The 144,179-nt window shown below is 43.9% G+C and overlaps 1 protein-coding gene across 5 annotated transcripts; it reads left to right on the top strand.

Moving 5' to 3' along the window:
- The first annotated feature begins 23,446 nt into the window (after positions 1-23,446).
- Positions 23,447-115,770, top strand: POU6F1 (POU class 6 homeobox 1). Of its 5 annotated transcripts, XM_075591621.1 has the most exons (13): positions 23,448-23,793; positions 27,979-28,052; positions 34,438-34,513; positions 74,161-74,255; positions 79,561-79,741; positions 82,555-82,664; positions 84,926-85,151; positions 87,102-87,355; positions 88,381-88,512; positions 95,737-95,952; positions 96,882-97,029; positions 104,804-104,972; positions 106,018-115,769. In XM_075591621.1, exons 4-13 carry the CDS (start codon positions 74,202-74,204, stop codon positions 106,361-106,363), a joined length of 1,836 nt encoding a protein of 611 aa, XP_075447736.1. In that variant the 5' UTR covers positions 23,448-23,793; positions 27,979-28,052; positions 34,438-34,513; positions 74,161-74,201; the 3' UTR covers positions 106,364-115,769. The 5 variants fall into 5 exon arrangements, with proteins under 5 accessions (XP_075447737.1, XP_075447736.1, XP_075447735.1 ...); XM_075591620.1 differs by lacking the exon at positions 27,979-28,052; XM_075591622.1 differs by lacking the exons at positions 27,979-28,052; positions 34,438-34,513 and having other exon boundaries at positions 23,447-23,793; positions 87,105-87,355; positions 106,018-115,770.
- Positions 115,771-144,179: the final 28,409 nt, after the last annotated feature.

Below are 144,179 nucleotides of genomic sequence, written 5' to 3'. Positions count from 1 at the left end.
GGCACAGCGGATTCTGCAAATTCAAACTCATTTATTGAGCCAACACAACGTTTCGACCGTGGAGGTCTTTTTCAAGTGACAATGGCATATACAAATCTGGTCTAACAACAGTCTTTGCAGTTACGCCTTACCCTCTTGCCAGTTTTGAATTCCTGCTGCTGACCTCGGACCGTGACCCCGACCTCGCTGCCTTTCCGCCTGCCCTGACCTCTGCTTGCCTCCTCGACTTTGAACCTTTGCCACCAGCCCTGACCTCTGCCTGTCCCCTGAACTTTGCAGCTCTGCCGCCAGCCCTGACCTCTGCCTTTCCCCTGAACTTTGCAGCTCTGCCGCCAGCCCTGACCCCTGCTTTCATACTGACTACGGATACTCTTTCAGGACTCTGTCCCTGGGTTGTGGTCAGTTTATTTGCATCCCTACCTCAGTCCTGTGGGTCCGCCTCCTGATTTGAGACGAGCACCGTCACAATGTGTGAGTGGTGAGCAGTTCAAAGTATGATGTGACAGTAATACAACCCAGCAGCTGGTTTAGGTCACACGGCTAGAGTGGCTGTCTAGAAAGCAGTGGTTGTGAGATCTAGTCCTGTTGTGTCAGACACCATTCCAGCCACTAGGTGCCTTAGGTTTATCAACTCAATATAGTTGGTATGGAAATCCTTTTAGGAAGCGTGGAATGGAACACTTTTAAATATACTTAGCATAGCTATTAGCATAACTCCCACAGTACCTCAGGCATGCTCCTTTTTCATCACAAGCATGTCTCCCTAATTTATTTATTTTATTTATAAAATGTTTTATCAGGAAGTAATAAATTGAGAGTTACCTCTCGTTTTCAAGTATTTCAAGGGCATAGAGTTATGATGACAAATACATGGTTACAAATACATAGTTATATTAAGTGAACAGTGTATACATTATATACAAGATATTGCATGCACAGTTAAATATAATATATGTAACAGTTACAAACCAAATTAAAATGTGAGACAGCCTTAGTTTTGAAAGAGCTTAGACTGGTGATGGCTGTGTAGATTGTTCCAGATGTGAGGTGCACGGTAAGAGAAGGAGCGGCCGGATACTTTGTTGAACCATGAACAGTCTTTTGGAGTCAGATCTCAGGTGATAAGAACTGCATGTGGTAGGGGTGAGGAACTTGTTCAGATAGGCGGGTAGCTTGCCCAGAAAGTATTTGGAGGCAAGACAGGAAAGATGAACCTTGCGCCTAGACAAGTTGCGCCCCCCCCCCCCCCCTCGCGTCTAATGATGCATCAAATGATGATGCGGGGTCATGTGATGTCACGTCACGTGACCCGCGGCATCATTTGACGTCACGTGACCCGCGGCGTCATTTGACGTCATGTCTCCATGGCAACGGGCGTCACTTGACGCCGCGTTGTCATAGAGACGCGTGAGCCTGGTAATTAAGTTTACAGAGGCCTCGCACTCTCAGCTCTGGGCCTTTGTAAATGCAGCGCCCCCCCCCCCCAAGAAAAGTCTTGGGCCCCCCAGTTTGCGCACCGCTGGCTTAGCGCAAAATAGGCCCTTAGGGTCTCACTTTGTGAGGCAAAAAATACCGGTAATTCATTTATATCACACACACACAAGACTATAGGCTATACACAGAGAGATGACCATAAATCATCCATAAATGGGTAATGCTGTGCTGGCCGAGCTTCAGTTACGAATTAAACGCGCGTTGGGTGTGTTTGATGATGTCAAAATTGTACCACACAGGTAGACTCTGTTGTGATATTTAGTCACGACACAGCTGTTCCAGCAACATCAGCAGAAGGTCTCCTATGAATTACACGTTTGATAAATACCATGATTCGTTTCACTTATTCAGCAGTGGTGGTGTCTGTGTTAAACCGATGGCTGGTCACTCAGGGGGATTACTCTGCTAATATCACACATATTGTGAGGTGATTTTTCATTAATACTGATCCATATTCTATCTGCATTGCAAAGGTTTGGCACCATTTGTATAGAGACACTGCATTTTTTGAGGCTGCATCTCATATATTATTTACTACTAAAATATTAAAGGACTGCAAATGATGCTGAAAATACAGTATGAATTTATTTTCTCGAAAAAAAGCTACATATTCAGCATTCCGTATAGGGATTTGATTATTTATAATTATCACTATTCAACTCCCACAGATTGTCAGGATAGCTTGTTGTGCATGGGTTCCTTCTTATATGGAGGTTATTACCCCCACCCTCTTCTCCTCCCCCCTCAATCATTTTTATGTAGTTGCTTGATTTGAGAAACCATTTTACTATTGTACTTCTAAGGTTTTATTTTGATATTATGATTAAAAGTTATGTCTGTAACAGTAATGAACAGCGGTGTGTTCCTATTCGTCAGAAGCTGCTTATTACTGAGTGCATGTCTCAGATACATTCAGAGCTATGGGTGAGATGCATCTGACCAAGGAGCAGTGAATGAATAGAGATTGGAGTTTGGAGATTGGGTTAACCCCTCCAGCTACCAACCCGGTAGGCCTAAACACCCATCCTTGGAGCTAATACCCCCTTCACCCACCCCCACAACCCACAATAAACACAAATACACACAACAGCCCTACTACCCACTTCCTAGGCCCCCAATAAACCATTACAATATCTAATAAACACCAATACACAACCCACCCACACCCTGTGCCCCCCACATAAAACCAATATTTATTTTTTAACAGACACGATTAATACCCCAGGCCGGCGGTGGTCCCAGGGTGGTCCTGACGGATGTTTGCAGGCCCCACGGGTGTCTGGGGGCCTTCAGGTGGTTCCCACTAGGCGCTGTGGGCCTCCAGGTGGTCTCCACAGGCCCCAATGGTATTCACGGGTGGTCTCCGCGGGTGTCTCAGGGTCCCTGGGTTATCCCCACGGGTGTCTCGGGGCCCTTGTGAGGTTTCCCATGGGGGTCTGGGGGCCCTTGGGTGGTTCCCATGGGGTCTGGGGCTTTCGGGTGGTTCCCATGGGGGTCTGGAGGCCCTTGGGTGGTCGCCGCGGGTCCCATAGGGGTCCCCGTTTCCTCCCCGCAGGTGTCCTCAGAAGGTCCCGTGGGTGTCCGGGGGTCTTCGGATGGTCACCGTGGACAACCTGGGGTCCTTGGGTGGTCCCTGTGGGTCCCCGCTGGCCTGCGGTACCATTCCTGTATTTAAAAAAACATGGCCTACATTTCAATAAATACACCCCCCCACTACCACCACCACCACCACCACCACCACCACCACCACCACCACCACCACCACCACCACCACCACCAAACACATACAGTACAGTAATGGGCAAAATAACTATTATCCAGATATGGATAATAGATTATTTGCCCATTATTAAACACATTAGCCATGCAGCATAAATAAAGTAAATAAAAACCGTTCTCCTTACCCCTGCCAATATGAAGGGTGACCTTGTCAGCATACTGCAGGTACATGTCCTTCGTTGCCAGAAAAAAAACATAGCAAAATACATTCTAATGGCCCCTAACCCCTTAATCACCTTAGCGGTTAATAACCGCTATTGTAATTAAGGGGTTAACCCACCCTGCCCTGTTACCCAACCGGGAGGCCTAACCACCCACCCCAGACCCACTATACCCATCCTGTACCCATTGAGTGGCATAGTGGTACATCATACCCATATAATAATATGGGCATGATAAGCCACTATAGCACTCAATGGGCACCCTAATCAAAATACATGAATGCCCAAAATACACAATAATAAAACATACAAAAACACCTAAAAATCCTCAATACTAAATAAAACACTAGCCAACAAATGCAATTAATAAAAGCACTACAACACAATAAATTAATTGAACCATTAACCAACAAAGCAATTAATTAATAAAACAACTCAGCAACACAACAATGAATGATTTAATTAATAAAAAAAACTAGGCAACACAATCATTAAAAGCAGGACCCAACACAAGACATCATTAATTAATAACGAAAATCAATCGCACAAAAAATTAAAACTAAGGCAGCAAAATGACAAACAATTACATCCACAGAATAAACACAAACAGAAAAAATCACACACCACACACAACAGAGAAGCCAATGCTACATCCAATATGACAAAAATACACAGTAAAATACTTATATATTCTCTTGAAAAAGGGTCATTTAGTTTAACCCTTTGGCCAAAGCATTGTAAGCCTGTGAGCCACGACAAGGCAGACCCAGTTCACAGGTCCTAACACTACTAGATAAAATACTAATATACCTCTATGAGGATTAAAATTCTCATTTACCTCGATTAGGAGGGAGAAAGACCAACATTGGATCTATATCCAGTAGAATGTGAAAGACCTGCTGACTTGGGAAGTGGGGAGGGGTGAGCTTAAAACCCTGGGAAGGAAGAGCCACTAACCTCCAACAGCTGAGACAGCTGAAAATAAGTTAACAAACAACACGCAACAATAGAGGTATTTTAGTATTGGATGTAGCATTGGGCTTCTCTGCTGCTTGTTGTATACATTTGCCACGCTCTATAGCTTTCCTTTTTGACACATATACAATTGTATTTTGTGGGGGCTCAGGGGTTCCCAAAAAGAGCTTGCTAGGGTTCTGTGTGTTGTTTGTTAACTGTTTTCCAGGACAAGATTGAAGAATATGACCTTGGGAGAGCTAGGGGCATATATATTCACCAGAGTGACCCCTACCGTGGCCAGAGATCCCACCAGGGGTCCAGTTAAAATGATATATTGTTATTTTATTAATATGGCCACACCTGTTTTCTTGACCCTGGCAGAGGATAAATACACGTGGGAATATTGCTTGTGAAAATAAGAGGGATGCGACCTTATGCTAAAGTGAGTCTCCTGAAGGAATACTATGTCTGCTGCCTCACTTTTGTAGTTAGAAAAGGCTGTTCTGCTTTTACTGGGACTATGGAATCTTTTCACATTATGGGAAATTATTTTGAAAGAAGACATGGACATGCAAGTGGAAGACTTACTGGTACTATGGGGGCTATGCACTAAGCTCCGTAAAGTGGCTTTAAGAGCGGAAAGTGCTTTGCGAACATGATATTTCGCTCAGCGCGATTCACAGAGCAGCGCTAACAGGCACTTTCCGTTCTAAAACTGCCTTTTTCCCTGAAATTTTTCTAATCCCAACAAATCCATACGATCAGCTAAATAAGCAGATTTCTGCCCTTCTGCGTTATTCTCTAAGCTACGCTAAGAGACCGTTCTTTAAAAACCCGCCAAACAAAACACGCCAGCCCAAGGCAGGCGGAAAAGAATCAGGACTTAGAAAAATTTCTTTGTTTACATTTTTGCAGGCACACCATCCATACAACAGGCCGGCAGGTGTCCCCAGCTGACCCCACGGAAGTCCCTGAGGGAGGCCGGGGGTCCCGCGAGTGTCCCCGGCTGACCCCGCGGGGGTCCCCTCGGGAGTGCAGTTGTACAACCCTGAGGAAGGTTCCGTTTGCAGGAACCGAAACGTTGTTTTTTGAGTGTTCAAATACATCACTTTGAAGTATATCCCGTGTGTGCTATCTCGCCTTACTGGACTATCATCTGGTAATATCATTCTTATTATTCTGTATGGGACTAGCATCAGGAGTTCTTTCTGTATATGTGTGTGTGCCAGCTGCTGTGACCAGTTACATATATATATATATACTTATACTATATATTTTTTAAAGCATTGTATATGTATGTTTCACTGTGTTCCCTGTCCCTAGCGGCAATCTCATTGGTCCCTTGGCCCGCCCGCCCCCGCACACCTCTCATTGGCCTCACACACTCACACCACCCCCTTGGCCCGCCCCCCACACCTCTCATTGGCCTGAGGCGGAGTGACGGGCCAAAGGTCCAAAAAAAACACACACACACACACCTATCTCTCTGTCCTCTCCCCCCCATCACACTCACCTCCCCCCCTCCCCGGTGCTCCACTCACCTCCCCGCCTCCCCTCCGCTCCACTCACCTCTGCTCCACTCACCTCCCACTCCACTCCCTCCCGCTCCACTCACCTCCCTCCCGCTCCACTCACCTCCCTCCCGCTGCACTCCCTCTCCACTCACCTCCCTCCACCTCCCTCCCGCTCCACTCACCTCCCTCCACCTCCCTCCCGCTCCACTCACCTCCCTCCCGCTCCACTCCCTCCCGCTCCACTCACCTCCCGCTCCACTCACCTCCCTCCCACTCCACTCACCTCCCTCCAGCTCCACTCACCTCCCGCTCCACTCACCTCCCTCCCGCTCCGCTCACCTCCCTCCCAGGCGCGGGGACAGGCAGTGGGCAGGGCAGCCTGCCGTTGCCACGCGGCACCTAAGATGGCGGCGGACGGAAGGACCCCCTTCCTCCCTCGCGGACTAAGTAACATGGCGGCGGCCGGAAGGAGAGGTCCCGCTCCACTCACCTCACTCCCGCTCCACTCCCTCCCGCTCCACTCACCTCCCGCTCCACTCACCTCCCACTCCACTCACCTCCCACTCCACTCACCTCCCGCTCCACTCACCTCCCGCTCCACTCCCTCCCGCTCCACTCACCTCCCTCCCCGGCACGGGGACAGGCAGTGGGCAGGGCAGTGGAAAAAAAGGTGATAGTGCGCAGCTAATAACTAGTGAACAACAAATATCAAGTGAACAGTGCACCGTGATTAAACAAACAATATTGTGGACCTTAGATGTGGGTCTTGCACTAATCGTGGGTCTGCAGCCTTTCTTGGGGGTGGCTCGACACCCCAGACACTAGACAAAAAACAAAAGAACAAGGCGCACAACGCACATAGTGTATTAAAGTATAAAATGTGACTTTATGGTTAAAAAATAAATAGTTCTGCGTACATCAAGTAGGGAATAAACAAGCAGTTGGTATATAGGTTTACCACACCAGGAGATGACACTGTGCGACACCCTCAGATGGATCCCAGCATGCACCGGGTCAGCAGCCGCCTCATCAGTCCCTTCCAGCGTCCTCTGTTAGGGGATGGTAGGTAGACGAGTCCCTTGCAGAGAGAGCCCCACAGCATACAGCTCACAGGCAAGTAAAGACGCCGTAGGATTCAGCATCCATGGAACACTGCAGCATTTGCCGCTACTCCTCGTTGGGCGCTCAGATGGTGGCGGACGGAAGGAAGGTTATGGTGGGTAAAAAACCCTACTGTGGAGGGTTTTAGTCACTTTTTTTTACCCACCATAACCTTAATAGTGGTGGTGATTACCTACTCTTATCTCATTTGAGCAAATGTCAGCAAGCCAACCTCACACTGATGATACCCATCAAGGTTGAAACATGTCTGTGAGTGGGTTAACTGACTTTGCATCTCCCAAGTCCTTGCTTAAAAGCTGTGTTTAAAGCAGCATGCATTGGCTAAGGGTTGCTCATGTAATGTGAGCATGAGATAAAAAGTGGCACTGTGTGCTCATTTGCATGTCATTTCCCAGAATCCCTTGCTGCAGTGGAAGTGCTGTTTGCTGGGTGATAATGGTGAAAGACAGGGTTGCAGACCTGTCTAAGACATGCAAATGAATATACGGGAATATTTACAGTTGCTTTATGCTTTACTGTGGAGGGTTTTAGTCACTTTTTTTACCCACCATAACCTTAATTGTGGTGGTGATTACCTACTCTTATCTCATTTGAGCAAATGTCAGCAAGCCAACCTCACACTGATGATACCCATCAAGGTTGAAACATGTCTGTGAGTGGGTTAACTGACTTTGCATCTCCCAAGTCCTTGCTTAAAAGCTGTGTTTAAAGCAGCATGCGTTGGCTAAGGGTTGCTCATGTAATGTGAGCATAAGATAAAAAGTGGCACTGTGTGCTCATTTGCATGTCATTTCCCAGAATCCCTTGCTGCAGTGGAAGTGCTGTTTGCTGGGTGATAATGGTGAAAGACAGGGTTGCAGACCTGTCTAAGACATGCAAATGAATATACAGGAATATTTACAGTTGCTTTATGCTTTACTGTGGAGGGTTTTAGTCACTTTTTTTACCCACCATAACCTTAATAGTGGTGGTATATATATATATACATATATACATATGTATATATATATATATATATATATATATATATATATACATATACATATACATATACATATACATATACATATATACATATATACATATATACATATATACATATATAACACCAATATACAAATAAATGGTTAAGGATTACATAAGCATGTATAAATAAAAACATGAAATCAGAATCTCAACATCAGCACATTGTAATAAAATTAAGCCAGCAGCAAATTTCATCTTCACATTAAAACACCATCACTTTTAAAAATAAATGATAGCTCCTCTCCCAACACACCAGCACCTAGACAAATATATATCAAATCTCAAACAATTGCATTTGAGTGTGTACATGATGCAATTAATCTGTGCATCATGTAACACTATGCAAAATCCATTTAAAAATAAAATACACTATGAACAATGTCCCTGTAACAGGGGAGTTATCCCTGTTCAGGAAATGTGCCTCTAATACAGCAGTGTGGTGGTTAACTGCTGGTAGTCAATTATCCAACACCACCTGCCTGATTAGCTTCTTAGAAAAGCCTGTCTTTTTAGACAAGAAGAGAGATTGTTCCTGAGTCTCACAAGTTGTGAGACTGACCATGGGGGCAGATGTCTTGAGCCTGCCAGAAGAAACAGCAGAGCTGCTTGCAAGACACAGGGGAACGCACCTCTAAACCTGAATGCTGACAAAACCTGAGGAAAAAGGCAGCAACCCAGGAACAGAGAAGACTTTCCCTCCAACTACAAGAAACAGATACGACTTTTCTTTATCAGACTTTTGGTATATCTGCTCATATCAAGATATATGTTTGGGGCTGGGAGACATGCTTATCTAAAGGGAGTTTTGGACTGCATAGATTTCACTAGAAATACTCCCAAGTGAATAGAAGCTTTGTTTGACCCCTTGTTTGGATGATTTTCTGATGTTAAGGAAACAGGCGCAATAAAAGCCTTATTTAATTTCACCTTAACAAGTCTCCCTTGCATACCTCTGCGCACGTCCTCCTACATATGGTGTCAGAATCGGGATTGAGGTGGTCCTTGAAGTTAAAAGGGGCCCGGAGATTGCCTGTGAAATTTTTTTTTGTGCTTTTTGCCTACAAACAGCCTGAGCAACATAAACAAAGGATCTCATGCAGCAGAGACCAGAGTTAAAGGGACACACCCAGGCAGGAAATCTACACTGCACTGAAAGCCACAAAACCACAGATGGACTCTTTTCCCCGATTCCAAGAGTAGAGAGAGACTGTGCTGAAGCAAGTAAACCTTATTTGCCTATCACAAATAAAGTGTAATATGGTCATTGAAATAGGGTTTTTTTCCTTCCAGCTGTAGTCAGGGTTAAAGAAGTAAGTTAGCCCTTAAAAGGGATAGGCGTTTGTTGTTTTCAAATGTTTCGCTGAAGCAGTGAATACAGATGGTGACATACGAGCGGTACTGATTCTGCAAGTAAAGGCTGCCACACCGCATCGGACTACCAGTTGTGAATGGAGTATATGCAGAAAAGTGTGAAAATTGATGCAAGACTGTGCTTGTCAGGAATCCGCTCCGCGGGTTACTGGTTACCTTACCTTGCAGACCGGTGCAGTTCTGGAACAGCTCTCCTGATGTTTGCTGCAGCCTGCATTCACTCACCAAAGCTATACACACTCCCTCTGGTATCTACTGCAGCTGTGCAGCCTATTATGCAACCTAGACTTGCATTCATTCATTGGAGCAATATCTTCACACCCCCGCTGGGGATTGGCCTGCTGGCCTTTAAGTATTGCCTTCCCATAATGCTCCTTGCCGAGCATAGTCCTTACCGGATGTCACCAACTGTTCTGCCACAAGCTCTTGCTTGTTCTCTTGTGCTGAAGCGGAGGTTTCCCTTGCGTCCTTCAGCTTCCTGTTCTCCTGTGCTGAAGCAGAGGTTTCGTCCCTGCGTCCGTCAGCTTCCTGTTCTCCTGTGCTGAAGCAGAGGTTTCGTCCCTGCGTCCTTCAGCCTCCTGGATTCCTGCACTGAAGCGGAGGTTTCGCCCCTGCGTCCTTCAGTCTCCTGGATTCCTACACTGAAGCGGAGGTCTCCCTGTGTATCTACAGCTTCCTGGTTCCTGGGGCCTACTCTTTCCCTAATCTAGAGAGGCCGTGTCCTGGTTCCTGCGCTGCTACAGAGGATTCCCTAACCCGCTCAGGACTCTTGCGCTGTAGCGCTGGTTTAACAGTGCACCTACGCGGTGTGTAAATCTGGTCTGTCTTCCACCTCCTGAGACCAGTACCATGGGCCATGGTCGCCGCACGCGCAGAGAACCCCCCCGCGCTCATAAGCCGAAGCGGGGTTCTCCTGACTCCCTGTTGCCGAACTCTTGCTTGGACAATGTTTATTCTGACGTCTCCTATCCTGACCCTGGCTTGTACAACGACGATGCTGTCTTCTCCAATCCAGACCCTGCTACGTACGACTATGAACTGCGCAATCCGGATCAGCCTGCGAGGTTTAAGGTCGGTGCTTTTACAACCCTACCTCAGCCACGCGGTCCGACCCGAGTTTGTGGCGAGCACAACCGTGACAGTGCTGAAGTAGGGGAATTTTCAGTAAACAAGTGCTGAGGGTAAAATTGCCCTACTGGGGAAAAAGGAATTGCTGAGCTGTGTAAAAGGTATCCCAAAGTGTGAAGAGTGAATGCCATAATACCCAAAGTTGAGACTGAACATTACTGAACTCAAGCAGAAAACCACATTATTGGGCTGAAGCGGAGGGTATTGTACCTAGCAAGTAAATGGTGTAAAGCAAACAGAAGTTTTTACCTAGCAACTGCACATCCAGTATACCTAATGAGAGATTAAACCTAGCAAGTAAATGGTGTAAAGCAAATAGAAGTTTTTACCTAGCAACTGCACATCCAGTATTGAGAGAGAATGCGTGCACAGTACTGCTGATAGTGTAAAACTTACCCAAGAAAAAGAAAAGTCTACAGAGATGCCTGTGAGAGCTACGACCTCTACAAGCAAAATATGCCCACCTGTAGGACTACCACAATTGGGGGTTCTAGCAAATACAGTGGTAACAGCTGCAATAGCGCCTCCTGAGGTCAGGAAGAAAATTACACCTGATAGCCCCAAAATGGAGGACAAGATGCAGCGTTCCTGTAATGAACCCTACCCCACGGAAGAGTGGCCCTTCCAGTCCAATAAAGAGGAAGACATCTCTTACGGGGAACCCGAACCGAGTCACACCCACAAAGCACCCCAAGAATGGTGGGGGTGCCTGAACTCGGCACGAACCGAAAAGACCGCTCTCTATGATGACGAATATGGTCGACAGGAGAAAGAGCGGGAGCAGCAGATCACCAAATATTTCTGTCAGCTAAAGCAACTGCAAGAAAATCCTGGCATATACAATGAAGCCGCTTAAGTATCAAATAAAGAAGGAGACCCCAGTATTCCTGATCGGACGGAGTCATCCAAAACAAAAAGGTGGAAAAAGAAAAGCGGTTCTTCACTTACCGTGGAAGGAACAGACACGTCCGCAGATCCTGTGGAGAAAAAGGGGGACCAAGTTACCCTGCAGCCTAGAGAAAATGGAGAATTCGTCCCGCAAATAATCGAATATCCCGAGGGCCCAAGGCAGAAGTCGTGTACCCCAAAGAAGTGTCTGTCCGGTGCCAACAGTGAGAAACTCTCAACCAACCATCCCAGGGAAGCGGAGCCGGAACCAGTGAGTGACGATCCCTTGGCCAGCCCTGAAGACGCTCTGAAAATTGCCAGGCGTGACTGTGATCTTCTCCGGGAACAATAGAAACTTTTGACTACATCTATCTAACAGTTCTTATGGTTATGCAGTGTGCCTGGGATATCTTCACCCTGGGGCTCGGAAGTTGCAAGGTGCAGTCCAACTTGTGTGAGGAACGCTTCCTTGGCTTTGCTAATTACTATCGGAAATTCATCCGTAACTTCTCCACTATTGCTCTACCTATCACTGCCCTGACCAAGAAAGGTGCTGATCCAACTGTTTGGTCCCCTGAAGCCATCGAAGTCTTCGAGTTCCTGAAAAAAGCCTTCGTGTCTGCCCCCATCCTTCGGCATCCGGATACTTCTCTTCCTTTTACTTTAGAATTAGATGCCTCTGATGTGGGAGCCGGCGCAGTGCTTTCTCAGAGATCTTCCCCACAGGAAAAACTCTATCCTTGTAGATTCTTTTCCAGGAAGTTCTCTTCGGCCGAGAGAAATTATGATGTCGGGAACCGTGAGCTTCTAGCCATCAAATTGGCCCTCCAAGAATGGAGACATCTCCTTGAGGGTACCAAGGAGCCAGTAGCCATCCTCACCGATCACAAAAACTTATTGTACATTGAGGGAGCTCGTCGTTTGGGATCCCGTCAAGCTCATTGGGCTTTGTTCTTCTCTCTGTTCAATTAGACAATTTCTTATATTCCTGGCACCAAGAATATCAAGGCCGACGCTCTGTCTCGCCAGATCTCTACGGAGAACGAATCTAACGAATCCTCTGAGACGATTCTTCCCACTAAGTGTATTATTTCCACCAATAACTTTGATATCTTGGATGAAATCAATAAAGCCCATGCTCATATTCCTAGGAGATTTAAGGTGCCAGAAGGACGGTTGTACGTTGCCCCGCGCTTTCGCCATAAAATACTTCTGTGGGGACATTCTTCTAGAGCTGCTTGTCATCCAAGCTTCAAGAGGAGTGTAGATCTTATCAAACGGACCTTTTGGTGGCCTAAAATGAACAAGGACATTTTCGATTTCACCAGAGCTTGTCCGGTCTGTGCCCAGAGCAAATCCGCCCGACACAAACCTTCTGGTCTCCTCATGCCTCTTTCTATTCCGGAACAACCTTGGAAACATATCTCCATGGACTTTATTGTAGAACTTCCCAATTCTAATGGGATGAATACAATCCTTGTGGTAGTAGACAGGTTTTCCAAGCATACACACTTTATATCCCTCAAGGGTCTTCCAAATTCAGCTACCTTGGCCGACGTTTTCTCTAAGGAAATTTTCAGATTACACGGTGTACCTATTTCGATTGTTTCAGACAGAGGTACTCAATTCATTTCTAAGTTTTGGCGAGCTTTTTCTCAGAGACTTGGTATTTCCCTTCTATTTTCCTTGGGTTATCACCCACAAACCAACGATCAGACGTAGAGAATGAATCAGACTCTGGAACAGTATCTCAGATGCTTCATGTCTGAATCTCAAGACAATTGGGTGGATCTATTACCCTGGGCTGAGTTTGTTATTAACTCATTAAAAAACGATTCCACAGGATTGACTGGCCCTACCTAAAACAGACGCTCGGAGCATTTGGCTTTGGTGAAAAGGTGAGTGGGGCGATAATGTCGCTCTATTCTAGCCCCACTGCCAGGGTCCTCCATCAGGGTTTCCCTTCAAATCTATTCCAAATTAAAAGCGGCACACGACAGGGGTGCCCATTATCTCCCCTGTTATTCGCCCTATGTATGGAGCCCCTGGCAGTGCAGATCCGTAACAACCCGGATATATCAGGGATTACTGTGCATTCACAATCCCATAAGGTTGTCCTGTATGCGGACAATATACTACTGTTGATCTCAAGACCTCTAACCTCCCTACCGAACGTATTTGACCTGTTGGATAAATTTAATAGAATATCAGGATTCAAAATAAACCAAACCAAATCCGAGGCCATGAATATTAGCCTCCCAAAAGAAACCGAAAAACTACTGAGTCTGAACTTTAATTTTAATTGGCAACCAAAACATATTAAATATCTAGGAGTTCACATCACCAAAGATTACAGAGGCATCTATGAAGCTAATTACCCCAAGCTAATTAAGACACTGAAAGAGGACTTGAAAAAATGGATGCCCCACAAGATCTCCTGGATAGGTAGGATACATAGTATAAAGATTAATCTCCTCCCCCGTATCCTATACTTTTTCCAGACTCTGCCTGTGCCACTTAGACTGAAGGACATACTCTCACTTCAGTCTGATATCTCCGAGTTTATATGGGGAGGGAAAAAACCGAGAGTAAATAAGACAATTATGAAAAAAAACACACAGATAGGGGGCCTAGCGGTACCTTGCCTGGTATCTTATTATAAAGCGGCGCAATTGTGTCAACTCACGCAATGGCAGACCAACCCAGCATTGAAAAGATGGGTGGATCTAGAAAAGAGGGCTTGTGACCCATTGGAGATAGACAATTTGCTGTGGCTACCCAAAACAGCTGTTAAATGGGCTGAACGGCCGCTCTCATCGGTGGCCAACTCGCTGTCAGTTTGGGAGACTGCTAAATTTAAACATGCCTTGACCTCGAGACACTCCTTGATGTCCCCATTATGGGGCAACCCTCACTTTGCACCAGGACTAGCAGTAAGCGCCGCAGGGCACTGGAAAAAATATGGATATCATAGGCTAAGAGATCTGGAGGGTATACCGAACAAGGTTAAATCATTCGAACAAATCCGATCCGAGAAAAATATCCCACACTCCGAATTCTTCTGATACCTCCAGATCAGAGCGTTCTTCACCAAAAATTCTCCCTACCCGCCCCTAACCACATTTGAAAAGTTCTGTCTGACGGAAACAGACACACGGGGACTTACATCGCAGATTTATGGAGAAGTGGTCGGTTCTGGGAGCTCACAGCAACAACAAAAACTGGCGTACAGAGTTAGATGGGAAACAGACTTAGGGGAGTAATTGGAAGAGGACGATTGGACGGCCATTTTAGAGGCCACAGCCAAGAGCTCCATATGCACTACTTTGAAGGAGAATGCATATAAAGTATTGATGAGGTGGTACCTCACCCCACTAAAATTATCAAAGTTTGTCACTGGATACTCCCCGCTGTGCCCTAAACAGTGTGGAGAATCGGCGGACCTGTTACACATGCTGTGATCTTGCCCTCTGATCTCACACCTATGGGAAGAAATTAGACATTGGATCCAGAGGATTTTTGACCTCACAATTCCCCCTGAACCGTGGCTGTTCCTATTGAATAGACCATGGACGGGCCTTTCAAAAACAGGTAATAAACTAGTTGCACATTTTGCAACAGCAACGAGGTGCAAGATCGCAGCTATGTGGAAACAACCAGAGATCCCAAATATCCCCAAGATTCGGAATCGATTATGGTACATATGCCAGATGGAAAAACTGACGAGTTTGGTCAATGACACTGGCAACAAATATCTAAAAGTCTGGACGCCTTGGCTGGCACAGACAGATATCCCGGGGGTAGAGGTAGCCACAATTTGGCAATGATAGTCCCAAGTGCATTCTCGTTCGAAGAGAGCGAATTGGACTACGAGACCTAGCTGAAGGTACATATTATGAGCATTTAGTGTGGTCCGAGTGGATAGAAAACACAGTGAACACAGCGGCTTAGCCACTCACGTGAAGGAGGTAGAAGAGAGTGCCCGCACCCCCCCTCCCTCCCTCCCACCCCCTGAATTTTATTTTCTTGTTCCCCCAAGTTTAAACTGCCTAAACATACCGGCTGGTATTAAGGAAGATATATTCCTCTAGGATTACTATATGTGCCAGTGGGAGAGACTAAAAGTATTGTATATGACTGTAATACATTGAATGTCCATGTTATATGTATCACGATGCTATTTGTACTGAAAATTTCAATAAACTTGAAGTTCCCAAAAAAAAAAAAAAACAGTCCACGCAAGAGTCGCCTTTTTTCATTAACTATGGATTCCATCCCAGCAGTCTTCCCCTCTCCTCCCTCCCCTCTGGTGTTCCCGCAGCAGATTCTCACATTTCCAGTCTTCAAAACTCTTGGAAAAAGATCCTAAAAGCTTTGCAAGGTTCCGTTCAAAGACAAAAGATGCAAGCAAATCGTCGACGTCAAGTGGGCCCAGTTTTCAAACCCAGAGACAGAGTTTGGCTATCTTCTAAGAATATCAAGCTCAGTGATTATTTGTGTGTTTCTTGTTTCTCTCTCTCTCCCAAGCACCAGGTAGTTTATGTTTATTCTGTGATTGTTTGTTTGGTGAGCGACGTGCTTTTGTGTTTTCTAGTGGCTACCCTTGAGGAGTGTTGACACCCTCTTTATCCACACAACAGCTCCTAGGGAATCTCATTTCCTTTCCCCATTTTCCCCTCACATTTGTATTTGCATATTCTTCTGTTTGCTTTTGTATTCACTGAAGACATGTCAGGTTTCCTTACTACCAAACAAGATTTTGGGGCTTGGATTAATGAAGCGGCTTGTCTGTTCTCTAAAACCACACTTGACTTACCTTAAGTCACTGCTGAATCGGAGGATATTAAAAAATACTTTGTAGATCTCGAACATCCCCTCAGTATACAAGCTAAAATTTGGTGGGAGGTAACCAGCCTTGACAATTATGCTTTGGCAGGACTGGTTCCTAGAGGCCTTAGGGTATATCTCCCTCCTTCCCATCTAATTGAAGATACCCAATTTATTAAGGATTGGGAAAGTACTCTCTTGATATGCTCAGGTGATCTTATCAATTTATTAATTACATATGAAAAGAAAAGACTTGATAAGATTAATACAGAGGTTAATACTCTGCTCGCTAGTATGGACACATGGCGAGAACATATTGACTTTATTGATTTGAGAAACGTTTGAAGGGACAAATAGATAAGCTGACCGCGGATATCAAAGCTAGGAAACAACGTAAATTCTCTAGAGATACCAGAGATTTTGAAACAAATAAAAATCTTCAGCTATAAACTTAAACGTGAGAAGTTAAGAAAAGACGCAAAAGGCGCAGATTCAACAACAGATTGTGAGGCTTCGGCTAGTGATGCTGAATCAGATTCACAACAGGGCAGAGAACAAACCCATCAAAGGTTTATTTCCCTTCCATCCACATCCCATGCACATGTAGGCCAAACTTTTTTAGGCCTTACTGGCCCAGATTACATCTCCCCAGGACAAGAAAGACCAGGAGGGGGGCAGGCTCTAAATCTAAGAGACAGGGCAGTATGGGGGTATAAAGATCAGGGGACGAGGAGACCCCACAGACGCGGCCGTTACCACCGACGCAGGTAATTAACCTTTCTAGCAAGCCTCTTAATATAGAACAACTCAGCGTCCTTTCCAGAGGGCTTACATTTTGCCCAACAAATAAGGCTGATACTTTTGAGAACATCAAAGACCTTAACCTCTTTGCACGTAAATTGTCCCTTCATGTCTTCTTCAAATGAAGGCAAAGACTACAGAGTATCAATACTCCGACTGAAAACTTTGACTCAAGAGATTTTGCTCTCCTTGAAGTCTTACATGAATTAGAACAAGACAACATAAGAAGTCCTGGTGAGGGTCCGTTTACACAATTACGGAATAAATCACGTTTCACACCATCATTACAGACATGTACCAATGTTGACGTTTTCACTCAGCTAGTGACCCAAGATCTCATTCATATGACACAAAATCCAAAAACCTATAATTGGAGCTTCAAAGAATACCAAGCTCTTAAAGATCTTGAAAGTGACGACACCATTACCATAAAGCCATCGGACAAAGGTGGCAATGTGGTTGTTCTGGATACAGTATCATATGCTAATGAATGCCTTCATTTACTGTCTGACAAACATTGTTATCATATTTTATCCCAGGATCCGACTGACATCTTCCTGACAGAATTATCCCTGATTCTCCAGAACGGCGTTGACAAGAGGGTGATCACGAAAATTGAATCTGAGTTTATCTTTATTAAACATCCTCCCCTGGCCACTTTCTACCATCTTCCCAAGGTCCACAAGGGGACCAGACCTCCACCTGGTAGACCAATAGTGTCTGGCGTTGGAAATCTTACATCCAACGCCAGCATCTATTTAGATACATTCTTACGCCCCTTTGTGGACGCTCTCCCCTCCTATCTGAAAGATACAAATGCGGCACTTTTGAGATTAGATGGTATTACTGTGGAAGGCAATACCCTATTGGTGGGTATTGATGTGGAAAGCTTGTATACAAGCATACCTCATACCTTTGGTTTACAAGCAGTCAAACATTTCCTCCGGGCCAGGGATAATCATTCACATGCACATAATGAGTTCGTATTACAACTGCTTAATTTTGTTTTCACCAAAAATTTCTTTTTATTTAACAATGTTATACCATCAAGTCCAGGGAACAGCCATGGGCACCACGTGTGCTCCCACCTACGCTAATCTCTATCTAGGCTGGTGGGAGGAAACCGTGGTGTTCATGCAGGACTATTCCATGTACACAGACTATATAGATCTCTGGTCCCGGTACATTGATGACGTGCTCCTTCTTTGGAACGGCACGGAGAAACTTTTGGTAGAGTTCATTAATAAACTCAATACAAATGTACATAATCTGAAATTAACATTTGAGGTTCAAAAAGAGTGTATCAATTTTCTTGACATCACAATCACCAAACAGATGAGTGGTAAATTGGAAACCACAATCTATCGCAAACCTACTGCTACAAACAGTCTTCTCAAAGCAGACAGCCATCACCCAAAACAATTGATACATAATATTCCTACAGGCCAATTCCTCCGCCTAAAGCATAACTGTTCCAACATAACAGAATTTAAGATCCAGGCTAAAGACCTCACCAATAGATTCCTGGAAATATGGTACACCAAATCAATTCTTAGAAAAGCATACCATAGGTCACTTAACACTCCAAGACCTAGTTTGCTCATCGAACATCCAAGACTTGACGATGAAAAGGTACAAACCATACGCTTTATTGGCACCTTTTGTAGTCAGTGGCAATCCATTCGCCAGATTCTAACCAAACATTGGCACATCTTACTTCAAGATGATGACCTATCCAAAATACTACAAAAGACACCAAACATGGTTAGCCGTAGAGCACGTAACCTTCGCGATCGTCTGGTTAAAAGCCACTTTCAGACAAAACCTAAGCGTACATGGCTGGGTAATAAACCCTGTGGCACTTATACATGCGGACGTTGTAAGGCTTGTCCTTCGATCAAAGTTAGTAAAACATTCACTGACTCCGCATCACTTAACATCTACACCACCAAAGACTTCATAAACTGTCTTACTACAGGGGTGGTGTATTTGATTCAATGCTCCTGCGGCAAACAATATATTGGAGAAACAGACAGAGCCTTTAAAGTACGCATTTTGGAACATCTAGGTTCTGTCCGGAACAAACTTGATACACCAGTGGCGAGGCATATAAACAACATACACCAGGGAGATGCTTCTAATTTACGTTTTATGGGCATAGCTCATATACCCTGGGGCCCATGCAAGGGCAACTGGGACATCAAATTACGACAATGTGAATGTAGGTGGATTTATTTGCTAAACACACTTTCACCGCACGGTCTGAATGAAGGATTCATTTTTTCTCCTTTCTTTGATTTTGGGTAGAGGGATCCAGGTATATAGGACCTACTATTTAATTCCAGCTTAGTAGGTTCCGTTTTGACTTTATAGGCGGATCCGTCAGGGTAGTCCACTCCTACACCTCCCCATTTCATTTATTCATTATGCATCTCCCTGCTTATGCCATTTCTTGCCTTTATGTACTGTTTACCTATGGGTGCTTTATGGTGTATTTAATCATTCATCTAATGATCCACCAATATAGGTATGCCAGCTCATCCACCAGTATATGTATGCCAGCTTATCTTATACTTTTTCTCTCCCTTTCCCTCTTCCCTTCCCCCCCCCATTTGTCCTCCCCCCCTTTTGTCCCCCCCCCCCCTCTCCTGATTTCTTTGTTTATTCGTTTGTAAAGTTTATTAAGGGTTAATGTGTTTCCCTTCTTTGCAATTGCCAGTTACGGTTACAATAGGCAATTTGTCCGCCCCTCCCCTATTTGGGAGGGTATATTAGGTCACGCTGCACATCACGATCCACTCCTCCCCCTTGAGAAAGCACGCTGTGACGCGCGAAACGTACGTCGGGGTACGCATGATGTCATCACGTTGACGCTCACGTGGTTTGTGTTTGGAGGCGAGATCAGTTCGGGATACTTCCCAGGGCTGCAGCTGTTCACGTATATGCGAAGGACACACCATATCAGGTTGTATACTCACCTTATGGACGATTTACCTAGTGTCTCTTGGGAGTTATAAGACATACTCCATTGCTGCGTAGTTGACATTATTTATGCCTTTACAGCCTCACACAGAGTTTGTGAGAGACTGTTTTTGTGAGTACAGCCTACTTTTTTCTGTCTGTGAGACCTAGGCATTAGGTATAATATTACACTGCCTATTCCTCTCACCTCCATTCATTTGGGGATTTTTAACCATGCATTTTCATGCATTTTTATGGTGTTTCATTGGGTTTTTATTTCATATTGTTTATTAAAACTTTATTATTTTTGTTTGAGTGTGACCTTTGGCGGCAAACCCCATTGAGGGATTATGCTTTTTTGGCTTCCACTGTAATGACACTTTTACCTATAGTGTTATCTATCGTGAGTGCTACTATTGGGAGCTTTATGTAATCCTCGTGATTATTTGTGTGTTTCTAGTAAATAAAGGCACACACAGGTATAACCAACATATATTTACAGACATATAACCAGAACAACACAGTAGTATACAAGGCCCCACAAGGCCGTACCCACACAGTGCCCCACTGTATATGACCAACGCCTTGTCCACACGCCGGTGGGATTCCTCCAAAGTTATGAGGGTGCCCTGGGCACTTAAACACCTGGTGTTCACCAAGACAGGCCCACCCCAAAGAGTGTGTGGAGTAGCGCTACCCCTGTGTATGGCCGTTGGTGCACCTTGGGTACCTTCCTGTTCTTAGGCCAGACCAGGCCAAACTGTAGAGTAGATCCGTTGGACCGCAGAGTGAGCCCACAACGCGGTCTATCCGATCCTTCCACGAAGGCGTTCGCCTCTGAGGGAGCTCCTGCTAGAGTGTGTCCCTTTGAATGTTTATGGTTGCCTGTGGTCAGGTTCCAGACCGCAGGCCGCAGATCATGTCCGTGGCTCTGTCCACTGGTGCAGCAACACTAAAGAGCACACTAAAATGGGTGTCCTTAGCTGAAGGGCCTTCCCTATGAATACTCTGTCACTACTGTGAGTCGGGGACAGGCTGGGGCCTACAGGGGAAATCTGGCCTAGTCCCAGGGCTACTGGCATCTGGGACACTACTTATTTTCTCGGTGTCCTGCTCCCGACTGGCGTGCTCTCCTAAGCACGCCAAATGTATCCGTCTGTCTTCTCTATGCTTCCAGGAGCCTTATTGGATCTCTTGCAGCACATGTCTAGCAGCCCTTGAGGCTTCTGGGAGTCGTAGTTCCGTGTGGAGCCTTTGTAATGGCCGCTGCAACTCCACTTGTATTGCGCATGCACACGGCTAACACTGCGCACGCACGAGGATGCAATATGATGCCCCCCCACTTGCCTGGTATGCCGTGGAGCACTTCCACACAACCATCCGGGTCCCCACGGAGCTTCGGCAGCACCCGGACACCTCGGCAGCCGTCCCCCTCCCGGCCAGGAGGTAAGAGGGGACCCGGCTACACTTACATACTGTAGGCTGACACACTCACCCAGAGACTCGACATTTCAGACAGCAGCCGTTTGTCAAGACAGTTTTTCACTTGATGTATTTCTGATTTATATTTTTGGTACTATATTTTAAATATCATTTTGGTATTTTTGCTAATCTGGTGTCCTCATTCTTACATAAGCATTGTAATGATTTAATTTTTCCCTATATTCATTTACTTTACATGTGTAACGATGTTTCCCCCACCCCGTGGGAGATCTGGCCATTACTAGTAGTGTGGTGCATGATACCGGTTGGTAACAGGAGGCTGAGCTGTCCGCCAATGGTAGTGGGGACACAGGATCAGGTTTCTGGGGTGCATTACCCACATGGTTCTCTAGCAGTGCAGTGCCTCCATCTGCCACAGGCTGCAAGATGAATGAAGGCGTTCTCCCACGGTAGAATTATTCCCTCTCCTCCCAGAAAGATCACACACCAGGCAGGAGTTATATGCAAACAGGAATGGTCTTTATTGAATACAACACAGCAGGGGTCTGCCCAATCACAGCTTCTCAGGATCAGCTATCCACTGGATGGTGGTCCCTGGACAATCACTACAGGTCAGGGCCCCTGAAGCTGTCCTAGCTCTTCCCGACTTCCCTATCAGGAGTCAAGGTATAGGTCTACACTCGCTCTCCCCCAGGGGGAAGAGGAACAGGGAAGGCCCCAATCTCAGGCTCCCTGTGTGCAACTTGCCTGTCTCAGTGGGGAGAGGCACTACTGCCCTTAAGTACAGGCAGGACGAGGGCACCAGGTCTGTCCCCTGACTGGACATAATCATGCCTGTGGTCACCTCCTTCCACTGTCACTCAAATGCAACACCATTGAGTGGGGAAAACCCATCTTAACTGCTGGCCTGTTCTTACTGCCAGTACAAGGGCAGGTTAGTAGCCACAGGTGGCATGGCTACACATGTAACACTGCTACATTGAAAAAAATTAATTAAAAAAAAAACAATGTGCTTCATGATTCAGAACACAAACAATTAACCAAATGTATTAAGTAAAATAATTTCCATTCAAATCAATAGAATTTTCTTTCATTTGGTGCAGTAGTTATGCACTATTTTGCCACACTTGTAGCTGGGAGACTTTGATAAATGACCGTCTGTGTATAAAGGTACTTTGCCCCCCATTCCCTATTTTTTTTTTTTTTACCAATATGTGGCATCTTCTGTGTGGGAATGTCTATAAAAGGGGTTAGAAGACGCAATATTACTATGATATTATGAAGTGTTTTTCCTGTCCATCATTTTAATATTATTTTCTTAGCATCAAAACACTGCCAGTGCTGACACGGTGCAGACCTCCTTTACCATAGCTCTGCTTCACAAACTTCACTTGAGATGCCTTTTCTAAAACTAGCGCAGTTTAATAAAAAATGCAATTTACACACAAAAATGTCAAATCTGACCTGTAGTTACACAGATGACTCACTTATTCCTTGCCTCGCTTGCCCTTAGTAACAAACAAACAAACACATCCTCCACTTTAAAAAATAAATAAAAATATATGCCTCTTATAAAGATATATAAGATGCAACTCCAAACACTACATTTGGGCTAAAATCTGCACAACTGCAGCACATTTCTGTCTTTTTTAGATTTAGATATGATCTCTCAGAATGTGTGGCTGTTCTGTTGATCCATGTCCATCGTTACTTTGCCACAGGAGACTGCAACACATCACATTACAGCAGTGCACAGCTAAAATCAAAGTGTATACGTTGGTGTTGCACATTTGTCCCCTACTATTTGCAAGAGTATGGCTCTTTAAGAGAGCAAGTGCTCCCTCTAGCTACCCTACTCCACATATTCAGCCCTCAGCATGCAGCACCCGTCTTGCATATATTATGTTCATGACGCAGCAGCAAAAAAAAAAAAAAAAATGTTCATGTAAAAAACTGCATTCAACTTTATAAGAGGATACGGCGGATATCCCCCCCACACCCCACACACCCCACACCCCGTTCGTTTACTTAGATTTTGGTATTATCTCTTCAAATTCGTACCCACACCTCCCGCAGACAACGTCCAAGAGGGGCAGGAAAAAATATGATTACATATTAATAAGCTTCGTGGAGCCCTTTTTTTTATTCATGCAAATGCCCCTTTGTGTTGAGCCCTACAAGTGAGCTGTGAGGTGAATTTATAATGATCTCCAACCGGGGAAAGGGGGAATGAAGGCGCCTGCCGTCACAATCCTCACACACAAAGAGAAGACCTATTACAAAAAGAAAGGGCTGCTTGTGATAAAGAAGCAGCGTTGCTGGTAAGTAGCATTTCATTGTAGGGAGGGGAGGGGGGGGTGTTGTAAATGGGGGGTGAAAAAAAAAAGGGGGAGGATTTTTTTTTTGGTTTTGTTAATATGCAATGGTCATAATTAGCATAATTTATATATTTATGATAAAGAGGGGGGAAATAGGGCATGCCGCCGCTCTCCCCCTCTCTGCAGCAATAGGGGCGCCAGCCAGCCGCAGGTCGGGGGATGGGGGGGGGGGTTATTAAGAGGTATCGAGTCGTGATATTTGCAAGACGGGAGGGGGGGGGGGTGCAGTAGAAAAATAAACCGGCGCCCACGACGCGGAAGGATTTACATTTTTTTTTATCCTGCCGGTCTACTTTCTCGTATTCATTTGCATTGGGGCACATGGGGAAAGCAGAGTCAGACTTGTCTGCCTGATTCTCCCCAGCTCGTGCCTGGTTCTATTTTGAGCGCGCGGGCTCCAGGGTCAACAACATTTTAGAGCGGCGCGAGACTCATCACCTCTCGCGGAGAGCGCGCAGCCAGGAAACGCCTGTCACACACACACACACACACTGAGAGCGCGCGGGGTGACAGGCACCCGGGGCGGGGAATTGGGAAGAGAGGGGGCGGGAGGATGGATGTCGTTTTGGAAACTGGTTAGCTATAAATTATGCGGTTCTGAGCGGGAGGGGTCAGATACCCAAAACAGAAAGCAGTCCTTGTGTTTTAGCCCCCGCGGGTTCTGTGTGTTTATGTGGTGTCCCCCGAAGGTGTGGGGCTGACATATCATTATCTTGCTTCTTATTATGGGGCTGACATATCATTATCTTGCCTCTCAGTGCTGACAGGGAATGCGAGCACAACTTGGCATATTTGACATATTCTGTACTCCATGTAATTGAAGGAAATATATGGTTTATGCACTAAAAATAAATTTTAGTTGTCTAATTCTGTCTTAAAGCAGCAAAACATGTGAAATCTTATGAGGGTTTAAAAAAAATAAAGCAGTTCTGTAGTATTAGATAAGTGACTGTGTTTTTTTGTTTGTTTTTTTCCCCCCAACCCTTTATGCCATTTTTAATGAGTTTTAATAGACTTGTCAGCCTTTCCTGTTTGGGATAATTTGTTGCAAATATTCCCAGCAGTTTGAGCTGTAAACTGTAACAATATATAGTGTTGCCTTAGTAATATGAGAATACATTGTAGCCGTTGAGTTACACTGACTGAAGCCGCCATTATGTTCGGCTCACAATCATAATTTTGCTAGATTTGTAACAGGAGCACCAAACTATTGCCAGTTTAGGTAAAAATGTAGAATTATATATATTCACATACAACAACAACAACAAAATAAAGTTTGGAAAGTAGTATTGCTGCTTTAAGCCAATTAAACTCTTTTGAAGTCTAGGATGTTTTTGCCTATTCATGGTGAAGGTTTTCCTGATAATCAGATTATTTTTCTTCCTAAAACAAGATTATTGATTTTAATGCAGGTAATGGCAGATGTATCCCTGGGGTCTGGATGTATTAAGGTTCTTCAGCTCCACATGAATATTACAAATAGGGGTGTATACCTATGTAGCCCTGGGTAGTTTGGGGGCTATAGTTCTTTCTCCTCCTGGCAGTAATACTTAGTAAGGGTAAGTTTGCCAGGAGTAATCGTGGGTTCTCCCCACTCACTGCAGATCAGTGAGGCAGAGAAAGCAGTGCAGTCAGGCCTGTGTCCAATAAGGGACAGGGACGGGCTCTTGTTGGATCTGTCATAATGATCTGCATTTCCTGTATTTAGTCAGTTGTTCCTACCCTGAGAGGAGCTCAGTCACCAAACCCAGTTGTGCAGGGCTCTGCCAATCTGTGGGCCCTCCCTTAGGGGAGAGGCGGGTAGACTGTTCCCACTACTCTGATAGGGGGTAGTGGAAGAGCTAGGCCTGCTTCCAGGGCCTTGACTGGGAGTGTAAGGCCAGGTCCCTCCTGCAGGAGAACTCCTGTGTTCCTGTACTGCTGTGTATGCTGCTCCAGTGTATGCTGTTGGTGCAATGAAGTGTTCCTGATTATAAAGAAGCGGTTGTGAGACTGGAATCTCTCATCCCTGAGTGGGACGTTCTATTCCAGGGATTCCACCCCATATCCTGGGGCCTGCAATAGATGGAGGCGCTGTCACCGTGTTGAAGTACTGGGTATGTCCCCAGAAGCCTGTCCTGACCTTCCCCATAACACCATCAAGCGGGAGACTCAGGAGTACTGTAAGCCAGCAGGTGCACCACACTATAGCCATGTGTAACCAGAGTAGTATTTCCCTAGAGGGGCCAAAATGGCGATTGGGGGGGGGGGGGGAAACCCGTTACACCTACAGTACCTCCTCTCTAAGCTGTTAAGTGCTCAGTTGTCCTGCAATGGATGCTGGCCCTTCCTATCTCCACTAAGACCCATTGGCTGGGTGCCCGCTTGTGTGAGGATTATCACCCTAACAGACAGTGTCAGATTTCCCATTAGGCCCAAGCCTAAAGCGGCAAAATTTTAGGGTGGCAAAAATTCCCGCCCCCATATAATTTTGCTGCGCTGTCAGGCCTATCGAACCTAATGGGAAGCTACTTTCCTGTGTCAATCACCTCCTTTCTGCCGACCTCCTGCTCCTTTGGAATCCCAGCGTCAAATGACGCCGATGCCCCCCATCATGATGTTGCATTTCCATGGCAACGCCCAGCGTCACGTTGGTTTTTGACGTGATTACAAAGGAGCAGGATAGTGGCACCAAGCAAGTGCCTGAGGGCGGCACATTTGGAATTTCGCCATTTCTAACAGAGCAGCTCTGGGGTGATACTCTGCGGCCCTTACTGAGGAGCCTATAGAGTACCTTACCATCTCCTCGTGTGTGTGTAGGATACACCTCAGGGCCATATAGAGGGGCCCTATTCTTTATGAGTGACTCTTTCCCTGAATGAAAAATAATACAGTGATCCTACTACTAACACACATAGTTGCAGATTAACAGGACTCGCACTATATACAGAAAGATCCCCCATTTCTGTCTCCTCCTGGGATCTGATCGTAGAATTATGTATGTATGTATATGTACACACACACACACACCACCCCCAGTAGTGGCATCACTAGTCACCATGACAACTAGGGGAGAGGTATGACATTCTTAGTATCATTACTTAATGACATCACTTGGCACATTCTAGAAGGTGGGTGTGGTTCGGTTCTGCCTAGTCACCCTACCTACCCCATATGATGGATAGAGACGATACACTGTAGCTATAGCTGCAGTTAACGCTCTAGGGCCCTTAAGTAAAGTAGTATTTCACAGGGAGAATACACCTAGAATCACCAAATGCCATAGTTTACCTTATGAAAAATGCAGCAGGCTCTCAGAAATCCCCAAAAAGCAGACAACTGGATTTATTATACCATCAAAAAAATTTTTTAACTGCCATTAGAGCCAGGACCAAAGTGTATCACAGATTAAAATGTTAGAGTAGCTCACTACTTAATTTCCCATACACTAGAGATCCCTTTTGCTTTATAATATAATCCCAGAACTGAGTCATGCATCTCTCAGTAAGATTATTCATGATGGGAATGAGAGATTTGCTGTAAGAGTGAGATTTGACATAGTTGCTTTAACACACTGACAAAACATACTTATGGGTACACTGCTGGTGACAGATAGTGGTACTTGCAATAACCTATTTTTAACTGGCAGCAGAATAAATAAGGTGTTCAGCCTAACCATTACAGCGATCCAAACCCTAATATGCTAACCTTGCCCTAACCGTAATATGCCAGCCTAACCCTTACTCAAGCCAGCACTCTAAACCAGTCGTTCTAATGTAAAAGAACATAATTGCCAGCTAAATAAAAAAAAAGAGGTAGGATGTTGAAGAGCCAGCTTCTGAGTAAAGAGACATTTCTGGTTAATATATGCCTGGATAATCTCATTTAAATGTATTATTTCTCTATTGACAGAATACTTTTTTCTGATTTTGTGGAAATGTTAACTGTTTTTTTTTTTTTTTTAATTAAAATCTGATATTTTTGTTTTAAAAAGCATTTGAAACGTAGGGCTATGTTTTCTTTCTTATTTCCCCCCACCCCCCAAAGAGCTATTTTATCATACTATTTAGGTGCATTTGCAATTCGTTTTTTTTTTTGTTTTTTAATTTCTTTTTAAAATTCATAATTTGTTTTTCTTTTATTATCAAGCTCATAAACGAAAAGAGATCCCTCTATTATCCACTCAACCTTCACTGTAAATTGAAGATTCAAAACAAATACTGGTAAGAGATGGAGTCCCTGTTAGGTAGTGAACAGACAATATATATAATAACCAGGCCAGATTGAACAAGATTAGGATATAGTAAACTGAATGAGTTTATTTCTTATAAGCAGAACAGACAATATATCAAGCAAATAACATTACAGAAATATTTACACTTTCTGGGGTTGGATAATGAGATATTCAGTCCAATAGCAGCTCATTAGTTGTTACAGTCACGACAAGCACAGGAATAAGGGGTGCAAGCAATTATATAGATGCAGGACCCCATTCCTAACATGGCAGTTCATTTATTGGTGAACAATTACCTTGTCCCAATCACAGGTTGATAGGTAACGCGAGAAGCAGGGTTAACCCAGCCCCTCATTAATACACTCCTCCCCTGTTCCTACTTGGCCAGCCCATTTATAAAAAAAAATATGACATGAGGCCTGGGTGCCATCCTGTCTAGCAACAATGCTTATTGGGCAGGGGCCTTTCATGTAGGGTGTTACATTTAACAGGTCACAATGGTTAGTATCCATCTGTGAGAGCTGGCTGCATATGCAATGAGGCGAGTCACCTCCATTGATGTCCAGGTCTTTTCTCACCTCTAGCTAACTTCTCCACAGGGGACCGAGGAGTAAAGTACCTCACAAAGCATTTCAAGTAGCCTCCTTTGATTGTACAATTACATATCAAAGCTGCCATTTGGCAAGCTTCCAACCCTATATCCAAAGTTATAGTAAAAACAGCGATAACTCATAACTATATTTCATATGTCATAAATCAGATTAGCGATAAGTATGCGACCTGTGTTCTTTGCATAGGAAAACATATCCAAATTTCACCTTCGTTGCATGTATATAGCAAAAGTTATAATTTTTTACACTTTATCCATTGTCAGGGATACAATACAATTCTCCCCCTACCTCCATGTTAATACATAACATAGCAATTAATTCTGCTGAAGCGGGGAAATGCAGATCCACATATACACAATATTAACCCTTTCCCTCCTGACATGATTTATACACATATAGGAACATAGCACAGACTGCTAGGGAAATAAATTTAAAACCTGGGGCAATTATGCTGAAGCAGGGGGATGCAGATCAACATATACACAGATCCCATTAACCCCTCATATCCCGATCATGACAGGTAGTCCACATCTCCACTATTTTGAAATAATATTTAATGGTATCAGATAGAAAACATAATCTTTAAACCTAAATTGGTGCTTTAGCATAGCAGCTCACTCATAAGAACCATAGGGTTATACCCTTACTGCAACTAAATAGTGCATCTATCTATCAGACTAGGGATAGTAACACCCCACAATACACTCAAACCTAAGTATGTGAGGATAAGCCTGTGGTTATAATCCAGATAGTGTCAAAGAATACTGCGTTTCAATAATAATCTACAAGTGATAAAACAATATTCTGGGAATCAAAATTCTGCAGAAAATCCTCATAGAATTTATAGAGGCAGTGATAGTGTGTTCACTGTGTTATTGTTCTGCAACTAATTTATCCCCAGATGCCATAAAAAGTGCAACAAATTAAATAAGAGTGGCAAACGCAACATTCGTAACAAACGTGAAGCTGGTAATGATCACCCTCCTTAAAGCTGCAGTTCAGTCAATATCCTGCATGTGTGTTTTTTTTAATAAATCAGTTCTGTAGTAAGAAAAAATACTTTTAGCATTTTCTGTTTTTAAAAAAACAACTTTGAAAGACCAATTTTCTTGTATTCTATTTTAACAGCCATTTGCTAAGGCACTGCCCCTTCATGTCCTGTCACAAGCCCTGGCACACCCCTTTGTCAGCCCTGCCCTCCCTCTAGCACATGTCAGTGCAGGAGTGCTCATGAATATTCATGAGCTTCCACTGACTGACAGAAGCAAATAAAAACATATGCCAGCTCTAATTATGTCACCAAATTTCACCTATCAATACATGGAGAACGAATTGACCTGCAGCTATACAGTTCTTTAGGTAATTAGAGATTGCACACATGAAACTATTGAAGTAAAAAAAAAAAAAAAAAAAAAAAAGACTGAACTGCAGCTTTAAATACGAGTGACAGTGCTCGTGATTGAAGAGAAGTATTGTATTTGTTCTAGTCTCTCTGCTAGTGGCTGCCTCTGTGGGCCCACAACTTTATTAGCTTGCTAGACTCTATAATCAGATACTGAAATTGTTCCCGGAGTTGTTATTGTTTGACAACAACTTGCATTGAAATCGCGCCACTAAATAGATCAGGGGAGCGCAATTTCCCTTCGCCCCCCTACTAGCTGTTCCCCTCTCTCAGCGCACCCCCCCCCCCCTCTTACCTCGGCTCTGGAGTCCGAGTCATGACGGCACATGGCGACGTATCTCCGGAGCCAAGGTAAGTGCAGTTTACAGAGGCCTTCACGCTTCCCAGGCACTTAATTTAAGTGCCTTCAGGAAGCGCGCGGGGCCTCTGTTAACCCCGCGCCCCCCGCAGACAATCTCGCGCCCCCATTTGCGCACTGCTGAGATTATTACATTATTATTACAATTAAGTATTCTTTGACACTATCTGGATTATAACCACATATTTATCCTCATAGACTACACAACCTTAGGTTTGAGTCCATTGTGGGGTGTTACTATCCTTAGTCTGACAGATGCCCTATTTAGTTGCAGTAAGGGTATTAACCCTATGGTGCTTATGAGTGAGCTGCTATGCTAAAGCGCGAATTTAGGTTTTAAAGATTTGTTTTCTATCTGATACTATTAAATATTATTTCAAATTAGTGGAGATGTGGACTACCTAACAGGGACTCCATCTCTTATGCGTATTTGTTGTTACGAATCTTCAATTTACCGTGAAGGTTGAGTGCATAACGGAGGGATCTCTTTTAGTTTATATCTCATACTGTATATTATCCCTAATTTCACCCCTGTAGTATACTACACTGTTATGCTGAGCAGGGGCCACTCTTTCTTTTCTATTAATATCAAGCTTCCCTGTGCTATTCCCGCACTGAATTTACAGAAATATTATGCTGCTCTGACTCAATTAAAAGGTTCATTAAAAAAAGACCCATTTATAATGTACTTTCTGACAGTTGGGAGGAGGGTGCACTACGAGACTGCGGTAGTTTTCACCTCGTTTCCATGGAACAGGTCATCTGGAGCTTCGTGTAAAAAAAAAATTAAAAAAAGTGGCAATGATAGACATTTACTTCTTGAGAAAACATAATTCTGTGATGCATATCTTTGTTAATTTAGTTATTAAAATAAATGATCTAAAATATACAATGATTTGTACATTGCAAAGATTTATGGGTTATAAACGAATAAATAAACCTTACCACATTGGACTAGTATTTATTTATAAAATGTTTTACCAGGAAGTAATGCATTGAGAATTACCTCTCGTTTTCAAGTATGTCCTGGGCACAGAGTTATGATAACAAATACATGGTTACAAATACATAGTTACAATAAGTGAACAGGGTTATGCATTATATTCAAGACATTGCATGCACAGTTAAAGATAATATATATTATAGGCGTATGTAACAGTTACAGACCAGATTAAAATGTGAGACAACTTTAGTTTTGAAAGAACTTGGCTGCGTGTAGTGCCGGCGACGTTGACGTGACTGGTGCGGGCTGAGAGAGTCTCCGGTAGATTGTTCTAGTTTTGGGGTGCACAGTAAGAGAAGGATGAGTGGCCAGATACTTTGATGAGCCTTGGGACCATGAACAGTCTTTTGGAGTCTGATCTCGGATGATAAGTGCTGCATGTGGTAGGGGTGAGGAGCTTGTTCAGATAGATGGGTAGCTTGCCCAGAAAGTATTTGAGGGTGAGACAGGAGAGGTGAACTTTGCACCTAGACTCAAGTGATGACCAATCTAGTTCTTTGAGATTTTGCAGTGATTTGTGTTGTAGTAGGAGGACAAAACGGCATATTGAATTGCAGAGGGTATCAAGTTTGCTAAGGTGGGTTTGAGGTGCCGCGCCATATACTATGTCCCCATAGTCTATAATTGTCATTAGCATCTGCTGTGCAATGCGCTTACTGACCAGCAGCCTTAGGGAGGATTTGTTCCTGTAAAGCAGGGGTGCGCAAACTTTCTATGCTGCGCCCCCTCTGCCTGCTAGCCCCTGTGCTCGCCCCTGTGCTGCCCCCCCCACCTTACCTAATATCCAGCGTCAAATGACCCGCGGGTCATGTTACGTCAAGTGACCCCCACCGCGTCATTTGATGCTGCATTGCCATGGCGAAGCGTCCTGAAGATAAGGTAGGAGACGTCCGTGCCTCCCTAGAATAATCTTGCAGTATAAAGTACACCTAGTTTGGCATAGGTTTTGGATGTCAGGGTATAAATGTGCAATCCAAATGTTAGTCAAACCACATGCCCAAATATTTAAAACTAGTAACAGGGGCTAGGATGGTATTAGAGTTGGTTCTGATCTGGAGCATGTTCATTGGAAGCTTTAAAAATGTAGCCTTGGACCCAAATACCATTGTTACAGTCTTGTTAGTGTTTAAAAACAGTTTGTTTTGGGAAATCCAATTTTCAAGGTTTAAAAAGTCAGATTGAAGTATGTGTTCAAAGTCAGAAAGGCTAGGGCTGTGTGCATTTCAAACATAAAGAATTTATTGTGCCATAGAACACACAATGTTTCGGCCTGCTGACCTTTCTCAAGTGAAGTGGCATGAGAAAGGCCAGCAGCCGAAATGTTGTGTGTTCTAGGGCACTGTAAGAGATGTGTGCAGAGGTGCATTTAAAGCTGCAGTTCAGTCAATATCCTGCATGTTTGTTTTTTTTAATAAATCAGTTCTGTAGTAAGAAAAAATACTTTTAGCATTTTCTGTTTTTAAAAAAACAACTTTGAAAGACCAATTTTCTTGTATTCTATTTTAACAGCCATTTGCTAAGGCACTGCCCCTTCTTGTCCTATCACAAGCTCTGGCACACCCCTTTGTCAGCCCTGCCCTCCCTCTAGCACTTGTCAATGCAGCAGTGCTCATGAATATTCATGAGCTTCCACTGCCAGTCAAGCAGATTATAAACAAATGCCAGCTTTTAATATGTCACCAAATTTCGACCTATCAATACATGGAAAACGAATTGACCTGCAGCTATACTGTTCTTTAGGTAATTAGAGATTGCACACATAAAACTATTGAAGTAAAAAAATAAATGTAAAAAAAAAAAAAAAAAAGACTGAACTGCAGCTTTAATGGAGACCGATTAGGGGGAAATTATATCTTGGCTTTATTGCGCCTGTTCCTTTATAACAAGGGAAAAACATACAAAAACAAACAAAATAAAGGCCTAAGCGTTGAAATGGCAGCCATGATCAGCATCTTCTATCTCTGCTTCATCAGGCTGCGTCCACGTGCGCGGCTTTCAATTTGACTTTCGAGCACAGAGGAGAGTCAAATGACCCTTCTCTGACCAATGACAACCCAACAGTGAATACATTGTATATAATACATATGCAGGAATCGAACCCATGACCCTTCATATGCTAATAGCAATTCTCTAGCTGCTACATCACAGGGTTGGTATGATGAATATGACTCTATAAGCACACTTTACATCTACTCTCCGTGTCCAGGTATAGAAGTCTTGTCCCCTTGTCTTGCTGTCAGCATACAGTCCTTTTGTATCATCAAGACATCATATTTTCCTCAGGTCAGCCCAGTTGTGGCCTGAGGAAATCTCTGCAGTCCTCTTTCTCCTTATGTCAGCCCTAATGTGAGGTTAGGAATCTCTCTCCTGTTTCTCACATCATGCTTTTTCTAAGAGTCCTAATCAGCCAGGTGGAGTCTGGCTGTGCAATTAACCAGCATAGGACATACTTGAAAACGAGAAATAACTCTCAATGTGTTATTTCCTGGTAAAACATTTTATAAATAAATAAATACAAATTTAGAGACCGTTTCTCTCAAACAGTGATAAGTCCCTGTTACAGGCACAATACATTTTTTGAAATCCGTGTGTGCTTGTCCATCAATTACATTGGAAAAAATTCTTGACATTTCCCATTCTCCTTCACTCGCTTTTGGATTTGACCATGGCTTTTACCACACAATTTTCTTGCCCCTGTGCTAATACTCCAGACACCAAAGCAAATAAATAAGCTCTGTGGACAAAGCATTGTTAGAGCATGATAAAAAAAAAAAAAAGTACAATATCTGCCATTAAACATTTATACCACCCTGCATTTCATTTTTGTAAACAAATATTTAAAAAAAAAAAAAGAAGACCCTTTGAATTTCCTTTTGTCCATCCTTCCGATTGTAAATACAAGTGCAGCTATTTTTACTCTGCAATCCTTCTGTAAAAACCTGCACGCAGACCAGACATGACTTTATGGGTTTCTTTGTGTCATTTTCTTATTATTCTTAGACAACCTAGTCTGCACAACCATGGAAGTCTTCTACAGCATTAGCAATTCTCTCAACCTAATGAGCTTTCACATACAGTAAGTAGCTGGCTGTAAAGAAAAACCTTGTACCCTTGTACTGTACAAATTTGTAAAAATTGTTCCCTTGTACTGTCCACCTTTCATTCTTGTTACATAGCTTGATGTAAAGTAATTCACTCATTTCATAACTAATTATTGATCTAAAAACTTTTTCACCTGGGTCTTGTTTTTCATTTACATTTTGAAAGCTAACAACAAATATAAAACAACCATGGTAGACAATGATACAGTACTGAAACATATTTTGTATTTGTTCCAAAGTTTTTTATTTATTATTTATTTAGTGATACTACATCCTAAACCTATTCAGAGTAGTTAACATACTTTGGTAAAACAGTAAGAGCAGATGCAGAAAGCTGCAACACCTCTTTAAAAGTCGCAGTTGAACTATTTTGGAGCTAGTTAAATTGGTAGGGTGAAGAAGTTCTATCAAGGCTACCATGGTAGAGTGTCAATTATCAACTGATTTACCCATAATCGATTTAATTAACATTTAAATTTGCCGGCCATGATAGAAACAGCAAGAATAACTCCCCCAAAAGGGATGAAAATAAAAATAAATAATTTGGAAACTAATAAAGAGAATGGTTGCTTCAAATGTGTTGTATCAGAAGGACACGAACTACATGCAGTGCCAAAACACCAATTCCTACATTAGGTAACATTTGTAACACGTACGTCACACTTTGAATTGGTCACATCCTAGTCCAGTGGTTTTTAATGTGTTCTGTCAAAACACAAATTATTATTTTTTCATATTTTATCATAATTTCAATGAACATATATCTATTTATACATATGTATCACCCCAACGAGAAATCTCGAGGAAGGACACAGCACACAGTTGTAGATGAAATAAAAGGTACTGTATGTACACTATTATAGTCCAAAATTGAAACTGTATCAGTCCAATAAGAGACCTTCATCAGGGTTGTGTATGTATATATATATATATATATATAGTGCAGAATAAATGAGTTCTTCAGTATTAGGTGATACCTTTTTTATTGGACTAACAATTTATGTCATAGGACAAGCTTTCGAGAGTTCTCCTCTCTTCTTCAATACTGATTATTGCTTGACCTGAAGAAGAGAGGAGAACTCTCGAAAGCTTGGCCTATGACATAAATTGTTAGTCCAATAAAAAAGGTATCACCTAATACTGAAGAACTCATTTATTCTGCACTATCGCAACTGGACTAACACGGCTATTTTCTGCTTTATATATATATATATATATATATATATATATATATATATATATATATATATATATATATATATATATATATATATATAAAATCAAAAAATAAATAGATGATACCGTTCTGTGGCTAACGAAATGCTTTTATTTGTGCGAGCTTTCGAGATACACTGATCTCTTCTTCCGGCGGAAGAAGAGATCAGTGTATCTCGAAAGCTCGCACAAATAAAAGCATTTCGTTAGCCACAGAACGGTATCATCTATTTATTTTTTGATTATTGAAGCTCGGCTAACACGGTACTGATACCTCTACATGAATATATATATATATATATATATATATATATATATATATATATATATATATATTGTGTGTGTGTGTATGTGTGTGTATATATATATATATATATATATATATATATATATAACCCTGATGAAGGTCTCTTATTGGACTTATACGGTTTCAATTTTAGACTATAAAAGTGTACATACAGTACCTTTTATTTCACCTACAACTGTGTGCTGTGTCCTTCCTCGAGATTTCTCGTTGGGGTGATGTATAGTATACTATATTATAGATATGCAAAAGTGTATTTGAAAAAAAGCAGCCACATATAAATCTCCTTGGTGGGACACCTGGTTTCCTGTTATTTTTGTTGAACAAGCACCTATTTCTTTGGAGCCTTTGAAGTGCCTGCTGTTATCTTTATATATATATGTGTATATATGTGTATATGTGTATATATATATATATATATATATATATATATATATATATATATATATATATATATATATACACTGTACAAACACGCGTTTGTATGGATTTATATACAGTACATATTTATTTATAGAATTTGGAATTGGTAACATTCTACGTACATGTGATACGTTGCCAGGTGTTCTGCACAATACATTTGTAAGGGATTCTACGGAAGCACAGTGCATTCTTAAAGAGTTCTGTAGTTCTTACAAGAATAAAATCTATTGTCCTAGTCAGAAGTGAGTACTGTATGTGTAGTGTAAAAAGAAAAATATTTTGCCAGCCACAATATGTAGAATACATGCAACATTATTTCCCCCCTTAATATCAACCAAAGGTGTTTTGAAATTAACAAAAAATACACCTGCATATATTTCTACACTGACACATTGTGTTTGTTTGCATTATCTAGGACCGATAAAAGATGTCACTTGTGTATAAATGTTGTGTACAATAATTCACGTGTACAATTGTTTCGCTGCCAATTTTACTAACTTTTGTGCCTCTCTTTTTCTTGTTTATTCTCCTCCTTTTTAACGTATGCTAAAACAGCTCTATTTTCCACTTCATCTTCCTTTTCTTCTCTGTCATTTACCAGGCAGAAAACTGAACTTATCCATAGTAGTACTTTATGTGAGTAAGTGCAGTTTTTGAACCCTAAATATACTGGTGACCTGAGTCCCATGTAAACTGTTCTAGAGGAGGTCAATAAACAAGTTGCCATACTGTACATCAACTGGATTGTTGTTAGACTGGGCCACTTTTCAGCCTGGTTCAGAAGTTATCTGTAGTAAAAATATGTAGTAAAAGTTTAGCACTAATCAACAGAGCCGTAAAGACACCCTATACATCATGACAAACAACTACTTTATTTAGGCTAATAGACTTTTAATACCATTCAAACAGTGAAATTGAGCAGACTATAAATACATATATATTTAATATGCGAAAAACAGCATATCCCTGTAGGATGTAGATAAACGCCTTGGAGACCGGATGAGCAACACACAGCCCTGTGTTATGTAAAGAGACCAATTAGAGTGAAAGTCTTTCAGGCAGGCATTTCCTAATATCATGCAGTAAAGTCTTATGATACCTCCAAGGTTTCAGTTAGGAAGCATCTCAAAAGAGTTTGCAAGCATCATTTCATCTCACTTCGTCTCTCAGCTGCAATTAGCAGGACTTATATACTTTTGGCCAGATGGCAGTGTTCAGCTCCCTCTGAAAGAACAGACGAATTGCTGAATAAAAGAGCAAAGTTGACAAATTAATATCCAATTTTCTGCTTAATGTAGTCTGTACCAAGTGACCCTCAATCTTTAAGGACAGGGGCAATGTAAGGAGGTAAGCGTATAATATGGGTTGTATCCTTGAGCAGGTATTTTTGCATTCTGCAGGATACACTGCGTATTGGAGTCACGTTAGACGTAGCGATTATTAGTGATAATCAGGGCTCATCAAATGCACTGGCCCGGGGTGAGTGCATTTTGCCCGCTGGCGAGTCTTACCTGTGGTGGCGGAAGCGGCGTCTCTCGGCATTCTCCTGCTTCCCTGTAACTTGCGACTGTCTCCTCTGTAGCTCCTGTGAAAATGGCTTTCGGCGCCACTTTGCCATGACAACGGGACACTACCTGACGTCACACGGCGTCAGGTTGCTATGACAACTGGACACCACGTGACGTATTGACGTCACGTAGCGTCCCATTGTTATGGCAATGTGGCGTCATTTGACGCCGCACAGCCATTTTCACAGGAGTTACAGGGGAGACGGTCGCAAGTTGCAGGAGATGCCGCACCCCGCCGCTGCAAAGACTCCGTGAGGGGAGTGATAGAGTTTTTTTGCGGGGCGAGTGAATTTTTGTTTTGGGCGAGTGGGTTTTATTACAATTTGTTGAGCCCTGCTGGTAATCATTGACAAACTGTGTCGCTTGACACCATTTACAACAACATGCACTAACCCATTTACAGTTTATTGGTAAATTAAAACAGATTTTCTACTACGTTTTAGGATGGGATATATTCAGGTGGTTAATGAATAAGAAAGTTGTATATTTGGGGAGTGTGTCTGTAGACGGACGTTCACAGAGGTACACAATTGGAGGCTTTTATAAGGTGAAATTATAATAAGGCTTTATTGTGCCTTTTCCTTTTTATCAGGAAATCATCCAAACACAGGGGGAAGAACAAAGCTTCTATTCACTTGGGAGTATTTCTAGTGAAATCCTATGCAATTAATTCACATCTCCGTTAGTTAAGCATTTCTCCCAGCCCCAAACATATAGCATGAAATAAGCAGATATAAGCAGTCTCTTAATTATGAAAGTCTTATCTGTTTCTTGCTGTAGAGTAAGCTTTTCTGCTCTCCTGGAACCGCACCCATGCGTGCACAGAAAATATCAGCATCCAGGTTTAGAAGTCTTATTTGGTGTCTTGCAATCAGCTATGCTGGGCAGAGCTCAAGACCGGTCAGCTCCAGAGATGTGTGTTCTCTTGGTCAGTCTCTCCTGGGAGTCTCAAGAACACTCCTCTGTATCTCCAAAGGTCAGCTCTCAGTCAGAGCTAAGGAGTCACTTCCTGTCTCAACAGACAGGCTTTTGTAAGCAATCAGGCAGATGGTGTTTATTAATTGACTACCAGCAGTTAACCATCACACTGCCAGATTAAAGGCACATTACTTGAACAGGGATTACTCCCCTGTTACATACCTCCCCTGTTTGTGGGAAGCTCGGGCTTGCCACGGCCAAAGCCCATCCTTCCACTCTCATTCTAGATATCTCAGTGACTTGAATGAGAGTGGATGGAGGAAGAGAACCCTCAGTCTTGTTGGGATTGGAGCCCTTTCTCCAGTTTATTCGTGTCTCCTCCTGAAGGTGTTTGAGATCAGCACCCCTCAGTCGCTCGAGGAGGACTTTCTCCAAGTATAGTCTTTTTTTCTACGTGCGCGGTCATGAGATTTCCCTCGCGTCGGGTGCTCATTTATTGTAGGCATACTGTATGGCAGCAGTTGCAGAGCGTTTAAAAACCGCCCTTTTCCCACTCAATGGGGTTGCTAGTTCAGCCCCTTTTAGATTAAGTTGCAATTCCACACCCACTTCCAGAGTATGTCCCATCTTTTCAGCTTCATCAGCTAAGGATTCTTCTGGTTTTAATTCAGCACGTGTACCTTCTTTTGTTGCCTGCTGGGTGGCTGAAGGTTTTGCTAGTGCTTGTTTAGGTGGTTCAAATTTTGCAACCTTGTCTTTCAGATAAGCGGTATTCCCAGCTCTCACTGTACCCTTGTCTTCATGGGTTTTTGAGGCTGTGGGATACTGACGCTTAGTCAGGGTCAATACTTGTCCTTGTAGGACTGTAATCTTATCCGCGAGAGATCCCTGTTTTTTGAGTGCGTCTTGCAAGTCTCTTCTCAGGGAATTTATCTGCATGCTTTGCTTTCTCTGAGCCTGCCTCCACATTTTTATTGCATTGTGGAGCACTATGAACTTTTTTGCTTGGGCCACAGTTCCTTGTTTCAGTTTCTGGACCTTCTTGTGCTCCCTTTTGTGCCGCGTCACCTGAGTTGTAAGCTTGGCTTTTAGCTATGCTTTGGTGATGCTCAGGGTAGCCTTCAGTTTCTCATGCTGCTTTGTGGGGACATACTGGGTCATCAGACGTTCCTGCAGCACTTGAATTCCTTTAGCAGCCTGCAGCTTTTCTTCCTGCAGCGTTTGCTGCTTCTCCTCAACATACTGGAGGTGTGTACGCAGACCTTGCAGTTGGTTCTGCAGTCGGTGCTCTGCTTCAAACTTTTCCTTGACTTCTTCTGTCAACTGAAAATTTTCTTCTTTCAGTTTTAAGTTCTCTTTTTAATCTTGAATTTTCTCTTTTTTCAGTCTCTGTATTCTTCAGGGCTTCTTTGCAATCCTCCTTCCATTTACGCACATCTGCTTTGAGAATGACACTCTCCTGGCGTGAGACTTCCTTCTCTAGGTTGAGGGTCTAAAGCTCCTTCTGAGAGACTTTGAGATCTGTATCAAGATTACCAATAGTTTCTTTAGCAATGTCCAGCTCCTCGGTGAGACTGTAGTTCCTTTCTGGAAACTTCCAGGTCTGTGCGGCAGCTGTTGGTCTCATGATGTGAGGCATCAAGCTCTATACGAAGAGTGTGAACCTCTTGCTGGAAGACTGTCATCTGCTTCAGTGCCTCCTCATACTTCCGCTTTAGCGTAGCCACCATTTTATCCGATTGGCTCTGCTTTTCATCCATGGCGGAAATAGTAGCCTTTGCAGTATCTAGCTCAGTCTTGAGATCCTCCAATTCGGTCTTGGCCGCAGAGTAAATTGCGAGCACAGTCTTCTGTAAAAAGTGGTGCAAAATCAGCACCACTCGTGGGTCACCATCTGTATTCACTGCTTCAGCGAAACTTTTGAAAACAACAAACCCCTATTTCAATGACCATATTACACTTTGTGATAGGCAAAATAAGGTTTAGCTACTTCAGCAGTCTCTTCTGGGTTTTTGTAAGTTTCAGTGCAGTGTGTATCCCTTTAACTCTGATCTCTGCTGCATGAGGTTTTTTTTTTTTTTTTTTTACGTTTCTCAGATTGTTTGTAGGCAAAAAGCATAAAAAAAAATTTCACATAAAAATCTCCGGTCCTTTTTAACTACAAGGACACTTCTTGTCCCACCTCGGACACCATATGTAGACGGACGTTCACAGAGGTACACAATTGGAGGCTTTTATAAGGTGAAATTATAATAAGGCTTTATTTTGCCTTTTCATTTTTATCAGGAAATCATCCAAACACAGGGGGAGGAACAAAGCTTCTATTCACTTGGGAGTATTTCTAGTGAAATCATATGCAATTAATTCACATCTCCGTTAGTTAAGCATTTATCCCAGCCCCAAACATATAGCATGAAATAAGCAGATATAAGCAGTCTCTTAATTATGAAAGTCTTATCTGTTTCTTGCTGTAGAGTAAGCTTCTCTGCTCTCCTGGAACCGCACCCGTGCGTGCACAGAAAATATCAGCATCCAGGTTTAGAAGTCTTATTTGGTGTCTTGCAATCAGCTATGCTGGGCAGAGCTCAAGACCGGTCAGCTCCAGAGATGTGTGTTCTCTTGGTCAGTCTCTCCTGGGAGTCTCAAGAACACTCCTCTGTATCTCCAAAGGTCAGCTCTCAGTCAGAGCTAAGGAGTCACTTCCTGTCTCAACAGACAGGCTTTTGTAAGCAATCAGGCAGGTGGTGTTTATTAATTGACTACCAGCAATTAACCACCACACTGCCAGATTAAAGGCACATTACTTGAACAGGGATTACTCTCCTGTTACAGTGTCATAATCAACTTTACTGCAATGGTCCAGTATGATTTCTGGCATTAATAGTAGAAAAATGTTAATAGTTTAGTGCAAGGGGGCGCAAGATTATGTAGGGGGGGCGCGGGCTGCTTGCAGGAAACCTGGGGGTGGGCAGAGCTGTGCACGGGTGGCCAGAAGCTCCGTGCTGCTGCTTCTATGTGTCTGTGTCTTGCAGAGGGGGCGGGGCTTCTCTCTGCACACAGACAGCCCCTCCTTCTCTTCCTGTCTGCTTCCCGCACCAGTTTTCAGCAGCATGGGGGGTTGGGGGATCAGAGCATGTCGCCCCCCCCAGGAGAAAGTGTGTGTGTGTGTATTTGAGTGTGTGTGTGGGGGGGGATTGAGTTTGTGTATGTGTGGGGGATTGAGTTTGTGTGTGTGGGGGGGATTGTGTGTGTGGGGGGGGGGATTGTGTGTGTGTGTGGGGGGGGATTGTCTGTGTGTGGGGGGATTGTGTGTGTGTGGGGGGGGGATTGTGTGTGTGGGGGGGGATTGTGTGTGTGGGGGAGGATTGAGTTTTTGTGTGGGGGGGATTGTGTGTGTGGGGGGGATTGTGTGTGTGTGTGGGGGGATTGAGTTTGTGTGTGTGGGGGGGGGATTGAGTTTGTGTGTGTGTGTGTGGGGGATTGTGTGTGGGGGGGGGATTGTGTGTGTGTGGGGGGGATTGAGTGTGTGTGTGGGGGAATTGAGTGTGTGTGGGGGGGATTGTGTGTGTGTGGGGGGTGGGATTGTGTGTGGGGGGGATTGAGTGTGTGTGGGGGGTGGATTGTGTGTGTGTGGGGGGGATTGAGTTCGTGTGTGTGTGTGGGGGGGGATTGTGTGTGTGGGGGGGGATTGTGTGTGTGGGGGGGGATTGAGTGTGTGTGGGGGGGATTGAGTGTGTGTGGGGGGGGATTGTGTGTGTGGGGGGGGATTGAGTGTGTGTGTGGGGGGATTGAGTGTGTGTGTGGGGGCGGGTTGTGTGGGGATTGAGTTTGTGTGTGTGTGGGCGGGGGGTTGAGTTTGTGTGTGTGGGGGGGGATTGTGTGTGTGTGTGGGGATTGAGTTTGTGTGTGTGTGGGGGGGATTGTGTGTGTGTGGGAGGGGGATTGAGTGTGTGTGTGTGGGGGGGTGGGGGGATTGTGTGTGTGGTAATTTGAGTGTGTGGGGATTGAGTTTGTGTGTGGGGGGGGGATTGAGTGTGTGTGGGATTGAGTGTGTGTGGGGATTGAGTGTGTGTGTGTGGGGGGGGGGATTGAGTGTGTGTGTGTTTGGGGGATTGAGTGTGTGTGTGTGTGTGTGTGTGTGTGTGGGGATTGAGTGTGTGTGTGTGGGGATTGAGTGTGTGTGTGTGTGAGGATTGTGTGTGTGTGTGTGTGGGGGTGGGGATTGAGTGTGAGTGTGTGGGGATTGAGTGTGTGTGTGTGTGGGGGGGGATTGAGTGTGTTTGGAGGGGGGTATGAGTGTATGTGGTGAGTGTGTGTGGTGATTGATTGAGTGTATGTGGTGTGTGTGTGTGATGATTGAGTGTATGTGGTGTGTGTGTGTGTGTGTTGATTGAGTGTATGTGGTGATTGATTGAGAGAGTGTGTGTTGTAATGCAGTGGTGCGCAAACTGGGGGGGCAACGAGGCGCAAGATTATTTAGGGGGGCGCAGGCGGCGTGCGACGAAAACTGGGTGCGCGGGCCGGCAGACGCTGTGCGCGAGGGGCGGCCAAGAAGATGTGCACGGGCGGGCAGCCGAAGATGTGTGCGGGTGGCTGAACAGGATAGTGCAGGTGGCGGCAACGTGATGGTGTGTGAGCGCACGCGCAGGGGCTTCGGAGGTACGGTGAGGAGCACGGTGAAGTCAAACGCCCCTCCTTCGGTGTCTGCCCTGCAATAGCGCTGTGTTCCTGCTCTCCTCCGCTGACAACCTGCTTCGCTGCGATCTTCTGCAAGTGAAAGGGTAGGCTGCCACTATAACAATCATACTATGAATGTACAGAAATAATGTAAAAAAACTGTGAAAACACAACATTGAAAACGGGAAAAAATAAATAATACTGTAGGTAGGAGTTTGGATGACAATGGGGATAGCAAGACAAAAAGCAGGGAGGGGAAGGAAGAAAAAAGAGGGGGGGGGAGAGGGAAGTGAGGTAGCAAAGAGGTGGATGAATGCCCCCCCAAAGGATTGCCTTTGTGCATGTACGCTCTCCCAAGCTTGGCGCTTGGGGAGACAAACAAAATTGACTTTGATGTGCGCTCAGCAGCAGTCAATACACACACACAGCCACACACAGACACACAAAAAGACACACACACAAATAGCCCCGATCCATGCTTGCAAAATTATGCAGGATATCCTGTGCTCATGCTTGGAGTTGGTGATGTCACCGCTCTCAGCGGCAGCGTGGACGCAGCCTAATTTTGCAAGCGCGAGCTGTTGAAATATGTAAGTATTTAAACATATTTGGATTTATATTGTATACCGTTTAATAAAGGTTTTTTGTTTTTTTCATGTGATTTTGATTACATCAGGCAGGGGGGGCCCGAGAAATTTTATGGATGAAAAGGGGGGCTCGGCATAAAAAGTTTGCTCACCCCTGGTTTAGTGAACAGCACACATGTGACTTGTGTATGTGATAAGGGTTAATACATCTAGCTATCTACCTGACTCGCTTATCTCTCTGCAGGATCCCTAAAAGTATCAATATCTCCCCCTAAAATTGACACATAATACACCTCAATTTGATGCCACCATCAAGAATAGTTTAAGGGCTTACCTTAAGGTCCTAAAATATGTAATTTAACATACATCCCAATGTAGCAAAATATGTCCTAAAATACTGTTAATCTCTTCAAAAAGCGTTAGATTAATTTATAGCCCAAAGACAGTACTTATTCAAATTTAGGTTTAATTTACAAAAATAGTACAGTGCTTGGTTACAGAAAAGGAATGCTACAACAAACATACAATATAGAAATGGAGACAGTTTCATGAAGTAAACAGGGACATAAAACACAAAAATGAAATACGTTCCCACATAACAATATCAGTTCCCTCTAATAGATGATAGAGATTGGAATGAGAATTCACGTATTTAAGTAATAATCCCTGAAGAATAGGGCATTACTGGCCAATAATGCCCTGGCTGGAAGAGTTGAATGCCCTGTTCTGAGGGGATTATTACTATTATAGGCTAAATGTAGACTTTCTTTTCATAAATAATAGACACTTTTGTATAGTTATATATATTTTTTTATTAAAATAAAATGGTAAATACATGAATCCACCTCTATATACTCTTACACTGCAGCTATCTATATCCACACACTGCCGCCCCCTCTGTGTACACACACAACACACACACACACAACACAGCACCTCTACACACACACACAGCAGATCTACACACACACACACAAACTGCTGCCACACACACACACACACACAGCACACACAACACATCACCTCTACACACAAGCACACCACACACACAACACAGCACCTCTACACACACACACAGACACACACACACACACACACAACACATCAGCTCTACACACACAACACAGCAGCTCTACACACACACACACAACACAGCAGCTCCACACACACACACACACAACACAGCAGCTCCACACACACACAACAGCTCTACACACACACACACACACACACACACACACACATACACACACACACACACACACACACACACACACACACACACACACACACACACACACACAGCAGCTCTATACACACACAACACAGCAGCTCCACACACACACAAGAGCTCTACACACACACACACACACACACACACACACACACACACACACACACACACACACAGCAGCTCTATACACACACACAGCAGCTCTACACACACACACACACACACAGCAGCTCTACACACACACACTCACAACACAGCAGCTCTACACACACACACTCACAACACAGCAGCTCCACACACACACAAGAGCTCTACACACACACACACACACACACACACACACACACACCAGCTCTACACACACAAACTCTGCTGCTACACACACATTCTACACCCATAAACACGTCCAACTCGGCCTTCTTACGCGCAGTGGCTGCGTGGCAGCAGTGGCTGCAGCAGCTTCCTTCTGCGCCTCCTCTTCTAGGCACTCTCTCTAGTTTTATGGCTGCCTCTGAGTGTATGCGGCCCTTGCGTGTGCAGCCTCTGTGGTAGCTTGTGCCGTGGTAGCGTTTGCGCTAGACACATTAGATTGCGCTGATTTTGCTGACCTTGTGGAATGCACAAGAGGTCCTTTCTCCTACTTTCGGCTTCCTTGATAACGGTCTGCACGTGACGGTCGCGTGCCAAATCAATATTATTCTGTAAGTCTCACTCTTGCAGACTTTCACCCGTATTGGTCCTTTTCAAGTAGGTACTGTACTGTATGTCTCTGACAGGACTCGGTAGCTTGTATGGTCTGACCTTTAATTGAGTTATGGCCTGTACGAGCGGCTTTTCATAATTGCCAGTGTTTGCAATGTTAATCATTTCAAGTCCAATTTGTTCCCAGGCCTTCTCTAACTTGTTATGGTATGCTTCAATGTCGGCCTCATACTTTTTGCGGGCCTTGTATAAGTGTGGCTGTCCGCTTAGACCTTGTGCGTCTCCTGTGTCTGTTGCGGTTTTGTAGCGGTCTCAGTCGTTGCTGTCATGCGTGATGTCTGGTGAGGGTCTGCGTTTTGCCATGCTACAGGTGTCTATAGGCCTTGGCCAGTGTGTGTGGCATGCAGTCTGTTACCTGTGTCAGCGATGTACGACTCAGATGGTGCCAGTTGGTGTCCTGCAGCGGTCAGCGTAGCGGTAGCTGTACATACAGGTTTCCGTGGCTTTCACCCGTGTCCTGGCAGATGTCCGGAGCATGGCCCTTGGTAGCCCTAGCCGTGGGGACATAGCGTAGGGTTAGGTCTGGTTTGCTGTACCTTGCTTTGTAGCTGTGCAGAGCTGCAGGGCTTGCAGACTCTGTGAAGCTGTGACAGCTGCTGTGTAGAAGGCAGGAACTTTGCTAGTCTGTGTAGCTGCAGCTGCAGCCTGTGTAGATGCAGGGGCTCTGCTGTCTGAAGCTTTCGGCAGCTGTGTCTCCTGTAGGGCCTTAGGCCGCGCTTATAGTGACGGTGACGCAACATCGCCCTAAAAACAAATGCATTTCCGCCGCCGCCGTGTGCGCTTATAGTGCGCGCGGCGGAGACAATGCGACGGAGCAACGTCGGCGTCACGATAAAAATGGTAGCCGGCAAAATTTGATTTTTCAAGGGCTGTCGCCTCATGTGACAGCCCTAGAACCAATCAAATGTCAGGAAACCGGCGCCGCCGCCGCCCAGCGAAATATAACTTTCGCCTGTGGCGACGGCTGACGTCACCCGTCTTGTCGCCATCGACGACACTATAAGCGCGGCCTTAGGCTGAGTCCCCGCTGGCGCTGACCGCGGTTACCTGTTTAACTCTTAATCCTCCCGTCTGTGCTCACGTGGCGCGCCCGCGCTCATCCGCAGGAACGCACACTCTCCCAAGCTTGGTGCTTGGGGAGACAAGGGAAAGAGTCTTCCGAGCACAGAGCAGGGTCACATGACCCTGCCCTGACCAATGGGGATAGAGAGGCAGTATAGTCTGAGCAGAGAGAGGTGGAAGCGGGGGCTGAGCAGAGAGGTGGAAGCGGGGGGGCTGAGCAGAGAGAGGTGTAAGCGGGGGGGCTGAGCAGAGAGAGGTGTAAGCGGGGGGGCTGAGCAGAGAGAAGTGTAAGCGGGGGGGCTGAGCAGAGAGAGGTGGAAGCGGGGGGGCTGAGCAGAGAGAGGTGGAAGCGGGGGGCTGAGCAGAGAGAAGTGTAAGCGGGGGGCTGAGCAGAAAGAGTTGGAAGCGGGGGGGCTGAGTAGAGAGAGGTGGAAGCGGGGGGGCTGAGCAGAGAGAGGTGGAAGCGGGGGGGGGGCTGAGCAGAGAGAGGTGGAAGCGGGGGGGGGCTGAGCAGAGAGAGGTGGAAGCGGGGGCTGAGCAGAGAGAGGTGGAAGCGGGGGGCTGAGCAGAGAGAGGTGGAAGCAGGGGGCTGAGCAGAGAGAGGTGGAAGCGGGGGGCTGAGCAGAGAGAGGTGGAAGCGGGGGGCTGAGCAGAGAGGTGGAAGCGGGGGGCTGAGCAGAGAGAGGTGGAAGCGGGGGGTTGAGCAGAGAGAGGTGGAAGCGGGGGCTGTGCAGAGAGAGGTGGAAGCGGGGGGCTGAGCAGAGAGAGGTGGAAGCGGGGGGGTTGAGCAGAGAGAGGTGGAAGCGGGGGAGCTGAGCAGGGAGAGGTGGAAGCTGGGGGGGCTGAGCAGAGAGAGGTGGAAGCTGGGGGGGCTGAGCAGAGAGAGGTGGAAGCGGGGGCTGAGCAGAGAGAGGTGGAAGCGGGGGGCTGAGCTGAGAGGTGGAAGCGAGGGGGCTGAGCAGAGAGAGGTGGAAGCGGGGGGGCTGAGCAGAGAGAGGTGGAAGCGGGGGTTCTGAGCAGAGAGAGGTGGAAGCGGGGGGGCTGAGCAGAGAGAGGTGGAAGCGGAGGGCTGAGCTGAGAGGTGTAAGTGGGGGGCTGAGCAGAGAGGTGTAAGCGGGGGGGCTGAGCAGAGAGAGGTGGAAGTGGGGGGGGCTGAGCAGAGAGAGGTGGAAGCGGGGGGGCTGAGTAGAGAGAGGTGGAAGCGGGGGCCTGAGCAGAGAGAGGTGGAAGCGGGGGGCTGAGCAGAGAGAGGTGGAAGCGGGGGGGCTGAGTAGAGAGAGGTGGAAGCGGTGGGGCTGAGCAGAGAGAGGTGGAAGCGGGGGGGGCTGAGCAGAGAGAGATGGAAGCAGGGGGGCTGAGCAGAGGGAGGTGGAAGCAGGGGGAGCTGAGCGGAGAGGTGGAAGCAGGGGGGCTGAGCAGAGGGAGGTGGAAGCGGGGGGCTGAGCGGAGAGAGGTGGAAGCGGGGGGTTGAGTAGAGAGAGGTGGAAGCTGGGGGGGCTGAGCAGAGAGAGGTGGAAGCCGGGGGCTGAGCAGAGAGGTGGAAGCGGGGGGCTGAGCAGAGAGAGGTGGAAGCGGGGGGCTGAGCAGAGAGAGTTGGAAGCGGGGCTGTGCAGAGAGAGGTGGAAGCGGGGGAGCTGAGCAGAGAGAGGTGGAAGCTGGGGGGGCTGAGCAGAGAGGTGGAAGCTGGGGGGGCTGAGCAGAGAGAGGTGGAAGCGGGGGCTGAGCTGAGAGAGGTGGAAGCGGGGGGCTGAGCAGAGAGAGGTGGAAGCGGGGGGGCTGAGCAGAGAGAGGTGGAAGCGGGGGCGCTGAGCAGAGAGAGGTGGAAGCGGGGGGCTGAGCTGAGAGAGGTGTAAGTGGGGGGCTGAGCAGAGAGGTGTAAGCGGGGGGGCTGAGCAGAGAGAGGTGGAAGCGGGGGGGGGGCTGAGCTGAGAGAGGTGGAAGCGGGGGGCTGAGCAGAGAGAAGTGTAAGCGGGGGGGCTGAGCAGAGAGAGGTGGAAGCGGGGGGGCTGAGTAGAGAGAGGTGGAAGCGGTGGTGCTGAGCAGAGAGAGGTGGAAGATGGGGGGGGCTGAGCGGAGAGAGGTGGAAGCAGGGGGGCTGAGCAGAGGGAGGTGGAAGCAGGGGGAGCTGAGCGGAGAGGTGGAAGCAGGGGGCTGAGCAGAGGGAGGTGGAAGCGGGGGGCTGAGCGGAGAGAGGTGGAAGCGGGGGGTTGAGTAGAGAGAGGTGGAAGCTGGGGGGCTGAGCAGATAGAGGTGGAAGCGGGCGGCTGAGCGGAGAGAGGTGGAAGCGGGGGGTTGAGTAGAGAGAGGTGGAAGCTGGGGAGGCTGAGCAGAGAGAGGTGGAAGCGGGGGGGGCTGAGCAGAGAGAGGTGGAAGCGGGGGGGGGCTGAGCAGAGAGGTGGAAGCGGGGGCTGAGCAGAGAGAGGTGGAAGCGGGGGGCTGAGCAGAGAGAGGTGGAAGCGGGGGGCTGAGCAGAGAGAGGTGGAAGCGGGGGGCTGAGCAGAGAGAGGTGGAAGCGGGGGGCTGAGCAGAGAGAGGTGGAAGCGGGGGGCTGAGCAGAGAGAGGTGGGAGCGGGGGGCTGAGCAGAGAGAGGTGGAAGTGGGGGGCTGAGCAGAGAGAGGTGGAAGCTGGAGGGCTGAGCAGAGAGGTGGAAGCGGGGGGGCTGAGTAGAGAGAGGTGGAAGCGGGGGGGCTGAGCAGAGAGAGGTGGAAGCAGGGGGGGCGGAGCGGAGAGAGGTGTAAGCAGGGGGGCTGAGCAGAGGGAGGTGGAAGCGGGGGCTGTGCAGAGAGAGGTGGAAGTGGGGGTTGAGTAGAGAGAGGTGGAAGCTGGGGGGGCTGAGCAGAGAGAGGTGGAAGCGGGGGGGGGGGGCTGAGCAGAGAGAGGTGGAAGCGGGGGGGGGGGGCTGAGCAGAGAGAGGTGGAAGCGGGGGCTGAGCAGAGAGAGGTGGAAGCAGGGGGGGCGGAGCGGAGAGAGGTGGAAGCAGGGGGGCTGAGCAGAGGGAGGTGGAAGCGGGGGATGTGTAGAGAGAGGTGGAAGTGGGGGGTTGAGTAGAGAGAGGTGGAAGCTGGGGGGGCTGAGCAGAGAGAGGTGGAAGCGGGGAGCTGAGCAGAGAGAGGTGGAAGCGGGGGGCTGAGCAGAGAAAGGTGGAAGCGGGGGGCTGAGCAGAGAGAAGTGGAAGCGGGGGGGCTGAGCGGAGAGAGGTGGAAGCGGGGGGGCTGAGCGGAGAGAGGTGGAAGCAGGGGGCTGAGCAGAGAGAGGTGGAATCGGGGGTTGAGCAGAGAGAGGTGGAAGCGGGGGCTGAGCAGAGAGAGGTGGAAGCAGGGGGGGGCTGAGCAGAGGGAGGTGGAAGCAGGGGGCTGAGCAGAGAGAGGTGGAAGCAGGGGGCTGAGCAGAGAGAGGTGGAAGCGGGGGCTGAGCAGAGAGAGGTGGAAGCGGGGGGCTGAGCAGAGAGAGGTGGAAGCGGGGGGCTGAGCAGAGAGGTGGAAGCGGGGGGGCTGAGTAGAGAGAGGTGGAAGCGGGGGGGCTGAGCAGAGAGAGGTGGAAGCATGGGGCTGAGCAGAGAGGTGGAAGCGGGGGGGCTGAGTAGAGAGAGGTGGAAGCGGGGGGGGCTGAGCAGAGAGAGGTGGAAGCGGGGGGCTGAGCAGAGAGGTGGAAGCGGGGGGGCTGAGCAGAGAGAGGTGGAAGCGGGGAGGGCTGAGTAGAGAGAGGTGGAAGCGGGGGGGGCTGAGCGGAGAGAGGTGGAAGCGGGGGGCTGAGCAGAGAGAGGTGGAAGCGGGGGGCTGAGCAGAGAGGTGGAAGCGAGGGGGCTGAGTAGAGAGGTGGAAGCGGGGGGCTGAGCAGAGAGAGGTGGAAGTGGGGGCTGAGCAGAGAGAGGTGGAAACGGGGGGGGCTGAGCAGAGAGGTGGAAGCGGGGGGCTGAGCAGAGAGGTGGAAGCGGGGGGGCTGAGCAGAGAGGTGGAAGCGGGGGGCTGAGCAGAGAGGTGGAAGCGGGGGAGGCTGAGCGGAGAGAGGTGGAAGCGGGGGGCTGAGCAGAGAGAGGTGGAAGCGGGGGGGGCTGAGCGGAGAGAGGTGGAAGCGGGGGGGCTGAGCAGAGAGAGGTGGAAGCGGGGGGCTGAGCAGAGAGGTGGAAGCGAGGGGGCTGAGTAGAGAGAGGTGGAAGCGGGGGGCTGAGCAGAGAGAGGTGGAAACGGGGGGGCTGAGCAGAGAGGTGGAAGCGGGGGGCTGAGCAGAGAGGTGGAAGCGGGGGAGGCTGAGCGGAGAGAGGTGGAAGCGGGGGGCTGAGCAGAGAGAGGTGGAAGCGGGGGGGGCTGAGCGGAGAGAGGTGGAAGCGGGGGGGCTGAGCAGAGAGAGGTGGAAGCGGGGGGCTGAGCAGAGAGAGATGGAAGCGGGGGCTGAGCAGAGAGGTGGAAGCGGGGGGTTGAGTAGAGAGATGGAAGCGGGGGGCTGAGCAGAGAGAGGTGGAAGCAGGGGGGCTGAGCAGAGAGAGGTGGAACGGGGGGGCTGAGCAGAGAGAGGTGGAAGCGGGGGGTTGAGCAGAGAGAGGTGGATGCGGGGGCTTAGCAGAGAGAGGTGGAAGCGGGGGGTTGAGCAGAGAGAGGTGGAAGCGGGGGGGCTGAGTAGAGAGAGGTGGAAGCGGGGGGGCTGAGTAGAGAGAGGTGGAAGCGGGGGGGCTGAGCAGAGAGAGGTGGAAGCAGGGGGTTGAGCAGAGAGAGGTGGAAGCAGGGGGGCTGAGCAGAGAGAGGTGGAAGCGGGGGGCTGAGCAGAGAGAGGTGGAAGCAGGGGGCTGAGTAGAGGGAGGTGGAAGCGGGGGGCTGAGCAGAGAGAGGTGGAAGCGGGGGGGGGCTGAGCAGGGAGAGGTGGAAGCGGGGGGGGCTGAGCAGGGAGAGGTGGAAGCGGGGGGGGGGGCTGAGCAGGGAGAGGTGGAAGAGGGGGGGGGGGGGGCTGAGCAGGGAGAGGTGGAAGCACAGGCTCCGGTGTTACAAAGTGTTTTATTGGCGAGACTCTGCTCTGGGTCACTAGGCATTGTAAGACACACACACTCCAGCCAATGACACGCCTCCTCCCTTCATAGCCACGCCCCCCGCTCCTGCTCTAAAATTATTGCAGGACAGCAGAACGCTCATGCTTTAAGTGTTGGTGATGTCACGACTCTCAAGCATGAGCGCGGTCAGCGCCAGCGGGGACTCAGCCTTAATTCACTGTTCTGACTCCTGCACACTAGTGGTAGACGGCTAGTGGTAGAGACAGGCAGTTTAACTAACTCCCTTTAGATGCACACCGAGTCCTTCTTTCTTTCTGTTCTTTTATTGTAAAACAAACAATAACAACAAATGAGGGGACCAGTGGGTAAGTGACATATGTGGGGGAATTAAGATAATTCTACCAGGAGATGAGGTACAGGCTGCTCCTAATAGCTGCTGGCTCCAAAAGGAAGCACACTTTCCTGTGCAGACAGGAATAAGCAGAGGACTGGTTAACTCTCAAAATATAGCAAGGGGGTAAAGCCAAACCAAGAGAGTTTTACGCAGAGGTGGGTTGCCAAGGCAACAGGCAGGGAGCAATGGGGGGAAAGCAGCATTTGTATCAACAATGTTGCAACATAAGCTAAGCTTATATCACCTGCGCGACCAAGCGCCTCCAAGCGCATAGCTTCGCACACTCCTGCAGCCCCAACAATCTGTGAATTTGGCTGCTGCAGATTGGGGAGGCGATCTGGAGGCATGGCGGAGGCGTCACGAAGCTGGTTCGCCCTCATTGGCTGAACCTCTCACGTGACGTGGCCGTCACGCGACCGCGCTTCAAAAGACATTTTTTTGTCTCTTCAAATCGCTATCACGCCGTCGTGCACGCGCGCACACGGAGCAGGCTCATGGGCATTAGGCTACTTGGGGTTCCTTCCTCAGCGCTATAGGAGGTTTATCCACACAGACTTCATATCTGATTGGGAGATACCAGATCAACCTTTCAGGCAGCTCAAGGGCTACCTTACCAACTCTGTATCACAGGTTATATTGTATCACTGTATATTGTTTGCACGAGCGCTATTCACACTTATTTTTTCACTACTTGAGGTTGGCGCGCAAGGGCCATCGTGCGCTATACAATCTCAGCCTTGACTGGGGAGTGCTGACAGCCCGAGTGCAGAGAAATACACAATCCTGTTCCAGGACAGTGGCAATGGCTTATTATCCAGATCTTCTTCCTCCTTCAAAATGTAACTGCGATTTGAGGGGAGGGGGGGGTTATTAATTAAAGTCTCCCAGCTGCAAAACTGAAAGCAAAACCTGTGCACAAATACTGGACCAGAGTTACCAAATAAAATAAAAATCCCATTGATTTCAGTGTTTTCCTCGATAAATCTGATCTTGTTTTATTGCTCAACGTTTGTGTTCCAATGACAATGTCATTGATGTGTGACTCTTGGCTTTGCCCAGCAAGAACATAAATGTAAAAAAAAATGGAAGTCTCTAGGATCGGTGAGATCTCCACCTAAAATATCTTAATTTTCATAATAAAATAATGTCATGATTGCAGCAAGGCCTCTGTTTACTGATCACTATCCTGCAGATATTCAACCCATGATAGAGTTAATGCGAGTCGTTTACCAAATTAATGTACTTTAGATTTGATGTTGTTAGCTAACCAGAAAACAATGTGGAAATGGTTTCACAGTTTATTAATGGCTCAGCGCTGCAAAATTTGGTACCACAAAAAAAAAAGATTTAATATCCCAACAAGGAAGCTTTGGTGAATGACTTTCTATAGAATTGGGGGAAGGAAGGTTCCAATTCATACCATATTTTTTTAACATTTTTGTGCAAAATTATTTACCTGTCTTAAAACGTTATTTTGGCTCTGCAAGACTCTTTTATCTGTTCTCTGTTACCCTCTGTTATCCCTTGGCATGGATAGATTGCCTGAGCCTTAAATCGCATTTTATATCTACCATTTAAGAATTGAATGTAATTTGGGTTCATAATTGGTCACAGAACGTGATACCTTGTATAAACGCCCATCTGCAACTCCCAACAGCCAGGCAATACAACAGTGCTTCTAAACACATGATGAGCTGTTAATGATGTATTCAGCCCTGTTCCTGTACTTTAGGTTCTGCCTAAAAGCGCAAGAAGCAGTCAATGAAAGATTTTAGTTCCTCCGCATTCTGTGTCTTGTGATTTCCCAGGAGCCAAGGCTGGGACCTGAAGCAAAGGGTTACAAAGTAGATTAGGTTGAAAAAAGACATATCCTTCAAGTTCAACCTTTGTTAAATTGTAATTGGGCGAGTTACTAATCTTACTCTATATTTATAGTTGCCATCCAGCCTGGTTATCTAGTGACCTACTGTACAGTTCATTGCCCTGACCAACTTGCAGCCTTCTTCCCAGCAAAACCATGAGATTAACGCTCCCTAATGTCTTTCTTTGGAATTCTGCTTTCCCATATACCTATCTTATATCGTGTGACAATTCAGACTCTTACTGTTCTCCCTGCAGGCTAGGGTGTTGATGGTGGAGGCTAGAGAAGTCTGGGGTCCCTTTTTTAAATACTCTTGTCATTGCTAAAAGCTCGATGCAGGTTGTTTAAAAGGGACCAGTAGGTGGTTTGAAAGACAAAATTGCATTTTTAAAACCATGCCACCAGCTGCCTGCCAACATCTGTTATGGGGTAATAGCTCCCCTCCTCCTTCCCTGTCACATCATAATTAGTATTATTTTCAGGAAGAACAGTAAGCTTCTGATTTCAGGAGCTCTGTGATATTCTCTGACACATATTCTCTGACACTTCAGATGTGTTGTAGCCCAGTGAGTTCCACTTTATTTGGCCAGATATAATTTAGCACTTAGGGCCAGATCTACAGAGTATCTGTTAACTCTGGGCTCACAGTGTCAGGCGGAAAGCAAACCTTTCATTGACAAACCTTTTCCCATTCAGAGGCCCCTGAAAAATTTATCTTGTCATTAACTTACCCAGAAAAAATGAAAGATTTGTTTAGGGACTTTCATTAGATTTGTTAACTTCTTAACAAGTAATTGTTTTCTGGACAGCTACTTGGGGAAAAACAGTGTAATGATCACATTAATATCTTTGGAGTAAAAATACTGCTCAAATCCCAGAAAAATGGGGCCTTGGATAATTCGGTTTTCCCTTTGCCTCACACCAGGGGTGCGCAAACTGGGGGTGCAAAATTTTCATGGGGGGAGCAGCGGTTACAGAGGCCCCGCCCTCTTCCCCAAGGCATTTAAATTACTGTATTGGCCCGAATATAGTGCTATGTTTTTTTCCCCCCTAAAAATGTCCTTCCGAAACCTGTACTTGTATCATATGCGCAGCCTAACACCTTTTTATTTTTCATGTAGAACACCTTCAAAAAACTTTAGGGTCGGATTATGTGCGGGGCCAATACGGTAAATGCCGGGGGAGGCGAGGCCTCTATAATTTATCTTACGTGCTCTCAGCCGGCTCTTCGGCGACACGTTGCCATGACAACGCTGCGTCAAATGGCAACGCGACGTCACATGTTGACGTGACGTTATATGACGACGCCGAAGCCAAAGAGCAGGTAAGGAGAGGGGACGTGAGCAGGGGGGGAGAGCAGACAGGGGGGCGCGAACAGAAATGTTTGCGCACCCCTGCCTCACGCCATATTTAGGTATGTATTGTGCTTGTAAACTTGTAATCCTCATGACTATTTTTATCCTTTTGTATATGTGATTCACACCGGCCTAATCCCTAGAACAACAACTCTAAGGCTTGTGATATAGTACGCGCTGGTGCGCGTGCACTGCGTTGGCGTTTAGTGTCTATGGGGCAAGCGGTGATGCCCGTGGCTAAGAGGCGTGGCTATGACATCACAGCGTTAGGCCGGACTGTGATTGGCTCAGAGCGTCACGTGGCACGGCAACAGCGCGAAAATACAAATTTCGTGTATTTCCTCAGATCTGCCGCGCCAACTCTCACGCCCGTGCGCGCACGTCTCAACTATTGCAACGTTGGGCTCACACAGGCAATTATCATTAGCACGCACGCGCGTGCACTGTATTACAGGCCTAAGCCTTTTTTCAATGAGGCGCGAACTACAGACCAATCTCAGGTCTATGAGAGATTCTGGGATGAAACGTCCAGAACCGGTGATACATAAAAGCAGTCGGAGTCACTGATTGAGCCACCTGTGCTGAAGCAGGGATATCCTTTAAACCTGACCTGTTTGTGGCCCTTGTGGACTGGAGTAGGCCACCCCTGACACTAGAGTATGCAGCTCTGTAGCTTTAAACAGTTTGTACCTCTTACTTTGAGTAAGTGCAAAGTTAAGATTTTCCGATTTCCTCCATTTCAATTACAGCTTTTTTTCCCCCCTGTGAAACAAATAGGTAATATGATACCCTTTATTCCCATGATTTGCCACTTTTAAAAATAATAATTGAATTTGGTAAAGCACACAAGAAAGTTAAACCTCGCTCAGCCTAAATGGGGAAGGGGAGTTGCGCCTCTGGGCTAAGTATGGTAGATACTACAACAAGAGAAGGCAAACCCAGTTGTGGGCACTCAATCGCCCTAAGTGATGAATTGATGATCGTACGTAAAAAAAAACTTTTAATAGATACATTTAAAGTAATGGAGTAAATATTCGACGATAGACGAAGTGTACCCAAATGATGCACTGAGTAGTTGCTAGGGTATATATTTACATAAATGTATAGGACCTACGTCTTTTTTCAACCTCATCTACTAAGTTACATAGTTACATAGTTACAATGTATAGGGAATAAGTCAACCTACAAAAGCTAAGCCCAAAAAACATATAATCAAGGTAAAAGTAACTCCTTCTTGGGTTGGCTGTTAAAGGGTTAAACCTGCTGTCACGTACGGCACACATGTGAGCACGTGACATGCATATGGGACAAGGGTTAATACACAGCTCGCTATCTTGCCTACTTTTCACCTTCACAAAGGTCCCTCAAATTAACAATATCGCCCCTCAATCGGTCCCAATATGCCACTTGTCTCAAACAGCAAACAAGTGGGCACGTGGCTAAGATATGCAACCAGGGTTAATACACACGACAACTCAAGCCAACTCACCTTTCGGCTCACAAGGTACTGTACTTTCTAAGAGTTAATATTAGCCCCTTACTCAGAAGCAATCAGCTCTATCCACTGCCACTACCCACGAAATATGTAATTAATATATATCTGCCAGGGTCTCAGGTCCCTGTTTATTATATAAAAAAAAACTATGCACTTAATACACAAAAATCTGTTGTAGCAAAATGTGTCAAAAAATGTCAGTTAACCTCTACAGTGTGGGCAAAAGTTTATTCAAAGCTGCAAAGCATTACTTATTAAAGAATTGTTTAATATATTTATTTATTTATGAAAATGTTTTACCAGGAAGTAATACATTGAGAGTTACCTCTTGTTTTCAAGTATGTCATGGTATATAAAGTATGTCAAGTATATACACATACAGTGCTTAGATTACAGAAAAAAGGATTACAAGAACATACATTTATACAACAGACGACATACATATGCCACACTCAATAGCACTCCATTTTGACACTTCAATACATACATATATTTTGTGGGGGCTCGGGGGTTCCCAAAATGAGGTTGCTGGGGTTTTGTGTTCTGTTAAGAAAATACAGTTACAATAAATGCAGAACAGTTTCTTAAAATAACAGTATAAAGCATCAAGCAGAAATCCCAATACCGTACTGTACGTTACCATTTCATAGGTTTTCCCCACAGGTCACTGGCGTAGAAATATGAAAATTCATGGGTTGGATCCAAAACACACCTCTGTTGAATTCTGATTTCATAACTCATGGGCAAGCCCTATATACCATTTTTTCCCCATTGATACAACATAAGCCCACCCCTGTCGTAAATCAGCTGCTAGGTTGACGGTTTTACGACTTTAGAAGAAAGAAAAAAAACTCCTAAAAAGACGTTTAAATTCATACCTCAATATATAAACACACATAACTTCCTTTCCCTAATACTTAGACACACACTAGTCATATCAACAGATTCACGCGATTATGCTTGATGTAAACAATACATTTTGACCCTCTTGCGCCTAAATTTGAGTGACAAATGGATATCTGTCCACCTCTTACCTATGTAGTGTGCGGTCTTATTGCATGCGTCTCCTTGCAACGATTACAGATATCTGGACGTTATACTTTAAGATTGAAGTTATCAGCGGATATCCTCAGTTTTAATAAATTAATTATTTTGTGGCACCCTTTCATAGCCACGCTCCTTGAACATTGCAGAACCCTCCAGAGAATGCTTTTGAAAGTACCTCTAGAAGTGTCCCATTAACTTGGATGTCAGAAGGGCTATAAATTAATCAAACAAATTCTTCAAAGTACAGGTCTCCTTTAGGACAGAGATACAAAGTAGAGCTCTACTCACAAGTTCATAATGCAGATCTCCATTTATTGTGACAGCCAAAAACAGTGAAAATACTATGTTTCAGGTCCCATATGGACCTTTCATCATTCATGTTTAGTTCTATGCAGCAGTTATTTATCTATGAACTAAAGTACTAATATACCCTGCAGCTCGGTATTTATATATTGCCAGCCATTAGGTATATAATATTGATCCTTTTATTTAGATCAGGGTCATTATTTATAGTAGGATTGGATAATTGTCTATCACTAGGGCAAGGGTACTGATCCCTTCATATAGATTGCTCCACCTATTCATTGATCTACAGTGCTTATCCTATTATCAATATGCCATGCAGCTTTATAGGTATGTATCAATACATTGCCAGCTACAGAAGGTACTGATCCCCATGTATGGTTTACTGGTTTCTAGACCTATATATGGGTCTACACAAGTTAATCAGGATAGTTCCATTAGCCTATCCTGGAAGGCATCTTGCAGCAGTATAGGAGGTTCAATTATTTAATAGTCAACCCAACATGGAGTTATTTGATTATATGTTTTTTGGACTTGGCTTTTGTATTTGTACTTACTCCCTACATTGTCTATATTTATGTTAATATATATACCCTATTACCTATTCAGTGCATCAATTGGGTACAGTTCGTCTGTCGTGGGCTATTTACTCCATTATTTTAAATGTACCTATTAAACTTTTTTTACTCACTATCATCAATTTATCACTTAGGGCGATTGAGTGCCCACAACCTGTTTGCTTTCTCTTGTTATAATATCTTGTATTTATTGAAGCAAATCCAAATATAAAACAATGAAACAATTAGGATGTCATCAGTTTCTTCCACATACACTTTAAGGTGTCAACCAACACACATCAGTTTGCCCCTCGTAAGTGTTGAAGAGGCCTTTAGACGCTGGAGAATAATAACTGGAAGTTTCACTACTGGGAGGTAGCATGTCAGCTTGACCATAATTGGCCTCCCATTGGCAGATGGCAGGCTGCTATTTCACAGCAGTATTGCAAAAGACAAAACATACATCTCTTGTTACTATATACTGGAAAATTCTAGCATACTTTAAATCAGTTCCCTAGGTAACACCTCCCATGCCTTGTTAAAATATAGAATACTTGAAATGTGTGCATGCAATAATTAGGATTTGAATGTCACCTAAGCTGGTGATTCCAGATTGCAATGAAATAAAGTCTGTACAAGGGTAGCAGCAATGGAAATGGTAGCAGCTTCTTGTTGCCAGACTGAAAAAGCTGATGTAATAAGTAGAAATTGTAAATCATGGCTCAGGACTATGAACTTTAAATATCACATATTTAGGCCATCTACAGATCCTGTGGAAAGAACCTATGTTGTCTCAGTAAAAAAAATTCAATGTACTGCTCTTCAGAGCAGTATTCAATGGCTCGTAATCCAAAAAGTCTGACATGGGCTTCACCAACAATTTAGTCCTGCTCTTGGCGCGAAACACCTGAAACAACTACCTAATACACTAAGATGTATATATGTAGGAAAGATACGCAAATAAACATTTAACCTGCATGCTGGAATGCTGGGTGTGACGAAAGGGGAAACAGTGCTATAAAACGTGCATGGTGATGTGACCGCTTCCCTATTCAAGATGCCAGGACTAAATTGAACTGCAATACACACCTGGCATCTTGGGCAGAAAAGGGAGCATAGATCCAGATTCCCGAAGCACAGACGCAGGTTAGCGCATTCAACACTGTGTTAACTCCCATTGACTTGAATGGAAATGAACACTGGATCAGATGCACTAACCTGCACCGGCACTTGATGAATCTGGGCCCTAGTTGTTTCTTTAAACTCCTTAGTAGTCACAGTGGTTGTGAAGACATGTATAATGCATGTATAATGCATGGCTTTGTGACTGCCATGGCTACTAAGATTAGGGTGACCAGATTTACAAAAGTAAAAACCGGGACACATTAAAAAAAATTTTTATAAAACAAATTATATCACCAACTGCGCCCCTTCTCCTTTATGTCTCTCTACCCCGCTCTGCCTCCCCTTCTCTCTCACACACACACCTTTCTCTCTCCTTCCCCCCATATCCCTCTATTCTCGTTCTCCCCACCCCTACATTCTCATTCCACCCTTCCCTGTCTCTCTCTCTCTCCCCCCATTCTCTCTCTCTCTCTCTCTCTCCCCCTCCCCCCCATTCTCTCCCCCCCCCCCATTCTCTCTCTCCCTCCCCTCATTCTCTCTCTCTCCCCCTCTCTCCCCCCGCATTCTCATGCTCTCTCTCCCAATTCTCTCTCCCCCATTCTCTCCCCCTCCCTCTCCCTCTCCCCTCCCCCTCTCATTCTCTGTCTCTCCTCCATTTTCTCTGTCTCTCTCTCCCCCATTCTTTGTCTCTCTCTCTCCCCCATTCTTTGTCTATCTCTCCCCTCCCCCATTCTCTGTGTCTCTCCTCCATTTTCTGTTTCTCCCCCCCCCCCATTCTTTTACTGTCTCTCTCTCCCCTCAATTCTCTGTCTCTCTCCCCCATTCTCTGTCTCAATCCTCCCATTCTCTGTGTCTTCCCCCATTCTCTGTCTCCCCCCCATTCTCTCTCTCCCCCCACATTCTCTCGCTCTCTCTCTCCCCACATTCTCTCGCTCTCTCCTCCCATTCTCTCTGCTCCCATTCTCTCTCCCCCCATTCTCTCCCTCCCTCTCCTCTCCCCCATTCTCTGTCTCTCCTCCATTTTCTGTCTCTCACCCCCCCATTCTCTGTCTCTCTCTCCCCCTCCCCATTCTGTGTCTCTCTCTATCCCCCATTCTTTGTCTGTCTCTCTCTCTCCCCCCCCCCATTCTCTCTCTCTCCCCCATTCTCTGTCTCCCCCCCCCATTTTCTGTCTCTCCCCCATTCTTTGTCTCTCTATCCCCTTCCTCATTCTCTGTGTCTCTCGTCCATTTTCTGTCTCTCTCCCCCATTCTCTGTCTCTCTCCCCCCATTCTGTGAAACCCCCCCATTCTCTCTCTCCCCCGTCCATTCTCTCTTTTCCCCATTCTCTGTCTCTCTCTTTCCTCCCCCCATTTTCTCTCTCCCCCCATTCTGTCTCCCCTCTCTTCCCCCCATTCTCTCTCTCTTCCCCATTCTCTCTCTCTCCCCCCATTCTCTATCTCTCTTCCCCCCATTCTCTCTCTCTCTTCCCCCCCATTCTCTCTCTCCCCCCCATTCCCCCCATTCTCGTCTCTCTCTCCCCCCCCCATTCTCGGCTCTCTGTCCCCCCATTCTCTCTCCTCCCCCCATTCTCTTTCTCTTCCCTCCATGCTCTCCCCCCCCCCATTCTCTGTCTCTCCCCCCACCCCCTATTCTCTTCTCTCTCTCCCCTCCATTCTCTGTCCGTCTCTCCCCCACTCCATTCCGTGTGTCTCTCCCCCATTCTCTGTCTCTCCCTCTCCCCCCATTCTCTCTCTTTCCCCCCAATCTCTGTCTCTCTCCCCCCCATTCCTCCCCATTCTCGGCTCTCTCTCCCCCCCTCCCATTCTCGTCTCTCTGTCCCCCTTTTCTCTCTCCTCCCCCCATTTTCTCTCCTCCCCCCATTCTCTCCTCCTCCATTCTCTCTCTCCCCCATTTTCTCTCTCTACCCTCCATGCTCTCCCCCCCATTCTCTCTCCCCCACCCATTCTCTGTCTCTCCACCACCCCATTCTGTGTGTCTCTCTCTCCCCCATTCTCTGTCTCTCTCTCCCCAACCCCATTCTGTGTCTCTCTCTATCCCCCATTCTCTGTCTCTCTCTCCCCTCCATTCTCTCCCTCTCCCCTCCATTCTCTCTCTCTCTCTCCCCCCCCCTTTCTCTGTCTCCCCTCCATTCTCTGTCTCTCCTCCATTCTCTGTCTCTCTCCCCCATTCTCTGTGTCTCCCCCCCCCCCCATTCTGTCTCTCTCCCCCCATTCTTTGTCTCTCTCTCCCCTCCCACTCTGTGCCCTTCTTCCCATGCTGTGCCCCTCTCCCCCCCCCCACTCTGTGCCCTTCTTCCCATGCTGTGCCTCTTTCCCCACACTGTCTCTCCCCATGCTGTGCCTGTGCCTCTCTCTGTGTCTCTCCCCATGCTGTGTCTCTCCCCATGCTGTGCCTGTGTGTGTCTCTCTCTGCCTCTCCCCATGCTGTGCCTGTGTTCTCTCTGTGTGTCTTCCCCCCCCCCCCCCCATTGTGTGTGTCTGTGTCCCCCATTCTGGACCATACCTGCATGGGTGGGGGAAGCCATCTTGAGCCCTGGCAGCAGCCACCGGAAGTTCTCACTGACACTTCCGGGTCTCACTGCTGGGGCTTCGCAGCTCAGACCCGTCCCCTGCTCTCCTCCATGCATTGTCTGCTCTCTGCGGCCCCCCCTGCTCTGATGGTCAAAAGCAGAACAGCCACAAAAAAACGGAACATTTTACAGCATGCAGGGCAGCCGGGACAGAGGTTAAAAATACGGGACTGTCCCGGCTAAACCGGGACACCTGGTCACCCTAACTAAGATGTTAATAGCGCTAACAGTAGCCTACCTACCTACGCCTTGCAAGCCAAAGCTGCAAAGCAATGCAAGGATTGCACTCCACTAAGATCATTTCCAGCACGGTTACCTCCAACTCTCCAGACACCTACCACCTTCCAAACCTTAATCTTCCTGCCCTGTGGATGTTAGAGGATCCCCAAGCATAGGTACACACTCTTGACTCTTCAATGGCCACCCATTGCACTGCTGACAAATTACCAACAAGAGGACAGATTGTACACTTGTGGCTGCTGAGGCATCCAGTATAACTTTGAGCTTTCATTTAGCAATTCACATAATTGTGTAATTTCCTCACTCGCTTTGGCATTTGCTAGTAGTCTTAGAAACGGCCACGTTTTAAGACCATACTTTACAGCACAGACATGCAAGTGACAGAAGCAAATGAAGTACATATAAGTAAGTGAGCTTTACATAATTATGTAATACTTAAAGGTGCAGTGTTTGTCACGGGAGACCAGGCAGTATACACCTTTTTATACCAGGATCGTTCATTTAGCAAAACGGGTTATGAAATAAATTGTAGTTTATTCACTTAAATAGGCATACACACAGTGGAACACACACTACAGGCAAAAAGACACACTTACTTGGGAACTGGGGTAACAAACTAGACTCTCCAAGGTGCAGGGAATACTAAATAAGGAGTTTCCTCTGACCAGGACTTAGCCCGCAATGTCCTCTTTCTTGCTGGAGACTTGAAACTGGAGACTCAAATCTGATGGGTGCATGGATTCTTAAATTATTTCTGTCTCCATTCACAAAATACTGCAGCCCCATCAGAAGCGTGAAAACTTTCTCAGCAGCCAATCAAAGACCAGCCTGTAGAAAAAACAGGGTTAGCTGGAAATCTGAATGAACCAAGGGGCATGTGCAACTTGGCACCTCTGTCCCTGGTTGCCTCAATGTCACCTGTGGTGACAGGCCAAGTCTGACAGAACCAAAATGGCTTGACACCTCTGACATCCTGTGACTCCTTTGAGCTCAGATGGTTATGCAGCTCCTATGCATATGCTTAGGCTGACTGCATGGATTTTTATACACCCTATAAACCATACTTTAATAAAGTATAAACCTTCGGGACAAAAAAGAGGAGTGGAGTAGGGAGTGATCAACTAGAAACCATTGAATTAATTGAAAAATACTCGATAATTAGTAAGTGTGTGCAAACTGAACTGAAGTGAATCAGAGAAATGGTGAGCTCACAAGACAGTGTACTCCAAAGAAACATTCACTTAAATGCACACCACTAATATAGTATAAAATATAACTTTTATTGTCATTACATAAAACATATATTAGCGATAGTGTACGTGTAACACAAAATAAAAGTAAGTATGACGAACTGCTTATACCACTTCCTATTGGTTAACCCCTAAATTGCTAGATTAACAAATGCAGTAGGGTAAATAGGCAGATGTAGCACTGATTATAACTAAGACCAGATCTAGAATGCCCCTAGTGAATAATGATAATAGGTGCATTAGATAAACCACCTTGGTAGTAATATATCCTCAAAACCACCTGGTAGAGGTATATACCGAGGGCTAGGTGTCCACCTATTGTAATAAGTAGGGGGTATACACAGCTCCTAGATAACATATATATATATATATATATATATATATATATATGTGTGCATGTATATTGATACTCAAGAAGAACAGCTAGAAGCTGGCATAGCAGGGGTGCGAACAGTCAACAAAGCCCTGCACTAGTCAGTACTGCCAGTACAAATCCCAAGGTATATATAGTATCTCCTTTTAGTTGTAAATCATGGTCTATTGCTGCAGCGTCAGACTAAAGTTTAAAAGAGTGGTATAAATGGTGCTCAAAAGTACTAGGATCTGTATCCTTATGTTAAGAGGAAAAGAGCAAAACACTGGGTAATGATTACTAAAATAATCAAGCACTGAACCTATAGGAGGGCTCTAAGGTACCCTGAAGGTGGGGGTAGGTGCACGGAGACACTTCCCCTGCCTCATTGGGTAGGCCCCAGGTAAACGTACTCACAAGACTCCCAGTTGCTCTATCCAAAGCGTGCAGCTGTATCCAGGTCAGGAGAATCCAAATGCAGTGTGTGTGCAGCGCACAGCAAAGAGTTGAGAGAGAGCAGGTCTGGCAAAATAAACTCTTTAATGACAAGCCATAAAATAGAGGGTTGCAACCCTTCTACGCGTTTCGTGCAGGTTATGCACTTTATCAAGAAGTGCCTTACACGATATACAGAGCATTTAAATACAGCTGACTGCCGTTTTGGCGCCAACTATGGGGAGTTTCGCCCCCTCCTATGCCAACTTATTTATGGGGTGGTGGGAAAATAACTTTATTTACAGTAGCACAAATATTTATAGACACAATATTATTTTTTACAAACGTTTTATTGACGATCTTCTTATTATTTGGCATGGGAGCACTGACACGTTTAAAGCATTTTTTGATTATGTAAATGATAATACTTTAGATATTCAATTCACAACTAATCACAATGCACATCACATTAGCTTCCTGGACATTTTGTTTTATATAGACATGAGTCATAAAATACAATCAGATGTATATAAAAAAAACTAATTCCAGAAATTCTTTTTTAGAGCAGACAGCTGTCACCCCAGGTCTGAGATTTCAGGCATTCCAAAAGGTCAGTACCTCAGACTGAGGAGGAATTGCTCCACTATTAGCGATTTCAACACTCAGTCTGAGGAACTGACCAACCGATTCATAGAAAGAGGCTATAATCGGGAGACCCTCCAATCTACATTACAAGAGATAACAAAAATTGACAGGAAAACTTTACTCCCTTTGAAGAGATCCAGGGTGAGGGATGGGGGTCATGGAAAAAATTCTTTGGATACTAATGTAGGGACAGATAATAACAAAATATGTCCCTTATTCATTTCCCCATACAATAAATCTAGTGGCCAGGTGAATAGGATTATCAACAAGCACTGGGAGCTATTGCGTATTGATCCCATACTTCGTGAGTACACTGAGAGGGGACCAAAATTTGTATACCGAAAAGCAAAGACCTTAGCCACATTTATTTCTCCCAGTGTTATTTCCACTCCTGTTGGTAGTCCTAACTCCTTTGCTACTAGGGGATCTTTTAGATGCAATCATTGCAATATGTGTAAATTCATGAAGCCATCTAATCATATCTCTTCCCACAGTCCACACAAACGTTACAATATTCATAGTTTTATTAATTGTAACACTTCGTATGTAATCTATCTTATCAATTGTGGCTGTGGGAAGAGATATGTTGGTAGGACCACGAGGGCCCTTAAAATCAGGATGCAGGAGCACTGTAGACTTATTAGGAAAAAAGATTTGCAGCATCCTGTATCTAAACACTTTACAGAATGTGGAGAAGGGGGCATCAACAACTTTTCTTTTATTGGTATAGAGAGAATTATCAGAAGGGAAAGAGGAGGTGATATGGTTAAACCTTGGATTGTAGAGAATCTTACTGAATTTTCATGTTAAAAACAAGATTTCCAGACGGGATTAATATAGAGTGGAATATTAATCATTTCCTGACATGAATCCTATCGTTTAGAAGTTCCACAAGTTTTCTTAAATATCGAGCTACATTTTTCTAATATCTGTTATGATATATAAAACTTTACCATCAATCAAAATATTATGAGGCTATGTTTGAATTTCATGGCTGTATTGCCTTGTTACTCTGTATATCATTCGGGCCATGTATTGTTATTATTGGATATGAGATTACATAATCTAAATGGAAACAATTTCAAGAATCAAGCCCTGTATTGAATCTTCTAGGTATCCCAACTTGATATACTTATGGTCTCTCCCAATCAGTTGATCTTCACTCATATTTCTATAAAATTACTATGATGTGTATATGTGTAATTATATGAGTAGGATTATCTGGATATACTGTAGGATTCATTTTGTAATATTTGATCATAGGAACTTGATATTTAATGTTCTCACTGCATTGTCTATGGAGTATCTAATAATACTTTTTGTAGTTAATTATTATCATTCAATTTATTTCTATTGGATAAAGTTCACACATTGTTTTTTAAAGATGATGATCCAATTACTATTATGACCTCTGTCACATCAAGAGGGTTGCACATATGCTTTTACATTGGTATAGGAATATACTTTTTAATTATTTTTTTCAATTATTGGGTAGTTGTCTCATTGTATGTATTTTTGTATTGTTGTTACTGACTGCCGAATATTAGTCCTCCCACTGTCCCTGTATATATGTTTCTTAAATTTCTGGGCACTACATATTTGACACTGCGTGCGTTACCTCCACTGACTGTCTTGCGCATTGTGTGGATGCGCGCGCATGTTGTCACTATGGGAGCTCGTGGTAATGTTTACCTCCATCCACGCATGCGTGTACTCTTGGGACGGAGGGGAGTTGATTATTAGCTCTAGTCTCGTTCATCTGCGCATGCGCGGACCGACGGGACGTGGGGGTGCCTTTCATTACGTGTGGTTCAGCTCGTCATAGCCTATAGGTGGGTGTAACTCCCTGGGACTGTCGATTGGTTGTGCCATAGGGTGGGGGTTCCTCCTGGACCTGGTTGTGCGGCGCATGCATTAGATGAGCGATTTTCATTGGTTGGTTCATTAGTGACGTCATTGGTTTGGCGCCAGAACAGCAGTCAGCTGTATTTAAATGCTCTGTATATCGTGTAAGGCACTTCTTGATAAAGTGCATAACCTGCACGAAACGCGTAGAAGGGTTGCAACCCTCTATTTTATGACTTGTCATTAAAGAGTTTATTTTGCCAGACGTGCTCTCTCTCAACTCTTTGCTGTGCGCTGCACACATACTGCATAAAGTTTAAAAGAGACTTCCAAGTAGGAGTCTCATAACATCACTACGTGCCCAACGCACGTTTCCCTCCAGCTATGGAGCTTCCTCAGGGACATTTTTGCAGGTGAATAGAAGCGACGCTATTTATAGGGGAACATCACCATGGCAACGGAATCGTAAGGTGGCGCATGCGCGGGCTGATAGACACTACAGCATGTATAGGCTTATACTGCGCATGCGTGCACTTCCGTTACACGGAACGGAAGTGCACGCATGCGCAGTATAAGCCTATACATGCTGTAGTGTCTATCAGCCCGCGCATGCGCCACCTTACGATTCCGTTGCCATGGTGATGTTCCGTTATAAATAGCTTCGCTGCAAAAATGTCCCTGAGGAAGCTCCATAGCTGGAGGGAAACGTGCGTTGGGCACGTAGTGATGTTATGAGACTCCTACTTGGAAGTCTCTTTTAAACTTTAGTCTGACGTTGCAGCAATAGCCCATCATTTACCACTAAAAGGAGATACTATATATACCTTGGGATTTGTACTGGCAGTACTGACTAGTGCAGGGTTTTGTTGACTGTTCGCACCCCTGCTATGCCAGCTTCTAGGTGTTCTTCCTGAGTATCAATATACATGCACATATATATATATATATATATATATATATATATATATATATATATGTTATCTAGGAGCTGTGTATACCCCCTACTTATTACAATAGGTGGACACCTAGCCCTCGGTATATACCTCTACAAGGTGGTTTTGAGGCTATATTACTACCAAGGTGGTTTATCTAATGCACCTAGTTTGTTATATCATTATTCACTAGGGGCATTCTAGATCTGGTCTTGGTTATAATCAGTGCTGCATCTGCCTATTTACCCTACTGCATTTGTTAATCTAGCAATTTAGGGGTTAACCAATAGGAAGTGGTATAGGCAGTTCGTCATACTTACTTTTATTTTGTGTTACACGTACACTATCGGTAATATATGTTTTATGTAATGACAATAAAAGTTATATTTTATACTATATTAGTGGTGTGCATTTAAGTGAATGTTTCTTTTGAGCACACTGTCTTGTGAGCTCACCATTTCTCTAAACCTTTGGGAACCTTATATACGTGTGGGAAATTAGATGGGGATATCTGGGCTCGAAAAACAGGAGTCTGGGGGACACAGTGCAGCCTCAATACGATTCACCCCACGAACCCACAAATAGTGCCTGCGCACCGGGGAGAATCAGGGGACCACCAGTAGCTGGGGCCCCCCCCGAACTCCTGCAAACAAAAGTAATACATTTTCGCCCCAATATCCCACCTACAACTTACACTCGCAAAATCTAGAGTTTCTACGACACAGGGAACCCCAAAAGCCCCTGAACAGGTCAGGGTTTTCTATACTTTACAGGGGACTTCCATAGCCCACAAACCCAATACAGGTTCTGGGACACCTTGGCACTAACTGGGGTACCGCTATGTTACCTAGGGATAACCCAGAGCTACAGGAACACTTTTCATCCCTGTGCCTCCCAGGCTGTGCTGAAACAGGGAACCAACCCATGAACCCCTATATAGGTTCTGAGTCACCTGGGCAGTAACTGGGTATCCCCCTTAACCTAGGGACCGTTTATAGTTACAGGGACACTTTGCTTCCCTGTGCCCCATTTACCTTTCTGGGCTGTGCTGAAGCAGGTAACCCCAGCGGTGAAACATGCAAGCGTTTTCAAGGGGAGATATTGCCAGGACAATGTGCCTATATGTATCCGGGAATCAAGCATGATTCTCAGGTACATTTTTGGGGTATCCAGCAACTCTGGATCCCGACTACCTAGACACATTCTGACAACACTTTCGCTGCAAAAAAACCCTTAAAACTCATATCCTAGCAATCCCTGCTTGCCGGCATCGCTGGGCAGGCCAAAACACATAAAATCCTTTATTGTCGCATGTGACGGTGAGGGGGTACCCAGGCCATTGACAAAGGTATTTGGCCCGGCTTGGTGCCTCTGAGCCATATGGGGGAATTGTGATTGTCAGCTCTTCAACCCAATCATGGCATGGCATTTGTAATAAAGGTGTATGTGTATTCTTACTGTTCCAGGAGTGCCAACCAGCGGAGATCTGCAGGGCGTGAGTTTCAGGGGTGATTTTACGGTAAAATGTTGTCAGGGTGTGTTTGGGTAGAAGGGGGCCAGTGTTGCGGGTTACCCCGAAACATGTACTCAAGATTCCCCCCAGATTCCTGAGGACATGAGGACCACAGACCACTGGATAAAATCCTCCCTGGAAAGCAGTTTGCAGCTCACTGCCAAATCTCCCTGCTTCAGCACAGGCCAGAACAGTAAGAACGGGCAGGGAACTGAATTACATTACAGGTCCCGGTATATGCCCAAACCCCAGAACCCAGTGTGTGGTTCAGTACATCTCTCACCAAGTATAAGGTGAAGAGAGTTATAGGTGTTTTAAGTTGAAGTGTAGAGTGTCAGTTCTGCGACCCAGTGATGGCTTTAATACTGTAATTGTATTAAAAACCGTCTGTGAGTCTCCCACCAGGGATAAGGTGGCGAGAATCATATCATGTTTTAAATGTATGGGTTTTTGGAACAGTGTTTCCCTGTAAACCGTGCAATGGTAAAAAGTTTTTTAAAAAGCAGCAGTTTACAGCACAGCGCATAGCGTTTAGCTAACTTCGGCTAGGAAGGTGCAGGAGCGCTGAGTTTTGCTGTGAGTGCTGCTGGAGTAAAATCATTAAAAAGGTTATGGCGCAATTTTTATAAAGGTATATAAAAATTGGTATATAAAATATAAAAATTGATGTATAAAAGTCCTCAAGGGTTATGTTTTTGGTAAAGTAATGTTCAGAGGAAGTCATTCAGTGTGGATGAAGGTCCATTTGCATAGGAAACAGGAAGCTACTCCACCCCTAAGTTTCAAAGGACCAGTTTCGAAGGCCGTCCAGGATACAAAGGTGTTAACCATGTGTTAGTAAGAAGGGGTGAAGGAAGTGTTAGACCCTGTGTTAGCAAGAAGGTGTGAAGGAAGTGTTAGACCGTGTGTTAGCAAGAAGGTGTGAAGGAAGTGTTAGACCGTGTGTTAGCAAGAAGGTGTGAAGGAAGTGTTAGACCGTGTGTTAGCAAGAAGGTGTGAAGGAAGTGTTAGACCCTGTGTTAGCAAGAAGGGGTGAAGGAAGTGTTAGACCCTGTGTTAGCAAGAAGGGGTGAAGGAAGTGTTAGACCCTGTGTTAGCAAGAAGGGGTGAAGGAAGTGTTAGACCCTGTGTTAGCAAGAAGGTGTGAAGGAAGAGACTTCAATAAGCCATCCTGCCAAATGGCTGCTCTGTCCAGACTTTCTGGCGTTGAGCCGGCAAGGGGTCTAGCATGACAAATGGGAAAAGATAGCGTTTGTCGCACATGCCCAGTTGCTATGCTGAAGCTCCCAGTGCCAGTCTACACAGGACTGGCAAACTCCAGGACAGGTGGGATAATTTATTCCCACGCAGAGATTGGCTGGCCAGGTTAGGTATAGGGAGTTTTAACCCCATAATAATCCTTGCCGCCCATCAGGAATCAGTTCCATCTAAGTTCCATCATGCGGTAACAGATTCACCTAAGACTTATCATGCAGTGACAGATCCATCCTATAACTAGACTTAACATCGTAACTAGTAAGTGTATTTTTTTGTTGTAATTGTAAATCAAGCTGTGTATGTTCATTGTGTAAATAAATTACAAATTATTTTATCTCTTGCTTTCCTCAATCAAAGGATCCGGGTATTTTGGTGTTAAAAGCATTGGTCTCCTGTGACATCACACGATACATATGCATTAGACAGTACTGGGCTCAAGATCTGACTCTTCTTGAACCCTTATTATGGATCAGGGGTAACCAAACGGGCTTAAACCTTTTATTTGAGAGCCTGGTTACCCCTCTACCGCCACAATGTTGTCTTTAACTTTGTTTTTGTTTTCAGCTGTCTTTCATATCTTTTGATACTGTAACATTTTAGAGATAATTGCCTCTATATTTTTGGTTGTTATTTTCTCCTGTAGTAATGTTTTTTTTCTATCAATCGATTACATGTATTAAGTAATGTTTTCAAAGTATTGTACATTAAAAAATATATAAAACATTTTTTAACTACTATAGTGCTGATAAAGCAACATTAAAATAGGCTTCAGATAACTACACAGAAGTGGACATTGGAAATGAATCCCCAATAGGTGCTTCTAATATCTAGAGTATGATAGCCATGTAGCATAATAGTTCAGGAGAGAATATATCTTCAATAAGGGTATATGTGCAGTATATAGGCTTGGATGCTCACCTTGTAGCCCTAGTGTGGGATAACAAATAAAGGTAGAGGAACCCCACAGTGAGTGTGTGTAATGAGCACTCAATGAAGAGAGCCCACCCCACACCCACTAATGGAGCAAGACACCTATATCCCTAGGCTTGAGCAGAAAAATCGCCCAGTAGTATATACAAACTGCATATGATTGAAAAGAGCATATAACTCACGGTTGATGCATGTCCTGGAAAATGCAGCGATTTCCGGTAGTGGTAAATCGCAGTAGAAAAGAATGGTGGAGCACTGCTGGAAAAAATAAAGGGCTGGAGGCTAATGGCAAAATTAAAAATGCTTTATTTTAATGCATATATAGACAGAGCTACAGAAACAGGTTCTCTAACGCGTTTCGCGCTGTCAAAGCGCTTTGACAGCGCAAAACGCGTTAGAGAACATGTTTCTGTAGCTCTGTCTACATATGCATTAAAATAAAGCATTTTTAATTTTGCCATTAGCCTCCAGCCCTTTATTTTTTCCTGCAGTGCTCCACCATTCTTTTCTACTGCGATTAACTACACAGAAGGACTGACTCAAAAGCTGCTTTTGTACGATTTTTATTAGTAACAATGACGCTATTTAAAGCCTCCTAGAAACTGGGGCAAAATCAAAGCAAAAACCAGCAATATATTTATGAAAGAAAATGAATATCCTATTCAAAGTTGTTTAATAGATACTTTTGATGCTGTTCTTTTGCACATTGGAGACTTTGGTACGGTGTTTCCAAACCGAGGTTCCGCGGCACCATGGGGTTCCGTGAGAGGATCAAAAGGGTGCCGCAGGATTTCCCCGATTTATCCCAGAGCAGGAAGAGAGCAGGGCAGTTTCCTCTATCCTGATTGGCTTCATTACCCAGGGGGTGTCAGGAGCCTTCTGGGTGTGGCCAAGCAGAGGAGGAAGGAACATAGGCAGTAGAGAGGTGAGGCTGGGTGTCTCTGTTCTGTGTGTATTTATGTTGCGTGTGTGTGTTTTTCATGACTTTCTGCCCCCTCTGACTTCCCTACCCACTCTGACCGTCTGCCTCCTCTGTCTGTCTGTCTGTCTCTGTCTCCTGTGAAAGTCTCTCTGTCATGTGTTTTCTGTGACCCTGTCCTGTTGTAGGGGTGCCTCAAACTGTTACTGTGGTTAGGGGTGCCCTGAGAGAATAAAGGTTGAAAACCACTGGATTAGTATATAACCCCTGAAGAGTAAGTAGACTTATGTTTTTCAAGGAGAGAATCACAGATATAGTAATTTATTATCATTCTCTCTAACTAAATGGATGTGTTTCCCTTCTGGTGAAAGAGGATGATTACAGTTACATATTTGTAGTAATAAAGCAGCATTTTCTAGTAGAATGTTTAAAGTACATCCCTGGATTGAAAGACATTAAAACATTTTTTTTTAAATCCCTTCTCTCAAAAATAAGACAAAACATGAATGACCAGCAGCAATTTTGGTTGGTTTCAGTGATTTTACCTTTGATGATTGTCTTTGGCAACAATGTTGAGGAAAATATATATGAAGTTTAAAAATATTAATATCTCCCGAACGCATGAGCTCTGTGAGCAATTACTGGTTTGATCCTATGTTGTAGGATAGATTTGATCAAATACGGGATGCTGTTTTAATTTGAGTCTGAGATTTTGGGTCTGTACTGTACTGTAATATATGTTCTTTTCCTTTCCTCTAAATGACTATAAGGTTTAGAGCACTACAGCAGGAGCAATGATTTTAATTCATCCAAAGTGTTCCTGTATTCACACATTGAATGTACTGTTTGATATCTTGGTTTTACAGCATGCAGCAAGCGTGAGGGACAGTTATTCCAGTGAAAAGCCATGGATACTGGAGCTCTCCAACACCATGATCCGTCACTCACAGTCAATGAACAGGTATTTATTTCCTACGTTATAAAGGGCAGCATCATAGTTACTGGCACTCGGAAGTTCCAAAGACTTCAGGCCATGACTGGTTTGGAATTCAATGAAGTCCAAGGCAGCTGGTACGCCTCTTCTCTTTCTTGGTCCTATGGGATGGGATAAGTGGAACAAGGTGAAGGAAACGGTTAGTAAATATGCCTTTAATAGACACCCATTTTGGGTCCAACTGGAAAAAAGGAGCAATATACAGTAGCATACTGTTAATGTTATTGTGACACCGTATGATGGAGAGAAGAGTTGAGACTCAAGAGTAAGAAGTCGTTAGAAGATAAAGCCAGCACAAGCAAAGAAAAGTTTGAAAAGCCAGGAACAGGAATGTATTAGAGATGGGCTGAATCTGATCCTCAGTTTGTTTTACCTAAATCTGTTCCGCACACACCAAAATCATTCTGCAGATTGGGTTCTAAAACATTTGAGCGGATTCTGGACAAGGACGAGGACAACTTCCATTTTAGTAGTATCTCCAATTGTATATATATCCGCTCAAAACTCCCTACAAATAACTTAGCGAGATGTCTGTGCTGGGAAACAAGCACACCTGAGGTACCCTGAGAGATATACTAATGAATATGCGAAGTATAATTAAATGAGTCATATGCCACACTTCCTAAAAGGATTTCCATAAAAAATATTGAGTTAGCAAGTCTAAGGCACCTAGTGAATGGAATGGACTTTACTGCTGTCTGACCCAACAGGATTAGAATCCACCCTCTGTTTTAGGTAAGTTTAGCCAACTCTAACCTCCTATCAAACTGGTAATTCATCTTACTAATATACAGTAGGATGATCAGCTGGTTAAGCACAGCAACATAGAGATGATACAATGGTGTTCAGTGCAATTTATTTATTCATTTAGTATTGATTAACTTCACGTTTACATTACTATTACGATGACCCATCAGAGTACTACACAATAACCCAAAAATAAATAGATTTGTCATCATTCAGGAAAATGTATATACAGTCCCCAATTAACTCGAAGTTAGAAAAATCAGGTATCTTCATTGCAAATATTGTGGCTAGTTACTTTTTATTTAGTCTAACTCAAAGTAATCCATAACTTGAGATCAACTTGCCAGAATAACATCATTAAGGAGATGACATAAGGTACTATAATAAGATTGAAGGAAGGAGATATGGCATGGTCAAATCTAAAATATTAGTAATGTATCTTTACAACCATCACTCAGGTAAAGGACATTATTTCTATTTCTACTTCTAAACCACCCAAGGGCTCATATCAACCCCCATACCCTCCAGCCTATAATATCCCTCCCCGGCCCATAATACCCTCCCCCCCTTCGTCCCCTCTCTGGCCCACAACAAATTGACCCCCCCCCCCCGACCTGTTTGAGGAGCATCCACAGACCTTCACAGCGCACCTCCGTGGGCCGTCTGAAATCCTTTCCATTATTTATTTATTTGTTTGTTTATTTATTTATAAAATGTTTTACTAGGAAGTAATACATTGAGAGTTACCTCTCGTTTTCAAGTATGTCCTGGGCACAGAGTTAAGATGACAAACAACACATGGCCACAAATACAGTTACATAAAGTGAACAGGGTATACATTATATACAAGACATAGCATGCACAGTTAGAGATAATATATATTATAGGCGTATGTAACAGTTACAGACCAGATCAAAATGTGAGACCGCCATAGTTTTGAAAGAACATAGACTGGTGGAGGCTGTGAGAGTCTCCGGTAGATTGTTCCAGTTTTGGGGTGCACGGTGAGAAAAGGAGGAGCGGCCAGAAACTTTGCTGAACCTTGGAACCATGAACAGTCTTTTGGAGTCGGATCTCAGATGATAAGTGCTGTATGTGGTAGGGGTGAGGAGCTTGTTCAGATAGGCAGGTAGTATTTGAAGGCAAGACAGGAAAGATGAACTTTGCACCTAGACTCAAGTGATGACCAATCTAGTTATTTGAGCATTTCGCAGTGGTGTGTGTTGCAGTTGCATTGGAGAACAAAATGGCATATTGAATTGTAGAAGGTATCAAGTTTGCTAAGGTGGGTTTGGGGTGCCGAGCTGTAAACTATATCCCCATAGTCGATAATTGGCATTAGCATCTGCTGTGCGATACGCTTTCTGACCAGCAGACTTAGGGAGGATTTGTTCCTGTTAAGTACACCTAGTTTGGCATAGGTTTTGGATGTCAGGGTTTCCATAGGGCCCCTCTGTTGGCCGTTGCAGTTCCCTTCACAGAGCCCCTCCGCATACCGTCTCAAAGCCCCTCTACAGGCCTTCACAGCCTTTCCCAGGCCCACCATCCACATGTTCCTGCTTCCTCCTCCAGCCCTCCACTCCTTACTGAGGTAAACCTCCCTCAACCAATAACTCTTTCTCCTTACCACATACCTCCCCACCTCTTACCCCCTTAACTCATACCTCCCCACTCCATACCCTCTTACCCATACTTCCCCACCCCTTACCTCCCCACCCCTTAGTTCAAAAGGAATGGGGGAAAGAGGGGGAAGCTCCCGCGTCAGCTTAAGTAAAAAAGGGGTAATAAGTGACAGTAAATATGAAGTAAGAGTAATAATAAGGTGCAAATAGGGATAATATTGGCAAAACACACAAAAGATTCCCCAATGAATGCACTCAAATTACAAAGTAGGATATGATGAGTGAGTTAAAAATACTCTTTAATCAAATATGTAACATAAAATATATTGTACAGAGGGATATGGTAAAAATATCCAAGACCACTACCTTATAACACACCAGTTCCTAATTACAAATAATGTGTAAATCTTTGGAAAAACCTCAAGAAGACACTAATCTTCATCTTAAAGATTGGTATTTTTTTGTCGCTTAGTGGACAAGGTATAGCCGAAGTTTACATTTTTTTTAAGTTATGTTTGATCAGAGTCCACCGCCGCAATCTTAGGCCTTGCCCCCGCTGCCTACTACAGCGTCCGCTGTGGTGGACGCTGCGCGCACGAGAGCCCTCCCTGCAATGGCGCCGGGCCCGCTGCGAGGGGGGGCCGCAGCGCTCGCGCGAGAGCTACTCCTGCTCTCAATAGAATTGAGAGCAGGACTCGCGTCGAGCGATTAGGCACGCCCCCCGGCGGTTCAGCCAATGAGGGCGAACCTGCCGGGTGACGTCATAGCCGCGCCCCCGTCACTCCTCCGCCACGCCCCCCCCGGTCTCTCCTCCTGCAGTGAGCTGCAGACCGGGGAATCGGCTGAACGCGCCGCCAAAAGCGCGGGCGCACGTTACAGCGGCGTGACCGGGGCCTTAGCCTTAGAGGATTCAGCCATGCTGACTCAGATAATGCAGATACATGTTTTCAGATAACATCACTCTTGTGTATGTAACAGTGTTTCCCCCACCCAATCGCAGATAGGGGCCATTACAGGGTGTATGGTGCATATACCTGCTGGCAACAGGAGGGCTGAGTTGTCCGCCGATGGTAGTGGGGACACAGGAACAGGCTTCTGGAGTTCATACCCTACATAATACTTAGCAGTGCAGCGCCTCCATCTGCCGTGGAACTGAAGGTGATCTTCCACAGTAGAACTATTACCTCTACCCCCAGTAAGGTCACGTACCAGGCAGGAGGTATATGGCAAAACAGGAACGGGTTTATTATTACTCTCTGCAGTAACAGTTACACAGTCGTCTTCTGCCGGATACAGTCTGTCCCTGGACCGTCACTACAGGCCAAGGGCACCCGCAGCCGTCCTAGCTCTTCCCCACCTCCCTAGCAGAGGCAGAGGTATGGTCCACACTCACTCTCCCCCAAAGGGAAAACCACATGGGTAGGCCCCAATCTCAGGCTCCCAATTGTGTGACCTGCCTTCCTCAGAGGGAAGGAACAACCTCTAACTTTAGGGCGGTCCGGCCCTTAATTACAGCCAGAAGGCTGGCATCTTGTTGTCCCAGCTACAACAGGATGTACCACCCTCTGCTGTCATTCAAGTGCAGTACCAAAGGTGAGGGGGAAAACCCCATACCAACTACTGGCAACCTGATAGCACCAGGGTTTAATGCCTGCCCTACGGCAGAATAGTAGCCAGGGGCGTACCCTGCTACATGTAAAAATGCAAGTCCTTTTTAATAGCAAAACGCTGGCAGAAATCAGAGATCGGGAACATTGCAGAGTTAACTCTTTAATATCTCCAACTGCAGACCCCTCCTTGCGTTAGACGCAGGACAAATGATATAGGTACATATTATCAAATAGCCGTGACTTGACTTATTATATAAAAATGACCATTTTAAACGAGCCGATCAATTTTGCATTGGGATGTCCTGCTTCAATTGCGAAAGGGTCTCTGTCCACTTATCAACGGTCAGGGCTTAGTCTAGGAGTACTGAAGATCATGTAACACTTACCCTGACGTTTCAGGGAGATGTTATCTTATCGGGAAACGCCTACCTGTACTGCGGAATCTAGTGATTCAGCTGTGTCACACAGGCTCTGCATCCGAGTGCTGTGCCATGAGCTAGGCCTGAAAACGTTGGTTACTCTGGACTTCTAGGGAAAAGGATCAAACTTGGAAATATTGGTCCCGTTATAAAGCTCCAACACTGAGCCACGATAAATCATGCAATTTAGCTTACTGAAATAGCTTCCACTATACACTAAAGAACTGAGATAAAGCTAGCTCTACAAACTAGCTGCCTTTTTAATAATAGTATGAACTTCTGGTTTACAATGTAGATTACAGCGAAGCTTTTAAAAAAATACACTACCTTATCATGACCACATTGTTTCTCCTATTAGACATTTTTTCTCTCTTTTAAATTTTTTTTATGAATGCATGTGTTTACCCGTTTTCCACAGATATTTTCATACTATTTTTAAAATACCAATTTGTCTATTATATTTCTCTATTACATATTTTTGTTTGTTTTCGCTGATCATTACATAGCTATGTCAAAGCACACATGTTGTGATACTTTATTAGGCTGGTTTTCTTTTCTTATAATCTCCATATTTAGGAAAACCTCACGGTTAGGTAGTCTTTATCTGCTGTCATTTTCAATTTTTCCATGAGAACCTTGATGGGAAAAAGCCAGCCAAAGAAAACAAGTCTACAAATGAAGGGGCGTGAGAGAGGACAGCGCTCTGGAGGTTCCGATAACCATCTTAAGCATTGCCCTTATTTGCAAAGCAACTGGACCCTCGTTCCATTCATTATCATTTGCGATCATCTTTTCAATATAATCATACTCTTGTTTGAATTACATGCCTTCCATGCTTTAGGAAGTGTCTACAGACATGTGTTTGGCTTTCCAGGTGATTGTCATGTCTGGGCATGAGACCATCAGGGTGCTTGAAGTAGGTGTGGATGGCCCACTACAATCTGAGGAGCTTGGGAAAGGCTTCGACCCGCCAGGCCCAGAACCTGCAGATACAAATGATCTGAAGAGGGAGACGGTGCTGTGTCATGTGGAGAATACATGCGCGGAGTCTGTAGGTATGCAATATATTTTTACATACACCACTAGATGGAAATTGACCAACCTATGAACATTTTATTTTTATGTGGTAAAAATACTAACAATTATTTCAACTGATTATTTCATGGACAAGGTTAGGGACATGAATAAAAGTAATCACTTGTGAGAGTTGATTTTTGAGTCGACATTATACGGGTGAGATGGACAAACCTTTAAACGTGGCACCAGAACAAAATTGCTTGAAATTTTACAGGCTGTTTTTCCATTGCTACTGGCGAAAGGTTTTGCCATCATGCTCTAGACCAGGGGTGACCAAACTCGGTTCTCAAGACCCACCAACAGGTCAGGTTTTAAGGATATCCCTGCTTCATCACAGGTGGCTCAGTCAAAATCATTGAGCAACTGATTGGGCCACCTGCAGTGATATCCTTAAAACTTGACCTGTTGGAGGTTCTTGAGGACTGGAGTTGGGTATCATTGCTCTAGACAAACCTTTTAAAATATTTTTTTGATCAAGGAACCCTATCATTATATTGTGAAAGTATGAGGAACCACAACCCTCTCTAATAGCGCGTCTGAGATCAGATGCATTGTAAGGAACCCCCCCCAACCCTCTCTAATAGCGCGTCTGAGATCAGATGCATTATAAGGAACCCCAACCCTCTCTAATAGCGCGTCTGAGATCAGATGCATTGTAAGGAACCCCCCCAACCCTCTCTAATAGCGCGTCTGAGATCAGATGCATTGTACATTTTTCTGTATTTGGTACCATTTTCAAATGACCTGAAAATTGCTGGGAACCCTTTAGGGATGCCCAGAGAACCCCAGGGTTCTTAGTAACCCCTGTTGAAAACCACTGCTCTAGACCAGAGGTATTGTTTCTGCCTTCTGTACCAATTAAAGCTGCAGTTCAGTTTAAATTTTTTTTTAATTTTTTTTTTACTTTAATAGTTTCATGTGTGCAATCTCTAATTACCTAAAGAACTGTATAGCTGCCGGTCAATTCGTTCTCCATGTATTGATAGGTCGAAATTTGGTGACATAATTAGTGAAGGGATCTGTTTATATTCTGCTTGTATGTCAGTGGAAGCTCATGAATATTCATGAGCAATTCTGCACTGACATGTGCTAGAGGGAGGGCAGGGCTGACAAAGGGGTGTGCCAGGGTTTCTGACAGGACATGAAGGGGCAGTGCCTTAGCAAATGGCTGTTAAAATAAAATACAAGAAAATTGGTCTTTCAAAGTTGTTTTTTTAAAAACAGAAAATGCTAAAAGTATTTTTTCTTACTACAGAACTGATTTATTAAAAAAAACACACATGCAGGATATTGACTGAACTGCAGCTTTAATTTGTAAGTGCAACTAAATAATCAAAATAGTTTTTTTTTTTTTGTGTGCAAATTTGAGAACGTCTCCCGGTTCGAAAATGAAGACCAATTTTTATAAATATGGAGCAGGTTTGTTTTGCTTATTTACATAGAAGTTTAGGCTGCATTTTATTGCAAGCTATTAGCTGTTCTAAATACTGTAGCAGTGCAAATGTCTCAAGTTGCTTCAATATGCTATCAGGGTGGTAAATCCCAATTCACTTCTCCTTTTGATTGAATCACACAGATTAAATTCTTTCCGCTTGTTATGAAACAACTACTCTCCCATTCCTCTGCCTACTAGTCATATTTTAGGAAGAAGAGGCGAGATATCTGTGTGAAAAAAGGCAGCGAGGAGAACCGGGGCTGCTCCTGCTGCTGCTGCTGCTCTGTAACTGGAACAGTTCAGTGTTTCTAGCAGTGAAGATCCAGTCTGGCAACTTCATCTGCAATCACGTATGCAGCGTGGGGCAGACACTGGGTACTTGACTGCAGATAGAAATTCCTAGGAATGATCTTCTGTTCAGCAGTAACACCATGGTTGAGAATCATTGTTCTACATCAGGGGTGCGCAAAGTTTTGGAGCTGCGCTTCCCCTGTGCGACAGCCCCAGCGCCCGCGCCCCCTCCCTTCCTTCTTGGTGACCTGGTGTCAAATGACGTCACCCCGCAGCGTCATTTGAGGTGCGTTACCATCACATGACCCCGCAGCGTCATTTGACGCCGCATTGCCATGGCGACGCGTCCTGAAGACTACAGAACCCCAGTAAGTTGAGGTTGCAAAGGCCTCGCGCGGAGCCCCGTCACTTAACTTAATTGCCTCGGGGAAGAGCACGGGGCCGCAGCAACCGCCACACCCCCCAACAAAATCCTGCACCCCCAATTTTGCACACCCCTGCACTACATCATTATATCCTATTGAGACTAAACATGAAATAGCACTTAAATTCCTCTTCCTATATGCACAAAGTAACAAAAGCTTATTTAGCAGGATTTCCTATTACATTGTATAGAGTAAGAAATGTATGTGTTATTAGGATATTTATGTGCCTAAATTAGTCGAACTTTAATCCATAACCACCTCTCTTTCCTATATCCCTGGATTATTTTGTTTGTTAATGACGCTCTCTCGTATACCTAGTGTCTCTAACCCAGTACTTCGTAAAACTGTTTCCACTTATTCTGTATCCCTTTCTCACGGTCAATGCCTCTGTCCCTCTGTGATAATTATTCAATACACTGTAAAGCTGTCTCGCTCAGGAACATTTAAGCTGTATCCAGTTCAGTAGTTAAACGGAGTTTAGCCATTTCCCTGCCTTGTTAAAATTCAGCAAAGGGAAGACGGCTTCACTGCATGTTGAACATGGACCTGCGTTTTCCCATACCTGTCACTCTCACCGAACGCCTTACAGTATGTGATGTCAATTTTTTGTCTTTTCTATCTTCTCTCTCTTCATCTGAAGTGAAATCTTCAGCTGGATTAGTGTCTCCTTCCTTCTCAACGCTCTACACCCACGCCACAAGCCAGCCGCAACCCACGTTCACCTCCTTTGCTGTACAAACGGCACCACAGGTGAGGCAGTGAGCCTTCCATTCCGTATCAGATTGTTAGTTAGTTCTGGGTGTTCTAGCGTAGGCGTCTCTCTCTTTGTGCAAGGGGGGCTGGTGGTTTTCATCTTTCCGAGGTCGCCTGTCATTTGACCTCCTGAAGCTGATAATAATATGACCAATTCTCCACACTTTCTCTAAATGTAAAAGGTCAGAAAGCTTTACACCTCATTGACTCCTAACTTGTTTTTACTGAGATCATTTCACGAACAACAACAAAGCAGACAAAGCCGAGTCCACATTTGTATGTCTTTTGTAAAGTTGCAACCCATTTTCCAATATAAAAAAAGATCAACAAAAAGTATTTGACATAGGAGTATTTTTTATTGGAAAATTATATTCAAAATTGTGACAGATTCTCTTTTTTCATTGCATAACTAAAATGTTTTTTTTTTTTTTTTTGCTTTTGCTTTCTTTTTTAAACCGGCACACAGCTACACGGAGCAACAAAATGCTATTTTTTGGTTATCTACTAATTACTTTTAAGAACCCTGCCAGTTATTTACTTAAGCACAATTTCTTTTTTTCCTGCGTATAATTTTTATATCTTAGTATCTTATTTAAAATTAAGAGAGGCAATCGCACCATTTCTTGATTTTTTTCCATCATGTAATAGTATAGAAGATTGCCCTGAGCCTCCGGGTTGTACTCCTTTAAATAATGTAGCTTACTGTTCTTCACACTCCTCACCCACATATCTGGTGGCCAGAATGGGATGATATATTGGTGATATATATACCTGGTGCTCTGTGTAGTGAAAGGCACTGGTTTGGTTCTGCTTAATCAACCAGAAATGCATTCAGCAATCAAGTTGGAAACCTATGAGTACCGGGGGAAATTGTTTAACTAACTATAATATATATATTAGTTAAACAATTTCCCCCGGTACTCATAGGTTTCCAACTTGATTGCTGAATGCATTTCTGGTTGATTAAGCAGAACCAAACCAGTGCCTTTCACTACACAGAGCACCAGGTATATATATCACCAATATATCATCCCATTCTATATATATATATATATATAAACCATAATACTGAGTTAAGTTATGGTGAGTAAAAAAAGTGACAAAAACCCTCCACAGGAAAGCAAATATGCAAATATAGCTGTATGCTCATCTGCATGTCTTAGGCAGGTCTGCAACCCCGACTTTTCCCCATTATCACCCAGCATACAGCACTTCCACTGCAGCAAGGGATTCTGGGAAATGACATGCAAATGAGCACACAGTGTCACTTTTTGCCTCAATAACCATTTTTAACATGGTTCCCTATAGGCTTAAGCTTGCTGCATGGTCACAGCTTTGAGCACAGCCAGGGTTAAGGTGCATACCCAGAAAACCACCCACAGACAGCTGTTTCGACCTTGATGGGTCTCATCAGTGTGGGGTTGATTTTACTGGGAATATATATATGAGAAAAATCTGTAGCACTCACCAACATGATGTTGAGCCTCAAAACTGCTTTATTTGGTTTCTTTGTAAACAAAGGGATATGCTGCACTCCAAATTTGAAAAATTAAATACATACAGTTTACCGGTGCTGCTGGTTCAAGGAGTACCTGTCAAAAATATTCCAAGGCAATACTCAGGAAAAAGGGAATCCAATGCTCTACTGATGTAGAGCGTTGGATTCCCCTTTTCCTGTGTTTGGTTACTTCACACGGTGTGAATAAATACCTTTTTTGACAACATTTTTTATATTGGGAAAAAATATATATTTTATTAATTCTTTTTACGTAAACTTTTTTTTTTTTAAAGGAGTAATCTTGGGGGTCAAGGATGTCTCTCCTTTTCCATACTATAAAAAAAGCACATATAGAATTATCACCGACTATTGTACAACTTTGTTGTTACTAAAAACACAAATTTCTAATTGATGCTATTAGACTAATGGCTATCATTGTCATAAAAGTAAATGTATTGTATATTTTGTACACCCATGATTAAAAAAAAAATTGCAGAAAAATAAATACATTAAATAGTTACATATCTTGGCTGCTGAAGGGACAATTAGTGCACAATAGGTAATATATAGTGGGTCCTTCCGTAGCTAAGAGATTAAACAACATAGATGTGAAAGTAAAAATAACATCGCATTGTTTAGACATAGACTTGGGATCTTAAAACAGAAGGGGGTATTCATGAGACTGCATTTGTAAACTGAATGCCAGTGTGTCAAGCTGCAGAAACCCCCCAAAAAACAATCATCTTGTTTGCTTTTGCAGGTCTTGACTCAGGAAAACTTAGCTACACTTGTGACAGGAGTAATGGCTCCCGCAGGGGCAGTTACTCAACCTGTTCTTATCCCCATCAGTATTGCAGGTCAAGTGAACGGCCAGCAGGGCCTGGCTCTATGGACCTTTCCGACTGCTACACTAGCCACGCTTCCAGGATTGACGGCTGCTCCTCCCAATGGGGGAGTTTTCAAACTGCCTTTAACCAACCTGCAAGGTAAGGAGTCACTGATATGAGTAGTGATGTGGATTTCAGATTGGATGTAAAGTAAGTACTACAGCGATTACATGTTCTACTCCAGCTGTGCGCTCTTGTGCAGGGCATCAGAATGAGCATCCTCTTCCTGAGGCTAAGTCCCTGCTAGCGCTGAGCGCGCTCATGCTTGGAGAGCGCTCCAAGCATGACCGCCGGGTGTCCTGCTTGTACGCCGGGTGGTGGGGAGGGGGGTGGCATTGCGGGTAGTTGAGCGCGCAGGTAAGTATAGGTTTTTTGTTTACCTAAGCACCGATCGCGGGTGAGCATTTGTGCCCGCGCACGGGCGCCGTGCGCACCGTGTAAGCGGGGACTTGCATATATCTATATATAGAATATATATATATATATATATAGACTTACATATATCTATATATGTAAGTCCCCGCTGCAAGCGCCGCCCGCTCAGCCTAATGTCACTGTAAATCGGGGCTTTTCATCTAGCCCATGGAGGGCCTCAAAGTGGCCCATGGGCTGTCTGCTCCTGCTAATTTCATTGTAGTTGTTCAGGCAGCTAATTTGTTCACACTGAAAGTCGCTTGTGACTTAAGGTTAATGTGAAAGTATATGGCACAGGTGTTATAAGTGCTGGCAGAATGTTGAAGTACTGTATAATAATTTGAAAATGTATTTAAAATTACATTACAATATATGTGTGACTCTCCTGCACCTACATTTGTTTCTGACCTGGCCAGTTTGGAAAACTGGTTAAAGAGCCCCTATGTAAATCATTACATTACATAATGTATGTTGTTTCTGAGTTTCTGAACAACTGCGGTACCTGCCGAAGGCTCCTGTGAGGTTTGAAAGCTTGTTTACTGCAACATTTTTGTTGGACCAATAAAAGGTATCATACTACCTGTTTTTTTTTCTGTAACTTTACTTTTTTTTCCCCATTGCTAACATGCATAGTTATGTCCCTCTAGCAGCTGCTAAAAATTAGGTATTCATGAAGCTCTAATAAGATGTATCGGAGCACGATCCAGCATTACCTGCCATTGACTTCATAAATCACCCCCGCCCCCTCCCGCACTCCCCATTGTGGCTTACACCATTTGCACTGCTAAAGAACAATCATGTGAGGATCAAACGCTTTTACACTGTAAATAATTTTTGGCAAAATATAGGTAGGAAGATATCTTTTGTTGGACATTTTCCTCGCACTGCTTAGCTAGGAATAGGAAGATTTCGGAATGGAAAGCTCGGATTTGGGTTGGATGTAGGACTGTGATGGTACTGTGGGTTCTTGTAGTCAATACTTTGCTTGATATCAGCATGGTTTTCTTGTTCATGGAAGGAAATACTTTGCTCTTGTAATAACATATATACTTTGTAAACTTGCTGAAGTCTCCCATTCTTTCTGCTAAAATGGTCTGTATTGTCTATTTTTACCTCACAGAATACTTGGGGCTGTGCTGTTTTGTAGGAACAGTCTAGAATCGCCTCTAAAAATAGAGAGCATTGAAATAAATATGATACATTACAGAGAGCGGACATTTAAAAGTGTAACAATCTTCTAAACTAAGTGGTAACAGACAGCGCTGAGATATCTTTAACGTGACACTGCAGAATGTTCTTAATTTAAGATTATCAAATACTATATACTTATATAGGTACTTGACTACTCACTTTATTATGTAACGTGGGACACACAAAATGTACTCCCAAAGGTTCCTGCAAAGGGAGTACTGAAACTTTGTACTGGTTACTAGAATCCACCTTCAACTGTAAGGCCTTTCTAACGGTAATAGCATCTGTGACATTATACAGAAACTATGAAATAAAAACAGCTTTATAGCAGACAAGTCAGATTTGTGAAGAGAAGCCTTTTTCAGGTTATTTGAAATAAAGTTTTTGTGTTACAGGACCCTATTCTCATGCATGCGTTACACCTCTGTCTGTGTTTCATTACAGCAGCGTCCGTTCTGAACACTGCCATACAAACCCCGATGCAAGCTGCTCAGGCTTTTCAAACAGTTTACCAGGCACAGCCGACGCTCCAGGCCCAACCTTCGCTGCAGACGACTATCCAGCAGCAGACTGCCATGCAGACTGCATCAGCGCTTCAAGCCCAGGCAGCTTTGATGCCGACCTCTCTACCCAAAGCAGCAGAGGCACAGGCTCAGTTCACTGTCCAACCAGCAAGCTTTACCTTCAACCCAGCCTTTGTAAGCAGCTCCTCCTTGTACTGAATAACTACCTGCTCAATGCAGGAACCCCTTTAATACAAGAGAGACCAACAGGGCATTGCAAGCCTCCCTGGCACTGAACAGGTTTAAAGAGTAGCCTAGCCTCAAATTGTTTCCATTGGATAGTAAATAGATAACATATAGGGCTATCTGTATTAAGCAGTGCTAAGCTATAAGGTGGCTTTGGCCATATTTACTAAGCCGTGCTGTGCCATAAGACATCTTACAGCCTATTCATGGGAATGGACCACAAGGGGTCTTCGTGACGTAAGGTGTCTTACGATTAGCGTCACTTAGTGAATATAACCCATACTGTAGTATTTCTAATGTATGATATATTGAGTATCGGTTTCCCATATGTATGTGGCTGGCGTAGAGTTCCTGTAGGATTGTAGTCCACTTTGGATTTTAGCGGGAACCCCAGCACTGCTGCTGGGAGGCCAGAGAAGTGTTTTATAATGGAAAGTAAAGCAGGCATTTTGGCATTTTTCAACTGGAGAATAGCACTTGAAATAACAGTCACAGCCTATGTCTCTGCACAGAGAGTTTGTTTTGTCCTTTGGTTGCATGTACTGCAGTTTGCAATAATAGGTAGTACAAAGTGTTCTGAACAAAATATAGACGGACATGTGCCCACACCGCTATTGTCTGTGACACTGTGCACTAACCCAATGTAACAGACACGTTCAGGCAATAACGTTGTCCTCACGCATTCAAATGAAAGATCTCGGTAAACCGGTCTTTTTAAAGGCAATATTTACAGTGAGTAAATGTAAGGACATTGAAAGGGGTGAACACATTGAAATATTAACATTTATTATTTCACCTTTTCCCCCCAGCAGTTTCATACCTTTCATGCATTTCAGAACCGCTGACATAGAGCATACACATTCCTGTAAAATGAGTATGTGTATGTAATTTACTGCCTGCACAGTGCAAGTATTGTGCACTCCTCCTCCGGGTTGGCCTTCTCTGTACCAATTTTCTTCTTTTTCCTTTTTCAGATTAGTGCAGCGTCTCTCGGAGGCCAAACGCAACTACTGAGCTCACTGGGCACTGCTCCCATAATTGCCAATGCAGGTATTCCTGGTATGCAGGGCATCACAAGCCAGATCATAACCAATGCCCAGGGCCAGGCAAGTACTGTACTGATAGAAATAGCAACTTACCCTTTCCCCAATCCAAAGGCTGGGTGGCTTAGAGAAGGGTCTTCCTCTTGTAGGCGAGGTATTAAGAAGGTTGTCCTGTCATGGTACAGTCTGTAATATCTACAAAGTAAAGCAAAGAAGAGTTTTATTAATTTAGTACATTATTTGATGGAGGGAAAAAGCACAATTATCATCATGAACTAACCAGCCTTCTTATGCTTTCTGCAATTTTTGTTTAAGAGTTCTTATTTACTTTACAACAGTCATGACGATTTTGCTTGTATTTTGTAGAACATTATTCGGTGGATGCTGCTGTTTTCCATAGAATTAGTGACTTTGCTGCACAGTGAATAATTGTGCATGATTTGATTTCTAAGGAGTAAGAGGGAAAAAAACAGAAAAATGTAGAATACCTTTACCTTTAAGAGTGCCTTCATTTCTATCACTGCTGTAACGAAATACTGCAAACCACAAACAAAAGTTGCCGTGTGGAGGATTTGCAAAAACAGCTATAACCCTAACGTAAAAATGCCAAACACACTCGGCTTGTATGAAAAACAATGGTAGATTCATTATAGCAAGTGGAGTGCTCATACTTTGAAAACGGTAGATGTGTATTCCCCTAAACACTGATTTTCCTTTAAACAGAACTATTTGTTCCATTATAAATCCTGATTCTGAAAACACTTTTCCACAAAATGGGCTTTGATGCACATCAATGCATAATACCTTCTGCTTCAGCCCAAGTCAAACAGGTTCGCCATGTTTCTTACCACTGTAGCTGGGAAGGTTCTAGGGAGAATGGTGCTGTCTGTAATTTACTGGATATTTTTGACAAAGAAAAAATTGAAACCCAATGGCAGAAATGAATGCATAATGGTGTGTGTATATCAAGTAATTCCTTCAATTCCTCACAGAACCACCACTAAAATTTCCTGAGCATCTCCATGGCAGTGGGCACCAATGAGGTGTGTCCCACCTTCTAGCAGGTATAGGACAAATGAAAGACTTACACCTGTAGGAGGCCCTACATATAGCCACTCCTCCTCCTCACAGGTAGTCTTTTTTTGTCTTATCAAGCTGAGGTTAGGAGTTTAATTTGTTCTTTTGTGGTAGTATTTCTTGCCTGTCTCTCTCCTTGAAGCCCCTGACCCCTGCGATCCGCAACGGGTTTTTCCTGTCAGGGTGGCTCCGGTGTGAGCCAGGCTACAAAGTCCTTTCTGAGTACAGCTATGCTGAAGTGACCAGAAGGTAGGTAAATGACTGTCTTATAAGTGTAGGCACTGATTTCCTGGGACGCCATGGAGGGCCGATATGTTCACGGTATGCTTGCCTACCCCTCCATGTTAAGCAATGCAGAGACGTACACGCGGGCAGATGTGCGTGCATATGCACATGGGGTTGTGCATGTGCACATGTGTCGTGCGGCGTGCTCATGACGTCAGGAGTGCAGGGAAAAGAAGCCATACAAGGAGACTCAGATTTACACGTGGCACTGGGGAAAGAGAATGGCAGATATTCATATAAATATTCATAGAAATATATGTCTCGGTGCTCCAGGTTTGCAATTGGAGGAAACGTCTGCCACAAAAAAAAGGCCACTAAAAGGACAAAATATTGTCTCGCATGTGACAAGAATCCAGCATTGGAGGATAAGAAGATTTGTGAAGCATGTCTTAAAGAGGCTGTAAATGGACCGGCAGAAAACATGTCTAGGTTTTTCTCTTGAATTAAATAACTTAGGGCATTGAGATGGCCTCTCAGTCCAGCAGTAGAGACCAGAAAAGTGCTTGCTCCTATACCAGTCTAGACAGACCAGTACATTCTTCCACAGAAGATTCAGAGGATTAAATTAGATCTATGGACATAAAATTACAATCTTCAGATGAAGACCTGGAAGCAGAGGAATCCTCTACTTTTGATGTAGAGCTAGTGGAGCCTTTAATCAAAGCTGTCCACGACGTCTTAGAAATTGATGACTCAATTCCACCTACAGAAGGAAAGAATAGGATGTTTAAGGGAACACAGAGGAAACCTAGAACATTTCTTGTATTTGACATAGTCAAAGAGTTAATTAAATCAGAGTGGTCTCAACCATACAAGAAGGTGTCAATTTCGAAAGACATTTTCCAGAATGTATCCATTTGAAGAATTGGATGTAGAATTCTGAAATCATCCGCCAAAGGTGGACGCGGCCATATCTAGGATCGCCAGGAAGAAAACCTTACCAGTTGAGGATGCTACAGAGATGCTATGGATAGAAGAATAGAAAATGCGCTCAGAAAACCCTTCATAGCGACAGGGGCGTCATGCAGATTGGCAGTAGCAATTACGTCAATATCTATAGCAATTAAATTATGATTTTTCAATTTAGAGGAAGCTCTTAAAAAGCAGTTAAAACATTTTCTATTGTCAGTGTGCTTTCAAAGATGAAACTAGCCACATAATTAATTGCAGAAGCATTGTTGGACTCGGTCAGGCTTCCTGTTAGGTCTATGGCTCAGTAGGAGCCAGAAGAGCTATCTGGCTTAGACTAAGGAGTGCAGATTCCGCATCCAAGAATAACCTTTGTGTATTACCCTTTGAAGGTCAACTACTGTTAGGTAAACAACTGGATACCATAATTGAAAAAGCATGGAGAGGAAAGAGTATTTTCTTGCCTCAAGACCAAGGCATTTTCCCAGTTGTACGACTCAAGCCGATAGATTCAATAATAGGGATATGTAGAGCCTATATACCAGGCAGAGGCTTCGCTACATCAGCACCCTGGAGGGGAGGTCAGAGCAAACTTTTTCGTGCCCCAAAAGGAAGAAGTACTCACTTCATAGGTTCTAGATTTGTATGAAACGAGAGAAGTCCAATCGTCTTAGGTTGAGGGCAGAATCCATTATTTCCAAGACGCTTGTTCGCAGTCGGTCACAGACTCGTGGGTCATCAGCATAGTTACCTGAGGCTATTTTCTGGAATTTCAGAGAGTACCCAAAATAAACTATTTTGTCTGGTCCAGGAGACAAGGAAGCTTCTTTAGCCTTAAAAGAAAGCTTAAATAGTTTACTCAAAAACAGAGCAATAAAACCAGTTCCATCACATCAAAGATTTCAAGGCTTCTACTCTGTACTATTCCTGGTACAAAAGAAGGACAATTCTTTCAGGGCAGACCTAGGCCTCAAAAATATCAACACTTTTTAGGAGTAAAAAAGTTCCAGATGGAATCCCCGAGTACAATTATCGGTGCGGTAGATCACAACAAGTTTATGTTCTCAGTGGATTTCAAGGACACCTACTTCCACGTTCCTATAGCAGTTCCTCCTCAAAAATATCTAAGGTTTGCCGTAGACCAGAGTCATTATCAATTTACTGTGCTTCCTTTTGGTCTCACAACCTCTCCAAAATCTTTCACAAACGGACTAGTGACCTTAGTTGCAGAGTTAAGAAAAGAGGCAATACGTATTTTTTTATCATCTGGATGATATATTCATAAAGGCACAGAACAGAAGTTTGCTTTTGCAACATCTGGCAAGGGTGGTGATTTTTTAAAAGAATATGGATGAGTGATAAACGAATTCAAATGTCATCTCATACCCTCGCAAAACCTAAGGTTCCTGGGGGTGCAATTCAGCACGGTAAAAGGGGTTGTTGTGCTTCCCAATAACAAAAGACAGTCTCATAAAAGGCATCAAACCCATCAGAAACAACGATCACATACAGGCTCTACACTGTATGAAGATAATCGGTGTCCTATCTTCCACTATACAAGTAGTGATATGGGCCAGATGGCACACGAGGGTATTCGGATTAAAGAGTCCGACTATCAAGTCAGGTAAAAGATTCAATGATATGGTGGGAACAGGAAGAAAATCTAAGATGCTGGAAACCCTGTTAGACCAAGATTGGATTGTGCTGAGCACAGGTTCAAGTGGTTCAGGTTGGGAGCTCAACTTGGTCTTCACTCAGCACAGGGAAAATGGCCAGTCATACTTTATAGAAAGATGTTCCATCAAACATCTTGGAAATAAGTGTAGTTATGCAAGCAATGTTGTTCTTTCCCAAGAAATAGAAGGCAGAAACTTAAAGATCAGGTCAGACCACACCACTACAGTAACGTACTTCAAGAAACAAGGAGGAAGGAGCTCCTTGTTAGTGAAATAAATTGGGCGTACTTTCAAATGGGCGGAAAAACATCTCTATTGCCTTACAGCAATATATATTCCAGGAAATTCAAATACAAGGGCAGACTTTGTAAATTAGCGAACAGTTTAGTCAGCAGAATGGTTTCTAACAGACAACATCTTTTTTCAGATTAGACAGCCGAAAACGTGAAACTGTTAACCTTCTGTTCAAGGGTTGCTCACCGAGACGCTTCGTACATAGACGCTTTCTCATTCGTTTGGAAGTTCCAACTAGCACACATCTTCCCTCCAGTACACCTAATACCAGTTATACTCAGGAAGATAAGGAAAGACAGAGCAGAGATAGTGGCGATCATTCTGTTTTGGCCACACAGAGCATGGTTCCCCTTGCTCGTCAGCATGGTAAAAGACCAACCATCGGAATTACCGATATCTCCTCACATCCTATCACAGGAACAGATTTATGATCTCTATCCACAGAGCCTGTCTTTAACGGCATGGATGTTCAGTGAAGACTTTAAGACAGGAAAGGCCTATCAAAAAAGTCGTAACAACATGAATGCAGACAAGAAAGGCCTCTACCTCCAAAACCTACCATAGAATATGGCAGCTTTTTTCAGTGGTGCAGTATCGAACATATCGACTACTTAAATCCATCAAGTCCATCGATATTGGACTACTTGCAGAAGGGACTTTACCTAGGTCTTAGTGCCAGTTCATTAAAAGTTGAATTGTCAGCCTTATCAGCGTTACTGGGCAATCAGTTGGCCACACAGAACTTAATATCACGTTTTTCCAGGCAATTTGCAGAATAAAACCTCACATTATAGTGCAATTCACTCTGTGTGATATGCCTCTTGTTCTGCAGGTGCCACAAAGACACTGTTTGAACCTAACAAACAGGTCTCACAGTCTTACTGTGGAAAAGGATTCTGTTGGTAGCAGTTACTTCAGCTTATAGAATAAGTGAACTACAAACTCTTCCAAGAAAGGAACCATTCTTGATGTTCAATCAGGATAAAGGAGTACTCAGACCAGTACTTACATTTTTGCCAATATTGGTATCATTTTGTCATTTAACGTATACCATGCAATTATCCTTCCTTCATTTTGTCCAATACCAGCAAATGTTAAAGAGCAACTTTTACATTCATTGGATGTTGTCATCTATCTAAAGATACATCTCGCCAGAACAGAACCATTCAGAAAATCGGACAGTCTGTTCGTTCTTCCCGTAGGGAAAAGAAAAGAACAAGCATCTTCAAAGGCTACGCTCAGTAGATGGATCACGGCAGCCATCGGGAAGTCTTACATGGTGCAAGGCAGGCAACCTCCAGAAACACAAAGCACATTCCACCAGATCCATGGCTACCTCGTAGGCAGCAAAAGACACAAGCTTCTCCTCTAGAACGTTGCAGAGCAGCAATATGGACTTCCATAAACATGTTCATTAAGTTCTATCATTTAGACAATTGAGGCCTCAGCAGACGCATGCTTTGATCGTAAAGTACTGCAAGCGGTTGTGCATTAGAAATTAAAAGATTTATGCATTATCCATCGATTGTATGATTTATTTGTTACCCGCCCCAGTTGATACTGCTTGGGCATTGCCTATTGGTGCCCAGTGCCATGGAGATGCTCAGAGAAATAGAAAATTGTTTCACAATTGTACCGTCATTTTCTTTTCCTGAGTAATATTCCATGGCAGTGCACACCAAGCGCCCGACCCAAAGATATAAAGATGTATTAATATATGTGTTATATGTTTCAGCTAAAAAATACAAGACTACCTGTGAGGAGGAGGAGTGGCTATATGTAGGGCCTCCTGTAGGTGTAAGTCTTCAATTTGTCTTATCCCAGGTAGAAGGTGGGACTTAACCCATTGATGCACACTGCATGGAACATTACTCTGAAAAAGGAAATGACGGTAAGATTGTAAAACAATTTTCTATTTTCTCACTGACACAAGCAGGACAGAATGTATTAATAAGTTGAATGTTCACAATGCTTCTCTTATGCTGTTGTTCCTATGGTAGCTATTGAGAGGTTCTGAAAAGCCACATGTATACACACAGGTATATGTACTAGGAGGTGTGCTTTTTGCCCTTAGACTCTTGATAAAGGGCTCCTTTTAGATGGAAACGTCATATCTGACTTTTGCCATTGTGTCGGTGTGTTTGTGAAGTTTTTTCCTTTTTTTTTTTTATATTGGCAAAATGTTAAATTGCTTTATTTACTTGGTCTTCTGTAACATGCTTTTTACACATTGGAATAATATATTATGTGCTTTACAGTAGACTGCAACTGTGTATAGATGTTTATTAGTTTTGGATATTTTGCAGACACTTTCCCTTTAGATATACACATATTTTTGAGAGAATGTTATTTGTGCTTTTGTCGCTTTCTTATACTTTTTCATTATATTTATTTTCCTATTTTTTTCTCTGTGGGTATCAAGTAATTGTATTAATCTTCACTTTATATCCATGGAATTCTAAATACTTTGATGGTAAGCCTCACCTGTAGCCAGAATAAACTCATGTAATGGTGCATTTATTTGTTTAAATCTAGGCAATTGATGATTTAAAATAATAAAAAATAGATTAGTATATAAAAAAAAACAACCTTTGGAGTATTTTTAACAATAGTTCATCTGTTAGGTTACATAGTAGACGAGGTTGAAAAAAAGACATATGTCCATCGAATTCAACCTATGTTAAATTTAGACGACAGATACTTTATCCTATACAGTATTTGTATTTCCAGTATTTTGATCAAGAGGCAAGCAAACAAAAATACCCAGATGAGAATGTTTATGGAACCTCAAAACTGACACCTTCCAAGTTCTCTTCCTTGCTTTCCTTGGAATGTAAGAATGATGATGCTTTCATTAGTCAGACAGTTAACGTCTGAGCACAATAATTGACTAATGCTATTTGAATCACAGTGTTTGCATTGAAATGAAAAGTGTGTGCATTCTTTACTGGGCACAAATAAGTACTTAAGTAAGCTGAAAAATGCAAGTAATCACTTGCTTCTTGATGTGTTTGACATGAAGTGTTTTGAACTTCTTGTGGTGCAGGTTATTGGCACTCTTCCGTGGTTGCTGAACTCATCGGGGATCACAGCGGGTGCTGCATCAGCTGCTGTCCAGGCTCAGAATGTGATCCAGGCTGTGACCCCTCAGCTTCTGCTGAATGCCCAGGGACAAATCATTGCCACTCTGGCTAGCAACACCATACAGCCAGCAGCTATCCAACAGCCTTCCCTCGACTCATCGGCAAAGGCAGAACAGCAGGTATTGATAGTAGCCCAGAAGGAGATCTAGTTTTGAGAAAGATGAGGCTATTACGACTGTTATCGTGGAATCTGTCTGTAACTGAGAGTAATATCAAGAACAGACAAGGTCATGCTGGAAACAACTATAATGTTAAACCTCTGACACACTGAGACCAAGTTGAGGGGCTGTGGTGTATTTAGATGGTCCCACAAATGGGGGAAACATAGAAATAATGCTGTATCCTAAGGAATGGGAGATTGCGGTCATGTACAAAATGCTGTTTCCTACTTGGAGCAGTATAGAATGTGGCTGCAATTACAAACTTAATCTCTCAACACTTGTAAATAGGTGTGCCCCCCCCAAAAAATCTACTACTGTGATGCCTGGTTATCTAATGGCATGGATTGACCTTGATATATATTTAGAGTTTCTTCAGAATGCGCATTTAGAATGTGTCTAATAAATTAAATGCAGAGCACATCATTTATAGTGTGCAAAACAGCATGCATAGTGTGCAGGACAATAACAGAATGTGCAGAATAACATAGAAAATGCAAAGGACAACCTTTTGGGTGCACATTAGAAACTTGGGTATGTATTGAATAAATGTTTACTGTACATTGTTCTTAACAACTTTTAAGATCTAAAGAACAGTATATGACTAACAGATACAGAGGAAAATAGGAGAAATACAATAGTTATTCTGATTGCATACAGCGATCTTTTTGTAACGTTCATACTTTTTGTTATTGTGCCACAATCATTAGAGCCATTTTTACTCCGCATTGTTAAGTCGTACAACACCTTCTGGCACTGGAACACTCGTTATGGCCCATTCAAGTAAATTGACCATAATGTATCTTACAGTGCTTTAAGCTGTCTTATCACATAGCACTGCTTAGCAAATAGGGCCCTTAGCATTATTTTTCTCTGCCTGTAATTCTCAGATGCAGTCGATTCAACAGATCCAACCTACCCCAGCTATTACTCCATCCTCCGTTGTCATGGCAAGCCCACCTCCAGCCACTACATCCTGTACTACCCAAGTCCATGTCAATTGTTCAGAGCCCCCAACTGTGGGCCAGCTGGTGTCCAGTAAGTAGCTCTGCACCAGATGCTTGTTGGCTTTTAAAATGGCGCATGAAGTTCTACGATTTCAGCTTCTTCGAATTACACAGATTCCACCCCCACCATTGGCAGCCTCTGTAATTTTGGGCTCGAGACATTAGGACCTTGTGTCTCCGGTGGCAAAAACTGAGGCAATAGTGGAAAAATGGTCAATAAATTGGTTACCACCTGAGTCTTTAATGCTGGTTTATTTAAATAATCATATTACAGTATTTAAACAGGTAGGAGCTTTTATTCTGACATATTTGGAAACGAAAATAGTGCCAACCAATTAACCAGGATTCAACGTAGTCTAAAACAATAAATATGAAGCAATAAATAGATATAAAATGTAAAATTTATAGTGTACTTAAAGTCCCACAACTAGAGTCAAAGGAGGTAATTCCAGTTCCTCCAGAAACAGCTTGCACAGAAAAGAAAAAGAGTCCTCCAGCTTGTAGACTCAAGTCATCATCCCAGACGTGTAAGATAGGGAAAAACAAAAACAGAAACAATGGTATAATATAGGTATAGTTCAAAATATATATGCCATACACTAAATATTAAAATACACGCACTTACATGTGACTAAACCACAGTGGGGAATAAAGATGTATCCCTCCACAACATCCAGTAGGAGTCTTAAAAAAGTAGAGAAAAAAAAGACATAGCATAATAAAATGTAATAACAATAGATGGATTAAAATAAGATGCACTCACAAACAGCAAATTCACATGGGCATTTGTGAATAGCTTTCCAGTATTGTTTCTGCCCACTCTGGTCCAGTCTTCCCATGCAAGATCACATTTCAGCGGTGTTATCAATTGTATGGCAACATTTGCTTCAAGCCCAGACTTCGCAGCAGCATTCCTATAACCGGAATGCCAGCATGTGCTATAGCGAATCCCCAGGTTCAGGAAAAATACAAACGGCACGGATAATATAAATTGTCAAAAATGGACAAACTGGTTTTCCAGCCAGTTTGTAAATTTTTGACAATTTATATTATCCATGATGTTTGTATTTTTCCTTAACCTATGGATCTGGGCGGTGTCAGATACATTCACGAAGCAAACACATACACCAGATACATGCACAATGGACTCACATACCACAATGGACTCACATACCACGCACAATGCACCATGTACACACATACCAAATACATATACTATAGACATACACATCATATACAGTACTTGCACATACACATACACACCAGATACCAAATATATGCACCATGCATGCGCGCACATATACCTTATACATGTGTCATATACACACATACCAGGTACACGCACTAAGCACACACACAATATACATACACTCATACATATCAGCAGGCCGCCGACAGGAGGGCTGAGCCGGGACAAGTGTCCCGGTGGCTGTGGTAGGCCAGCCTGACAGACGCTGCAAGTTAGGCCCAACCTCTGGTCAGGTCCAGCTGCCGGTCCTTTCGTTGCCGCCGGTCCTCTTGTTGCCGCCGGGCCCAGGCTCTCCCCCAGCTGCGGACCTCCCTCACTAACACTGTCCCACGCCGAGCTACTGTCGTCAGCACATGCCTCTCTGACTTCATCGGCATGAGAGGAAGGCCACGGCGTGGGCTGGCGTCACCAGCTCTGTGTTAGTGAGGGAGGCCCACAGCTGGGAGAGAGCCGGGGTCCGACAGCAACGAGCGGCCAAAGGCCTAAGACGTTCCCCAAGGTGGGGAGGGGTTGTATGTAATTGAGGGATGGGGGGGTTGGGTTGTATGCATTTGGGGTTGTTGTATGTATTTGGGGGGGGTTTCTATGTATTTGAGAGATGGGGGTTTGTATATATTTGTGGGGGTGGGGGTTGTATGTTTTTGTGGGGGGATTGTATGTATTTGTGGGGTGTCACGATAGACCAGGTCTTTTAACACATTTATATTTAAGGGATCAGTCAATAGGCAAAACAAGGCAGTGAAATAAAATGAGGTTTATTTGGATAAGACCTCGGAAACACACAGAAACACAAAATACAGGAAATATACACACTTACTGGGGTTTGGGGGTTGAAAACGAGACTTTCCATGTTGCAGGGTGCGTGCAAAACGCTTAACCCTGTTAACTCCACGTCACTGGAATAAACCTGGAACAAGCAACATTATTCCTCAGAACCAGACCTCAGCTGGCTAGGAGTCCCTGGCACCTCAATGCCCTTGTGAAACCCTACCGGTGCTTCACTGGACCAGTCCCAAGATTACCTGTACAGTTAGTCTGGAGACCGAGAGAGATATTTCTGAATGGGTAGTCCCTTTCATAGACTTCTGTGTCCCTATGGCTAACATGGGCAGGGACGGTCCACAACTCAGAACTGGGAACTTTTCCCACCAGCCAATCAGAGCGGGATCATCTGGGTGATGATGTCAGAGGAAGGGACGTCCCTTCCCCCCAGCCCACTCATTGGTAGCCTTGCTACCAAATGGCCCGACACCTCTGGACATCCTGGTTCTCCTTTGAGCTCAGATGGGTATGCAGACATCTTGGCTCCTATGTAAATGCTCAGGCTGACTTTGTGGATATTTATACATACAGTATAACACCGTATAAACCATACATTAATAAAGTATAAACCTTCGGAAACCTTATATAAAGTATGTGTGGGAAATTAGTTGGGGATATCTGGGCTTGAAAACGAGTCTGGGGGACACTGTGCAGCCCCAATGTAATTCCCCCCGCGTACCCACAAATAGTGCCTGCATGCCGGGGAGAATCAGGGGACCACCAGTAACTCGGCCCCCGAACTCCTGCAAACAAAAGGAATACATGTTTGCCCAAATATCCCGCCGAAAACGTACACTCCCAAAATCTGGGGTTTCTAGGGCACCGGTAACCGTAAAAGAGAAAAATAGTGTACTTTTATTTTCACACTGCTTGGCTGCTGGCAATGCAATTTGGTCCCAACACATAGATTTCCCATAGACTTACATTGGATTTCCAGAGTCCCCCCGATCCTTATGTATGGACGGGTACCCGCAAACCTATACTGTTTGCGGGGAGCCATAACGGTATTTGGAGTACCCCTAAACCAGAGACCCCCCTTTTTTATGGATCTTTAGAATATATTTTACCGTGGCTCACTTTTCGTCCCGGCTGTGCTGAAGCAGGGCACCCTAGTGGTGAGTCGCGGTTACGTTTTTAAGGGGAGATATTGCTGGGGCAATGTGCATACATGTATCCGCAAAATCCCCCTTAAAACTCATGCACCAGAAATCCCTACTCAATTACATGCCCGGAAAGGGGAGAACACAAAAAAATCTCTTTAATTCATTTTGGGCAGTGGATTCCTGCCTAAATACACATGGATATCATCTGTGGTGTTCTGCCAGGCTCTGTTCTGGGACCCCTACTCTTCTCATCAATGATCTTCCCACAGCTTGTAAGGGAGCCTCAAAACACATGTATGCAGATGACACAATCCTATATGCACACAATCCTATATGCACACAGCCATAGCCTCTCCGACCTTCAACACATACTTCAGTCTGACTTTTTGAGACTCGAAAACTGGATTTCCCAAAACAAACTTGTTTTTAACCACTGACAAGACTGTAACAATGGTATTTAGGACCAAGACTACATTTTTAAAGCTTCCAGTGACTGAGCTCCAGATCAGAACCAACGCTAACACCACCCTAACTCCTGTTACTAGTTTTAAATACCTGGGTATATGGTTTGACTCCCACTTAACATTCGGGATGCACATTGATACCCTGACATCCAAAACCTATGTCAAACTAGGTGTACTTTATAGGAACAAATCCTCCCTAAGTCTGCTGGTCAGAAAGCATATCGCACAGCAGATGCTAATGACAATTATCGACTATGGAGACATAGTATACGGCTTGGCACCCCAAATCCACCTTAGCAAACTTGACACCCTCTACAATTCAATATGCCGTTTTGTTCTCCAATGCAACACACACCACTGCGAAATGCTCAAAGAACTAGATTGGTCATCACTCGTGTCTAGGCGCAAAGTTCACCTTTCCCGTCTTGCCTTCAAATACTTTCTGTGCAAGCTACCCAGCTACCTGAACAAGCTCCTCACCCCTACCACTTGCAGCACTTATCATCTGAGATATGACTCCAAAAGACTGTTCGTTGTCCCAAGGCTCAACAAAGTATCCGGCCGCTCCTCCTTCTCTTACCGTGCACCCCAAAATTGGAACAACCTACTAGAGACTCTCACATCCACCACCAGTTTAAGTTCTTTCAAAACTAAGGCTGTCTCACATTTTAATCAGGTCTGTAACTGTTACATACACCTATAATATATATTATGTCTAAGGCTGCGGCCCCGCTCGCGCTGAGCGCGCTCATGCTTAGAGCATGAGCGCCGGGTGTCCTGCAACTTGCGGATGCGCGAGCGGAGGGGATGAGGGGGAGGCGCAATTGCAGGCTATCGGGCAAGCGGGAAAGTATAAAAAGTTTATTTACAAAAGCGCCGAACGTGTGTGCCCGCGCGTGAGCGGGAACATACATATATATATTATGACACACAGAAATATCGCTCAACACTTAAATAAATTGTGTCCAAAACACCTGTTAATCTATGCCCGTGTGCTATTTAAAGGTTGCTTTTCCTCTGTTGTTTCCATACATATATATATGCATGTAACCGCTCCAAGCGCAGCGCGCTCAGTGCGAGCGGGGCCGCAGCCTAACTGTGCATGCAATGTCTTGTATATAATGTATACCCTGTTCACATATGTAACTGTATTTGTCCAAGGACATACTTGAAAACGAGAGGTAACTCTCAATGTATTACTTCCTGGTAAAACATTTTATAAATAAATAAAATAAATATAGGGGTTCCCTAATAATCACCCCTGCTTCCCTGCTCCCAAAGTCACTTTCCTGCAGCTATCTCCTGGGGGAAATCACAACCCAACTTGGCATTCGTATCCCACAACCCTGCAGGGGACCGTATATGGGGAACATGGTTACAGAAAATACATGGTTTTACCTTACTGGACCCAAGAGCTAACCCTCTTGGCCCATTACCCACAGTCTCTAGAGGCAACTGGCTAGGCTTCACTTGTATTAATGAAGGCCAGCTACCTCCGTCCGTTACTGGGGGTCATATGTATTTGGTGGGTGGGAGTTTTTTTTTTTTTTGTATTTGGGGGGTGGAGGGTTAATTTTGTATGTAATTGGGGGGTGGGAGGTTGTGTGTGTGGGGCCAGGGGGGGAGGATGGAATAAGTGTGAGGAGGGGATTTTGAGTGAGAGTAGGGCAATTGATGGAGGGGGGGGAGTGAGATGAGTGGGGGTGTAAGAGGGGGAGAGGGGGTACGAGTGAGATGGAGGGGAGAGAAATACATGGGAAGAGGGGAAGGAAATAGAGGGGGCTCGCAAGACTGCCGACACGGGGGAGTGGAGGCGGTCGTAACTCTAGTCCTGGGCCCCGGGAAATCTGTATGTGGCCCTGCATATCAGATACATGCAATATACACACACATACAAGCGACATATACATGAACACTAAAACATACCCACATCAGATACTAAACTTTAAGGACACAGATGCATACACAATATATATATGTGGACTATACACACACATTAAATACATGCAATACACACTACAAATACAATACAAATACATGCAACAACAGACACACCAGATACATGCAACAACCACACACCCAAACACCAATACATCCACCATACATAAACACAGATACACACACGCACCCCAAACCCTCCCTCCTCCCCACAAAGAGGGCTAACTAGTGCCCCCGCATGGCTTGAGTCTGACTTTACAGCTGCCTTGACTGCCATGTGAGTGCTGATACTTGAAACTAATTGACTAGTCTAGTGCAACTTCTCTTCACCCTGTCCGATATCAACACCTTAACCAGGATTGCCTTCGGTGCTAGTCAGTTCAGTGCTAGACCAGATAAATGGTGTTAAGCCACAAGGCACATTATAACTTATTGAAGGTAATGGGCGGTAAGGTACTAATATGGCCCAAAGTAAGTAACCCAAGCTCACAGATTCTGGGCACTGAGATATGAAGGGCGTTTCCCATATGTATGTATATTCTATGACTGCTAGTATAACTAGGTCATTTCTAATCCCAATGCAAATTCTACTATATACTAAGTGTAGCACACTTTCCCCCACCCCCTGGGAGATATGGCAGCTACTGTGTATGTGCTGCTTTACCTGTGGCTCACATGGGGGCAGAGCCTCCGCTGCTGGGAGCCTGGGGTGTGTAGGATCCGTCTGGTGACAGCGCCTCCACTTGCACGGGATCCTACTATGTTGGATAACCCCGTGACAGGACCCAATACAATAATACACACACTGAATAAAATAACAGTTTACTGTATGCATAATAGTAATAAGAATAATACCTCGACCAAGCCAACTAGGCCTCGCAGGGCCGTAACCCCACAATGTCCTCCAACCAGTGTCCCCACCTGATGGGTTATACCCCCAACGTACTGAGGGGCCCTTGGGCAACCAACCACCCTGGTGTCTACAAGTAACAACCCACCCAAATGTGTGACAGCGCTGCCCACAAGAACTGATGGTGTATAGTTGGTGCACTTGTAGTACCTGCCCAGGTAATGCAGATCCACTGGTCCAGCGATGTTGGTGGTAATCTGGTCCCAGACCACCTGATGCCAGGTTGCAGCCGTGTCCTGTCTGTGTCCCTCGCACTGGCACTACAGGGGCAGTGTCCCTATCTATGGGCCTGTCCCTGCAGCAACCACAAGCTGAGGGGAGTCGGGGCCTAGTGGGGGGGGGTCTCTGGCCTAGTACATGGGCCACAGACGCCCTGCACACACAACCTAACCTGATCCTGTCCCAGCTCCGACTGGGCAGCAGGGGATTGCTGCAGCCCGATTGGCTGTTTTGTGCTCACATGCTATGCAGCCCCTGAGCATTATGGGGCATGTAGTTCCCCTGCGGACCTCTAATTGTAATGGCCACCGCGTCCCTATCACCTGTGCATGTGTGCGCCTGTAATGGCCGCCACAGATCCTCCTGTGCATGCGCAACTTTAAAGATGGCCGCCGCGTCCTGCACTGAGGAGCTCCGGCGACCGCATCGCCGCTCCAGCCCCCACCGCAACTCCAGGCATACCAGGCATCTGTCCGCACCCTCCGGTAGCACCCGCAACCGCCGCGGAGGTAAGGGGGGGGAGGGACAACGGGACCAAGGGGAGCCCAAAGGGGGACCTGGGCTATATAAGTACTGATCCGCCCTACACTGTCAGGATTCCATGTGAATCCTTCCATATAAATACGTTAGTATAATTGATAAAAGGGGCCTATTACGATACTTAACATTTTTAGTGCTAAAAGGGCCAGCAATGTGCTGACTCTTTTGTCAAAATCATCCGGCTGCATAACTGGTGCAGAGAAATGCAGAAGATTTGTCTTTAAACGAAATTCCCCATTGAAAGCAAAAATAAAATACGATACTGTTTTTATAACCAGTGATGCTATAATTTTAGTAGCCTACAAACAAACAAACACATAAATTATCATCGGAGATATGTTTCAGCATTGTATATATGTCCTTCTTGCAAGGGTCAGGTCATTTCAGAGAGGTTTACAAAATAGCAAACCTATACATACATCCCAGAGAGGCTCCTTCATTGTAAACAATGTAATTACGTAAGACATGGGGGCAAGATAGGTGTTTAAGTTGATGTAATACTTGTCACTGTATATCTTCACAACCGCATGGAACTTACATAGTCATGTTTTTATGTTTAGAGCCACACACTGGGGGCTATGATGAAAATGGAATAAACCTTGAAGAGATTCGGGAGTTTGCTAAAGAATTCAAAATCCGACGCTTGTCTCTGGGTCTGACGCAGACGCAGGTTGGTCAAGCTCTGACTGCCACAGAAGGACCAGCTTATAGCCAGTCTGCGATCTGCAGGTAAGGAATGGACCTCTTTGATATACATGTAGACCTACTTCTATTGTTGGGCTTTTATACTACTGGTAGTTAGGTGTACTCCTGCATGGCAGATATTTATAAGGACAATATTGCATATTGTTTATTCATTTAGAGAAGTTTCTATATTGTTGGGTTATTCATGTAGAACAGTTTGTATATCAGTGGGTACATTTGTAACCACGTTTGTGTGGGTACATTAATGGACGAACAAGAGTTCTTCATAGATATAACCAGTGGTTGACAAATCACCAAAAAATCTACTCGCCACACAAAAAAATCTACTCGCCACCTTGTACCAAACGTGTGCTGCTTAGGCCAATAGGAGCTCGCCACGATGTTAAATCCACTCGCCCGGGGCGAGCAAATGTATAGGTTTGTCGAACACTGGATATAACTGTGCACATAGGCTTGGAAATTTCATAGGCCTTCTTGACATGTATACGTTAGCTTTGTACACACTTTCATCTACAGTATGAATTTAATAAGTAAATTATGACAGATCATTAATGCATGCCAATTATGTGTAAATTGTTCATTCATGCAAACCAAATTGTGTGTGATAACCTTGTGCCTGATTTTGTATTCGTGCAGACCAGCTTGTGCATGGATGGGCATTACATAGTACAGAAGATTGAAAAAATACCCAGGTTCATCAAGTTCAACCTGTGTTAGCTACATACATAATGTCCATCAAGTTCAACCTAAGTTAGATACATACATAATGTCCATCAAGTTCAACCTAAGTTAGATACATACATAATGTCCGTCAAGTTCAACCTATGGGTACTAATGGAGACAAGCTTGTATATGATTGCATGTTCATATAGAACAGTTTTTGTATCTGTGGATGTTTATGCCACTTGAGTGTTATTATAAATTATTATATATAAATGTTATAAAATTTCTATTTAAGTAATGTTGTTAACTACAGACATTGAATAGTTCATAAAAATGCATCAATACATAGATGCTGATAGCTAAAATACTGACATAATCAGAACATGCTTTCTCCCTCCTGTGGCAGGTTTGAGAAGCTGGACATTACGCCGAAAAGCGCTCAGAAGCTGAAGCCTGTACTGGAGAAGTGGTTGATTGAGGCGGAGCTGAGGAACCAGGAGGGGCAGCAGAATCTCATGGAGTTCGTCGGCGGGGAACCATCCAAGAAGCGGAAGCGGCGTACCTCCTTCACTCCGCAGGCCGTGGAGGCCCTGAACTCCTACTTTGACAAGAACGCCTTGCCCACCGGGCAGGAGATCACAGAGATCGCTAAGGAGCTGAACTACGACCGTGAGGTGGTGAGGGTGTGGTTCTGCAACAGGCGCCAGACTCTGAAAAACACAAGCAAGCTCAATGTCTTTCAGATCCCCTAGAGAGGATGAGGCTATCTCACTAACACCACCTAATTCCCAGCACCATATCCTCTCCCCGTTCACCGGTGGTGATGCCCTGTGACGTTCTTCTGTGAAAGCACTTTGTGACTCAATCTCTGCTTTATCCATACTATGGCTGGCTGTCTCTTGCACCCAAACCCTTCTCTCTTTTTTTTATATGACTAAAGCCAAGCATGGTAAAAGGTCAATAGCCATCGCGGCCGGATGTCTCCGGTGGCCTTACTGCACAGATTTTGCATACTCTGTGCGTTTGTGGTAGCCAAATGGATTTCCCTCTATGGTGGGACAACAATTATTTGGCTTCACTAAGAAACAAGGGTTACTGTTGTGTTTGATGCAGCTTAGTTATATCATTATGTGGAGTGGCACAGTCAACACTTGTAGTTAGGATGTAATCTGCCCTCACAGTACACACATGGAGAGATTCGCCTTCTATGTCCAGCAGGAGTTTAACCAAATGTTTAAAGCCAGTGACTTCCTTTTAGGTTTCATGTATAACACCAACATATTTACTTTTCATACTATAGCCCTACAAATTAGATGCTATGGGGTAAATTCTTTGTACTCCAAAGCAGCAGTTCAGGCTGTTTTTTGGCCGAAAATCCCCAATGACGTCGACAGGGCGTTTTTGACCAAAAATCTCCAAACAGCCGCTTTAAGCAAATATAGAACTTACCCCTTTGTCTATTTTCTGTGCTTCTTGCTTGGTCCACAGGATTTACAACTTGTAAGGGCCCCGCCCTGTACTGTTCTTGGGGAACACTGATGTAGGAGAGATTCAATGCTTTTTTTTTTTTTTTATCTGAGCCTAATGCACATCTTTCATTGCTGACTTCAGAGTGAAAGTGAGAGAACTTGGAAATGTCCTCATCATTTTAGAAAGCAGACTCTTATGCAAATTGTGGATTTTTTTTCATTATTGAAGGTATATATATATAATTATTTTTTTTTGCGTTTTTTTATATATCACAATTTGTGTTTGCTTTTATGGAGTAATGTCTGGGGAAACAAACTATTACATTTTGGAGGGTGTTGCATATACATTTATTCCTGGAAGTTAGATTTTTTTTGGTTTTAGAAATAAGTCGCATAAAAGACAATTCTCCCCAAACAGTTTTGCACCAGTTCTTTACTCTGAAAAATGTTGGGTATTTCCTTACTTAATCCTGATCGGCCTTTGTCCCAGTGGAGTACTGGAGTGGAACGCTTATGAATTTCACTGCAATAACCTTGTGCTCCAAAGAGCTTACAATCTAGGGTTGTGGTAGCTAAGATGTGGGGAAATAAAGTGATTTTCTCCAGCAATGTACACTCTCTCACTGTCACTATGCTCTGTTGCAGAACCCTGTGGCATCAAAAGATTTATAGTTGACCTAATTGTAGCATCTACTACATGGCTGTCATATCTCATCATTTAGATTTAGGGCCAAAAATATTGGTCTGGAAAAATCTCAATCTTAAATATGCACTTGGAATACGTAGTAGAAAAAAAACATATCAAGATATTAGCTATGCTCTGCGTTGATTAAATCAATTTCAACCATAGTATTTGAGATAACTATGCTTAAGCCTTAAATCTGCACTTGAGTCGGTAGTGTATTCAACTTTTCACTTTCATTTATCGTGTTATCTGAATGTTGGCAGGAGTCATTACATCATATTAACGAGTTTTACCACCAGTGTGTATGAACTCACTTGTAATTAAAGAAAAAGTAATGTTTGGAGCATCAGCAAAAATGGGCTGTTTTCGTGGATGTGGAAACTTTCAGAGTGTGTTACCCTTATGAAGTAAAGACCTTGTGGTTTCTAAATAACAAAGACAGACTAGGTCACACCGAAACATTAACCATCGCGCAGACTGCACTGCCACCTCTGTTTTACAAATGGGAACTGCAAAAACATGACTCCCTATAATCTGACGTCATGTAGTTGGTTACCTTACACAACCGCAGACACACACAGACACTCATTGATACACAGAAGACGGGGGAGTGGAAGCAGATCATCTGACTGGGTCCAGTAATACAAACTTTTTCCGCAACACACTTTCCAGACGTGAAAAGCTTTCTGTCCGAAGAGATTCCAATGTGGCATGACTTACACATGTGCTCAGCTAACCGTCCTGAACATGACAGGCATTGCTGAGCAACAAAGCACAACACATTGGACCTGGATATAGTTTTGCGAGATTGGAATAGAAGAGAGGAGGATCTCTTATGTATGTGTTTGTCCCTCTCCTACCATGATTAGTAATTGCATTGCATAGTTTCACATGCCTATCCCTGATTAATCCCGAATTCTGTTGAATCTGTTTTTTGAGCACTTTAGTACAATTTGCATAACATATTGTACATAGAAAATGACAGCAGACGAGGATAATTGGGCCCCCCTGATGTGCACATTTTTACTACTTTCACTGTAATACCTTAAACCCAAGTTGATATTATTCCCTTGTGTTTTATCCTAAACCTATTTGAATGTATTTATATCCAGTAGCTTTTATGTGCATTGGAGTCTGTAGTGAAGAAGTACTGCAAAGAATGGCCTTTCTTCTAGAATTTCTCTATATATGAAACATACAGTATATACTCTCCAGCTGTGCTTTTTTTTCTTCCTTATACTGATGCAGCGGCCGTTATTCGAACTCATCACGGCGCCGATTTTGAGTTCTCTGCTGTTCCCCAAGCAGCATGAACGCGGCCAATCGCCCCAGGCACCCGCGCTTATCGCGGATGTTTTGTTTGAATTTCATGGATTCTGTTTCTTCGTTTGCAATAAAATGGATGAATTGTAATGTGTGCAGTACTGTGCTACTGTGTCAATTTCATGTTTTTAATAGCCAGAACACTAAAATGCGTTTTTCTGCTCTCGCCGCGCTCGCATCTTAGTGCGGAAAGGCTGGGATTCATCCCGCGGTTTCAAATCGGGATTCCGATGTACAGGACGCGTGAAGTGTTCGAATAACGGCCGCTGCATCAGTAGCTGTTAAAACTCTATCATATTCACATTGTCCCACTGTACATGCTGGGATACTAATCTCTTTGGGCATAAGGCATTTGATGACAAACCATTGTTTTTTGTCAATAGGGACAAAGGTAAAATGAAATCACAGAATGGAGAGCACTTGATAGCAATAAAACTCCAGTAGGGCTACAAATATTACCAAAGGCAGTGGAACTAACCTCTTTCAATATGGTGAGAATAGGTAAGGCACAGTTAAAGCTGAACTTTCATTCACTTAAAACAGCAATTTGTGCTGATTACTGCGGGGGGTTTTGCCTCTTTATTTTTTTTTACAGTTATTTACTTGCCTTCTCCAACACTGTTTTCATTTTTAAAATCTGATGCTTCGTTTAGGAGACGTACTGTAAGAGTTTGAAGCATTAAAATAAAAATGGTGTTCTCCAAACACCCCAGCGCAGTCTAAATGTTACCATGGTAACCTCAGATAGCTGGAGCTTAAAATAAATCATAATGTTTAACACTAAAATTTTAAAAAAAAAAAAAATACAGGAAAAGCTCAGGGGACTAGATACAAACATCACATGACCAAAACTAATACAGGCATACCCCGGTTTAAGTACACTCACTTTAAGTACACTCGCGAGTAAGTACATCTCGCTCAATAGGCAAACGGTAGCTCACGCATGCGCCTGTCAGCACGTCCTGAACAGCAATACCGGCTCCCTACCTGTACCGAAGCTGTGCACAAGCGGGGAGACTATAGAGCCTGTTACACATGCGTTATTTACATCAGTTATGCACGTATATGACGATTGCAGTACAGTACAGTACATGCATCGATAAGTGGGGAAAAGGTAGTGCTTCACTTTAAGTACATTTTCACTTTACATACATGCTCCGGTCCCATTGCGTACGTTAATGCGGGGTATGCCTGTATGGGCTTACGGAGGGGGCGAGGTGGGGAGGCTTGCGGCTTTAACTGTACATTGCCCCGTTTCTCACTATATGAAACGGGCCCAAGAGTTTGGTCAAATGTTACAGAGCTTTAGTCTTAAAAGAAAGACCCATCTAGAAACATTCGGAGTAATTTAAGGTGCTTTTGCTGCAAAACTGATGCAAAGGAAAAACTCCAAATTGCTTTCAAGGCTACTCCATTTTGTTTTATGCCAGCTGTTCTTTTATTATTATTATTATAATTATTATTAGCATTTCTTCGTAAAGTGCCAACATATCCCGCAGCGCGGTACAATGGGGGTACAGAGTGATGTATATGACACAAACAGAATGATCTTACCAAATAAGGACAAAGAAGCGCAAACAGATACAAGAGGTAATAAGGGCCCGGCGCGTGAGAGCTGACAGTCTTAGCCTAGTTTTGCAGCCTGGAGACTTTAGTACATAGCCCCCAAAGTGAGCGACTGGTATTTGTATGTTTAATAAGTTAAAAAGATGTCATCTTCATCTTTTCTCGAAATGCAGACCATTATCTGTGCTTTAAATGTTTTATTTTGTTACTTCCTTGGTAGCTGGCGGCTTTGGATTGCTTTTGTATGACGACGTCATGATGATTACCAAAACAACTACGGTTGTGTGACGAGATTTTGAGATATTTACCACTTTGCTGCTGTAAAGAAAAATCATTCATTTTTCACAGGACACAAAAGGTGCATTTCTTTTTTTAGTTTACAAGGGATAAAATCATGAATGGAAATCAGCGCCATTTTTGTTGTATTTCCCTCCCCCCCCCCTTTTTTTTAACGTAGAAAAGTGTACGTATTTTTAAATAATAATTTCTTGTAACTTGCTGCGGTTTCTTGGTGTCTAAAATCTTTGGACATTTTTTTACAACATATCTATTTCCTAATAGGACGGTTTGTGTCAAGAGATAAATGATGATAAATCCTACTGTTATTCTTTATTTTCTGTTTCTTAAGTAGTTATGCTGCCATTAGATAAACAAATAAGTCCCAGAACCACAGAAGTGTGCTAAGCTTTAGCTTCATATTCATTTGAGTGGGAGTAAAGCTTGGCTCCCTTTGGTGGGTCTGGATCTTTTGTGTGTAACACGATAATTCTCTGATGCAAATTACATGGTATCCGAAGAAAAGAAACACGTTGATTTTTTCGCAGAAAACAAATAGGTAAAATATTAATTTTAAATGTCATAGAAACATTCAAAGAAAGCTAATTGTTTAACGTATGTGTGCGTTGTTGTTTAACGGAGCAATCCATGCAATATGCAATATTTGTTTTTCCTTAAATAAATCAGTTCTGTAGTATTAGATAATACTTACATTTTTGTTTATTCAACTCAATGCAATTTTTGATGAGTTTTAAAACATCCTTTGATTTGTATAGCAGGCATTAGCCCACCTCCCCAGCAGTCCAAGATCTTTGCAACACTTTCCTGTTTGTGATCATTTGCTGCCAATATTCCCAGCAGTTTGAGCAGCAAACTGTAACAATAGATAATGTTACCTAATTATAAAGCCGGTCCTTGCTTATCTGATGGAATGTGTCCCGCAAACCACCGTCGGATAACGGACCGTTTGATTGCGAGTCCATGGTAATCTGCAGCACTGAGCGTCCGATAACCGGTTCCGACGTCCATATATTAAAACTAAACAATATATATATATATTATTATTATTTTTATTTTGTAAGTGCTGCGTAGAGTGCCTCTTTAAGGGCCCGGCCTTCTTTTAATGAGAAAAAACAAAATGGATCAATACAGGACCAAAGAGATTTACTTTCTTTCCAGCAGTGGTAAGTTTCATACTCTTGTGGTATTCTCTAATGTACATCTCTTCTTGTTACCTGCAGGAAATCTCAATTATAGGCTGGAGAAGTGTCTCACTGAGTAAAGGCACTGTGGGCTCCTTGTCACCTTAAGTAAATACTTTTATCTCCCAGTCCTTCTGGCCGGTCTTGAGAAAGCATTGTCATGTCAAATGTGTCGGGTCGATTGAGTGTGACGTCAGAGGGCCCACAGCATGCAGGGAGGACGTGTTTCTCGAGGGTGTCTGGTGGTTTAAATCCCTTTAGATGCCACGGTTTATTTTGTTTCACCAGAGGAAATGGCTAGACAGTGTGATCTCATAGGACCTAGAGTTTTGTCTTTTTCTTACACATCTGTTTTAAAATACGAGAATTTAAACTCCTGTTTAGCTGATACATTTATTGTAGCTCTGCCAGCGGTACAATGTTACCTTCTATAGAAACCACAGCCATCCGCAACAGGTGGATATATAGTGTGTAGTTACAAGTCATTTTCAGTTATGGTAGGACAGTGTTAGTGTGTCAGTAGCTGGTGTCTGAAATAAAGTTATCTTTGGCAGAATACAAGACAGTCTTTCTAGACCAGGGTTTTTCAACCAGAGTTCCGAGGAACCCTTGGCTTCCCCGGGCATCTCTAAAGGGTTCCTTGTAATGTTCTGGTCATTTGAAAATCCTATCAAATATAGAAGAATTTACAATGTATCTGGTCACAGAGTTGGTATTAGAGATGGTCGGGGGGTTCTCAGAATTTCACTTAGGGTTCCTTAACAAAAATGTTTTGGAAACCACTGCTCTAGACAGCAGGAAATGGATACATCTGCCTTAAACTAAATGATTGGCAGTTATTGTAGAGATCTCCCTGTGTAATGCTCCTGTCATTCCTACACACAACAAGCGCCAAATGTGTAGCAATTGAGAACACTGCTTTATACAGGAGGGCCCCGGGTATACGGCGGGTTCCGTTCCAGGGGCCCGCTGTATAGTGAAAATCGCCGAAAAGCGGATCCACCGATTTTCAGTTGTTTTGCATGCGCAAATCGGTCTGTGCGTGCAAACTACAGTATGGACGCGAAAACTACGGTCTGCGCATGCGCGCTGGGTGCAACCGCCCATTCTGCGCATGCGCGACTAAAGATGCAAGCTGGCGGCCCCCTTCTCGGTGCCGCCGTATCGGCGGATCGCCGAAAAGCGGGGCGCCGAGAAGCGGGGCACTGCTGTAATACGAAGCACCGGCTAGAAAATACATAAGCCTGAGCTGATGTTACATTTGAGAGAACCAAGAGGTTTAAGAGTTGGATAAAAATTAAAATACAAATATAGTTACTATTATCTAGTACTACAGAAGCGATTTATTTAAAAAAAAAAAAAGATTTCATGTTGCTGCTTTAAGCATCCAACTGAAAGAATGCAAATGTTTCCATTGTTTTTGTAAGCAAGCTGACTATTCTGGTCTATATATACACTGTAAATCACTGAATAAATAATAACATGTCCTCCCCTACTGAATATGAAGATTTGTCTCTTCCTCCCTTTCTATAACAGCAAAAAGAAAAAAAAATGTGTGCTAAGTTGCAATGCCAGTGTATGGTTTCTGCCCGAAGCCCTTACAAATGAGGTGGAGGGTAAGTGATGCGATCAGTAGAGCAATTAACCCTAAGCTGCTAGAAGCAGTGAATATACCATAGGTGCATGTGGCATATCCCTCGTAGCAGTAAACACTAGATCAACAGATAATTAATAATAACAACTGTTAGATAGCAGAAATTCAACAAGTGAATTAAGTAGCACCTTGCCAAAGGACTGAGTCAATATGAAGTGATGGCAATTGCCAAAACCGAAAAAGTCCATAGATGGGTGTCAAGGTTGTAAATTGCTGCCCCTGTGTAGGATAACCAGTCGTTGGCAGAGATACTTAACCCTAGGGAGTGAAACAGACGTTATATCTGTGTTATCAATATTATCTGAGTCTTTGACGAAGATTTTAAGTATCATTTATGACTCAACAGGTTATGAGTGCATGGATTTTTTTAGTCTCATTTGAGCTTGGATATATTATTCTTTTCCCTTAGCTCACTTACCAGCATTTTAACCAAGGTATTTTTTCTCTACCAAAATTAGATTGTAAGCTCTATGGGCCAGGGACTCGGAGTGCCTGCCAAATTCTATGTACTGTGCTGTGTACACTGCCAGCACTATGTCAGCGCTATGTAATAAAACAATAATTATTAGGCACTCACGAGTCATTCAGTAAGTTTAATACTTATGGCATCAGCATTGCGGCTCTTACCTTTATTAAGATGTTCACTTATGTAGACCGGTTATCAAGATACCTTGGAAGAGACCGAAGTAAGGACCACAACATTGATGCTATAAGCAATAGACCAGCTGGATTTCATGCGAGTGCCCAGTGATGCATTATACTCCAGTTCAGCTAAAGATGTACTGTACCATCCGGTACTTCATTTCATGGCACAATGCAACCACCAGGGGTCCCTGGAGTTGTCAATGAAAGGACAACACTTGTCACTACTGGCAACGGCAGCTGTAGGAGGAGGGGTTTTTTTTTGGGTTTTTTTTGAGAAGAGAAATTGTAAATATATGTACAGAAAAAAGGCGCAGCCATCCATGGTAGTTTTGTTTACATAGGTCACTAGTGCCACAGTACAAATCCAGTACCATGTACTGTGGGCATCGTACCATGGAGTTAACCCTCTCGCCGCTTACCCTGGCAGAGAAAGAGCGGGATATTAAACGGAGCACTCCGGAGAAGAGTTTTGGTAATGTGCTTCTCCGCAGAGACGATGATACCTATCCTCGGATCACTGACATGCACACACATACGCTTTCTAAGATCACCTCCACAAACGTTTGTTGAACTTCTTGGAATGTGGCTCCTTCTATTTACACTTCTAAAATAGAAAAAAGGGGCACACGTGCCATGGGGCAGAATAGACTTGGACTTTAGAAATGCAAAAGACAGTAATGCCTATGCTGCTGGCGGGGAGTTTGGCAACTCAACAATCTAATGCATTGGGTGGGCTTCAGGCAGAGAAAGGGTGGGACAGTATCATGAGGTTCCCTTCGTGATACTTAAAGGTTGACAGATGTTGCTGCCTGTGCATCTTTGGCAATGTACACCCTTATGTCTCACTGTGCGCTGCAGATGTAGTAAAGGGAAAAAATACACTGTAACAGGTGACCTAACAGAACCATTCAGTATGTTGCATTCTCTAAACTTGCTATTGTAAATGTGACAAAAGCACTTGATGTAGTTGTGTGAAATAAATAGTATTTTTCCTTTTTCTAAAATGCAATTGTTGATTCTTTCATCCATTCAATTATTACATAGTTACACAGTAGATGAGGTTGAAAAAAGACACATGTCCATCAAGTTCAATCTATGTTAAATTTAGATAACAGATACTTATCCTATATTTGTATTCACCGTATATTGATCCAGAGGAAGGTAAACAAAAAACCCCAGTGAAACCTTATCCAATGATGTCTCATTAGGGCAAAATTAAATTCCTTCCTGATTCCAGAAAATTGCAATCTGATTTCTCCCTGGATCAACATCCTTCCCATGTTTACTTATTTGGTATATCCCTGTATACCTTTCCTTTCTAAAAAGATGTCTAACTTTTGTTTAAAGATATTTATTGTATCTGCCATCACAGTCTCCATGGGTAATGAATTCCACATTTTAACTGTACCTGTACTGTCCACGAATATATTTGTATATATCTGTATATTTGTACATAGCCCCTCTTAGACGCTTCTTTTTTTTAATTATTTATTTTTTATACTTCAATAAAAATGTAAGATTTCAGAAAAAAAGGATAATAACAAAGAATAAAGATAATAATAAAAATTAAAAAAGGAAATACAATAAAATATCATTAAGGTGATGCCACAATATCAACAATGTTAAAATACAAGAAACAAACATTAAACATCAAAAAGGAAAGGTAAAGGGGGGTACAAGGAACCTAACGGGAGAGAATGGTAGAGGGGGAACTGAGGGGGAAGGATAAACTAGGAGGAGGGGGGCGGTAAGGGAAGTGGAGGGAAAGGGGGTACCAGGGTCGTAAACACGATTATAGCATTGCTCATAAACAGTGATTTGGGTTGTTGGATTAGTTAGTTTGGACAAGGCTTCAAAATAACCCAGGACACAGGACTGTTGTGTGGTAAGACAGTAGATCTTTCGCAGTTACCGATATAGGGGGAGAACTACACCACAGACAGAAACTCTATTTCCTGAGCCAAGGGTCTCAGGTCATATAGAATCTCTTTGTTGTATGTCTTAAGAAAGAAGTAACATCATTTATTCTATTCTCAACTGTACGTCTGGACGGGGCCTGATGATTCTTCCAGGCCGCGGCGATTGCGCATCTGGCTGCTGTTATGTGATATGTGAAATTAAACACCTAGTTGTATAGTTCACATTTTTGACTGGTTTCGCAAGGAGGTATATTAAAGGGTCAATAGGTATCTTAATTTCTATTGTTTCCTCTAGGATTGTTTGAATTAAAAGCCAGTATTTCTGGATAACTGGGCACTTCCACCAATGTCACCGACCTGCCCACACCTCCTCCAGCACAGTCCAGACACCTGGGGGTATATATTTTTTTAGCCTTTTGGGCGTCAGATACCATTGGAATAAAATCTTATAGATATTCTCCTTTGTTGTTGTACAGATTGATAGTTTTGAGGCATTCTTCCAGATGTTCCCAGACTTCCCTGTCTATATCAAGATTTAAATCTTCGGCCCATTTCCTCACATAGGTGTGTTTAAAACCAGAGACGAACATGAAACACAGACAGAGCTCAATGCACATCCAGCTAAACTTTATACACGGTACAGTGCCTAAATATACATGTATAGATATCTATTAAATAAAATGGTCTTTTAGTTTAACATTTTGGCCAAATTGTTGTAAGCCCCTGAGCCACTGCACGGCGGACCACATCTCAAGGGTCCCTACACTAATATAAAGTCTTAATAACCTGTGCATTACCAGGAAGAATGATTTATAATAAATCTGTCAAAATTAGTTGCAAAGTTCTAAGTCTGATTGAAGCTTTTATTAACCTGTACATTACCAGGAAAAGCACTCTGTATTAGATTTGTCACAATCACACTGCAAGCAAGCAAGTTCCCCTGAGAGTGGGAGATGCTATGGAGTGAGCTTTTAACCATTTAAAAGTGGGAGGGGTGAGCTTAAATTAGGTAGGAGGTTGCCACCCTCCAATCAGCTAAGACCAGCTGAACAAGAATTGTATGTTTTACAATTCTTGTTCAGCTGGTCTTAGCTGATTGGAGGGTGGCAACCTCCTACCTAATTTAAGCTCACCCCCTTCCACTTTTAAATGGTTAAAAGCTCACTCCATAGCATCTCCCACTCTCAGGGGAACTTGCTTGCTTGCAGTGTGATCGTGACAAATCTAATACAGAGTGCTTTTCCTGGTAATGTACAGGTTAATAAAAGCTTCAATCAGACTTAGAACTTTGCAACTAATTTTGACAGATTTATTATAAATCATTCTTCCTGGTAATGCACAGGTTATTAAGAATTTATATTAGTGTAGGGACCCTTGAGATGTGGTCTGCCGTGCAGTGGCTCAGGGGCTTACAACAATTTGGCCAAAATGTTAAACTAAAAGACCATTTTATTTAATAGATATCTATACATGTATATTTAGGCACTGTACCGTGTATAAAGTTTTGCTGGATGTGCATTGAGCTCTGTCTGTGTTTCATGTTCGTCTCTGGTTTTAAATGTATATTGCCATGCTCAGTAGCACTCCTCTGTGACACTTATACGCTTATATATATGTTGTGGTTATTTTGGGGGTTCAATATGAGCTTGTGGGTGTTCTGTATGTCTCACATAGGTGTGGTCAGGTGTGTCCACCCCCAAGAGCAAACTCAAATATATTTTAGTGATTAACCCTTTCTGATATTTCCCTTGACTACACAGGGTCTCAAATTTAGTCAGTTCTGGGAAATCCGCTCCTCTAGAAGCTTTTTTGGATATAGAGCCTGATTTGTATTGTATGTCTTTATTTATATAGCGCCATTAATGTACATAGCGCTTCACAGCAGTAATACATGTGGTAATCTTATAAATAACAGATAATATAAATAACAGATCATGGGAATAAGTGCTTTGGACATTAAGGAAGAGGAGTCCCTGCTCCGAGGAGCTTACAGTCTAATTGGTAGGTAGGGAGAACGTACATAGACAGTAGGAGGGAGTTCTGGTAAGTGCATCTGCAGGGGGCCAAGCTTTATGTATCATGTGTTCAGAATAGCCACAGTGCTATTCATATGCTTCTTTAAGCAAGTGTGTCTTAAGGTGGGTCTTAAAGGTGGATAGAGAGGGTGCTAGTCGGGTACTGAGGGGAAGGGCATTACAGAGGTGTGGGGCAGTCAGTGAAAAAGGTTTAAGGCGGGAGAGGGCTTTAGATACAAAGGGGGTAGAAAGAAGACATCCTTGAGAAGAACGCAAGAGTCTGGATGGTGCATAACGAGAAATTAGGGCGGAGATGTAAGGAGGGGCAGAAGAGTGTAAAGCTTTAAAAGTGAGGAGAAGAATGGAGTGTGAGATGCAGGATTTGATCGGAAGCCAGGAGAGGGATTTCATGAGGGGAGATGCTGAGACAGATCTCGGAAAGAGTAGAGTGATTCTGGCAGCAGCGTTTAGGATAGATTGTAGGGGAGACAGGTGAGAGGCAGGAAGGCCGGACAGCAGGAGGTTACAGTAATCAAGACGGGAGAGAATGAGGGCCTGAGTCAGAGTTTTAGCAGTCGAGCAACAGAGGAAAGGGCGTATCTTAGTTATATTGCGGAGGAAAAAGCGACAGGTTTTAGAAATGTTTTGAATGTGAGGGGCGAATGTGAGAGAGGAGTCGAGTGTGACCACAACGCAGCATGCTTGGGCTACTGGGTGAATGATCGTAGTTCCAACAGTAATGTGGAAGGAGGTAGTAGGGCCAGGTTTGGGAGGAAGTATGAGGAGCTCTGTTTTAGCCATGTTGAGTTTAAGACGGCGGAGGGCCATCCAGGATGATATAGCAGAGAGACATTCAGAAACTTTGGTTTGTTCAGCAGGTGTAAGGTCGGGTGTTGAAAGGTATATTTGTGTGTCGTCAGCATAGAGGTGATAATTAAACCCAAAATATGTTATTAGGTCACCTAGAGAGAGTGTATACAGAGAAAAGAGAAGAGGTCCCAGGACAGAGCCCTGGGGTACCCCCACAGAGAGATCAATAGAGGAGGAGGAGGTGTTAGCAGAAGAGACACTGAAAGTACGATGGGAGAGGTAGGATGAAATCCAGGATAGAGCTTTATTCCGAATGCCAAGAGTATGGAGAATGTGAAGGAGAAGAGGGTGGTCCACGGTGTCAAATGCTGCAGAGAGGTCGAGTAATATGAGCAGAGTGTAATGACCGCTGTCTTTGGCAGCATGGAGGTCGTCAGTTATTTTAGTGAGGGCTGTTTCCGTGGAGTGAGCAGTGCGGAAGCCAGATTGTAGAGGGTCTAGGAGAGAATAGGTGTTGAGAAAATGGAGCAAGCGAGAGAATACAAGACGTTCAAGGAGTTTAGAGGCAAAAGGCGAGGGAGACAGGTCGATAGTTAGAAAGACAGGTAGGGTCAAGCTTGCTGTTTTTGAGTAATGGTATGACTGTTGCATGTTTGAAGGAGGATGGAAAGGTTCCAGAGCAGAGGGAGGAGTAAAAATGTGCGTGAGCGTAGGGATTATAGCAGGAGCAAGAGGTTTTAGGAGATGGGAGGGAATGGGGTCAAGAGGGCAAGTGGTAGAGGGAGAAGAGGCGATCAACAGCGACACATCCTCCTCTGAGACAGTGGAAAAAGAGTCAAGGAAGGCAGGAGGAGAGTTAGGAAGAGGTGTAGGATGGGAGGAAGAAACAGAGGGGATGTTCCGACGTATGGATTCCACCTTTTCCTTAAAATAGTCAGCAAAGTCCTGAGCGGAGATGGAAGAAGGAAAAGCCGCTGAGGGTGGTTTGAGTAGAGTATCAAAGACAGAGAACAGTCGGCGTGGGTTAGACTTGTGCATGTTGATTAGTGAAGAAAAGTAGGCTTGTTTAGCTTGCGAGAGGGCAGAGTTGAAACAGGTTGAAATAGCATGAATTTGTAGTGAATGAAGTCTGCGAGAGTATGAGATTTCCTCGAGAGGCGTTCAGAGGAACAAGTGGAGGAACGCAGCATGCGCGTGTGGGAATTTAACCAGGGTCTAGGGTTAAAAGGGCGAGTGCGGCAGAGAGAAAGCGGGGCATGTAGATCAAGAGAGGAGGACAAGACAGAGTTGTAGTTCCTGACCAGGTTGTCAGGGTCTGTAGCAGAGCTTAGAGAGGATAGGGAGGAGTGTAAAGTGGACTCAAAGTCAGGTAAGTGAATAGAGCGCAGGTTTCTGCAGAACCGGGGGGTAGATGGAGGTGGAGAAGGGGAGAAGCGAGATAGAGAGAATGAGATGAGGTGATGGTCAGAGAGAGGAAAAGGGGAAATGGAGAAATCGGAGAGAGAGAAGTTTTTAGTGAAAACCAGGTCTAAGTAGTGGCCATCCTTGTGGGTGCTGGCTGCAGTCCACTGTTGAAGGCCAAAAGAATAGATTAGAGAAAGAAAGCGGGAAGCCCAAGGGAGAGAGGGGTCATCAATGTGGCAATTGAAGTCCCCAAGGAGAAGAACAGGGGAGTCTGAGGAGAGAAAGAAAGAGAGCCAGGATTCAAATTGAGAGAGAAAGGCAGAGGGGGGATGAGTAGAGGTAGGTGGGCGATAGATGACAGCCACGTGAACAGGGAGAGGAGAGAAGATCTGGACAGTGTGAACCTCAAAGAAGGGAAAAGCAAGAGAGGGGGGAATAGGAAGAGTTCGGTAACGGCAGAGAGAGGAGAGCAGGAGCCCCACACCTCCACCCCTGCCATCAGGGCGCGGAGTGTGGGAGAAGGAAAGGCCACCATAAGAGAGGGCAGCTTCCAGAGCAGAGTCAGACTGAGTGAGCCAGGTCTCAGTTATAGCAAAGAGAAGCAGGCAGTGAGAGAGAAAGAAGTCATGCACAGAGAGGAACTTGTTAGAGAGGGAGCGAGCATTCCAAAGGGCACAGGAGAAAGGGAGAGAGGAGGGAGGGTGGCATGGGATGGGTATGAGGTTGGAGGGTTTAACACCAGAAGGAGTAGAAGTTGCATGTGGGAGGCGAGGACGAGAGCAAGTAGAAATAAGGCAGGGACCAGGATTGGGAGAGATATCCCCAGAAGCAAGAAGGAGAAGCATGGAAAGAAAGAGAATGTGTGAGGATGATTTGTAGGGGTGTGTTTTAGTGCAGGATGTATAGCTGTGTGGTGTCAGAGGACGCAGGTAAGAAAGGAGTTCATGTGAACTGAGAAGTGGGGCAGATAGGAGAGATGGAGATATATGAATAGAGTTAGAAACATAAGGAGGCTGGTGGAAGAAAGTGCATAATTTGAAAATAAGTGAGGTTGCAGCAAATATAAAAAATAAAGGCGGCATCACAGCAATAGTAAAGTGTTGAGATGTGCAGTCTTAGATAGATGATATCCTCTTTTCCAACGTAGATCAAAAGCAGGAATCAGAAGCAGTAGGTGATGTCCACTTTTCCACTTCATTTTGAACTTCCTTTTTAAACTTCATATTCTACTTGAAACATTTCTACTTAAAAGCATATCTGCTTAGAAGCATGGCTGCAATTTGTAGATATTTAGACGATTCTAGATCAGATGTTCCGTATTTTAAGCATAATTCCTGAATTTCAATACTTTCCTCTTGTGGAGTAAATCTCTTATTCTTTTGATATTTTTAGTTTTATAGTTATCAAAAGCCGTTGTAATACATCCTGGGGGGAAGTTTGGGTTATCGAATAAATGTATTAGTTGGGAAGGGGCAAGGATAGGCCATATCTGAATTTTTGTTCTGTTTCAAATATCGAGAGTAAATTTCATTGGACCCAGCTCTGGGGCCTTTTGGATATGTACCCTTTCCGAAGTGGTCCGGATTAGGGAGGTGAGAGAATGAGGTCTGGAATAATGGGTTTCAATTGCAACCCAACAGTAAAGGCGTGGATCTGCGTTCCATACTACCTCGGGCGCAATTGAGCCGCTTGATAATATTTTCTTATATCTGGGACCCCAAGTCCACTTCTTTCCTTGGAGGACAGCATAATCGATCTGGCTATCCTTGGTTTTTTCCCCTGCCATATAAAATTTTTGTTTTGGAGATTTTGAAATTCTTTGGTTGGAATTTGGATTGGGAAAGTTTGGAAATAGTATAAAAGTCTGGGCAAAAAATTCATTTTGACTGAAGTCACTCGATCTAATCACGAAATTGATATAATTTCCAAATTTTCAGATCTTTTCTAATTAGTTCAAATAAGGGGGAATAGTTACATTTGAAAAGTGACATATACATCTTTGAAATGTTAACCCCTAGATATCTAATATGGGAGTCCCGCCACCCAGGGCTGCTGACAGGAGGGGACAGAAGGGACAAGTGTTCCGGGCCTGGTGAATGTGGGTGCCCCGGCGGCCGGTGCTGCAAATTGGCCCCGACTTCTGGGCGGGCCCGGCTACCGGACACGGCCGGGCCCCGGCTCTCTATGAGATGCAGGCCTCTTCCTCACTGTGTCCCATGACGAGCTTCCAACCTCTGGCGGTGCACGATGGGCCCATCTGACGTCAACGTGCTGGAAGTAAGCTGGAGGTTAGCTTCCGGTGCGCGCTGACTTTGGAATCTTGGCATGAGACACAGAGTGAGGAGGCCTGCAGCTGATATAGAGCCGGGGACCGGCAGCCGGGCCTGGCCTGACCAGAGGACGGCCCCAACTTGCATCACCGAACACCCAGAGCCACCGGGCCCGGCCTGACCACCCCCAAGGTTAGTACTTCTTGTATATGTATTGGGGGGAGTGGGAGTCTTTTTAATATGGAATGGGGGGGTTGGTATGTATTTTGTGGTGGGGGATTGAGTGAGAGTGGGGTAATTGATGAACGGTGGGGGTGAGTGAGAGGAGAGAGGGTGAGGGTGGGAGGGAGAGAGTGAGTGAGGAAAAGAGTGAGTAAGAGTGAGAAGCAGGGGAGATAAATACATGCAAGGCAGGCGGGGTGTGAGTGAGGAAGAGGGAGTGGGACGGAGGGGAGAGAAAGACATGGGAAGAGGACGGGGGGGAAATAGAGGGGTCTTGTGGGGTGTGAAATGGGGGGGTCACGCAAAAGAAAGACATGGGGGGGAGAGAGGGGTGGACGTAACTCTAGTAAGGTCAATGGTTTTGATAGAGTCAGGATAATATCATCAGCAAAGAGCGAGATTTTATAGCTCTTGTCTCCTATCTCGATTCCCTGTATATCCGGGTTAATTCTGATTCACGAGCCAGAGGTTCAATAGATTGTGCAAAAAGCAGGGGGGATAAGAGGAGCTTTATATATGCTGACAGGGTTTTGTATAAGGCTCTAACCCCCTCAACATATGGGCCCACAAACCCAAATGCTTGCATTGTTTTTTTCTAGGTAGTTCCAATTTATTCTATCGAAGGCCTTTTCCGCGTCCAGACTTAAAAGGACGGCCTTAGATTTTGTGGTGTTTATATGTTCAATTAAATTTATTGTTTTCCTTGTATTGTCTGACGCTTGCCTTCCATTAACAAAACCCACTTGATATATATGCACCAAACGCGGCAATATTGGATTACATTTGTTAGCTACTATTTTGCTATATAGACGCCTCTTTTCTAATGTAAACAAATATAAATTGCTAGTCTCTCCTCATAAGTCATATTTTCCATCCCCTGTATTAATTTGGTGGCTTTTCTCTACACCTTTTTCTAGTTCCATAATGTCTTTTTTTTATGGAGTGGTGTAAACATTGTACTCTATATTCAAGGTGTGGTATTACTAATGCTTTATACAGTGGCTTAATTATGTTTACTTCCCTCTCATCCATTCCCTGTTTAATGCAAGATAAGATCGTATTTGGCTTTGCAGCTACTGCATGACATTGAGCACCAGGGCTACCAACAGATTTCCTGGGGCCCAGGACTAGAGTTTCGACCGCCCCCTACTTGCAGTCTTGCAAGCCCCCCCCCTCTTGTTACTCACTCTCCCCCCCTCTTCCTCATTCACTATCCCCCACACCCCTCTCTCCCCCCCACCCTTCTCTCTCCCCACACTCTCTCCCCTCTACTATCACTCAATTACCCCCGCTCACTCAATCCCCCCCTCCCTCAATCCACCTTTCCTCACACTTATTACTCCCCTCATCGTACTCACCATTAGGTTCCTTGTACCACCCACGATGCCCACACAACCCCCCCCCACAATAATTACCCCCACACAATCCCTCCCCCCCACAATAATACCCCCACATAATAATACCCCCACACAATAATACCCCCAAACACATTCACAAACCCTATCCCCCCCCTCCCCAAATATATACTTACACTTACCTTGGGGGTGGTCTCAGGCTTCTGGTGCTGCTGCGGGTCTCCCGGCGTGGGAAAGACGCAGGCCCGGCGTGGAACAGACGCCCGCAGCAGCTGGGGTGAGCTGGGTCCAGTGGCAACCAGCCACAGAAGTTGGGTCTGACCTCTAGCCAGACTCAACTTCCAGCACCGTACGCCCCCCTTCCTGCAGCCACCGGGCCCGGGACACTTATCCCAGCTCTCCCCCTGCCCCCCCCCCCCCCGCAGCGGCCCTGTTGTGCACTATTGCTAAGCCTGTTGTCTACAAGCACTGCTAAATCCTTCTCCATCAAGGATTCTACTAATTTTTCCCCATTTATACATCTCAATCATTTAAATATCTGCCTCCACTCTCCTCCCTCTCAATCTTTTCCCCCCTTTTCTGTAGCATAGTTAGTAACAAAGAAAGATAACGACCTAGCAGGTATTAGTTACTTACCTAGTAGTTACCATAGTTACTTAGACCTGATAGTTTACCTATATTGTCATATTTACATTAAAGCAGTTATGTTTTTTGTTTTTTTTACTTTTTCTTTACATTACCTGAATTGGGCACTTCTGCTTTGATACATATGCCTCAATATTTCTGGTAAATATCTCCATGTACTAAAGAGTTTCATAGGATAAAAAAAAAAACACAAAAAAACTGATCAATATTTCTGGTCAAAATTCAAAGGTCTATTCCTTAAAACTGCAATGCAAGACTGTTTTTTCTGTCTTTGAAGAGTTGTACAGGATTGAGATAAGAGCAATGCAAACTAAAGTGTTATCTGTAATAGGCACACCGGAACATATACACGAACAGCCATAGGTATCTCCCCAAAACGGATAACCTGACATTGACACTGGGCCCTTGTACTAACAATATCGTGTCTGCATTGTCCTTAGCAAGCAGACAAGATTCTTACAAGCTATGTCTTCAAAAAAGAACTCCCTGCACATAAATCTGTTTTGTAACTAGAGCTTGAAATGACAATAAATGCAGCTACTGTATGTTGTGAAATGTAATTTACAGTTTTCTAAAAAGGGAGTGGGAGAGCTTGACAAACATTCACGAGGAGACCGTTCATGAAACCGAAAAATAAATAGGACACAAAGGAGAGGGATATTAATAAACTCTGCTAAAACAACCTGCGTCTTAGAGAAAGATTCATGGTAAAGATAAAAGCAGGGTCAGTGCTGCCAAAAGTGGAGACTCTTATAAGTTGACTCTTTTGAGGTTCAATACTTAGCCAAAGATTTTCAATTCTCTATCCTTTTGTGAAGGGCTCCTTGAAAAATGGTATGGGCCGAAACATAAGAAGATGTCCTATTGAATGCGTACTCCTCTATAAACCTCCAGTCGGGAGAGGATTTAGGGGACAATTCTATAGAGTCCGAAGCAGCTGCTCATGTCGTTTTCACCTTAACATCCCCGGATTGCAAGAGAAAATACATTACAGAGAACTAAAATGCAAGAACTGTAAAAAAACAACAAAAACAACTCAATAACACAATAGAAAAGGAAATCCAAGTGGTATGTTGGGAGACTTACAGAGGCAGTAGGTGAAGGAGTAAATGCAGTAGATGACAGTGCTTCACCCCAAGGATTGGTATGTGTGAATCAGTAGCGTAGCTAGATATGAGCGGGCCCCCGGGCAAAGATTTTTTTCAGGGCCCCATTAAAAATCAACGTTGTTTGTAGATTCAAAATTAAATATACCGCAAACATATACAGTTGTGTGAGAAAAAAAAAAGGACACCCTCTTTGAATTCTATGGTTTTACATATCAGGACATAATAACAATCATCTGTTCCTTAGCAGGTCTCCAAATTAGGCAAATACAACCTCAGATGAACAACAACACATGACATATTACAGTGTCATAATCTATTTAACAAAAATAAAGCCAAAATGGAGCAGCTATGTGTGAAAAACTAAGTACACCCTTACTGCTTCCATAGGAATTAAGATGCTAAGTAGCAGACAGGTGCTGCTAATCAAATGCCCTTGATTAATTGATCATCAGCAAGTCTGACCACCTCTACAAAAGCCGGAGTTTTAGCAGTTTGCTGGTCTGGAGTATTCAGGTGTGTGTTAACACAATGCCAAGGAGGAAAGACATCAGCAATGATCTTAGAGAAGCAATTGTTGCTGCTTATCAATCTGGGAAGGGTTATAAGGCCATTTCCAAACAATTTAAAGTCCATCATTCTACAGTGAGAAAGATTATTCAAAAGTGGAAAACATTCAAGACAATTGACAATCTTCCCAGGAGTGGATGTCCCAGCAAATTCACCCCAAGGTCAGACCATGCAATGCTCAGAGAAATTGCAAAAAAACCACAAGTTACATCTCAGACTCTACAGGACTCAGTTAGCATGTTAAATGTTAAAGTTCATGACAGCACAATTAGAAAAAGACTGAACAAGTATGGTTTGTTTGGAAGGGTTGCCAGGAGAAAGCCTCTTCTCTCTAAAAAGAACATGACAGCACGGCTTAGGTTTGCAAAGTTTTATCTGAACAAACCACAAGACTTCAGGAACAATGTCCTTTGGACAGACGAGACCAAAGTGGTGATGTTTGGCCATAATGCACAGCGCCACGTTTGGCGAAAACCAAACACAGCATATCAGCACAAACACCTCATACCAACTGTCAAGCACGGTGGTGGGAGACAGGACCTGGGAACCTTGCAGTCATTGAGTTGACCATGAACTCCTCTGTATACCAAAGTATTGTAGAGTCAAATGTGAGGCCATCTGTCCGACAGCTAAAGCTTGGCCGAAATTGGGTCATGCAACAGGACAATGATCCCAAGCATACTAGCAAATCTACACAGAATGGCTGAAAAAGAAAATTATCAAGGTGTTACAATGGCCCAGTCAAAGTCCAGACCTCAAACCGATTGAAATGCTGTGGCTGGACCTTAAGAGAGCTGTGCATAAACAAATGCCCACAAACCTTAATGAACTGAAGCAATGTTGTAAAGAAGAGTGAGCCAAAATTCCTCCACAACGATGTGAGAGACTGATAAAGTCATACAGAAAATAATTACTTCAAGTTATTGCTGCTAGAGGTGGTTCTACAAGCGATGGAATCATAAGGAATACTTAGTTTTTCACACATGGCTTCTCCATTTTGGCTTTATTTTTGTTGAATAAATCATGACACAGTGTAATATGTTAAACTAAATTACCCTTTTATTCAAGAGATATATAGGTATTTCACTGTATATTTTTGCATTGGATGTAGCACTGGGCTCTGTTTGTGTTTGTTCACGGTGTAATATGTCATGTGTTGTTGTTCATCTGAGGTTGTATTTACCTACTTTTAAGACCTGCTATGGAACAGATGATTGTTATTATGTCCTGATATGTAAAACCATAAAATTCAAAGAGGGTGTACTTTCTTTTTCACACGACTGTAAATATAGATTAAATATAAAATATAGATTACTCATGTACACCATTTATTTTTAAATGAGAAGTTCCGTTGTCACAGCAAGCCCGTCAATGGTGTGATCCATATCGTTTCTCAGAAGACACGATGCCTCATTCTCAATAGATAGTAAACTCAATCCACTTAGTCTTTCCTATCCCATGGTACTTCTCAAATAACTCTTAATAAGTTTTAGTTTGGAAAATGCAGATCTCCCCCTCATTATAATCAGATCTCCCCCTTATCATCATCATCAGATCTCTCCATCATCAACATCAGATCTCCCCCCTTCTCCTCCATACCTACCTGTTGTAATGGAGACAGGTGCGGGGAGATGGTAGGCAGCTGCAGGCCCCCGGTGTTAAAGGATAAGCCGGTAGAAGAATCAGCACTTGAGGCAGAGCAGGACAGCACAAGGTGAGGAGCGCGCTCTAGCAGCAGACACCGGAAGTAAGAAAGACGTGTGGGTCAGACTGCTGGGGCTCGCTCCTCCCCTGACATGCCTCTGCAACAAGTGCTGATTCTTCTACCAGCTTATCCTCTACAGGGGGGGGGAGTGGACCCCCCAAGAGCACGGGCCCCCGGGCTTTAGCTAAGCCCCTGGTGTGAATGTAGGTGTGGAGCAGTAGCGATGAGACCTGACTTGAAATGCTTAATTCAGTGTTGTCTTAGGTTTGATTTAAAGGTGGGGATAGAAGGTGGCGTTTCACAGGTAAGAGGTAGTGAGAGAAAAAGACGTAAGGCAGAAAAGGGTACTAGATGTGAAAATTACACAATTATGAGCAGGGGCACAGGTGACCAGGGCATTAGAGACGCCAGCGGGGGGATAGCCGGGACTGCTGGTGACCGAAACATGTAGGGCCTGATCCGCAGACCTGTAAGAGCCTCCCCTTCTGCCATCTGTTGTCCCACTCCCACCAGTGGCACCTCCACTGGGCTCCTGCAGGAAGGCCCATCCAAGACTGTAGGTAGGCCTACCTGCCCCATATCTCCTGCCCCAGGTCCAAATTTATTTCTTCTCCCGCTAGGCCCATATCCCCTTTTTCCCTCTTACCCCCGCCCATACCTATCCTGCTCCTTAGGCCCACACTTCTCTTCCCTCACTTCCCCAGACCCATAACTTCTCTCCCTCCCCTCCCCCCCCCATCTGCCGCCAACCCATACCTTCTCTCCCTCACCCTCCCTTCTCCCCCTCCCCGGGACCATACATTCTCCCCCCTCCCCCTGCTCCATCTTCCTCAGACCCATACATTCCCCCCCATCTTCCTCAGTCCCATACCTTCTCCCCCCCTACTCCTCAGGCCCATACCTTCTCCCACCCCCTCCAAAAATACAATTTATATGTGTTACGGTTTTGTACGTCGCTGTGTACTGTCCAGGAGACAGACCCCCTAGGCAGAGGTGGAGAGTAGAGACCGACCCGTACCTAGGATCCAAATCCTGTAGTGAGGTCTGGGTCCGGGGGCAGGGCAGGAGAAGGCAGAATAGTAGGGGTCACAGTTCCGAGGCCAGGGCTGGAGAAAACAGAATCGTCAAGGCGAGGTAGTCGGCAACAGGCAAGGAAAAGGCAGGCAGGACACGGCTTCCAGCAGGAAACAAGGTAAACAGAAAACAGGCAAGGAAGAGAGGGTAATGATGCTTTATAAAGGGAACAGGCTTGTGCAGGCTATAAATCCAGAATGAGGCTGACTTCCTGCATAGGAAGGCCATGTTGGTAGAGGCAGATGTCCTGCCTCTGCGGCCATGTTGGAAGATTCTTATTATATGTCAGTAAATGAAAAGGAGCAGCCAAAAGAAACATAAATAGCTCTGTGTGGAGTGCTCACTAGCACAAGACGTTAGACACTAGCTGTGGGTCGGAAGGCTAAGCCCCTTACCAACAATAACACAAAGTTCAGTGTGAGCCAAGGTTTACCTTCAGGGCCCTTAGCTTCCTCCTACAGGGGTCAAAAAGTACAAGGGCAGGTTACCCCCACACAGCAGCCCAGGGGGTTCTGACTGTCTTGTGCAGCACGGTCCCTCTTGTGTGGTCCAGGTGAAGTAAGCTTCCTGGATCAGAAATCATCTTGCAGTGATTGCCGCAGGCTTTTTAAAGCTGCAGACCAAGCAATATCCTACATGTGTGTTTTTTTTTTTTTAATAAATGAGTTCTGTACTATAATAAAACAACTCTGAATTAAATTTTGTATTTATAATGTAACACGCATTTTTTGTTTCTTTACCAACCATTTACAATGTCACATCTCCTTCCTCTTCTGAAACAGTTTCTGGCACACCTATTTTGAGCCGTGCCCTCTCACTAGCAGTGCACTAATTGTATCTAGTGACTGCCTGGTCACATGATCTCCCCCACAGAACTTTGCATCTTTGGTCCTTTTCTGCTGCACTGACAAATATTAAGTGAACCGCTCAGCCAAATCTTCGTTGATCGATCACAAGAGAACGGATCGATCGACAACTTAGCTCATTACTTATCATTGTGTGGATTGTATTGAGACACATATTAAAGGGGGAAAATTCAAATTTAAAAAATAAAACGGGTTGACTGCTGCTTTTAAAGGCCTTTAATGAGGCAGCTGAGCAGGTCAATTAAGACAGGCCTCTGGCCTTAACCTACTCAGTGCTGTCTCAGGCTTTGAGAGTCTCTTTCCCCTGCATTATTAGGTGACGTAATCACCCTGTTACAGCGGCCTTGAGGGGCGTGGGGAAAAATCAAAGCTGATATGTAGGGGGAGCCTTAAAGGTAAGAACGAGAACTTTGTAGGTGATCCAGAACTTGGTGGGAGGCCACCCCAAGGAGGATGAGAGCGGACCTTGTTCTGGAAAAACCTGAAATGGTTCTAGATACAGAACTTTGGATAGATTGCAAAGGAGAAAGCTACCGAGACCTGTTAGTAATAGATTACAATATTCCATATGGGAGAGCATAAAGACACGCAGTAGAGTGAGCGAGGAAAGGGTGGATCTTGGCAAAAGAAAAAGCAACAGGTTTTAGCAAGGGCATGAATGTGCATGGAGAATGAAAGGGAGGAGGCCAATATCACACCTAAACAATGTGCTTTGGCATCAAGGTAAATGATGGTTCATTTTACTGTGATGAAAAAGGGAGATATTGGGCCAGATTTAGGCAAAATACATATGAGGCAATGGAATACAATCCACCAGTGTATGGTCAAGAGACAATCAGAGATTTGGGGTTGGATTGCATTTGTGTGGTAAATATTTATGTGTGGAGGTAATACCAAAAGCCAAGTGAATTTGATAAGGTCACCAAGTGATAGTGTGTAGAGAGATAAAAGGAAAGGTCCCAGAGCCATGAGGTACATCAACAGACAAATCCACAATGGGATGAGGTGTGCAGTAGAGGGATGAGGTACAGTAGTCGCTTTTCTATAGGTATGCGGTGGAGGTTCTAACCAGGGAGATGTCTACCGTTTCTGACATCTGCAACGCTCCTATACCACAGGATAATTATATGTTATGTAATGAATAGTGAATTAAAAAGGTTTAAGAGTGGTTATAGCCTTTAGACTTTCATGCCCCATTGGAATTAAATATGTGCACTGACTGATTTATTCTAATGTCTACTCTGTGAATCACTGTATACATCACACCTTACTAGCCTGTTTGGTAGGCAAGGAGGGGAGTGGTAGGGTGCTTATGTAATGTTATAACGCTTTTGGTGCCTGAAGTCATTCCTAGCTATGCAGTGGAAGCCCATCAGGTATCAAAGGGGTTAAAATAATTGTCTGCCCTAGGATAATGTAATTAGTTGTATTACATAGCCCTATGGTAGCCATGTATTGTATTTGCATGTGAATTTTATGCATTATTCTGGAAATTAGGACAGTGATTAGTGACTAATGCGGTTCTCCTGAATTACCGTTGAGAAGTCATATGCAAATGAAATCCGTAATGCGCGATTATTATGCATAAGTAATTCTTAGTGAATATGGCATTGAATCTGAAATAATATCCTGCGTTATGTTAAAAAAAAAAAAAAAGTGACGCTTTGTGAATCTACAGTAGATCATAGAATCGGAATCTCCTTCATTTACACACAAGCACAAGAGACATTTGAAGTTTCAGATGCTGTTTTTGTCTTGTAATGCCATTAAAAGTATGGCATAGAAAGTAAAAAAACACTACTTCACATATCATCATTGTAATATTATGGGTGGGAAAAAACAGTGGCAATAACAATGTTGTCATGATAAGGCAAGAAAGTATTCAGTATTTTAATAATCTGGCACATCAGAGGTTAATTTGAGTTACAACCTGTATCTCAAAAATACAAGGAATTGTTTTTATGACAGGTCAAGTCAGTGCCCTGGCCTGGTTTTCTGTGTTTGTCTAGGAGCCAGGTTATCTGTGGCCAATGCCTGTTTTGGAAAGTGGGGGACTGAATATATGGAGTTACAACTCTTATCTGACCGGATAAATAAACAAGAAACCTTTAAATATATCTTTAAAGGTATTCCATAGGTGTCTGGAAATACCTGTTGGTGAGGTCAAGAATATATTCTATGATTTGTGTAGATTTCATAATATAAAGATATTTGGGATCTAACAGCGATTCCCGAAAATTGTAGATGTATCTTTGTAACATGTGCGATCAGACAAATGAAATAATGTTAACAATTCATGATTATGAGGATACAAAGGACAGATATTCGTTTGTCTCTCAAAGTTGCATCATTAAACTAATCAAGTTTGATAGCTAAATGTGTAATTTAATTAGACCAATGCAACAGTGCAAGTGTCATCCTTCTATATATGATAGAGAGGAAGTTATGGAATATTATATATGTGAAAAAAAGAGAAAAGAAGACAGGCGCACACCTAGTGCATTAACGTAATAACAAATGTTTTATAGAACTTAAAATCAAGCAAATGCCCACTCACAAGAGTACTGAAAAAATAAGCAGGTATGAGATTGGCTCTCATGTGCCAGCAACGCTGTCCAATATGAGATGTTGGCGTCCTCTCGTGCCTCTCCTCCGTGTAACCGGATGGCCGGAAGTGAAGTCCTTCCAATTCTGTGTTCCGTTTAAGGAGTCCCTCCGGGAACCAGTAGCTTTAGAATCTTAGTGCCGGCAACAATAGCACGGGAGACCAGGAACCAGCGTCTCTCCTCCAACAGTACCGAAGATCATGGGCAAGTGACAGCTTCAGTCAGACCACGCCCTACGCGTTTCGTCATCTATGATGACTTCATCAGGGGGTCCTGTATACTGCCACCATCACCACCAGATTACAAACTAGCTATCAGTCCTGACCCTGGATCCCTTATATAGTGTCTATACCCAGGCATAGACTTGCAGCAAGCATTCCACACCCCGCTGTGCCAAACATACGCTTTTATATCAGGTTTTAATTAGAAAGTTTTCTTGTTAACATTTAATAAAATTTATTTATTTTGAGCTCTATCCCGAGTGAGTGCATCTTATTGGATTCTTTTCCTTGATAACAAAAGAGAGCCAATATGGTGAAGTAGTTCAGGATAACATTTATGCGTAAACGACAAATGGCTACTTACAATGTAGCAGACATAATGTGCATTGTGGGTGTATGTCACGAGAGCTTGCGACAGGCTGTAATTTACACCAAAACTATATATAAATATATATATACCTGGGTTTGAACTGGGACGAGACTTAGATATGATAAATAGAATTTATTCCTTGATAAAGGTGAACACAACAGATTATACAATAACAGGCAAAATATAGACACTTACTTAAAGATTATGGCAAGAAAGCCAGCAGGATCACAGCTTGCCACTTCTCCCATATTTGAGTTGACATCACAGCAAAACAGGCAGGACACATGCATGCATGTAGATCATTTGCATGAAGAACAATGAACAGCATGAACAACTTGGATAAAAGGGTGACTTTGACTTATATATCATTTCAACCCTGGTATCCCAGTTTACGGCTCCGTGCCGTCTAGCAAACGTCCCTTTCAAGCTTTTGAAGCTAGGTTTGGAATTCCATGGTCAGTGTGAAAAGTTACACTTACTCTGGTTAATTCCTTTTGTCCGTTGGGCCAAGCATAAGCAATTAGCCACTTAGCCTTTGATGACCAGGCTTGTCATTCTAGCCTTCCTGCTCATTATCATAGCAGGGGGGCTGCAGTTTCTCAGAACTTCAACCAAAATTTCATATTTACTGCAAATCATTGCATAACTTCCGTTCCGTAATACACACAGTCAGGTGAGATATATTAATACGGTCTGTGACACCTGACGGTCGTAGAGAGACCCATCATTACATTGTAATATGAAAATTAATAGAGATATTAATATCTGGCATTTCGTAGCAGGTAAATGTACAATGTTTAGCCTCAAAACGATGGGCTACATCCAACGGATACACATATGTAACTCTTATCCTTTTCCGCCCAGGACATCTCATAATATTCTTATATTTAATAAAGTTACTCACTTTGATTTGCTGTTGGGGGTAGCCCCCCCCCCCCCTGGCCCCATCAATAAAACCTTTTGAAGCAGGCTTTTGGCTTTTCGCATATCCAATTAGGTCAGTTACCTATTGATCAGGGCGATGTATCACACCTCTCTGTTGATATACACTTCCAGTGAATATCACACATGACTAGACTCATATGAGGCACCATTTGGTTCCTCATGCATTACAAAGGCAGGCATTCTGCCTGTACATTTTAAAAACCCTTCTGCTTTTCACCTTCGACTCCAATTAAGCCCCTTGAAGTCCAGGTTTCCTGAAAAGACACCATACAGTGGAATTTCCTTAAACTGTAGCTTATTAACCCCTGATGATCCAGTGTGTGTGTTATGCAAACACTGATTAACCCAGACATTACAATGGGACAGGGACACAGGGGAGAATACATTTACAGGTTATAACAAGGGTAAAATCACATTTCTGGGCCTCAGCCCAGTTAACCCCTTGTCTCCCTGGCGAGGTTAGAGGGGGGCCCTTGGGGTGTAACCCCGTTAACCCCGGGCCAAACCCTCCCTACCGTCACAGTGTATGCCACCGCACAGGCAATAAAAGGGAAGTGTCGGCGTCTCCCTCTCTCATCCGATGCATCTGTCTGTGGGGCTACTACTCCAGTAGTCAAATCTCACAATGAAAGCTCAAAGTCCCGTTCTCGTGACGTCAGTTTGTGATAGGGAAAATCGGTCAGCTGTTATAGTTGCTCCTGTTCCACCGCTATTAGTCCTCTTCTCAGGTCAACAATACTGGGGCAGTTGAATCAGAATGATACGCTACAAATATACGCAAAATAAAAACCCTATACGTTTCGTTCCTAGTGTGGGAACTTCATCGAGATAATAAAACATTGCAAGTCAGCACCGCATATATATATTGATATGTGCTGGGCCATTGGTTGACAGAACCCAAGACACCTGCCAATCACCAACTGTCGCAAGGTTCAATCACATGAGGCCAATCATAGCAATGGAAAATTAAAGACACATGGGTATATTCATAAAATTATACAAATAACCGTAACAGTTTTAACAATTTAATACAATAAAAAATGTAAAACAATATCATTCATGTATGTGGCCTCGTCCAGAGTGGTGCTGAGCGGGCGCGCTCATGCTGGACACGTTGCGACAATGCACGTGGCCTGCGTGAGCGGGCGGGCGCACCTGCTTGCCGCTCAGCCGCTTGCTGAGCAAGCAAAATTGATTTTGCTGCTCGCAAGCGCGTCACGTGAGCGGTTCACCAGCTCTGTGACGTCGGGGTCACGCCCACAGACGCGCGTGCACCTAGCCGTCCAGGAAAAGCTGGCCGAGTAGGGCGCGCAGCGCTGGAGCACCAGCGCCTGTTTCCACCCTGGACAGGGCCTTAGCCGACAATAAATGCATTGAGAAAATAAAAAGATATACTAGCCAGTGGTACAGTATCCCTTGCAAAGGGTATGGTCTAAGGAACACCGCTCAGATTTTGAGTACAGAATTGGAAGAATGAACTACATGTGTGGGGAAGTTTAATCAACTCAAAAGTAAAAAGTAAGGCTGCGCTTAATGTCCCGGCTACGGCGCCGCGTTAAATCAAGTTGATGTAATCCGTCGCATGCGCCTAGTGGGCGCGACCGCGACGGTGCGACACAGTGACCAAAATCGCTGAAGTCAATAGAATTGGATTTTTTTCAGCGATCGCACCGTTACGTCAGCGTCACGTGAGCAGTTCAGCCAATGAGGGCGAAACGCTCATGGCCACGCCTCCTCTATGCCCCACGGTCGCCCTCTCTTGTCTCTTGCACTATAAGCAGGAATCGCTATTATAACGGCGACGGATTACGTCACGCGGTCGCGTCTTTGTCGCCAGGACTATAAGCGCAGCCTAACAGAATCGCGGAGGAGACAACACAGACAGTGTTGTCTATTGTAATGATGCTAATTAATAAGAAAGGCACCGAGGTCTATTTCCACATTAAGTCCATGTGGAATAAGGGTTTTTAAGGTATGTATCCACCTAGTTTCCAGTCTGGAAATCTCATTAACTATGTCACCTCCACCCCAATTTCTTGGAAGTTTTTCTATTCCTACGCAAACTATTCCCATCGGATTTTGGTTATGAAACTCTTTAAAGTGCTTAGAGAGATTATGCTGTAAAAGTCCCTTTTATATATTAGTGATATGCTCAGTAAATATCAATTTGAGTTTCCTTGTTGTTCTACGTATGTATTGTTTGTTGTAGGGACATTGGATAAGATAGACTGCATTAGTTGAATCACAGCTGATAAAGTTATTAATAGTGTATTCCATTTTTGTCTTGGTTGAAGAGAATCTCTTCACCTGTTTAGGTTCATGAACTTTAAGTTTACACATTTTGCATCTCAAACATTTATAAAAGCCTTTGGCCTTCATAAATGTGTGTGAACCTGTTTTATTCTTGGTGTTTTTTTAAACTACTAGGGGCCATTTTTGTTCTTAAGAGTTTCTGCCTTGGTGAAAATAATTCTGGGAATTGTGGGTAAATGAGTTTGTAATACGGGATCTTTTAATACCAAATGCCAGTGTTTATTAATCACCTTTCTAATCTTAGGTGCTGGTGCATTGTATTGTGTTATGAACGGAAAATTGAGAATTCCATCAGACAATTTTAGATCAGAGTCTTTTTTTTACTTTTGGTGCAGGGTGCGCACTCATATCCAGGTATATGTATTGGAAAGACAAAACAAACATCACAATAGTGCAACAGAGTATGCAAATAAGGAAATCTTTCCTAGCCAGTATACTGCTACCACGAATCTGTTCTAAGAAAAGGATTGAGTTTTGCTCCATCTAGTGACATAAATAAACTTCAAACGTATGTTGATCTCCAAAAGTACATCAGACGTATGACGCTGAAAATATATTTTTTTAAATCCAATGTGGAAGTTAGCACTAGGAATCCAATTGTAGTCACTAATGAAGTTGCTTCTGAATACAAACACACTTCTCTGAAACCCAATTCAGAGGGTCCTTTTTTGGAAAATGTTAGAGCTCGATATTGACAATATGGACACTAAAGGTAAACACCACAGACAAATAAACATCACAAAAAATGAGAAAAAGGCCCTACAAGAACTCTCCCAAAATACCGCAATTGTCATCAAACTGGCAGATAAGGGGGGGGGGTAGTAATTCTCGATGTGTCTGATTATCATAAAGAGTCCCTTAGGCTATTGGGAGACATAACTACATACCAATAATTAACTAGTAATCCCATAAATCACTTTAAGAATGAGTTCAAGCTAAAACTTGATGAAGGAATGGCCTCGGAAATACTCAGTAGAAAAGAATACAATTACATCTTCACACCCGACCCCATAACACCTGTATTTTACTATATCCCCAAATTACATAAAGACATTATAAACCCACATGGAAGACCAATCATATCAGGAGTTGGATCATTAACACAACATTTTTCGGAATATTTAGATATTTTATTGCAACCATATGTGAAAAATCTGAAGTCTTATTTAAGGGACACAACACAAATCTTACAGACCCTGAATAGTTTGGTGTGGCAGGATGAATTCATTTTAGCTACATGTGACGTCACACACCTATATACATGTATTGATCATGATCAGGGATGTGACGCCACTTTATACAATCTTACAAAAACTGGGGATATGGCAGAGGCCCAAATCAAGTTCATCATCAAAGGAATTCAATTTATTTTGAATCATAACACATTTTGGTATGACAAGAACCATTATTTACAGATCAAGGGTACGGCCATGGGACTAGATTCACGCCGAGTTATACCAACCTATTCATGGGTTGGTGGGAGGACCATAATATATGGTCCAATACTCTCGGTGCGAGTCTGGTGCTCTGGTACAGGTACATTGATGGTGTGATTATGGTTTGGAGGGGCTCAGAAGACAATTTATGGGAATTTTTTAAACAAATAAATACTAATAATGTGAACCTACATTTTACTCATCAACATAGTAAAACTAATATTGCATTTTTGGATTTGGAGATCAACATCGACAATGGAGTAATAAATACAAAAAACATTTTTCAAACCGGTGAGTTGTAGTAACTTTATATTGTCCACAAGCGATCACAAAAAATAGTGGTTAGACAGTATTCCCTATGGGGAATTCCGCAGGATGAAGCGAAACTTTTCAAGAGATGAAGATTTTATGACACAGGCAGTCTCTTTAAAAGACAAATTTATAGAACGGAAGTATGATTCAAAGATAGTGGATAAGGCCCTACATAAAGTGTGTACAACAGAAAGAAAGGACATTCTAACATACAAAAATAAAGACACTAAACAAACAGGAGATTTTGAGAATTTTGTTCCATTTGTTACTCAGTGGAGTGGGGGGTCAAATTTGATTGAAAAGAGCTTGAAATGTCAGTGACATATATTGCAGGGGGTAACATCTTAAAGCCAATACTTACTGACAAACCAAGGGTTGTCTATTCAAAGGCCAAACATTTAAAACAAAAATGAGTCCCAAGTTTCCTGAAAAAAAGTAGCATTACAACTTGGTTAGACAAAGGCCCAGCATGTTTTCATAAATGTTTAAACTGTAGAGCATATCACTACAGTAAAAAACAACCAAAACAAACAAATTTGTGTCCAAGACTACAGGGAAGAATTTTACCATAAAAGATAATATCTCTTGTAATAGTAAAGGTGTCGTTTACCTGCTAGCATGCGAATGTGGAACCCAATATGTGGGTAGGACAAAAAGAACGTTAAAAACACGCATCTATGAACACAGTCGGAACATTGAAAAAGGTATAGAAACACACAGTGCTTCTAAACTTTACAAAGAGATTCATGGTTGTAAACCTGAAAATATTACCTATTGTGGTATTGAATTGGTGAAACCCAATTGGAGGGGGGGGGGGTTTCATTAAAAAAAATTCACGACGCGAATCCTACTGGATTTACACCCTTAAAACCCTGACCTCTCTGGAACACAATGTCGATTTTGATTTGGTATCCATTTTTTCCATCCTGTAACATAGAGTACACACCGTCTTTAAGATAGTATATTTTTGAACCATCTTTGATGCTTATCATATCTTGGTTAGTGATTATATTTAATATTAAAACTTAAATAATTATTGTCTGATATCAAATGTAGATACATATATATCTTTATAAATATATTCCTACTATGTTAATTAGCAATTGTTTATTGGAAGAGATATTTACTTCCCATGTTTTGAGGCAAATAGTTAAATAATATATTTTTTATTCTATGACAACAAGTAACATTTAAGTTTAGATTCTGTATGGTGCTATTTCTTTAGTGTAACTAAATATTGCTTACATTCATTCTAGCCATTAGATGGCAGTAGAATATTTTTTCTCATTTATTTAGTATTAATGATATGTTTTTTTGAGTATTCGATCTGCATAATATTGAGTCTGGTATGCAAGCATTTATATGGTAGAGCAATTGCCATGTAATATTATAATATCTATTGTTCATATATATAACATTCGATTACATAGTTAATATACACTCAAATTTTGTATTAGGTATTATGGTCTTTTTGAAAACCTGTGACTTGGATAGGAAGAGATCACACAAGGTCCATTAATATAACATTACATAAATAAGGTAAATAAGTTTTATTTAGTTAATTTTGGTCTGAGTACTTTTAACCAATAAGGGACCAGCAAGTCCGATAAAAGGCAGTCTGGTAGAGCGACAATTATGCCCCTGAGGAAGCCAATCTATGGTAAAACGCATAGGGTGGAACACCTGTGACTGATTGACCCGTGAGCACCCGCATTGCATTCACCAAGTCAGCCCCTCTGAGCTTGGTGCCCAAACTGTTCACTGTGGAAGAGACGCCGGGTGTATCGGTGCAGGAAGCGTGATGGACCGGGAAGATCTCCTGTTTGTCTGCGAGTGGTGCCTGAACTAACCATATAAGAAAAGGTGCCTCATCTGCCCAGTACATGCGTACCAGGAGCAGAACACATTGTTTCCAGCAAGAAACTTTAAAGGTATCATCGTTGGGGTATCTAGATGCAGGTTCTCAGAAACTGTTAAAGAGAAACGGAGGATCAAGTGGCAGCTGCGGAATATCAGCAAATTGTGAGTACACTACAACATCAACGCTGAGGAGAATAAGGTAACCCTACACAGAGTAACAGCATTTTTGGGACAACCCATACTTACCACAAGCAGACTCCCCTGTCAAAATGGACTAGATCCAACAGAGGAGGTTGGTACATACATCGCTGCAAAATTGTGAAGCTATATCTGTTTATAAATTGGTACCTGTAACGCATAGCTCACCACGAACGAAGCGCGACCGCGGGGCTGAGGTAGGGATTGGTATAGAACGCCGACCACAACTGCGAGGGCGCGTCTAGAGTGTAGCATAGTCTTGCAGGCCGGATCAGGGTAATAGAGGACAGCGTAAACGAGGTACTTGCCGGGTCTAGGAGTGTAGAGTAGCGGATCGTTGGGGTACGTAACCGGAGTCAGGATTGGAGAGTGTAGAGTAGTCGTAGTGCCAAAGCCAGGGTCAGGACAGGAGAGAGCAGCGTCATCGATTTTTCAATGCCAGGGTCAGTGCAGGAGAATATCACAAGGTACAAGTTCCAGGCAAGGTCAGGCAGCAAGGTAAAGACAGACAGGCTAGGAGTAGTGAGGTTCAGCGTCATACACAAGATTTATGCTCGGCAAGGAATGGAGTGCAGAGAGTATATTTAAAGAACCTCCCACCAATGGGAGGTTATCCAGGAAGTGGGGCTGCTGTTCATGATAGGCTGCTGGATCGTGCAGGTGCGTCCTATTACACAGCCAATTGAGACCGCATCAGAGTGTGCGCGCGCCGCGCACAACCCGCACATCATACTGGCGACCCGGTCGCACGCCGTCATCACGCACCACGACACCCGCACCAGCACGGGGGTTGAGAGCACAGAGGCGGGACCCGCAGGAACAGAGGAGGAGCGCGGAGCACAGCCATGCCATGTAGTCCTGACGTAAAAGGCGAGGGCGGGAACGAGGGGCGGAGACTGCAGACCGACGGGGAGACCGCACACCACACACGTGCCACGCGTCAATGCCAGAGGAACGGAGCGCGCTCTGTGCCCAGAGACAGAAGAGGCAGACGGAACCCGCGCAGTGCCCACACGCCTCGCGTAATTGCTACCAATAGGTTGCCTCTCTTGAGTGCCACAGGCATTAGATGAGCGTGTAAGGGTTACGGGGACAGAAGCACCAGAACGGCAAATCCTCACAGTACCGACGGCATTCCTCACATCCCTATCCCTAACCAGCAACATTACTGCCATATTATACTACCATATATTTCATCTATAAACAGCATATTTCAATCTCTCTTTCTGCAACTATCCCAGAAATTGCATTTACCCTATGGGACTTTACATCCTAACAGTGTGTAACCACAAGAGGTTAACACATATGGAACTTGTAATTACTGGATATCCAGCCTATTTTGAATATCAACATTTTATAAGGAATTCAATATTGGTTTTCCTTTACACTGGAGGACATTTTTTAAAGGGTTAACATTGTAGTCCTATGTTTTGTTATCCATTGCTGGTTAGAGGCTACTAGTTGTCATTTTTTGGAATAGGTCTCAATTCATGAGACCTGTTGCCAAATCAGCTATTTTCTATTTATCTTTTGCATGCATAAAATGCGGGCTTAAGGATAATCAAGTCACAGGGTTATTTTATTTTCTTAGTTAGGGAATTCTTTTTGTGTTATTTTTAATACATTTTTTTTAGTGTATTCATTTACCTTGTTGTAATCGTGCTCATTTGAGGAAACTTGGTACACCACTTGACTTCTTTTCATTACATATGCGCCCGAGTGTCCCCTCTTTCTTTTTGTTAGTCACGTTTGTGGAGTTGGGGGTCTCCACTTCACTTAGACAGCTATAATTATATTTGTTCACATTATAAGTAAATATATATTTACCTTTTCTTTGCACTAAATAGCACCTTGATATACTTTTTAGTATTACCACGGCCGAAGCCCATCCTGCCACTCTCATTGGAGATCTCTGTGACTAGAATGAGAGAGGATGGAAGAAGAGAACCCTCAGTTCCGCTGGGATTGGAGCCCTTTCTCCAGTTTATTTGTGTCTCCTCCTGAAGGTGCTTGAGATCAGCACTCCTCAGTCGCTCGAGGAGGACTAAGTATAGTCTTTTTACTGAGCATGTGATCATGAGATTTCCCCTGCGTCGGCGCTCCTCTATTTGTAGGCAGACTGTATGGCGACAGTTGCAGAGCGTTTAAGAATAGCCCTTTGAGTTTTCTATTCTTTAAGCTGTCTTTCTGCACTTTTTCCACTCAATGGAGCTGCCAGTTCAACTTCTTTAGGATTGAGTTGCAATTCCACATCCACTTCCAGAGAACGTCCTATCTTTTCAGCTTCATTAGCTAAGGATTCTTCTGGTTTTGATTCTGTACGTATACCTTTTTTTGTTGCCTGTTGGGTGGCTGAAGGTTTAGCTAATGCTTGTTTAGGCGGTTCAAACTTTGCAATCTTGTTTTTCAGATGAGCGGTGTTCCCAGCTCTCACTGTACCCTCGTCTTCATGGGTTTTAATTGCTGTGGGATACCGATGCTTGGGCAGGGTCAATACCTTTCCCTTTAGTACTGTAATCTCATTTCTCTGTCTTTCAAGCTCTTCTACTTCTTGGCTTTTCTGCAAGTTTAACTCATCAGCGAGAGATCCCTGTTTCTTGAGTGCATCCTGCAATTCTTCTCTCAGGGTCTTTATCTCTTCCCTGTGCTTTCTCTGAGCTTGCTTCCATGCCTCCTTCATTATATTGTGGAGCACTGTGAATTTCTTTGCTCGGGCCACAACTACTTGTCTCAGTTTCTAGACCTTCTTGTGCTCCCTCTTGTACCGAGTCACCTGGCCTCTAAGCTTGGCATCTAGCGATGCTTTGGTGATGCTCAGGTTAGCCTTCAGTTTCTCATGCTGCTTTGCGGGGACACACTGGGTAATCAGACATTCCTGCAGCACTTGTACTTCTTTAGCCTGCAGATTTTCTTCCGACAGAGTACCCTGCTTCTCCTCGGCATTCTGGAGGTGTGTACACATACCTTGCAGTTGGATCTGCAGTCGGTGCTCTGTTTCAAACTTTTCATCTTCCAAAAGTTTCTTTATTTTTTCAAGCTTGTGCAGCTTTTCATTCTTTCCATTGACGTAGTCTGTCAAATCAGAATTTGCTTCTTTCAGTCTTAAATTTTCTCTTTTTGCAGTCTCTGTAATATTCAGGGCCTCCTTGTAGTCCTCCTTCCATTTACGCACTTCTGCTTTGAGACTCCCTGTCTCCTGGCATGAGACTTCCATCTCTAGGTTGAGGGTCTGAAGCTCCTTCTGAGAGACTTTGAGATCCATATTAAGATTGAGATTAGTTTTTTGAGAGATGTCCACCTCCTCAGGAAGGCTGTGAAGTTGCTTTTTAAAGACTTCCAGTTCTGTGCAGCAACTGCTGATCTCTTGGTGTGAGGCATCCAGTGCTATGCGGAGAGTATGAACCTCCTTCTGGGATATGTCCACCTCTGTCCGGACACTGTTGACCTCCTGGTGTGAGGCATTCAGTTCTATGCGGAGAGTGTGAACCCCATTCTGAGAGACCTCCACCTCTCTATGGCACTTGCG

This window comes from Ascaphus truei, chromosome 3 (genome assembly GCF_040206685.1).
Source record: "Ascaphus truei isolate aAscTru1 chromosome 3, aAscTru1.hap1, whole genome shotgun sequence".
Classification (NCBI taxonomy): Eukaryota; Metazoa; Chordata; class Amphibia; order Anura; family Ascaphidae; genus Ascaphus; species Ascaphus truei.
The sequence above is the reverse complement of the archived record's forward strand: the minus strand, read 5'-3'. Positions and strand labels throughout refer to the sequence as shown.

What these genes read in the sequence shown, in the direction of transcription:
- POU6F1 (XM_075591619.1), top strand. Translation starts at nt 74,202, where the DNA reads ATGGATACTGGAGCTCTCCAACACCATGATCCGTCACTCACAGTCAAT. An exon ending in TAACCAATGCCCAGGGCCAG is followed by an intron (nt 88,513 to 95,736) that starts GCAAGTACTGTA and finishes CTTGTGGTGCAG; the next exon opens with GTTATTGGCACTCTTCCGTG. An exon ending in CGGCAAAGGCAGAACAGCAG is followed by an intron (nt 95,953 to 96,881) that starts GTATTGATAGTA and finishes TGTAATTCTCAG; the next exon opens with ATGCAGTCGATTCAACAGAT.